Below are 133,480 nucleotides of genomic sequence, written 5' to 3' on the forward strand. Positions count from 1 at the left end.
CCTCTGCCTTCCCCGCCCACCCGCAGGCTCCGCCCCCGCGCCCTGATTGGCCCCCGCCCCTGCGGACCTGGCGGGGGTAGCGCGCGCGCGGCCACGCGGCCGGGAGCGCCCCGAGCACGCGCCCGCGGCCAGGGCCCGGCGGGGAACCGGGAACGGCCCCGGGAGGGGGGCGCGGGGAACGCCTGTGCCCGGGGCCCGGCCCGCAGCCAGCCCGGGGACGGTGAGCCCCGGGATGGCCTCGGGGCTGCCTCCGGGCCCTTTCCACGCCAGGCTTCCCCCCGGGCTCACAGCTCCCGTTTGGGGAAAAAAACAGGGAAACGGGAGCAAGCTGCGGCTGTTAATGAGGAGGGGCCAATAGTGGCTCTGGAGCCGGTACGGCGCCCGCTCAGTGCGCGGCTACGCGCAGTTGAACCACGATAACCAACCTGAGAAACAGCCCGACGCAGCACCGCTCCGCGGCTGGCGGCCGAGGTGCCTCAGAGGGTCCTGAGCCCGGGTCCTGAGCCTGGGGCCAGGTGCTCGTTGGCCCCCACGCCCCGGTTTGGGGCCTGGCTGGCGGCTGCCCTCACCTCCGCGCTGCAGGCGGGCAGGGCGATGCCTCACGGGCTCCATCTGCTCGTGTTCGTGCGGCTCCCCGAGGAACTCCTCTGGTTACACCTCTCTGGGCAGTTAGTCAACATAAATGTCTCCTAATTGAGCTATTTAAGAGCCAGGCTGTAGCCCCGGGTCAGAGGTCTCTTAAAAGTCTTGCCTTTAATTAGCCTTCTCCTGAGCATCCCGTCCTTCCCTGCAGTGACACTTCCCTGCAGTGCCGGGGTGTGGAGGCGTGGGGCTGGCCCCAGGAACGCCTTCCCCTGAGCCCTTCTCCCCACCGGGGCAGCGGGGAAAGCATCCGTGCTGGGTTCCTTCTTGTGAGGGAGCCCTTTCTCCAGTGACCACCTTTCCTCCCCTCTTTGCCTCCATCTCCTACAGCTTCGCTTTACAGCGGCTCAGAGAAACCTCAGCTGGATTTTCTACAAGGTCCAAGGGAAACAAACGTTCTTGCGCACCACGTTGTTTTCCTCATGTACGCGAACTGTAGTTGTTGGCCGCAGACTGACAGCCCTGCCCTTGGCCACGTGATTCCTTCCACGTTAGAGGAGGGAAAGGTCACCAGCAACCACCGAAAACAGAGCCAAGGTCTCTGGGGGGCCCGTCGCTGCACCATCTTTGCCACCAGCGTGCTAAGCGTCCCCTTGGGGCCGGCCCTTCAGCACCCTTACCAATTACCGCTGAGTCCCGACCGGATGAGGGCTCGGACGGGGCCCTGCCAAGGCAGCGCTTAGTCACAGGTTGGGAAGAGATGGTGCCTCGCTGCTCATCCTGGATGGAGAAGCTTCCAGGTGAGCTGTGTTGCCAAGCGGCAGGTACATCCCAGCTCAGCCCCGTGCCCCTCACCTCCCCAGGCTCTAGCAAAGAGCCTACGCGGTCCGAAACACATCTGCTTGGGGTCTGACAGACTGCTCGGCTCTCTTGGAGGCTGACTGTTTCTGCTGATTCAGGCTGTCTGGTGCCCAGCCCTGCAAGGCAGGCAATCTACGGACAAAGAGGGAGAGAGAGCACGTGATGCCGTGACCAAAATAATTAGAGACCTGATGGAAATCCCTGACAAAACGCAGGGCTTGATTAATGGACAACCCAAAACAAGTCGTATAACTGTTGCCAACCAACAACAGTTGCCTGTGGGTTTACAGACATAGGTCTTGTCAAGCTGACTTGGTATCTTTTTCCATAAGATCCCCAACTCAGCCACTGAAGGAAAGAGCTTAATCCAGCGACACAGTCCTGCAGGGGGTCTGCATCCGTATCACAACCTTTATCAAGAAACTAGAGTGGCATCAAACCTGAATGGCATTCAATAAATCGAGAAAATTGACATAAAATATAACGGCATATAGGGTCAGATTAAATAGAGGGTCAAAGCAATTTATCAGTTTTATCAGTACTTGGCAAGAAATCTTCAAATCTGTGATGATGCCAGTAAGGATTTACAGGTCACACACCTACAGAACGTGTGGGCCACGGATGGCTAGTGAGCAGGGCATGAGAGTCTTTTGAGGAGGGTACCTGCAGGGTCTAAAGGCTAACGTGCTCCTCAGGTGTCCAGAGGCAGACTGAAGTACCACCTCCAGTAGGAACGTCCACACTTGGAGGAAGATGCTGGAGCTTGGAGAGAGTAACAATCATCTGCTCTACAGCAGATTCCAGGATTTGCTTCACACATGACTGAAGGGTGACTTCATCCCAGGGAATTAAACCCAAAAATGCGGTAGTTGAGAGAACTTTCAGCCAGCAAGTAAGGAACAGCAAAGGTTGGAAAGCTGAAACTCAACACGTTCAGTGACCAAGGGAGACGAATGTAACCAGGGATCTAATTCACCATTCAACTTCCAAGAGGTTACAATGGATTTACCACTGTTAGAAATTAATTTGGGGAACCTGTGGGGCCCCTGCTATGCAGGAAGAAAGACTGGCTGATCACAGTGATACAAATACATCAGGCTGAGAAAGTACCTAGAAATAGGTTCCCTGGTGAAAAAGCACGGTGAATTTGGGTACCCACAGCCAGACCATGAACCTCAGCACTGCAGCAGGCAGACAGCGCTCCCCTGAGCCACCTGGAGTTAAGCTCATGCCTAACCCCACAGGGAAAGGACATCTGGACACATTTCCTGAGCAGGAACACCTGATATTGTTTTGGTTGCCTCTACCTCACAGCTGTTATTTGGGCCCAGTTTTCTCCTCCATAGGAGGAATTCTCAACCCTCATCTCCTACGAGAGCCCCATGCAGTTTCTGGGCCTGGAGAGGAAAGGTACGCTCTGTTTCTTCACCACCTGACATATTGCAGCTACAAGAAAAGATTTGGGCTGCGAAGAAGCGAGTGCGACTGTCCTCAGCAGCTGCGCAACCGCAGGAATAGCGACATGGAAGGCCTGACTGCCAGAGCCTGCCTTACAGATTTTAAACAGCTGTTAAATAAAAGAGGACACCAGAGCTTGCCTGCAGGATCTCTCCTCCAATACATCAGCATTTGCTCTCCAGCACCAAGTAATGCCCAAGCTACCTGCACAGACCGTGCCTCCCTGAGACAGCCCCACACAGCACACCATAGGCAAAGATCATAAAACATTCTTGCCACCCAAGGAGCCACGGGGCGTATCAGGATGGGATGAAGCAATTGCACGTGACCGAACAGACTTTGTCCAACCTCTTTTATATTTAATCTGCTGCACAAGAAAACTCACCTTGAAGCCCAGCCCCCATGAGGGGTGCTCTCAAGTCCTCCAGCAGGTGAGTTTGCAAACCCACTCTGAGACTGGCAGTTTTTCCACAGACCTGCAGCCTTGACGGTGTTCTTTGCAACCATGCAGAAAAAGGAGCCCTGATTTTTACTCCTCCAGCACAATCATTCTCTGCTTCCCAGCCCAAAGGCCTTCCGTAACATCCTCGTAACACCCAGGTAAATTCCTGTAACACCTGTGGCACAAAGCAGCCCGATGGCCTAGCCCTAGCACTGGGATGTGCCAGGGGAGGGTTTACAGCATAACTCACCTCGGAGCCCAGCAAACTCACGCTGATAAAGCCTTTGTGCTGTACCAATCTCCTGTGCTTCAATAAAGCTGCACGGAAAAAGGTTCTAGAGACTCCCGAGATGCCAAGAACCTCTCTGCCAGGCAGCCTTATTTACCTGCCAAGGAAAAGAGCTGGTGTAGCACAGCTCTGCCATGTTCCTTTCACCCCTTCTTTCCAGCAGCAATGCCTCTCAATACCATGCACAGAAGGTGTTCCCTACTGGACCAGCTAAGGGCAACGCACACTGCAGACACAGACAGTAAAAACCCGGTGACCCTTCTCACCCAAAGAATCCATTCCCAAGCATGTTAACTGATGTCCACTACGTGGGTATTTACCACAATCCTTTATTTACATTTCAATGTGTTAAAAAAATATAGATGCCAATTATTAAATAACTTCAGGAGAATGTCAAGAGCGCGGGTCTGGCCTGTGAAGAGGACAAGGACAGTGGGGGAAGTGGCTGGAGCTGGAACTGCATGGAGCCGGCAAAGGCCTCCTAACCACCAGTGAAGGAGCACTGAAACAAAGGAGAACAAACAGGTCCAAATCATAGAACCACAGAATAGTTTGGGTTGAAAGGGACCTTAAAGACCATCTAGTTCCAACCCCCTGCCATGGGCAGGGAGGGCTGGGACACTTCCCACCAGACTAGGTTGCTCCAAGCCCCATCCAACCTGGCCTTGAACACTTCCAGGGATGGGGCATCCACAGTTTCTCCAGGCAGCCTGTTCCAGTGCCTCACCACCCCCAGAGAGGATTTCTTCCTTATAGCTAATCTAAATCTACCCTCTTGTAGTTTAAAGCCGTTACTTCTTGTCCCATCGCTACGCTCCCCAGTAAAGAGTCCCCTTCCATAAGGAATGCTTGATGGCCATCTGTAATGTCCTACAACAGCAGCAGGACTGCACAGTGTCACTGGGTACCACGCGGTGGCACTGAAGCGAGCGCTACCTGCTGCATGCACCAGCTCATGCCAAACCTGCCTACAAGACCTAGGGAACCAGGGAGTCTTCCTGGGTCTCCATTCCAGTCCACTTAAAATTAACAGCGGTGTTTGTTTCACCGGGCTGATTTCAAAGGATCTTGACAAATAACTGATTTAGCTGTCTGAAGTTGGGGGAGACAAACCCCATTCTTGTCCAGAGGCAGCTGACAGGCAGCAGCGTGCGCAAAGGCAGCTCCCAAGACCTGGCTAGGAAGTAAGCAAGGTGGCACCAGCCGCATACCCAGAAATGAAGACCTTCCAGTCTCAAGCTGGATGTTGACCACAGATCATGTACAAAGGCTCCAAAGAAAAATGATCAACGGGTCTGGGTCTAAGGATCCCACCCATGAGCACAGGTCTCTTCATCTGCAAGAAAGCCTACTTAACAAGGTTGTCCCTACCTTCAAAAGCCTATAAATGCCACCAGAAGTACCAGGAAATGAAAGAATGATTACATTCCCTATCGTCACTTCATCAAATAGGAGAAATAGCTGAAGCACTGCAGCTTCTGAAAGATCTGAAAGACTTAACCACAGTAGCAGGGATGCGTCCTCACAGGTAACTCCAGACATCTTTGGCAATCGTTTAATGAAAAGTCAAAAATTGTGCGGAGTTACTTTTGTCAGCGCCTGCCTGCTGAAATTTGAAAAATCCGCAACCAAAAGGCTAATGCAGCAGATTTTTGACAAGCTGCAGCCTGACACATTGAAATCTGGTCAGACTTGCTTAAATGCTCATGTGTTTTTTTATTTTTAGTTTTTTTGTGTGTGTGTGTTTGTTGGTGGTAGTGGTTTTTTTTAACAGTGAAGTGGGCAAACAAATGCAAACAGAATACTGTACTGAGCTCAGTCTTGTACCTATTGATTTAACCAAAATGAAGAAATGCTGGAAACATCTCCCTTTGTAATGACAGTGGTATCTTCCTGAATTAAGGTAAGGCGATGCAACATGATAATTCCTTGGCCCTCCAGTGGTGACTGTCCTATGGCTGTAGTGAGCAAGTAGGCTCAAGTCCTCTCTTCCCCCAGCACTTCTTTTCTTGATCTTTGCTTGCACCAAACATGGACACTCTACTTTCTGTGGTATTAGGAGAGTTCACCAAACTGCAGGTCAAAGTGAACCCCCTAATCCCTGCAGATTGCCTGGGTAATACCAGCTGGATTCCTGTTGCAGGTCTCTTTTCATCCACTGGTTTCTAAAGCTGAGGCTCCAAGGCAGTCTAACCCCACCCAAAGCAGGGCTGCCATGACCCCATCTTCCCTCAGACTGCAGCCACAAGATCCTGTCCCTCTAATGCTGCCTTTGGTCTTTATGTAGCTTGAGGGGAAACAGCTTCAGGGAGTTGAGCTGGTAAAAATTCTGTTAGAGAATTCTATTAGAGTAAAAAATCTATTTCAGATGTGTTTTCTGGTGGTTTCAGTATCAGCGAGATGAGCCAACTTTATGCAGACTCAGATGAACGTGAAAACAAGCCAAGAGAAAATTAAGAAGCATGGCAGCCCACGGTTCAATTGCAGTGGGTACCTCAGAAGACAGACTTACCACATTTCTGTTTCTTTGCTTTACATTTCCCCACACTGGGAGATCACAACTGGCAGCTTGGGTTTGTTATTTGGACCTGTAGGCACATTCTGGGAACAAACATAGAATGTTACACCTTATGAAAACAACAAACCCAGTGAGTGACAGGTAATTGAGGACTGGCTAAGAGACATCTGTGCAACACCAGGAACATGGAAACTTAGACAGAGCTCTGAGCAACATATAAGCACCTTCACGCATCTTGGCAATGAACAATCCAGTGAACATTCTCTGTACACCACGGTTTGGCATCCAGACCAGACCCTGATCCTTTGAACGGAAAGGAAGTAAGAGAGCAAAAACTGGGGAGCTCCTCGTGAGATACAACAGAGAAGATATCACTTGGGGCTGCTCTGGTTTATATATCTTTAAAGTTACCAATTAGAGCTGCAGCAAGCAAAGTAAATTGATATTTGTACAGAAGGAGAATCCAAACAACAGATAGTCACAAGGCATCCCCCATTCTGAACAACCTGTTCTCCTGGACTTGGCTGCTCTTTCATGAACTTCTTAGTTAATTCCTTTAGTTTCCCACTCCCTGCAGTGATGTACATCCTACAGCACAGACCACAACCCTTCTTCCATCAGTGCTCACGAAGGTGCTTTTAGTGAAGACAGCTAGCAACAAAGGGCTAGCAACCGTATCATGCTGCGTAGTTCCTTGCACGGGACCTTTTCTCAATACCTAACAGCTGGCAGCTCTGTGTTTGCCCCACTTTTTGGATTCTCACATTTTTGGGGCACACAGTTCCCCACCCAAAGCAGGAGCGTACCATGAAGTCACTGCCAGATGTATCGTATAACACACTGTTTGTTAAGTCCACTCAGCATCCTGCCATGATACCCAGTCGTGGTGCATTCCATACAGGGTAACCACCACGTCTGAACATATTTATCTACAGCTCCTGAAAGCCCATCGGAAGATTTAACTTTTCTTATTACATATGCTGATCACAGATCAGCAGAACTGATGATTTAGCATCCACTGAACAATCCTAGGCAATGGCACAGAAGTGATCTGCTTTACTCTCTTGTCTGAGTTGCTGATGGAACAGCTTTTCAGTTCAGCTTCCTGCACAAATGCAAAGCACTGCAAATACAGCCACAAGAATAAAATCCCCGCTCAAAGGCTAACCAGCAACCACAGGATCACAGCATTTCTAAAGTCAATCTAAATGACAGACTTTGTCACAACAGTTTCCTATTATCTTATTAATGATGACAACCAGTAACACCAGTTACCATCACTGGTATTCCCTGGTATCCGTTAAACAGACAGCAGGAGAGAACAGAATAACCCTTGTTGCTCTCCCACGTGACTTTCCAACACAGACATTCACAGAGAATAAAGGCAAATTCAACTTACTTCAATTTTTCTCATTACCAACAGCCCATCAACGATTTTACCTAGAATGAGAAAATGGATCCACTTCAGTGTGGCCTGTTTTCACCTTTGCTGCCCTCCCCAACATGTACATGATTTTTTTTTCCCTCTGAAAAGCACCATGCAGCGTATAGTAATTGGGCACTTCAGGGTTTGCTACTGATCTCTAAACCGATAAAAGAAACAATCCCTCTTAAAACATTTGCCACATTCAGAACACATTATGCGTGTTTTCCCCTCACACAGGTGGCATGTGTAGAAAACTAGGTTTTGAGACTTACCTCCACCAGTTGTGGTAAAATACAGCATGAGCTGTACCACCATCAGCACGTATACCAACTCCGTCAACACAGTATGTGTAACGATGCAAAAATGGCAGAGAATGATTTCAAGAGTTACTCGAGAATTAGAGGAAGTAGTAAACAGGACAAGAGCTTAACATCTGGCCTTGAAACCCTACAGCTCAAGAGGCAGTACATGGAAATGTAACTCTCCAAAACCACATCTGTTCTATAAACTCAGCTCAAAGCTCCACTTGGATGCCAGTTCCACTCTCTGACAGTGGAGAAGAAAGGTATCCCTTCACCCATCTGTCCCATCTGCACTGGCATGATGACTTACGTAGTAACATAATACGCTGATCAAAGAACTGATCTGGATTAGAGCTGTGAAAAAATGTTTCATTTCACTAGTGGTCCATCTCAGTATCTGGCTGCACAAATACCTCTGCTGCCACAAGTGATGGGGAAGGAACAAGCAGTCCACGGCTGTTCATTTCAGCAGCCGTGCCATGGAGCGCGTCCACGAGCCAGTACACCAGGCCTGCGTGACAGATACTCACCGAACACAACGTGTTTCCCATCCAACCAGTCACATTTGGAGCACGTAATGAAAAACTGACAGCCGTTAGTACTTGGACCGCTGTTTGCCTGGGGGTTGAGAATGTCAAAATACAAAATTAGGACTTCCCAAAGCTGAAGGCAGAGACATCTCATATAAGAAAGAGCTGTTGCTTAAGAACTAGCCTAGTTTTTTTATTTTTTATTTTTTTTTTAAGTTTATTGCTATACAAACCAAAGAAAACAAGACATTTATTTGCAGGAGAGCACCCTGTGCTTGGACACAGTGTACTACCAAGTCAGTCCTGCCAATGTGTGCAAGAGCCACGTCAACTTCTTTTTATGATAATTCTACAAAGGCACCTTCAGCACAAGACTGTGCTGAAACCTGGGCTCCAGAGCATGTTCCTGAAAAAAGGCTGAACTTTTTGGTGATGACTACTTACTGGCTGCAGTATTATCCTGGGGAAAACTGAAAGCCAAGAAACCAGGACAGAAAAAAAGAAGCTGATTTCTGCTATTTGGAAGTTTGCCTAAGCATAAAAAAGGTGTCTGTTCTGATGGTCAGGATCAGAAAGCTAATGATCATGCTAGCACAGGGTTCACAGGAATGATGTGATGCACTGAGCAATTCAGAGCTGAATGCAACACCCAGAGCATTTGGTCTCTCCTAAGAAAACATCTCTGCAACACTCAAGTCCATCTCAATTTTTCCACAGCTCTTTTGCCAGTCAGGAGACACTAAGGCATGTTTTTGTGCTGACGAGTGAATTGTGCAAGTCCTGCACCTGCAGGACTACACAGGACACGGTCACACTGGATCTTTTCCTTAGTGCCAATCTAAGGCTAATCCCTTTGGCTGAGATGGACCTTGGTTTGGCCAAGCAGAAAAACTCCAGAGCCATGCTCTTTTAACACAAAGCTGGCAATACCAGCATGGCATCCCTTCTCACATACTGTGGTACACTGCCTGCTTAGCTGTGTCATGACAGATCTTTTTGGACCGTATTTTGAACGGGGTGAACATCAAATCCAAACGGTAAATGTCCAAAGCAAGTAGTTTTAAGGAGAAGACAGCTAAAAGAGTGAGGGGAAAAGCAGTTGTAGACAGGAACATTTGGTTCTGGCCCCACTTGCTTTCTATTCCCAAAAAACAGTGTATTGTTCCTACCAGACAACATGCAACGCTTGCAGTTTTCCTACAGTGTTGAACAGGAAGCATATGTTCTGAAAGATACCATGGTAACACTGCTATGGCTTTGAAACTCCCAAATCTCTCTGTTTCATCCTTGCTAAGGTCAGTGTTTAATAAAAGTATCAGGGAAGAAAAAAAACACCACTTGCCACTGTTCAAAAACGTCAATAATCAAGCTACTCTGAAAGCTGATCAAACAAAGCCTGCCCCTGAACTCCAACAGGTAAGGAAAAAGGATGCTGCAGCATCAGGACTTCGGTGTTACTCGACACATTAACCCATGAGTAACCTGACTGGTACTTACAAAGCTGGTCTTTCAGACCTTATATCCAATGGTGGAGATTTCTGCTGTCTGTCAAACATTTTATACATTTAGGAACAGGACAGAGAGAAAGTAACAAAAGCTTTTTAATCTCAATTTTATACTTACCATAGAAAGCAGACCAGGAGCAGAGTGTTTCAGCTTGAAGTTTTCGTCTGCAAAAGGACCCCTATATATACTGGCTACTCCAGTGCCATCTCCCTGCATCAGAGAGGGGATTAGTCAGCTACAGCATTTGTTCTGTAGCACAAATTTCAAATAACCAAGCAAAAGCAGTGTTAAACTCAGCCCAAAATGGATGCTGCACTGGCATTTCTATACAACAGTGATGAACACGTTCAGATGTTTCATTTCTGAAGAGAAACAGTGACTGGTTTCTAACTACACAGTACATCATTTGTCATCAATATGCTGGCAGAAGCCCAAAGAGATGTAAGGATTAAGTCCAAGCCTCTCAGTGCAATAGAAGTTACAGATTGCTTGGTATGGAACCACCTGGTCTTAACAGGCGCTCCAGGGAAAAGGGAGGGGAGGAAGTATTGGCTGGTAGGACAAGGAAAGCAGAAGTGGTTGTGTGGAAGATATTGGCTGATGTCACGCTTATTTCACCTTATTTTCTGTGACTCTGCTGAAAACAGGGAAGTGCCCCCTCTGTTCAGTTTTTAGCAGCTACTGTCTGCAAAGTCACAAGCAAGGACAGTTTCTGAAGTACAGAGCTTCTAATTTTTGCTGTACTTTCTACCAAGCTGAGACATCTTGTACTTACTACAAGCGCTTGCTCTCAGTCAACACATTTATAAATCAAAGCAGCATGGCCTGTAACTGCTGCAGATTGCAAGCTTTGACTGCTCATGAGGTTATGACTTTGCACAAGCCTGACAGACGACTCATGTAAGAGATATAGCTTGTGGGATCACTGAAAGGCCACCCTGACTTCTGGTCCAGCCCTACAGAGAAATTCCTGTACAGTGCCACCAGAGACTCTTCAGTAAAATGGCCTTAAAAAGGTGCAGTGAGGAACCCTCCTGAGAAAGCTGTAAACGCAACACAACCAGATACCTCTGGCATGGTCAGTTAAATTTACTATTCTGACCATAATTTCCCTTTCTGCATTGATATTCTGTTTGCTTCAGCCCCACTTATTCTGGCCTGCTGCAGTCTGTCCCCCTTTATTGCCTTTCTACCTAACATATACTTTCTTTATTAGGCCAGACTTAATAGCAAAATGAGTGCTAATAACATAAGAGGCACTGCTCCACACCTTTTGATGTGCCTGCCTAGTCCTTGCTCGTTTTCCTGCAGCATCACAACTGGGGAATGCCTAAACACCTGGTGTGGCTAAGCTGCCCCTGTACAGTTAGTTCTCTCCGTGACTTTCACACAGCCAAGTTTTGCATTAAAAAAAAAAAAAACCCACAACTTTCTTTTACCACACTTTTCAGATCTCAAATAGTTCCAGAAATGAAGTAACTCTACTGGGTCCTAGGACAGTGAAGACTCAGTGGTCTTACAGCCTCGCCCAAACACCCTGCTTTTCCCCCATGGTAACACTGCAGGCACAAATACTCTCTGCTATTTTTAGACAATTCACTAGCGAAAAAGTTAGGTTTGATTTTAACTCTCTCTTGCATTAGACACTCTGTTCCTGTACTAGGGTCTTCTCTTCACAAAGACATTGGAAATCCACAGGGTCTCTTCCTGGGCAGACAGGAGAAAGGAGGACAGCAGGATAAAAAAAAAAAAAAAAAAAAAGATCTCTGCAAGTTTAAAAAGCCTCTAGCTATATTGCCATTCCATTTTACAGAAGAAATATTATGGGGAAGGAGAAGATATTTTCACCCAAGACTCCAGAGTTGTTTTCAAGTACATTACTATCTGTTGCAGTAAGTTGGTAGCAATGCTGTGAGGAAGCCTCCAGTTACTACCGGATGCCTCAAAACAGAGCCAGAGACACCACGAATCAGCATGGACCCTGGAAAAGAGTTGCATATGCACCATGCAGGAAAAATACAAAAGCAACACAGCAATACATACGTTTACAAAGTCACCTCCTTGGATCATGAAATCCTTTATTACCCTAGAAAAGTAAAATGATACTTACTAGAAAAATGCCTCAAGCAGCTTAATATGCAATAAAAAGAAGTTACATCTTACAACACAGAGTAAGTCATCAGGGTCTATGAATGTTACAGTCTATGACCAACAGTGAATATTAATTACTGGTTGGTATCAGGTAATTTGGGTCTGTATTGGAGGAATGGGACGGGTGTGCAGGGGTGGTAGCTCCTGGTGAAAAGAGACTGGAAGCTGACCCCCATGTCATATAAAGCCAGTTCCAGACGGCTCCAAAAGGGATTTGTCACTTGTCAAAGCCAACCCAACGAGCAATGTTGTTTGTGCTTCCATAATAACAGATTTAAGAAAATAAAAGACACTAATTGGCACCTGTGAGAGAAGAGTCAGAAAACGTGAGAGAAGGAATGCTGCAGACACCAAGGTGAGTGCAGGAGGGCAGGAGGTGCCCCAGGCACGCAGCACAAGTTCGCCTGTGTAGAGGCCCCTGGTGGAGCAGGCTGTCCCCCTGCAGCCCACGGGTCCCACATGGAGCAGATCTCCACGCTGCAGCCCGTGGAGGAGCCCCCGGTGGAGCAGGTGGATGTGGGGGGTGCTGCTGCCTGTGGGGGACCCACACTGGAGCAGTTCTTGAAGAGCTGCTGCCTGTGAGCAGCCCCCACAGGATCAGTTTGGGAAGGACGGCATAGTGTGGGAGGGACCCCACACTGGAGTCAGGGCAGAGAGTGACCGTGGAGGAGCAGCACAAAGTGCTCCACTGACCACAACCCCCATTCCCTGTTCCTTGCACCGCTTAGGAGGAAGTAGAACAGAGACTGAAGTTGAACCAGGGAAGAAGGGTGGGGAGAAAGTGTTTTTAGTTTGCTTTTAGTTCTCACTATCGTACTTCGATCTTAATCGGCAAAAAAAAAATTAATCTTCCCCAAGCCAAGTCTGTTTTGCCCATGACGTTAATTGTGAGCCACCTCACTGTCCTTATCTCAATTGGGAGCTGTTTTATTGCATTTTCTCCCCAACATCTTGCTGAGGAGGGGGAGAGCAGCTTGGTGGGCACCCAGCAGCCAGCCAATGTCAACCCACCACAGGGACCATTGCTGTTCAACAACAGATAGAGATATGTAACAGATACAAGGAAATGATCTCTGAGCTGGAAGACCAGGAATGGAGAAACCCTCTGTAGTGACCCGCGGCACCCATTTGACAGCGCCCCCAAATCCCCCAGAGGATAGAGACAGCGGAGGTGACAGAGGAACAGTATTAGCCATGACCACCTACAAATGCCTCCTAGACCAATAATGCCCTTGGGACAGGTCTAAAAATCACACCTAACTCATACTTCTATTTAAATTTCTAAGCAAAAGCAGAAGTACCTGTGGAAAGTGCTTCCTTTATAACCTATAGGAACGCCATCTTTCCTGCAAGGAAATAAAAAGGAAAATTGTTACAACTTACTGGGTATCCCAACATGAAACCCTCCCAGGAGTTTAGAGTCCTGAAGGGTTGTCCTGTACATTAGGAACTCCCTTGATATACAACCCGCCAACCCACCTCCGGCAGTGCCTGCTGGGTCCTAACGTGCACTGATGCTATCAGAGACCAAGGGAAACCCTGAATCGGCTCTGCACATTAAATGACACGGTTGCTTATGACATCCATCTCAAAATCTTAACAGGATACCATTGTAATTTGCAGCACATACAGGTGGGATTTGCAGACAATGTATTTTTAGAGCAACTGGAGTATGACCAAAGTCATGCCCAAAGGGGAAATTGCACCATCTCTGTGACCAGCCAAGCTAGTCACTTTCGTCAGAGCAGATTTCTGTAAATCTTTCATTTTATAGCAGTAGAGTAAAGAAAGCTTCCCAGTGGGCCTTCTTTCTAATCACCCAGCCCTGTTTTTCTGAGTATGCTACTTAAAAGAATAAAACCCACATACCTGAATTCACCTGTACAAAACTGCCTGGAAAAGAAAAAAATACAGAAGAGCAGAGCATGAACAACTTTTGAATCCTGAGGACACAAAGGGCTGCATTCACCAAACACACACTGAATGTTGTGCAGGATTTTTCTGATTACACTGGCGATATTCCCCAGTGAAACAGGAATCATCAGTAACTGCTCATCGCTTCCATATCTAAACAGAGCTTTGCAGAGATATTGAAATTCAGGTATTTAACACTGAGGTTGTAAGAGGCAGGGAATGTGGAGCAGGGCAGCATGTTTCACAGGGGACAGGGCATATTCGCTTCTCTGACACTGGGCAGTCCACGTGGTACATCCTGCAGTCAACGACAGAGAATGGGGTGGCAAGGAGGTTTTGCCACGATGTTAAGGCGCTCTCTTTTGTAAACACAGTGAGCGTATCAGCAGCTCCACACAGGGAGCAGGGAGGGACCAGAGCCCTTCACCTTCAAGCCAGACAGGCTCCACCGGGGGTTAGGATGCTGCATGGTCACGGGCAGCTCTGTGGGAACAGGCGGAGAACCGAAGCGGGTGCAGCGGCTCTGGCAAGCCGTCGCTCCCACCACAACACCCCTGCACCGCGAAGCCTCTGGAACCCGGCTCCAGGCCGGCAGCCCCGTGCTGAGCCTGCAGGACCGCCGGCCGCTCCTCACCTGAAGTTCTCCGCGGTTTTGGGCACGACGTCGGCGAACAGCTCGATCTTCATGCGGCCGACCTCCTGCAGAGAGAGAGCGCGAGAGCAGCCAGCTCAGCGCCCTGCTGCGGGCCTGAAGCCCCCACCGAGCGCCACCGAGCCCTAACAAGCCCCGCGATGCCCCCACGGCGCCCCGCCGAGCCCCTTTCCCTGCCCCCAGGCCCGCCGCCGCCGCCGCCCGGCGCCACCTGCCCGCCGATGGTGACATCGAAGAAGACCACGGGGTTGTTGGGGTTGGCCGCCAGCACCGCCATGGCGCCCGGAAGCGGCAGCGGGAGGCGGGGCCGCGCTCCCTCAGGCGGCCGGGCGGGACGGGGCGGGACGGGGCGGCCTCACGTCACAGCCACACGTCACAGCCACACGTCACAGCCACGTCACGGGGCCGCACCGCAGCACCGCGTCACACCGCCGTAACGTCACCGCACACGGCACGGCATCACGTAGCAGCCCCTCGTTACAGTGCCGCGGCACGGTCTGACGTCACCGCCGCCCCGTCACGGCCGCCCCGTCACGGCCCCAGCGCGGAGGGGCTGGGGGCGCCCCGGCTCCATCTCGTCCTGGCCCCAGCAGGGCCACCTGCCGCGGGGTGCCCAGGCCCGTGCCCAGGTGGCTGCAGAAGCTCTCCAAGGAGAAGGCTCCACGGCCCCTCTGGGCAGCCTGTGCCAGGGCTGCGACACCCGCGCAGCACGGGAGGGCTCCCCGGTGCTCGGCTGGGACTGCCCGGGCTCCGGTTTGTCCCGTCGCCCCTTGTCCTGGCACCGGGCACTGCTGAACAGGGCCCGGCTCCGTCCTCCGTGCACCCTTCAGGCCCACCAGGTCCTTCCCTGCCAGGCTGCCGTCCACTGGGACACACTGGGATGCGTCCACTGGGATGCGTCCCAGCATGTCCCGGTGCTGGGGTTGTTCCCAGATGCAGGTCCTCGAGCTTCTTCTCCTGGTTGAACTTCAGGAGGTTCCTGCGGCCCATTTCTCCAGCCTGCCCAGGTCCCTCTGGATGGCAGCACCACCTCCTGGTGTATCCGCTGCTCCCCCCGGTTCTGTGTCATCTGCAAACTCTGCCCCACCGTCCAGATCGTTAATGAAGACATTAAACAGGACTGGGCACGGTATAGAGCCATGGGGTAACCCTCTAGCTACTTCACCTCCAGCTAGACTTTTCACCACTTTGCCCTCCTGCTTGCCTTTCTTTGAAGACAGCAGTGACATTTGCTTTCCTCCACGCTTTGGGCACTCCGCCCAGTTGCCACGATTGATCAAGGATTATCAAGGGTGGCCTCTCAGTGCCATCTGCCACGGCCCTCCAACTCGACTTTGCACCACTGATCACCACCCTCTGGACCCAGACAGTTTTTAACGCACCTCACTGTCTGCCCATCCAGCCCATATGGCAGCAGCTTCCCTACGAGAATCCTATGGGAGCCACTATCAAAGGCCATCCTGAGGTCCAGGAAAGCAATATCCACTGCTCTCCCCTCATCCATCAGGCTGGTCTTTTCATTGTAGGAGCTTATCAAGTTGATCAAGCGTGACTTCTCCTTGGTGAACACATACCGATTACTGCTGATGGTTTTCTGGCTCTTCATGTTCCTAGAAATGGTTTTCAGGATATGCTGCTCCATCCCTTCTGCAGGGATCGAGGTGAGGCTGATCAGCCTTTAGCTCCCTCTCCTCCTTGCCATCCCATCAGGCCACATGGATTTTTCTATGTCCAATTTGCTGAAGTATTCCCTGACTTGGTCCTCTTCTGCCAAGGGCACATCCTCCTTGCTCCAGCTTTCTCCCCTGGTCTCTGGGAGCTAGGACTCCTGAGGGCCAGCCCTGCTGGAAAAGACTGAGACAAAGCAGGTATTTGGTCTCCAGCCTTTTCCATCCTGTGTAACTCCATTTGTTCAGCAGTGGGCCCACATTTTCCCTAGTCTTCCTTTTATCACCAATGTACTCATGGAAGCCCTTCTTCTTGTCTTTGACATCCCTGGCCAGATTCAATTCCATCTGAGCTTTAGCTTTCCTGATTTCATCCCTGGATGCTCCGACAATGTTTTTGTGTTCCACCCAGGTTACTTGTCCTTGCTTCCACCCTCTGTAGGCTTCCCTTTTGTGTTTGAGTTTTACCAGGTGCTTCTTGTTCATCTGCTGCAGGCCTCCTGGCAATTTTGGCTGACTTCTCTTTGCTGGGAGGCATCGCTCTAGACCTTGGAGTAAGTGATCCTTCCGTATTAAGCGGCTTTCTTGTAACCAGCTCTGTTGGGCCCCTCTTACCTCCAGAACCCTATCCCTTGGGGCGCTTCCAAGCAGATCCTTGAAAACACCAAAATCTGCTCCCCTGAAGCCCAGAGCTGTGTGCTTGCTTTTCACCTTCCTCCCTGCCCACAGGATTCTGACCTCCACCATTTCATGGTCACCGCAGCCAAGACTGCCATTGATTATGACCTTGACTTTCAGATAATATTTTGACGAAACTCTCAGTGTCTACCACACCCTTCAGGCTGCGTTCCTTCCTCTCCCAGAGACTCTGCATGTGACCAGATATTGAGCTGACTTTATTCTCCAAACATGCTTATTTGGAAGAATGCACCCACAAGTCACAGTCAAGGTGCAATGACTGGCAGTCCCACTCAGGCCCTGCAATAAGGTATGCATTTATATTTATTTTTTTCACATATTTGACTCAACATCATAGCATTTTGCACCAAATATAGTAAAAATGGAAGGTTGAGCACAACAGTGTGGGAGATTGGTTTTATAACAATGTAGGATGAATATACTGTGACTCTAACAGATGGTGCTTTATTGTATGCACCCCATGACAAGTGGCTTGGTAAAGAGAATGAGCTAATGACTACCTCATAAGAGAGAGAGTTACTGTTGGATGCAAATTTATTTTAATATTTGCCTGTAGCACCAAGAAAATTGTGTGTACATTCCTGACATAGCCAAAAGCACTTTGCTACAGGGAGTTGGAGAACGCAGGCATACAGCTAGCTCAAAAGGCAGATCCTTGTTTCAAATTTCAACATTTCAGGAACAAAGTTTTTATTTGGAGAGAAGTGAAATGCAAATGCTACATTCATATTCCTAATGCGTTTTTCTGGATGTGCGACCCCTGAAATAGTAGAGTGTTAGTTTAAGTTTAAAAAGCTTGTCTTCACACACACAACATCGCACAGAGGAACAGTAACAAGTGGGAAAACCAGAATAATATCCAGGCCCTGCTACTGCCAGGGCTGCCCAGGAGAGCCTCAGATGTGAAACCTGTCAGGATGAGTCAATGAGAGTTTCTCCCCCTGCTCCTTTCCCTCTCTTTCCCTTTCTCTCCCCAGCTCCTCCCCTGCCCTCTCCTCTCTCTGGGTCTAGGCATACGGGGCACATTATGGGATGCAAGGGAAGAGACTTTCAGGATCTCACTAAACTTACTATTGGATGTTTAGGGGAGGAACTAACGGTGGAGAAAAGTGGGGATCAATGGGGTTTGGGGAGGAATAAACCTGGGGAAAGAAAAAAAAAAAAAAGATACGTAAACAGATTACCAGTCAGTATGTGCCGTGCCCTGATCAGCACGGTCTGTCTCGTCTTCTCATTAAATTCCATCTCTACTACTTTTCCTGTGTCAGGAGCCTGAAGGCTCACAGCAGCAGCCCACAAGCTGCAGCAACGTCGAGGTGTGTTACACGTGTGTTGCACGTGTGGTGTGTTGCAGCACCAGGCAGGCTGAAGGGCGCACAGAGGCTTTAGAATGAGCTCCTTTTTTTTTTTTTTTTTTGCAAGTTTTAGGAAGAGCTGAGAGGATGAAGGAACAAGCAATGGCTATAAGGAGTAAGCTGTTTTTGACTAACTTGCCTTTTATTTTATTTTATTTTTTGGCCTACCTATCTCTCGTGTAGCCACGGGAGGGCACCTTATCCCCTCATTTGCGGGACATTTGCTCCTAATTCCCTGGGAAGTGGCGAGGAGACTGTAAGCAGCTATTTCCGAGTAGACAGCATAAAGGGAAACGCTCCTCCTCGACTGAAAATATATCAGAGAACAGAGCTTAACTCAAAGTTGGAAAGCAAATACTAATAAAAGCTGCTTGTTTTTACACTTTTGCATGCATTAAAGATGTGCTGGCAGGGCAACGGCTTGCCCCGTCTTTAGCAGCAAAAAATGCCCACGTCAGGTCTCATAACCAAGGGAAGTAATGAAATAAACATAGGAAGAAAATCTTGAGACGGCTGATCAGTATGAGAAGGCTGACAGTCCCAAGCATAAGCACTGCTTTAACTTTTCTGCTTCTGTATCTCAGATGTTGATAGTTTAGCATGAAACACTGAGGCCAGGTATCTACATGTAACATATTTCCAAGAGATTTACTCAATCATATATTGTGTGCTGACAGGCTTCAGGTTTTATATTTAATTATTTTTATTACTATTTGTCTGTCCTTTCTCACATTTCAACCTAAACTCACATGATCAAAGTTCAGCGGGAGTATGCAAGTTTCTGCTATTATTACCATAATGACCAGTTGCCATAGACGTCTGTGAAGGAATTTCTTTCCTTTTTATTTCTCCATTCCTCATCTCATCAATAGTCGTTGCTCCACCAATGCAGCAGTTCCCAAGATACTGGTTTATGAAATCATAAACCCACAAAATTGCATAGACTAGAGAACAACACAAGTCTACTCCAAACTCACGATCAGAGCAGGTCCGGTTAAGAACAGCTTGCTCAGAGCCTTGCCTATTGAGTATTATCTCCAGGGGTGGAAATCCCTTCACCTGTCTGGGTCCTTCTTCCAGCATTTGACCACACTCGTGGAAAACAAACAAAGAAACAACAAAAAAGCATATTTCTTCAATCAAGTTGTAATTTTCATCTTGCAACTTGTGCCTATTGCCCCTTATCCCAGCCCCTGCAATGGGTTGTCTCAAACCCTCGCTCTTGGCAAGCACAGTTTTTCCAGGAGCTCTGGAGGGACTTGGCAACCCCTGCACACAGCAGCCTACCCAGTCTTACATCGGCACCAGCAGGGCTCAGCATCCCTCACACAAAGTACTGTGGCCAGGTCCGAGTAAATGAAGATGGGCAGGAGCCCACCACAGGGTGTCGATGCTCCAGCTGCCATCAAGGCTCACGAACACTTGTGCGAAGCAGTTTGCCCGGACCCAACACACTGATGGGCCTCGCTGACCCTCGCACACAGCAGAGCAGCAAATGCTGGTGCATCAGCAGAGCTTGGAAACCCTCGCCCATGCTGGTGAGCCCAGGTGTGGTGCAGTGGCAGGGCTCAGCAGCCCTCGCACCCAGCTGTGTGCTCAGCCCCTGGGTGCCCGCAAGTCATGAGAACCCTTGTGCGTAGCAGGAAACCGATTCTCCAGCTACCGGCAGGAGTCGTGGATACTCACATACAGCAGTGTACTCTGTCCATCAGGGGAATTTGTCCATCTGTTGCATTAGTGGAATTTGGAAACCTTTGCATACAACAGCACAACCATTCCCAGCACACGGGGGGGACTTGGTGACCCTCATGCACCGCAGTGCATCCGGTGCCCGGGCAGGAGGAGGGAGGATCAGCACCCATCACTCAGCAGCCCAGCACCCAGCCACAAAGTGCTCTTGGACCTCGTCGATACTCATGCACAGCAGCTTTTCCAGCCCCGATATCAGTGCAGATGAGTGGCCCTCACACACAGCAGAGCAGTGAAGGCCAGGGGATCAACAGACTTCAGGAACCCTCGCCACAGCATGGAAACAAATCTAGGGTGGGCACACTGTTGTGGGATGGCGACTGAAACCCACTGCTGCACGGGGACCAGGTTCACTGCTCCGACTGTAGCTTCAGGCTGCTGCACTTGGCTAATCCTAAACCAAACCACAACTCTAACTCTAAGCCTAACCCTAAACCTCACCATAACCTTAAACTCAAAGCCTATACTTAATACTAAAGATAACCCTAGCACTACGTTATAACCCTAACTTTATGCCTAATTCTAATCCTAAACCTATTCCTAACCCCAACCCTAACGGGAATTTTAAATGCAACGCTAGCCTCTAGTCCTAAGCCTAACTGTAAGTGTAACACCCTAAGCCTAACCCTAAACCTACCCCTTACTCTAACCCTGACACTGATCCTGAACCCTATCCCTACTTGAAGCCCAAAACCCTGACTTGAAGACAGACACTAACCAAAACCCTCACCCTACCACTAAGCCCTAACTCTAACCCTAGCCATGACCCCATGCTTCTTGCCGTGCAGCTGACGGGGCAGGAGAATGGACATGAAGGTGGGTGGTTCTTAGGTCACTGATCCCTACGTAGCTGAAGGGCTGGGAGCAGGGACATCGCTGGAAGTGCTTGCGATGCCCTACGTGCCTGAGTAGTAGCACACCGGGCAGCAGCAAGCCCATTCTGCATGGGGCCTTGTGATGCCACTCGTGGCTGAGCAGATTGGGCAGCAGAGATCGTGCAGGTGCTTGTGCTGTCGCTGTTGGCAAAGGATGTGACAGGTCAGCAGCGAATGCACTGCTCGTGAGGTAGGCACTGCCCTACCTCATGAGGAACGCGCTGCCCTATCAGGTAGGCAGCCACGAGTGGAACCACAAGCACCCGTGGTTGCTGCTGCCCTGTCAGCTCCACAGCACCAAGGGATGTCAGGACAACCTGCACGAGCCACCTGCCTGCCCCATCCCCAGAGGCTGCTCGCCTCAGGTGACAACACCAGTGTTGTGACAACACTAAGATTAGGGTTAGGGGCTAGGGGCCAGCAGTAGGGTTAGGGCTTGGGGTTATGGTTAGGTTTGGCATCAGCATTAGGTTTAGGGTGAGGGTTGTGTTTAGGGTTAGGTTTAGGCTTAGGGTTAGGGTTAGGCTTAAGGTTAGGGATGAGGTTAGGGTTAAATGTAGTGAAACCACAGCCTCCTGCACGAGCCGTGTGCTTGCTCCTGCCTGACAGGCACTCGGGCACCAGCGGCCTCACAGCCCCTGCACAAAGCAGCTGGCTGCTGACATCCTCTGGGCCACTTGGACACCAGTCCCATCACCACCCCTGTGCAAGTCATGTCCATGCTCCTGCCACATCCCCTAGGCAGCCTCAAGGGACCGCACAAGCTCCTGGGCACAGGAGCAGGGCCAGAGCAGCTATGTCTCATTCTACCACTCCATCAGGACTCTGCGTGTGTTTGGGGGTGACGTCCCAGAGCATCAGAGGCGAGAAACATTCGAGACACCTCTGCCCATATTCCCCCCCACACCTTGCCAACTGTAGCTATTCTGACTCAGGACATACCCCTGTGTGATACCCCTAAATAGTTGGTTAATCTTAGGAAAATCTGGACACAGATTCTTGAGACATACCAATAGGATCGTTTTGGTTACCCAAGGATGGTCAAGATAGTGAAGGGTTATTGTACGGTATGTCCCACAGGAGAAGAAGGGGGAGATGCCATCCTTTGTTTTCTCCACAGATTTGCTTTTGGTGGAGAAAAGGGAAAAAATGTTATTGTTAAGTGTTGCCATGAGATGGTTCCCAAAGTACAGGGAGAGCAGCAAGGGAGGGCCCAAATACCAGACTAGGCTCAAGGCCAGTGCTTTTTTCATAGTTCTCCCAGGCAAAACACAGCCAAGTGCTACACAGTACAGCAACTCCCCCCCCCACCCCCCCCCCCAAAAAAAAAAAAGCAAAAAAAGCCTTTAAAAAGCTCTCAAATGTGATGTACAACAACAACAAAAGGTACATGGCATGGATCAGATAAGAGAAGAAATAAAACAATGTTGAGAACAAAAAAGTCAACATTGTGACCAGTAACTGTCAAACATATAATAAGTTCCATCTAACACACTGTGGTCAAATCTGGCATTATCTCAAACCCTCTGAGTCCCTGTTTAGGTGCCAAAAAAGGACCATTGTGGCTTAACCAGCAGGCAACAAAGCACCACATGGCCCCTTGCGTACTTCACCTTAGCCGGGTGAGAAAGAGAATTGAAAGGGTAAGAGTGATAAAACTTGGGATGTGATAAAGACAGTTTAATAAGTAAAAGAGGAAACAAAGAAAAACGAGCGTTGCAAAAAGCAGTCACTCACCAGCAGTCAAACGATGCCCGGCCAAACCCCAGGATACAGCAGCCCTGGCTAATTCCCTCCCACCCCCTGCAATGTCCCAGTTTTTACTGCTGAGCACTCCGCTACCCAGTAGGGAATACCCCTTTGGTCAGTCTGGGTAAGCTGTCCCGGCTGCCTTCCCGCCCTGCCTGTTGCATGCTGCTGTCCTCCTTGCTGGGAGAAATGGAGAAAGCCTAAAGACTGCATAACAGCTGAAACACGGGTGTGTTATCAACTGGTTTGGTAACAAATGCAGAACGTTACACCATCCTGGCTGCTATGAAGAAAGTTAAATTTAACCCAACCAAAACCAGCTGAGCTTGTATTTCAGCTAAGGAAAAGGCGCTTGGTTCTCCTCAAGCAGTCAGAACTGTCAAACCCTCGCTGACAGGTGGGCTCCAGCCTCTATCCTTCCCTTCCTTCCAGAAGGGCACCTGGCAAAGGCACTCGGCTCCTTCTACAGCATTGTACAGCTTGCATGCCTGCGAGGTGCAGTGCTCTCACCGCAAACCCGACTGAATGCAGCCAGAGGACAGACATGTAACGGTTTGTCCTAACAACAGTGCAAGAGATTTGCATGTTATTCATCTCTGGAGATGAAATTTATTCCAGGGTAGGAAGAAGCTGGTATTTTCATCCTGAACTAATTTGGCACCAGTGGACAGTTGACAGAAGGAGCAGTCCTGTTCTCTGCCAGTGCTTTCATCGCACCCCTGTTCTGCCCCATTTCTTCTCACCCGCACCCACCTGTGCTAATGCCCGGGGAGGATGGTGCAGGGGGGAAAGACACGAGAGGTTCGAGGCCTTGTGCCCCCTTACCTAGAGGGATGGCAAATCTTACCACACTACAGGGAAAAAAAAGCTTATTTTCATTTCTCAAGATTGCCACTATCGGGGAACCAGACCTCATCATTGTGCTGAGACTGAGAGAAGAAATAACGTGTAAATTGAGCAATATACCAGCAAGCAGTTCCTCTTACCAATGCTGCTCTGAAAGACAAGGCAGTGGCACAGCATGTCACCTTCAGCCAGAAGCCCAGCTTGCATTTCTTTTCCTGTAGAAACCTTGAAGCGTGCCTTACTCCCGGAGGTGCTGACAGCCCGCAATAGACCCAGGCACAGTTTTTTCCCAGCGATACTGGCACGTACTGATTGTGCCAAGCGCACGTAACTGCCCTTGAGAATGGGCACCCAGAGGCACAAAGGTAAGTCACCGGCAGCAGCTCCACCAAAACCAGCACCGGCAGCAGCACCACATCCAGCAGGGACAGGGCCTGCGGGACCTGCCCAAGCGCTCCGGACCCGCTGAACATGCTCACTGATGTCATAAAATGCTTGACAACATCATAAAGCACAGGGGCCGGCTGGGGGTGGCCATCTTATCCTTCCGGAGGCTGGCGGGGACCACGTGTCTGTAGCCGAAGACACAGCCCCTCGCACAAGCCGAGGAGCATGGGGCTGCGCAAGGCCACCCCCGCACGGCTCCCAGGTCCTTGTGGGCCCCCCGCCGCCATCCCCTCCTCTCCTGGCACCCACACAGAGCTCGTCTGTGTGGAGAAGGATGGGTTTGTCAGAGCAGGTGCCCACCAGCAAGGCTCCAAGAGGCATGAAAGAAGGCAGCAGGATGCCACTGTTGCACCTCAGTGTGTGTACTGGGCCCTCAGTGCGTGTTTGGGGGCACCCGTGACCCTTTCTTGTGCCTCTGTGCATCGCTGGACTGCTGGATATCTCCTGGAGGGAACTCCAGACCCTTCAGTGTCCATTTTGGGACACCCATACCCTTTGGTTTGTTTTTCAGTGTACTCAGTCCCCACGAGTGCACCTTTTGGCACAGCCTGGTCCCCACGGTGCGCCTGTTGCAGTGCCTCACACCGCTTGGTGTCCATTTTGTCTTGGTGCATCACGTAACCCCTCGTTGTTTTACAGATGCCCAGGTCTCCTGGGTCCCTTTCCAGGGATGCCCCAGTGCCCTGGAAGTGCCTTTTGTTGCATCCCCTACCCCTGGGACCATCTTTTGACGTGCTCCTGACTTCTCATTGTGCCTTCTGGGGTTCTCCAAGGCTCTTGATGGGCGTTATAGGGCACTCCTGGACCAGTGGGTGTGCATATTTGGGTACTCCAGACCTCTCACTTAGACTTTTGGGGCAATTTGGACCCCTTAGTGTGGCTTTTGGAGTGTTGTTGCCTACCCTGTGTGCCATCTCGGGTGCTCTGCCTTCCTCAGATTGCCTTTGGACACCTCCCAGAGCCCTGGGCATGCCTTTTGGTGTCTCTGGAACCCTGGGTGCATATTTCAGTGCTCAACAGTGCAATCTGTGTTTCTTCTGGGGCACCCCAGGCTCCTCAGTGTGCCTTTCAGTACATCTGAACCCCCTTGGTGTGCCTTTGGGACACCCTGGATGCCTCCATTTCTTTGTCAGAGTGTTCCAAGACCCTGTGTGAGCCTTTTGAGGTGGCTCTGCACCCCTTGATCTGCTCCCCCAACCCATGGCTGTGCCTTACATGGTACCCCAGTGCCCTTCGTGTGCTTTCAGGGCACCTCTGGACTGTTGCATGTGCCTTTTGGGACACCCCAGAGTCCTCAGTATCGCTTTGGGTGGGCTATAATAGACTCCCACAATGACATCCAATTTATTTCCTTGTCCCTTAATCCATACCCAGAGGCTCTAAACTGTCGCCCCCAGCTGCAAGCTCCGTACAGCGCAGCCCCTCCATTACCCGCAGCATCAGCCCCCTGCCCTGCCTGTCCCTCTTGAAGATCCTGTAACCGTCCATCACAGCACAGCAGTCACTGGGCTCTTCCCACCAGGCTACACTTACGCCAGTGTGTCCCCAGTAGCTCTGGGACTGAGCCAAGGCTTCTAGCCCCTCTTGCTTTTTCCTCATGCTGCGTGCATTGGTGCAACAACATTTCCAGCGTGCTCCAGTGTACCCAGCACCCCACAGAGCAGACTGAAGGATCTCGCTGGCACAGTCTCATAGTTTATCACTGCTGAGCCTGTTTTTACCCCTTTCCCGTTCAAATCTAGCATGTTTCTCACCTAAAAAACATGATTATGAGATTCGAAGGGACAAGGGACAGCTTTTATGCATTCAAATTGTGGCTGCCCAGCTGAGCAGCCACTGCCCACACCTGCTCCGCTGTGTGCAGGGAGAGGCAGGCACAAGGGAAAAGCCTCCCTTGCTCCTCTGTGGGCCCCAAGTCTCTCTGCTCCCCCATGCATGCTCAGATCCTCTTCATTCTCTTCAGAGATGCTCCATTCCCTTCCTTGGGAGAACAGATCTCCTCTCTTCCCATTTGGGACTGCTTTTCTCCTCACCGTGGTCCTCGGTGACAGTTCAGATCTCCTCCAGGCTGATTCACTCTTTCTGAGGACTTCTCCCCTCCTCCTTTGAGAGCCCCAATTCCCCCTCATGGGAACAGTAATTCTTACTTGTCCACTCTGTGCTCAGCTCCCCTCCATTACCCTCCATGCATGCTCAGATCTCTTCCATTCCCACTTGTGTGTGTGCAGAACACCCCCCCAGCATATGCTCTGATCCTTTCTGCTTCCCTCTTTGCATGCACAGAGCCCCTGTACGCCCACCTTCCTTTACCTTCCTGCTGTGCTCCTTCTGATTCCCTCCCTCCATCCTCCGATGCCCTCCCTTCCTCCCAGCGCACCTCCAGCCTCAGCTCTGAGCACTCAGATTTCATCCATTCTCCTCCCCAGGCTCATGCAAAACTAAATGGAGAAGTAAGAGCGCGCAAAAGGAGGAACAACCAGTATCTGAGCACAGACAGAGGGGAACAGAGAAAAGTGGACACACAGCAGGATGTAGGGGAATTTCTCCAAGTTTTATTTACAAAATTCATAGTTTTGGTCTGGACAGGGAATTAGGGTTCAGAGGGACATTTGTCTCATCCCACATCTCTTCTATCTCTTCCTTTTTACTGAGTTTGTCTGCAAATTCCAGCCTCCCAGGTGGATCTGGGATGACACACACAGAGTTAGGGTTAGGTGAGTTTAAAAAAAAAAAAGCTGTTGAATAATTTAGTGGAAAGATATCACAAAAGTCACCAAGTAACTCATTTGGCAATTCCCCCTCCTGCAGTCCTTGTCATCTGATGGCAACAGGAGCCCAAATCCTTGCAGTCCAGCGAGGGTGTATTTTACAAACATCTCTCCCTGTTTAGAAGTTCTCGGAGCTGATGCTCTGACTCTCCTCCTGCAGCTGGGAGGCTGTGGTGTCTCCAGGCGAGGCTACGTTTAAGTACCCAATCTCAGAAGGCTGAGAGGGCGATAAGCAAAAGGATGAGTCTTGGCTTTCGGCTCCTCCTTCGGGCTTTGTGTCCTGCACGGGCTTCAGGGTGCTGAGAGAGTCTGGCAGTTCTCGTGATGGGAAGCTGAAAACAAATTTCCTCTCAAGTCATTCTGCAAACTCCGACTCTCTGCTACCTGCACAGCCCCAGCGCTCCTTCCAGCACCGCTGTGAGGCAGCACAGGGTCAATGAAGTTTGCCTGGGCTAAGGCTCCAGCACTCTTCCTCCAGCACGTAGCTGACGGCCCATTTCCCCCTGAGCATACTCTGACTCGTGACACTGTCCATCACCCACATTAGCACCCAAAGGCCACAAGCAGGGCCACTGTGCCAGGTCTCCAGCAAGCAGAGACCAGAGCCCGCTGCTTTCCCCATTAGTGTGCTCACCTCCTGCTTTTTGGGGTGGATTGGGGTGCTCCGTGCTACGCCAGAGGTTGAGAAACAGCTCAGGCTCCCTCCTGCCCCCTTGCCCACTAGTCATGAAACTGTCCTGGGACATGGGTCATACAACTCCAGGCAGCAGCCGTCCTCTAAGCCTCATAACCTCTCGTGTAAAAACACTTCTCCAAATTCACTGGGCACGAAGCTGACAATGTCACAGCAAGTGCTGGAATTTACACAGTCATGTGAGCCTCACTTCTAAGTCCTGGTGTTTCCTGACATATTTTGAAAATTTTACTTCTCCATCCCATCAGTTTCATGGAGTCTTTTTAATACCATTTTCCCTGTAACTAGACTAAAAAAAAAAAAAAAAAAGGGAAAAAAGAAAAAGACCCTTGGAGGTGAAAGCACAGAGTGGAGCATTTGTTTTAACAGCCAAAATGTACAACTTCTGCATTGCCACACGCAAAAAAAAATTCTCTTCCTTCTTGTTTTACCCCACGATACCTGGTACGGGGAGATGGCAACACCTTACTCTGTAGCTGCAGTTCAGAGAAGTTAGCACCCTTCAAGTCCTGGAAGGATAAACAGAGACTTTCAAAGTAGGAGGTGTGTATCAGATCCTCAATTTCAACACACAGTCTGGGTCTTGAAAGTGCCCCCCACTTCACAGCTAGTTCCCCAACTCCCCAGCTCCACAGAGGTAATAATCTTAAATTTGTTTTCTGGGTCTGAATCTAAACTAAAAAACAAACAAACAACAAATAGCGCGGGTCAAAGAAACAGAAAGAAATGAAATACAATGGAGCACACAGACAGCTATTTCTACCAGGTCCTGAAAGCACTTCGTTTCATTTGTAATCACTCGTTTCTGCATTGGGTTCCTTTTAAACTTCAAAATGTACCAATAAACTTCCATATCCACCTGTTTTATCTGGAGAGTTGTTGAAACAAAATCTTTGACCTTCCTGGATTTTTCCCCATTTCTCCCCAAGTTCTTTATGAATTTGTTCAATCCAGAGCTGAGTTTATAGGTAAGATGTGCCTTTGTTCAGTTTAGTCACTGTTGTCAGTCAGCTTGGTCTGAGTTGTTTTTGGCTCACAGAAATAACATACCTAACTCCCTACCACAGTGTTCTGGGTTATTCGTCAGGATATTAAAGCTAGCTTTAAAATGGCCAGGCCCCAATTACTGAAGTCTTTTAACAGCTCTAAAACTGAAACAGAGGCAATGTGAACTTAGGGAACTCTCTTCTGTGGGAAACAGAGGCGCCCACTTGCCGACCTCACTCTCTAGAGGTTTGCTGCCTACCAGGGGCTCATATCGGGGCTGCTACCAAGAGACTGCTGAGCCATGGGCAGCCCACAGACTGCTATCGCCTGCTATTGTTTCATCTGGGTACCAATGACACTGTCAAGAGCAGTCCAAGGTGTATCAGGAAGGACTACAGAGCCCTTGGAGCAGCTGTAAGAGGCTCTGGAGTACTGGTGCTCTACTGTCCAATCCTACCAGTCAAAAGGCTTTGAAAGGAGCAGCTGAATCCAGCAGATCAATGCATGGGACTGGTACCTTAGCCAGGGATTTGGCTTTTTAGACCATGGGACTATCTTTGAGAAACCTGGTCTACTGGGAACAGATGGGGTCCATCTGTCGGAGGTGAGGAAGAGCATCTTTGGTTACAGGCCTGCCAACTGGTGAAGAGGCCTTTCCACTAAAGTTACCAGTGGAGAGGAACCTCAATCCACTCAGCTCTTACTGGTTCGATGCCAGTGCCGGCAATAGATGCTTGGAGCCAGGAAGGGGATCAGAGGTCAGTGGGAGAACACTTGAAGAGCAGCACAAAGTAATTCCTCCAGCCACTTCATCCAAAAAAACAGTTTCACTAGGGGCCCAGCTTAAGTGCCTCTACACAAATGTATGCAGCATGGGAAATGAACAAGGGGAACTGGAAGTTTTAGTGAAATCTCATGGCTGTATCACTGACCTCAGTGAGACAGGGCAGGATGATTTGCATGCCTGGGATGCTGGGATAGATGGTTACAGGCTCTGCAGGACAGGGAGGCAGGGAAGGAGAGGAGATGGGATAGCCACGTACACTAGGGAACGCCTTGACTGCATGGAGCTGGGTGATGGCAATAAAAAGGTTGAGTGTCTCTGTCTAAGGGTCAGGGGAAAGGCCAATGAGACAGATATTATGGTGGGAGTCTGTTACAGAGCACCCAGTCAGGATGAAGAAGCAGATTAAACATTCAGTAAGCTACTGGAAGTCTCACTAGCCCTTGTTCTTGTGGGGGGGACTTCAACTTCCGAGACATCTACTGGAAATACAATACAGCAGAGAGGATACAGTCTAGAAGACTCCCAGACTGTGTGGAGGATAGTTTCTCAATGCAAATGGTGAGCGAGCCAGCTAGGGAAGGTGTCCCACTTGTCTTGTTGTTTGCAAGGAGGGAAGTACTTGAGGGTGAAGGACGGTTGGAGGCTGTCTTGGACGCAGAGATCATGAAAGGATCCTTGCTGAAGTAAGGGAGGCACTTCTCAATTAGTTCAGGGTCACTGTGGCCAGGACAGCCACCGATCGCCAATTCACCCACAAGACCCTCTCTGTTTTACCAACAACAAATCTAGGAGAGCACCTTTCCTAGTCGGCTCCCATAGCGCCCGTACCAAGTAGTTATCTCCAACATGCTTTAGAAACTTCCTGGAGCTGTCTGTATCCACTGTATGGTATTCCCAGTTAACGTCTGGCAAGCTGAAGTCACACAAAAGGATAAGAACAAGTCTAGAGAAATCCCTTAATTCCCACAGAACAATATACCAGTGCTATAGGCCATCCAGCCACGATGATGACAGACTCCCACAACAACATCTGCATTATTTGCTTTTCCTGTAATCCTCACCCAGAGGCTCTCAATCATGTCATCCCCAGCTGCAAGCTGCACACAGTCCCACCCCTCCTTTACGTGCAGCATCAGCCCCTCACCTCGCCTGCCCTGGCTACGTCTCCTGAAGAGCCTAAAGCCGTCCATCACAGCTCTCTAGTCACTGGACTCTTCCCACCAAGTCTCCCTTATGCCAATGATACCATAGGTGTGAGACTGAGCCAAAGTTTCCAGTTCTGTTCCTCATACAGTGTGCATTAGCGTACAAATATTTCAAATATGCTTCAGTGTATTCAGAGTGAAAGCTCCGACCAGCACAATATTCCTCAAAGACTGTCATGCTGTCCCATAGCTTATCACTAGTGAGCCTGATTTTATGCCTCTCCCCCTTCAAGCCTAGTTTAATGCTCTTTCACTCAGCCCCACTAACTTGTAAGCAAAAACTTTCCCCCCTCTAAGAAAGGTGAATCCTACCAGGCCCCAGCAGGCCTGATGTCACGTAGACCACCACACGATAAAAAAGCCAAATTCTGCCAGTGACACCAGCCTTGGAACCAGGTATGGATAAGCCAGGTCCGCCCGCTTATTTTGATATAATCCCCTACAACTGGAAGGATAGAGGATAATTCTGCTGGCACCCCGATCTCTTTACCAATATCCCAAAAGATCCCAAAGGTCCTGAAGTCTCCTTTGATCACCCTTGGACTTCTCATCATAAATTTGTCGCTACCCACATGAAAAAGCAAGGGCAGATAATAATGAGTGCCATACCAGGCTAGGAGGTCAGCTACCCCAAAAGTCTCTCCTCAGTGACAAAGCCATTGCAGTCTACTGCGGGCTTGGTGTCCCTTCCCACCCAAAGCAGAGGATCGGTTCAGCCCTTCCCTGGCACCTCTGCCGCAGCTTGGATACTGACCCACTCTCAGGACATCAGCTCCTGCAACCTGTCTGCTCAGAGGGTCTCACCTCCGTGTTGGGAGCGTGGATGCTCCTCATGGCACGCTGCGAGGGGGGCACGTGGCCGGAGAGCTGCAGTTTGCTCTCATGCAGCCGCACGTTCTCCTCATCCAGGATCTTCACTCTGGGCACGTTGTATACAAGGCATAAGTTATTTCCCGTCCAGGCACACTGTGCTTTCAAAAGGGCATTTTCTTTTTCAAACTCAGACCCTTTTGCCGGCACAGCCTTCAGCTGTATGCCAAGGGCCTAACACTACATCCCACGGCAATGAAAAGCCCCAGCACTAGTGACTGAGGCATGATTCAGGCTTTCCTCCAGACAGAACAGGGATTTCTTCAGAGAAAGGAGAATAAAACCAAAGAAGTAATAGGATGAGGCAGGTTTCCAGGGGCATCCCACCAAGGCATCATTAGGAGCCTACCTGCTCTGCAGGGCGGCAATCGTAGACCTGGTGCTCCAAGGGGTCTCCTCTTGGTCAGTTATCTTCTGGAGGAGCCGTCTTCTTTCCTGGAGTAATTTCTCATTCTCAGTAGTGATCTGTGCAATCAGCACCTTCCCCTGAGCGTTGTCACAGAAGGAAACAACAACCAGCAGTTACGCTTTGCTCTTCTCTATCCACTCAAAGTGCCTTACCAAAAGGATCACCATCAAGCATGTTCCCTAGGAGGGAAAGCCCTTGATGTGTTCTCTTACCTTTTCCACTTGGAGTTTTGACTCACTGAGCTCACTTTCAAGCTGCTTAATTCTGCTGTCCCTTTGTTTCACCTCATGGATGAACGTCTCTTTGGCTCTGCGGATCTTGTCTTTGTGGCGGAGCTGCATTTCATTATATTTCCTGAAGAGGCACAGAGACAAACTTAAGGCCATGAAATCCTTTTGTGTTCTGGGTCAAAAACAAGGCAGATGTTCTGTGTTTATTCAGGCTTTTCCAAGCACGAACTGGCAGCCATCTACCAAGCTCTATTTGGCTTCCCAGTCAAAGGCAGAATGAGCACAGCAGCCTTCTGGGCTATATCTTTCACTTCTGACCATTTGGGTTTTTTGTCTTGCAAAGGTTGCATAATTAAGTGTCAACCAAATGGAAACTGACTGAGGGAGAAGGACCCAAAGCGTTCCCAAAACTCCCAGGGAACTCCCAGCTTTACAAAATCGTGTCCTTGCTCATCTTAGCTCTGAGCTCCTTCGTATCAAACAGGTGTAAAGTCACCAAAACTGGAAGTAATGGGGAAAGGGTAAACAGGGGTAAGGCGTTTATTTCATGGAGATGCAGGTGGTAAAGGGGAAGTACTTGACAGGCAGGGGGCGGAAAGCAATAAAACCGGTATTTACAGGGGAGACTCGCATCCCTGGAAGCGCCCAAGGCCAGGCTGGATGGGGCTTTGAGCACCCTGATCTAGTGGGAGGTGTCCTGCCCATGGCAGGGGTTTGGAATTAAGATGGGTTTTTAACTACCCTTCGAACCCAAGCCATTCTATCATTCTATGAAGAAGAGTCCTAAAGAGCAAGGGTCAGGCAAAACAGAGCAGGTTGTGGAAAGAGATACTTCAGTGAGCTCTTCTTAAAGCTGCAACACTGGGGTTAAATATTTGTCTTTCCTGAGACTTGTGACCACTGCTCCCCCCTCGTATCCTGCCCATTTAGGCAGGAAAGACATGTTTGTTTGTTTTTTTAATTTTCCTTTCTGTCCCAGTTGGAAAATATCACACAAGAGTCTCTATCAGATTAGGGAGGTTTGCATACATTTGCTAAAAACTCATGAGAAAAACACTATTAGGCTTCAAATTAGCTCAAAAGTATTCTGATGGAAAAAAAAACAGCTCCATGAAGCCCCTTTGCCCAGACCCTAAACAGCAGCACCCACAGCTCTCCCTAGACACCCCCTCATTTTCCACACTGCTTTAGCTACCAAGGGGAACACGAAGTAGCAGCAGATGTGTGATGCATCACCTAATTGCACATGAGGGCATCAGGTTAAGGCTGTTATCTCAGTGCTAAATGTCCTGAACAGGAGAGACACGAATGGCTACAGAACAGTGATGGCGAGTGTCACCACCAGAGCAATTCCTGGGAAATTCGTCTTCATGTTCCCTGCTGCTTCAGTCCTTACCTGACGTACAGATCCTTCTGGTTCAAAAGACGGACTCCTTCCTCATAAAGAGCTTTGTTTTCCTCCTTCAGCACTGAAAGTTGCTCTGAAAGCTTCTGGTTCTCCTTGTGACACTGGAGATGCTGGAAAAGAGTTATTTTTTATTTGTGTGTGTGTCCTCAGCTACAGCAGCTCTCTGCCTCCTTTTCACTCCGGTCTCTCTTGCAGTCTGTCATTAATCCTCACGTTCCCCATGACAGATAACATCCATCCATCCTGCTCCCAACCTCCCTGCCGCCAAGGCCACTGCCTCCTCCTGCATCAGGTTCACGTGGTAGCGAGGGGACAGTGGGGTGGCCTCTGTGAGCACGGCCCAGCAGCTGCCCCGTGTCAGAGAAAGGCCAGTCCCAGCCAGCTCCAAAAGGGACCTGTCACTGCCCAAAGCCCACCCGATGAGCAACACTGGTTGTGCCTCTGGGAGACCACATCGGAGCAAGGGAAAAAACTGCTGTGCAACAGCAGCTGGGAGACAGAACAGCAACAGAGAGAAACGGAGAGCGAGAGAGCAGTGTGGTGGAGTTCAGCTGCCCATCGGGGTGAAACCACCACACCTCCCCAAAAAGAAGGGGGAATATGAACTTCTGTGCTGCTGGGGGACCACAGGCTTTAAAAGGGCAGAGGGAGACAATGCATCCTGCCAGACAGTGAACTCTACCAAAATTTTCTTGTGAAAAGCTCCATGCTTCATGAGAAAAGGGGATGTTCTTTTCCTCTCTCCCTTCAAGCCCTCCTTCCCTGCCCTCACAGTTGCATCCCCAGGAAACCTACTCAATACAGGATGGTGCTTTTCCTCCAGTTCCTTTTTTAAGTCAGTGGGATCTGCAATTGCTCAGCACCTGGCTGGATTTGGCCATATTTCACCAGTTCCCACACAGATTTCATACTGGAATGGTCCCATTTACCCACACAAATTGTTCCCTAGAGCTCAGTCTGCCCTGGAGCCAGCCACCAGTACAGCATCACCTTGGGTGACGAGGACGTGTCCGTGCTGCAGCTCACCTCGCTCGAATCAGTTTTCCTCTCATCTTCTAGGGCATGCAGAGTCTTGGCCTGCAGCTCCACGTGCATCTTGGCCAGTGATGCCTCTGTCTCATGTGAATGCCGGAGCTGCTGCCGCAGCTCCTCCACCTGCTGCTCCAGGAGCTTCCTAAAAGCACGTTGGTGTGACAGTGAGACATGGACACAGAGGCCAGCCCATGGTGTGCCACCGTGAATTCAAGGCCGGCTGTGGTCTAAAAACAACATCGCGCCTGCATCCACACCTGCCCTGGACAACTCTGAGGGTAGGTAGAAAGAAATGAGCACATCCCAGGTGTCCCCACGTCCCAGTGCCATGCCAAACGGTGAATGTCCTATCTGGGAATGTCAAACCCAGTGTGAACACAGCAGTGGTGGGACACAGCTGGAACAGCTGCTGGCATCTAGAGGATAAATAATCACTGAACCAAATCACTGGGCTGCCTGGAATGGACCATGCACCTTTTGAGGCAGCTGAAGTCTCCACAAGTGTTTTAAATCTTATAAAGAGGGGATTCTGTCTGCCACAAACACTTGGAAGGCAAAAGAAGAGATGGGAGGCAAAAATCAGCGACTCTGCGAGCCCACCTAGGGCCAGGCATGGAGCTGCAGAAGGTAGCTGGGAGGCTGGCACAGAAGCATTTGCTGGCTGGCACACACCTCCTCTCCACTCACAGCACAGGTCTTACCCAGCTCTGGGTACCTTTTCAGCAGCTCCTCACGGAGTTCTTGCTGCACTCGAGCTTCGTTTTCTCGAGCCTCCTTCAATTCCTCCTCCAGGAGTTTCTTGTCTGAAACACGGGTCTCTGCCAGCAGGAGCTGGTGTTGTGAATCCTTCAACTTCTGATGGAGCTTTGAGATCTCAGATTAAAATGGGACACAGATTAAACTTTCTGAATTTAACAAGCCAGTACTTGGACCCAAAATGAATAGTAAAATATTTTCAAATGGCTATCAATTAGTTTGGATCAGATACTATGTCATGAATTAGCGACATGTTTTTATTTTTATTTTTTACACTTAAATCAATCCTGCACCCTTCAAAAACAAATCCAACGATTAGTGCAGGAACACAGAAGAATTGATGCTATAGAAATCACAAGCTTTTGCAACTCACTAGACTGTGAACAGCAGCAAGGGTCCTCTGTGAGGACATGATCCAGGCTCCCTACACCTGCCAGCCCCACTAGAAGTATTCTCAGATACCGAACTTTAGAGTCAGGAGTTGAGGCATCCAATTTGCTTTCTATTGTCTTAATTATGCATCCACTATTAACCAATATGTCTCCTAAAATAGTCAGCCAACCTGCCAAGTGATCTCAAACTAGTAAAATGGACTTCAGGGAACTGATTTGTGAACTGCTAGTGCTTCTTTTTCTGAACTGCAGCTACACAAAACTGCTAAAAATATACCTGATGTTAACTTAATCCATGTTGTTGAGTTACCTGTTTTTGTGCTTCGTACACTTTGGATTTCTCCTGTGCAAGTTTCTCTTGCAGGCTGCTCTGCAATTTATCAGCATGGGAGCATTTCAAGAGCTCTTGTTCAAGTTCTTTGACCTTCTGCTGACTTTTTTCCAACTGTGCTGAGAGAGAGGAGCATGTTTCAGTTGCGTCCGAGAGCTTTGCCCGAGCTTGCTTCAGTTCAGCTTTGACCTGAGTTTCAAAAGAAGAAATCAAGTCTGAACTTCTATATATGAAGTCTCCCCTGAGCCTCCTCTTCTCCAGACCAAACACCCCCAGTTCCCTCAGCTGCTCCTCACAGGACTTGTGTTCCGGGCCCTTCACCAGCCCCGTAGCCCTTCTCTGGACATGCTCCATGGCCTCGATGTCCTTCTTGTAGCAAGGGGCCCAAAGCTGAACACAGCACTCGAGGTGCGGCCTCACCAGAGCAGAGTACAGGGGGACGATCACCTCCCTGGCCCTGCTGGCTGCACTACTCCTGACACAACCAGGATGCCGTCGGCCTTCTTGGCCACCTGGGCACACTGCTGGCTCATGTTCAGGTGAGCATCAACCAACACCCCCAAGGTCCTTTTCCTCTGCACAGCTTTCCAGCCACTCTGCCCCAAGCCTGTAACACTGCATGGGGTTGTTGTGGCCAAAGTGCAGGACCCGGCACTGAGCCATGTTGAACCTCATCCCTTCAGCCTCTGCCCATCGACCCAACTTGCCCAGGTCCGTCCGCAGGGCCTTCCTGCCCTCCGGCAGATCAACACTTCCCCCCCAACCTGGTGTCATCTGCACACTTACTGAGGGTGCACTCAATTCCCTCATCCAAATCATCAATCAAGATATTAATGAGGATGGGCCCCAACACCGACCCCTGGGGAACACCACTGGTGACCAGCTGGATTTCACCCCGTTCACCACCGCTCTCTGGGCCCGGCCACCCAGCCAGTTTTAAACCCAGCAGAGCGTGCCTGTCCCAGCCAAGGACTGCCAGCTTCTCCAGGAAAATATTGTGGGAAACCGCGCCGAAGGCCTTGCTGAAGTCTAGGCAGACTATGTCAACAGCCTTTCCCTCATCCACCAGGAGGGTCACCTGGTCACAGAAGGAGATGAGGTTGGTCAGGCAGGACTTGCCTTTCACGAACCCATGCTGGCTGGGCCTGATCCCCATGTTGTCTTGCACATGTTGTGTGATTGCATTCAAGATGACCTGTTCCACCACCTTTCCTGGCACTGAGGTGATGCTTTCCTCGAGCAGTTATCCCTGCTCTGTTCCTACCTTGGTGCATTCCTGCTGGAGCAAGAGATTTTGCTTTTGTAAGTCGATGTTTTTCTCCCTTTCATATCTCAGCTCCCTCTCAGCTGAGCTGCACAAATTCTGAACTCGACGCAAGTCCTGCCGCAGCTGCTGCACTTTTTCCTCCTGCTGTTGGAATCTCTCTTCAGACAGACTCTGCAGGAACAGCAAAACAAAGGTCATGGGAGAATTGATTCAAAGGAAGGATAAAGACTGGTAATTAAGAAAGGTGAGGATTGCAAAAGTATGCCAATAGACTTTATGGGCATCTAAGTAGGAAGAGGGGTATAGACAGGCAAGTATTTCTTCTGATTCCCACCCAAGCAGGTCACTGCCCCAACACCATGACCTGTGTCCTACCCTGTCCATCTCCACGGAGAAGCTTATACAACTCTAGAGGTTGAAGGGGACGATGCAATAACCTAGATCAGGCAAGAAATCCCTGTTAAAGCTAACCTAGCAAACTAAAGCAAAACAACCCAGGTTGCTCTTAACTCATATCTGTTTCTGAGCTGGTTTCTGACGGTGTCGCAGAGTTTTGTGACAGTCTCGCTAAGCACGAGTGGTGCACCCAGACACAACTTCCAGAGGTAGGAGGAACAAAGCAGGTCCTGCAGCAGTGCAGGAACAGACACACTGACACAATGCAATAGCAGCCTGGACACCTTGGAGCGGTCACCCACTTCTGTCACAGGCAAACAGGTTTACAATAGCTTTCAGAAAATGACTGAGCTCTTCGGTCCCCCATCTTCTTGCAAGTGCACCGTACACAGATTAGAAGCTCTTCCTATGTTTGGTGTATCAAAATCCTTCTTCTTCCCAGCATCAATTTCAGCTGTCTGTTGATCTGCATTCTTGCCTTGCAGCTTCACCTTCTGCTCTTGGGACCAGGTGAAGTCCCCTGAGGATCAAGCTTACATTCTCAACAAATGTCCAGCTGGGCAGGAACCCTTTGTTTGGTGCTCTTGGATCTGGCAATGTCATTTGTTCCCAGATGTTCCCCCAACAGGGATTTGTTCCCACCTTCTGTTAGGATCCTTTTCAGCATCTCCTCTACACCTTTTATCTTGCTCTGGCAAACAGTACACTTTTCTGGTCTGCTCTAACTGTACAGATGTGATGCATCTTGGTATCAGCGCAGCTCTGATCCTCTTTTCCACTCCCACTCCTGCCTGCAGGCCCTCCTGTCCTCTCTTCTCTTCCAAACTCCCACACATAATCCTTGCTTATCTTAAAACTCCCCAGCCTGGGTTTCTTCCTCATTTCTTCCTCTTGACAGGGCTAGCTGCTCTTCCCCTCCTTTTTTCGATCCTGTATTAAGACAGGTGAACAACTTGCATTTAAAGCAGATAAACACAGCAGCAAACGCAGCCCTTGCCTGCCGCCTGGTAGAGCAATTGGCAAGCAGTAACCAAGGCTGCAGCAAAATCCAGGGGCTTGTGAGCTGCCACTTTGAGTCAGCAGTTAAAGGATGAGTTCAGGCACAGCAGTACAAGAGCAGAAAACTCCAAGGAGGAGCAGGGCAGTGGAATAGTTTCTGATGGTCTTGTAAGAGCAAGACCATTATGGGAACAGAAAGACAGCTCTGTTGCTCACACTCCAAAAGGGAGCTGAGAAAGAGCTCTAAAAAGGTCAAAAATATTATCTGAGGACTGTATAACTTATTTCTTTCACCTGCAGTAAGGGAGCCATTCAGTTTATCCAAGTTCTCATTATGACCAAAAACATGACAGAAGGAAATCACTACATTTGCTCATTCCCAAGCATTTTTCCCAAGGAAATCAGTCAGCCTCTCATCTCCTGCTGTGTGTTAACACTACAGCACTGCAAGAACTGGCTGATGCTGGAGATGTCAAAGATTGCAAAGCTGTCCATACCTGTTTAATGCTCCCATTTAAGCTGCCTGCAGAGCTCTGTGACACAAGAAACCTGTTGTCTCTATTGGCCGTGCCTTGATTCATCCTCAAAGTCTCTTCAGCTGTGCTGTCACGCTGCTCCCTGGTAGTCAGGATATCTTGCTTTAGCTTGGCAATTTCTTCCAATAACAACTGTTTTTCTCCATTGTTCTCCTTTAGCTGCTTTTCTAGCTCCTCTCTCTTCTTGTTGCTTTCTAGTAATTCAGAACTTGAAGAAGAAATAGTAAAGCAAAGAGATAACTATACACATCCACGGGAAATCACACTCTGAACAGAAAACTAGGGATATGAGAGTCCAGTGAAATCCCAGGGGATTTAATCCTGGGACTAGCAGTTCTGGGCAAGGTTCAGTCTCCCATGGACACTGATCCACAAAACAACGTGTATCCGAAGGGACAGCTCTCAGTCATAGGTTACTAGTTTAACTGCTATGCAAAGAAACACTCGCACGGGCCCATGTGAACCATTCTGCACCAACAAGCAGCACTGGAGCACTCACACAGTGCCTTGCTGCACGGAAGTAGGGGCTCAGCTCTACCCATCAGCTGTCTGACTTATCCTGATCCAAACTATACGACCTTACAAGCTAACATACCTGTCTTATCCTGATTTTTACTTTATCTCAGTACTGAGCTAGCCAGGTAATTGAGAGCTGACTATAACCATACTGGATTTAATCCAGACTTTTACTTATTAATGAAAGTTTGAGCATGCATGCTCTAACTTCAAATTTGTACTGGTTTACCAAAAAAAGGGGAGTGAGGGAACACCCCTGATATCTGCTGAAACCTGTTCTTCAAAGACCACTGAAATTCAGAGCAGGATGTACAACATAAGCTGTTGGCAGTGGTTAGGCCCAAGAAGCCTTAACCCGTGATGGGAACTCTTTGGGACCATATTAGTCCAAATGCTACCTAACTCAAAGAGAAAAAGCCCACTCCCAAAGAACAGCTCTCGTTTACGCTGTTCAGAATGTGGAGCAGGTGCAGAAAAAAAAAAGGCTTACTGCTGATTGATCATGATATCACTAAGGGAAGTGCTTATTTACCAAAAATCCCTACAGAGAGCTGATTACCTTATACCTTAGAGGAAGACACAAACTGCTGTGCCCATTCTTGCCAGAAGAAACACTACATGGATTTTGAAAGGACTAAACAATTAATCATCAAAGATAAATGGCAGAAAGTACCACAGGCCTTGTTAAGGTTTACCGTACAAGTTCTTGTTCATCCGTCAAGTTTTGGATCTGCTCTTCCAAAAATACTACTTTAGCCATCTGCTCTTCATGTGTCTTTTCATCTGTACATAAATCTTCATGTTGCTGCTCAAGTTTGCTAATCTGCTCACTTTCTTGTACAAGTTCAGAGGCCTGCAAGGTCAGAAAACACCACGACTTTCATTTTCTTTGGTCTCATTGAATTATTCTGAACAGTATAACACAGCCTGGGGACTCCATCAAGCAAAGGTCTGTGATTCTGCAGCTAAATTATTGTAGCTCTTGACCCCTGAAGACATACATGCAAGTTTTTCAGCATGGGAGGCAGCTGTGTGTAAGCTATCACCAAATCACAGTTCTTTATTTGATTTCATCCTTCTGTTGGCCATCTGTAGTTCTCAGTGCTTTATATCACGTGCCGCATTTCTTTACAAAACTAGCAACTCTTGGAAAAACAGAGAGCGCATCCTCCAACCAAGCCATACCGAATCAACTTTCTGTGGATGGCTGCTCTCCTCTTTCAGTGTCACCTATGCCTTAACACCTGGCAATGCCAGACCCAAAGCCTGAGACACAGAGCAAACACGCACAGAAAATAAAAGGGATGAAAAAGAAAAGAAGGGATTAGGAATACATAAGAACAGGGGAACTCCCAGACTGGATTGGAACCAGAATCTGCCTAGCCTAGTATTTGCTGCTAAGCAGTGGCGAAACCAAATCCTTCAAAGGAAAATACTGTTAAACCCAGAGTTATTACTCTGTTTCGTAAAATTTATGTTTTTTTTTTTTTGTTTGTTTGTTTAAATCAATAGCTCTTTTTAAGTGCATACTAGCACAAAAATTTTAATTCCAGGTCTTCTTATCCACCCTCAGATGTGTTTATTTATACTGAACAATGCAGACAAGCAGCTTCTGTCTGCAGCAGACACTAGAAGGACGGTGATTCCTTTACATTTCTCACCTTTGTATCTAACAAAGCATTATCTTTTTGTGGCTTCTCATGGAATACATTAAAGAAATCCCTGTTTGCTGATGATCTTTGCAGACTCTGGAAGCCATTATAATGACTTCTATGCTCCGGTTTTGAGTCAGGCAACCAGTGTTAAAGAAAACAGTTAGCAATGCAATACCTCTAACTATAAGCTCAGAGAAAGAGCTTTCTCCTCTCAAATGTCCAGAAATCTCTTAAAAACAAGAAAAAAGGTTCCAACGAATGCAAACAGCTCTGTGTATAGCATTGGCCCATGGCACATCACATACATAGTCATTATTAAAAGCTACAAGAACTAAAATACTGTCGAATTTACTAGGCCCTTTCTATGTTTTGGACATCCCAACAAACAACATTGAACAACCTCAAATCTTGATCTCCAGGTGCATATTACTCACAACAGCCCAATGAATTCATGCCAAGCTCACTTCCAGCACTCTGTTGGAAAATGTTTTGTCCCCGTATAGCTCCTTTAACAAAAGGGGATGAACGCATTTGTGAAGTCAATGATCCTACCAAACACATGCAAGTCCTCTATTTCGAAGATGATTACAGCCATCCAGCCTAACACAGGCCACTGGATTTCATCTCATGATCCCTTTAATGGAGAAATAGCCTGCTCTGCAGCTTAAGCAAAACCACCAGCCAACAGGTGGCTGAATGACAAACAAACTCACAGGGATGTACAATTTTGGTTAAAAGGTCCCTGGACTATGAGTAGATTGAACTATTGGGATGCAGAGGTTAGAGTGACCTCTCCTGTTCTTCCCATCATCTCCAAATCAGACGATTCCTTTTTTATATCTTATAGACTGACCTAGCCACTTTCTAACCTGCTTTTTTGCAAAGCCTGGTCTGCAACACGAGCTTTTGCAATGTGAATTTGTTGTCTAAGTTCTACAAAAGACCTGTCCTCTAGATGACACCGTTCCTCCAGCAAGACTTTGGTATGCATGCAATTACACCAACAGTTCAGACCCTCACTGGTTTTTACTTATGTTTAAGGAAGCAATATGACTCACAGCTTTTAATTAAAATACTCAGTCTGAAAACTTTCCCTCTGCCCTCTACAGAAGAGGGCTTCGGGTATAGACTTTGAATTACTGTTTTGTTATTAGATTCACTGAAAGGAAAAATATATTACGGAGTTAGAGACAGTTCCATTAAAGCAGTTAGATTTAAAACCATCTGCCAAATAAGCTTTGGAACTGGCTGGACTAGAGAAATGAGTCAATAGAATTCACGCAACACCCTTGGAGGGCAACTCTTATGTTTTATGGAGTCACAAAGGCAACTGCTTCCTGCAGGGAGTCACACTGTAGGAACTATGTGCAGATTCTCCTGAAAGAGCAGAGCCATAAGAAAAATTTTCTACTTCCCAAACTAGAAAATACACAGTTCCTGGAAGAACACCACAATCCTGTAGTTGATGCACATCTGGCTGCCCAGTACCTTCTTCTCAGCCTTCAGATCTTCCCGCAACAGTTCAAGTTCAGATGCAAATTGTTTTCTCCATTCTCTCCGCTCTCCCAGCTGACTTCCCAACTTTTCTATTGTTTCCTGACAGCTTTCCAGCATCTGGAACAAGCAAGATTAAGAGTCACTTCCACAGCATCCTTTATTCTAGAAAAAAAGAGAAATAAATTGCAGAAAATAAGTCTTCTAGAAAGATGGGACTGGGAAAAATGGCTCTCGAATGTTGCCAGCAGGACTCCTACACCTTTTATCTAGAGCTGGCTAGACACCTCTGGAGCATTCACCTGACCCAAGGTACCTAAGCAAGCTGATCTCCCCCACGCTATAAGCTCTGTCTTCTCCCACAAAAGAAACCTGACTAACAAGTAACAAAATCCCATCGTCTGAATAGCGTCGTTTGACCAGGAAGTAACAAACAGACAGCAAAGCCAGCCCAAAACTAGCTGCGAATCAGCCTTGTGGTAAGCGTACCTACATACTACGCTGGTTTCAATAAACTCTAAATAATGGTCAAGCAGAACTTCAGGTCTTGGTGTTCCTCTACATGTGTAAACCTTTCACCCTCAGAGGGAAGTCAACATGCTCCTCAGCTTGCAGTGCTGAAAGCAAGGCAATCTCTTAAGAGAGCATTCAAAGAATTGAGCTATCACAGAGATAATGTGGGCATGTTGGATGTCTTTGGAGGAAAACAGCTATCTGCCTTGCATAAGCTGATGGAATACAAATTCTCAAAAGATGACAACGAGCATTCACAGGAGATGCTCATTTAATACATTTCTAAAGAAATGAATGTATTTCCCAAGGAATACCTCTTACCTCTTGCATTTCCTGTGCTCCATCAGACGACGCCTCCTCTTCCCCACTCATCTCAGTTTTGTTCTTCTGCACTTCAAGTAACTCTGTCTCTAAACTCATGATCTTAACATACACAAACCACAAGTTAAAACCAAACCAGTACCCGCAACTAGTAGTGAGTTTGCTCCTTGTGCAGCAATTACAGAATAAACCCTGTGCTTGGAAGTGAGGATTGGGGGGATGTGGGTAGCTGCCAACACAGGCTAGCTGCAGCTCAGGTCTTTCATCCTGCTGCTTCAAAGGCTGAACAGCTCATCCAGGGCCAAGTAGGCAAATGAAAGAACCCTGCTTCACAAAAGGAGAAAAACGACCCAGATACATGGTTAAAATTCAAGGCCTCTACACCTCGTGGGCCTTCTACATGTTGCTCTCCCAGCACACAGGACCCCACGAGACCCTATACAAAGGCACCCCTGACTAACACCATGGGCCATCCTCCTTTCCCACAGTCTCACGATGCTCAGGTAGAAGCGCCCAATCCCCACAGCTGATCTCATCCAAGCAGACATTGGACCCAGTCCCCGGACCTGTCCTAGTCCCTCCGCCACCCGGAGGAGGCTGTAACTCCCTCCTGCAAGGCTCCAAGGGCTCCGGACTTGCGATGGCAGAACACTGACGTGTGCTCTTCTCCTGGCAGCCGAGAGGCGTCTGGACAAGGATTCCCTCCGAGTTTGCCCCTCCAGCTGAGGAGTCTTCCAGTGCAGGGGCCCTGGTGGCAATTGTTATCAGTCCTGCTGTTTTAAAGGGTTTATCTGAGCTAGAAACAGTCCAATTTCCCCTCCTGATTATGGTTCTTGCAGACCCTTTTGAAAAATGGGAGTCTTGGCACTAACGGCCCAGCTCTGCCCCACTGCTAGCCAGCACAGCAATCAGCAGCCTTTCCTTGCAGCTTCTTACACTTGGGAAAAAAAAATAGTGCTGATTTTCCTGTTTCTAAACCACCAAGCTGGCCTCCCCATTGACCAGGCTGGGCTTTCACGAGGCTGCAGAGCAAGTGGAAGAAGATGAAGTCCAGCTGCAGGGACCGGCCTCAGCGTTCATCTGTCCACCACATACACCATAACATGCAAAGAACATGCACCTGCTCCACCGCACGTTCACAGGCTTTATGTCTCCCTCTTTCTTTTTTCTCCGCACATATTCAGATACCATTTTTCATTCCTTTTCAATGGGAAGCCAAAAGGAAGGAAGTGCCAAGTCTCTGCAAAACCCAGTCCGTTTTCAGTGATTACAAAGCAGCGTGTCAAAGCTCAAGAGCGAGAGCTTTGCTTCCACTGACAGGCTTCGGGCACAAGATGGCTCTGTTGAAGCTCCCAGCAAGGACCAATCTCTAACAGAGGGCAGCTGATATACTGTTTTCTAAGATAGATGATGTTACCAAGCCAGGTGTTAAATGCACATTGGTAGGGTGAAACACCCAGGCCTCTGACAGAAACCTGCTTTCTCTTCCGTGACCAGATGACAGTTTGTAGTTCAACACGACTTTGGAGCTGTGGAAGGAATCTCAGGAACAAAACAAACCTCCCCTCCCTAGCTCCCAAATCAACCTTTGCTTAGGAAGCTGATAACCAGCTATGCATTTCCATTATTTTGCTTATTTTTTCCCCAAGCCATTAAGTTTTAAGCATTTAAGCTGGGCAGGTAAGTCCCATGCAAGTGGCAGAACAATACTCACATTGTATCCTGGTGTCCTCGTTCTGTGTCAGTGGCCTAACCAGCCAGGACTTTTGTAGGCTTGCCAAAACAGAAAAGACTCCCAGGTCCTTTTCACACAGTGCAGCCTGGCAAACACCCAGGGGCACTGCTTTCTCCAGGCTCCAGCACACATGCCTCTGTGCGGTTCTTCCCTCATTACAGCCAAGGCATCCAAAAGCCACTCAGAGCTGAAGGATGCAGCTTTGCACCCTCCACATGAGCAGAGGCTGGATCTAGCCAGGGTTTAACCCCCCCCCCCTCCTCTTCCATCCTGCAGTCTGTCTCACCTGTCTCTCCGCTGCCCTTTTTAGCTCTTTTTTGTACCCAGCAGAACGCAGCTCCAAGCTCACGCCAGCCAAAATGCTTTGCATCTCCTTGACTACTTGGTGCCCCCCGCCGCGCTCCCTCTGCATCCCCTGAAGCAGCGTTCCCAAGGATCCTTTTAACAACAGACTGAGGGAAAAAGGGATTTCCCCAAACTGCAAATGCATTTTGTTTGATTTGCGGAGAGCTGATTTATTCTACTTCAGTGAGAAAAGTAAGGAACGTTTGAATGTGTGCTGAACAAACGCTCCATTCAATTTAAATAAAAGTCCAGTCACGGTGGACAGACCTGCTGCCATTCCCATCACGGTCAGTGTCTTCCCTCGGCTCCTCAGCTACACCTTTCTAAACATGACGTCTGCTGGGGTCCTTCAGGAGATATTTGAACATGCCTTCAATCTGTTTTACTGTCATTATACAATTTTCCCTCACAGCCAGAGGTTACTTCAAAGGAAGACAAGATAAATTACTTGTAACGATTCATCTTGGAGATGCATGGCTGCTTCCACATTCACATGGGAAATACCTTCACACTTGTACCACCTCCTACATCGCAGTGTAACACAACAGCAAGCGTGTGGATATGTCAAAGCGCCACTCCCGACTCATAAACCTGTGTCCTTCCTTCTCACCTCAGAAATCCAAGGTTCTCTTGGGACACCACGGACTGGTCCTGCTGCCTGGCAGCTCGAGAACATCTCTTACCCACAGACAGATGGGAGAGGGCTACACAGCCCAAGGAAGAACCCTTGGCCAGGTAGCAAGGCCTTGAGCCAGCCAAAGGAAAAGGAGAAGATCTCCTCCAGCAGCCTCTTTGGAGGAAAAGCCGCCAACCCACCTAGAAGCAAAACCAGCTCCTGGCTCCCTCTGTTCTTTCTGCCTAGAAATTAGCAGAGAGGACCTGTCCTAAGGCCTGTTCGACTGCCCTGTCTGTAGCAGACCACATGCCCTGGCAGCAACATTGCACAAATGCTGCAGACAGGATCTCCTTTGGGGCAAGCAGTCACTAAGTGGTCAGAAAGCACAGGTGCTCCTCACAAAGCTACCTCCAGAAGGATGGAAAGTCCCTTATCAAATCAGAGCTAAAGAGCACCCTGACAGAGGTGGCATCAGAAGTCAAAAAGTGCAGCGTTTCATCACCAGCATGCTTAACCGGTGACCTTTCCTGGGTTCAGGTGGCACCACTGCCCCACAGGGACCACATTCTCTGTTGGACAGGTCTGGAGAAGAGATAGGGACTGAAGTTAAAGCCTTCTATCATGACTGCCAGCTTAAGGGACAACTCACGGGCCTCAGAAATACCTCGTGCCTCTTCTGAGCCCCAGGACGACTTAGGGCTTCCTGGAACTCGCTCTTCAGCAGGAACTGCAGAAGCAGAAACAACCATCCAAGGTGGAAAAGCAATTCCTAAAGGAGACCGATGCGAAAGTCTGGCAGGAGCACTGATGCTACCTAGGACAGCTTCTCAGGGGAAATAAATGCTTCCAAGCTACAAGATACTCAAAAGAAAAAGCTCCAGAGAAAAATGAGGCAATTCAAACTTGAACCACAAAGGCTTTGCCTCAGCTCAGAGAAGAAACCAACACTAGCACAGTCCACATGTACAGAAAAGCTGTTTGTGAAGGGAGCATTGCCTGGGCTTGTGGATCCAGGATGTAAGTTGGCTACTTAACAGTCCTTGTGCAAGCGTGAAAAATAGAAGCTGGAAAAGACAATACTGCTGTACCTCCACAGGGGGAATCTGTGCCTCCAAGCAAGAGTCATTTACTCACTGCTATAATTATTTTTTCTCCCACTTTTCTGAAACTAGCAGATTTTGCTAGTTATATTTCTTGTCAAACTAAACAAAGGAGCATGCAGCTTTAAGTCAAGCAACATTTTATTTTACCAATGAATACGCAGAGAGAAAAGCAGCTAGAATTAAACAAAACCAAAACAGCATTTCTTCCATTCCTTACTTACTTTCCGGTGAAGTCCCTCCACTTCACTTTCAAACTGTTCCTTTTCCTGCTTTGTTTGGATCTGTGTCTCTCCCAGAATTGATTCCAGCTCTTCATTGCGCTCAACCAAATCCTCGTGCTCCTGCTCAAGTTTTTGCAGCTTGTGAAGGAGCTGCGAATTCCTGCCCTCAATGTTTTCAATCACCTCTCGGCACCTGCACACCAAAGACCAATATCACTGAGGCTGAAACTGCTATGTGAACACATCAGCACACAGACAGATCACTTACCTCTTGACAAACCGCCAAACAAGGAAGATCCAATGTGTTTCCCACTGTGTGATATCTATCCTGCTAATTCTGAGTCTCAGACCCAGCATGACCTGTCCCTGTTCTTATTTAGGTGGTGATGTGTGGAATTATTGGCGATGCGTTCTGCATGAGTAACGATGAGGGTCTGTGGAGAGACCTGGTCGGGCAGGAGGATGCTAACAGCAGAAAGTCAATGACGAAGTCAGCCTCATGAGGTGGGGGAACAGGCTTGGGCATTCGAAGGGGAAAAGAGACAGAGGGATGGGATCAGACAGCCCTTTCCTCCTTGAACACGCTAGAAGAGGTTTAGCAGCAGCAATTTCCTAAGCAGGCCACAGGAGAACAAAGATTTGACTTCCCTCAAAAATCCCAGTTTACACATGGAAGTCTGAAAGCCAAATGTCTTGGTACACCCCTGGACAGCAACCAAATCCAGAGGAAATCCTCCCAGCAGCAAAACAGCTTCAAAAACAACGCTTTTGTCTGCAGGGATCCACAAAAGACCAACACCTATTCTTTTAGGAAAACAAAAAACTGGAGAAAGTGCCAGAAAACAGTCTGTATTCTTAATACCAAGGACTACACACCCACTCACGACTGCATTACCTCCAAACATTCAAATCTGGGAGCAAAGGAACAAAACTGGTACCAAAGAATACTCTAAAGAACCCAATACTTAAATGAACCCTGCAAGACGGAATACCAGCAAACAGAGTGCCAGACAAGCCACTAGAAAAAGACAATATACAAAGGACTTCATTGCAAACCTTTTATGAAGTGTTTCACTACTCTGATATCTGTCTTCTTGATCTGAGCCAGCTTTGCCTGAAGTGTGGTCCCCTTCAACCCTCCCTTCATCCTTTGTGCCCTGTGCATAAAGAGAAAATGAAGTTAGTACACAATTAAGACTCAAATCTTAGCATGACGTGATTCTAAAGCTACGTAAGTCCCTCATAAACGAATGGGACAACAAGAAAGCATGAGCTGCATCAGCTGCATCTACTCATATTAGATAATCTGCTGGCTATAATCGCAAAACCTCCCAAGGCCTGTAACAGCTATGAAGGCACTAGTGGGTATACACCGACAGATGTGCTCTACACATAAGATTTATGCTGGGCATACCAAATAAACTCATGTCCCACACACAGAAAGGAAAACACAAGCATTTCTGCACAACAAGCTATGCTTCTTCATTTATGACATGGGATTAAAATGCAGAGTGGGGCCTATTTGCTCTATTTGCTTTTTACATTGGTGAACAAAAGGCCCTTGAAAGTACCTGCAGCTGCAGCATGCTCAATTCTTCAGTCTCAACCGGTGTGGACAATGAAAATCCTTGCTTCTCACCCTTTTGATACTCACAGATCTCTTCTTTGAGCTGTTCGACCTTCAAAATAAAAACACTTGCTTGTATTTTTGATTGATTTTCATCTTGCTGTCTTAAGATCCTCCTCAAACTTGACGCAGATAAATTGTTGATTTATTAATATTAACCACTCAGCTTGAGGGATTGGCTGAGGAGCTCACGTGGCTGCTATAGCCAAGTGGCCTCAGACTATACGAGAGGTAAAGAGAAGTAAAATAGGGAATACCACGCTGCATTAAAAAGCAAGCATTTTTTCTTCATTTATTTAAGTTGTTGATTGTGCATGTGTTGTGCATGCCCTCCTACCAAACAGGACTGAACGCCAAGGGGGAGACAGATCACAACCACTATTTCTAAGACTGTCTTTGCTGTTATTGATAGGATCAACATAACATTACTAATAGCAGGTAAGCAGTCACACCACACAGCCACCAATCATTCACACGCTTACTCTCAGTTACTGAGATTAGCTCAGTTAGTTACTGAACAGCAAGACATGAGGTGGCAAAAGTAATTACATACTACTGAGAACCAACTATAGGCTGCTGAAGGACTAATACAAAGAATTTGAGAATTAAGAACAGAAGCAAAATTTGTGCCAAATTACATGTTTTAATATTCATTTAATATTTATTTCCTATTGCCAATCTCACTAAGGAACTACTCTGTTGATAAAGATTACTACATTTAGAGAAACCTACGTTTAATATATCAACCATTTAACTAATAGCAATGACATTCCACACAAAATGAAAAGTAGTAAGTTTATCTTCTACTGAACCAACCAGCATAACCACATTAAAAAGCCAAAGAGGTTGAGAGGTATCAAAACATGAGCAAAAATTAAAAATAATTTGAAATATAGCTAGCATTGGGTTTTAAACTAAACTTATTTCTTTTCTTTATTAACAGTCCCCAGGAAGATGTAGAACTGTTGCTGTCTCTGCTTATCCACCTAATTTTGTGCAAACAACGGCTAGCACCAGAAAGCATCCATCTGATTCTGAATGCTGTGCACAAGAAAACAAACATCTCAGGAGCTCTAAAGCACATACTCAGTTTGAGCATGAACAGACCCCTCCATGATCAAAGTACCACCGATCTCATCCTGCACTGAAAGATACTATGACAGCTGATTTTTTTTTTTTTTTTAGGGCTGCAGTAACAGCAGCTGCCTTAAAACATGCTTTGGATATTTATTCTGCCAGTTTCCTGGTGTTTGTTACTACATGAGCCATGAAACATCAGAGCTGCGGTTCTGGAAACACTCATTAAAGAAAAGAGAGAGGAAATACAAAGGCAGGGCAGGGTTAAGGAGCACATCTGAGCCTCAGGAGCCAACCCAGGACTGGTGGCTCCGCAGCAGCCTGTTGGTGTCACAGCAGGCCTGGAGAAGGAGCCAGGACAAGATGGGTACTCACCAGATCAAGGAATGCTTTTCTTTCCAAGTCGAGCGTTTGGACCCGTGCTCGCAGTGCCAGAATTTCCTTGTCCAACCTGCTGTTGTGCTCCATGGCCTTCTGTAGCGCAGTCCTGTCTGGACAGAGCACACACAGGCTGCTCACCAACACTGCCTTGGCCCGTGACCTCCATCAAGCTCAGAGCAGAGCTACCGCATGAATACTGTTTCTGAAATTACATTGCCCTTATGCACAGGTATTTGGGAGCACAGCACAGAGGGTAGTTCCCGATACATGCAAGAACACCATTCTCTTACTCATAGTGTAGAGGTTTATGTTTCTGGAGATCCAGGTTCACCAGCAGTGCTACTGAGCCATGCTGTTTACTGCGGGAGCACAGCAGTCTCTCCATAGTTATTCCAAGGAATAACCTTACTTCTAGATCAGGGAAAATGCCTTGCCTCGGACATGTAGGTATGGGTTTCAAGAAGAGCAACAGTAAGTTTTGGAAAACTCCAAACAGGTTTTGTTTAATTTTATTTTAAGACTTCTTTTAGAAATTTCTGGCAAGTATCATCCCACAAAATCACAGCAAAGCAGACAACGTGAAAGGGGGTGAGCGTTGGGAACAGCTCATGCAGGGGGATGTTTGCTCTGAAAGGGACAACACAGCACCTATGAAATGCTGCACAAGCCCTGCAGAGAGTGGGGGAGAGTCCAGCTGGACTCAAAACTCTTTATTTTTTAAACCAAGGTAAAGATAAGCACCCTGGGGGGGTCCATGCCATGAATGTCTGAAAAAGTAAGGGTGTACACAAGTGTGGCGGGGACGCTCTACTCCTGCACTTGGCACAGGACTTGCTCAGGCTTCTGAGCCACAGCAGGCCTCGAGGTGACCGTCCCTTGAACCGGGCAGCTCGTCACCAACAGCGCCAGGTGGATGCCCATGGCCATGACCACGAACAAAGGGAGGTACTGCCTGAAAGCAAGTACCCATTGAAATTCCTCATGGGGAAATGACGGATCACATCGGAGGTCGAGAACAACATGATAAGGAATCTGAGTTTGACTAGGAGCCAGTCGCTTCATCTTATAAACAGAGCGGCCAGAGAAAGCCTATTTGAGCTCTCCGGGGATCACAGTGGGCTATGACCCTCGATCTCCTGCTGAGCTGGGGCACCTCTCAGGACCTCCTCGAGGACCACAGCTCCTCCACGGACAAACACTGACAAGGGAGAAGGGCGAGACATTCACTGAAAAGGGGGAAAAAACTTGAAAGCACACGACTGTGTTTAGAACACTCCCCTCCCATACCCTTCTGTCTCGTATGAACATTTCCATTCTCAAATCTTTAACTAAATCTGTTTGTATTGCAGCAAATACTGTTGAATCCTCGTGTTGAATTGGCTGATGATTAAGTGCTGTTAAGACTCATACAGTCAAATCTTGTGATTTACCATTAAAGTATTAATAAATCTTAAATCGCTGCTAAATCCAAGTTGTGCAAAAATTTCTTTGTGACAATGAGGCTCAGTCCTGTATGTATGAGATCAGGGAGGAGTCTAAGCTCTGCTGTAACACAGTGGTCCTTGGGCATTTGTCACTTTAGCTCAGGGCTCAAGCTCACCTCCAAGTTCAAATTCCACAACCAGCCACCACGCACACGTGAGCTATGCTCTAGTTCAAACTCCAGCCAGAATCAGCAGCATGGGCAGACCTGATGCCTGTCCACAAAATATACTTCAAACAGTTTGGAAAAGTTACCTTACCAGTGAGAAACTTCCAACTTCAGCTTAAAATTCATGACTTGCTATGAGCAGGAACTACAATGTGAATGTACCAGTGTTGTGCTAACATTAATATTTATAGCATGACCAGAGAGTAAAAATCGTTGTTGTATACCAACCCATCAAGTCTGAATCAATACACATATGCAACCATCACACCAATTAACACAGACCATCTAGTATTTCAAATGGCAGAATCAGGAAAAAGATGTTTGTATTAGGAGCACACTGACAGAAATGTGTCTGACTGAGTGCATGTACACTGGTATTCTACTCCTAAAAGCAGAACTACAGAGAAGTAGAGAAGCCAGTTTTCCTTACAGAAATGATGAACATGATTTTTCCCTTTTTCAACTTAAACTTGACTTTTTGTCAGGCAAAAATAAAAATATACCTATTTTCTTGGTTCTAAACTAGAGGGGAAAAAAAAGAAAAAAACAACACCACACCCCACTTTCAAACAGGGATTTTGCTATTGGATTTTCAGTTTTGTAATTTAAAATAAAAGTGAAGAAACACTTTCTACTAAAGCATTCATTTTGCTGAAAAGTGTGTCTACCACTACAGATAAAATGTTGGATCTTCTCCGCTTATAAATTGGTCGACTTACCACTCTTTCTCCATTCTTGCACCCCTTCTTCCCAGCTCTCAGGCACTTGCAGGGCTGACCACGAGGCGGTTTCTGCAAGGATAACAAAGAGACAGTTTTGCTGTGGCAATTCATTTGCAAGTTTCTGAACAACAACAAAAAAAGCAACATTTTTGATGCACTTCTTTGTCAAATATAGAGTTGAAAGAAAATTTAAAAAATAAAAAATAAGAAGCTGACATCTAGACCACTGCACACGACTTAAAATCTCTAATCACCATCACCAAGACCCAATAACTGAGCTACAAACTGCCCAGGAGCTATCTTGTATTTTCTCATCAACGCAAGCAAGCAGCTGCAAGTAATCATTGAACCAAAATACACTGCTTAAGTGGAGTCTTATTGAAGATCAGAGATTTCATTTAGTTTTCTATTTAAAAATCAGTTTATTTACAAAGCATTTGGCTCTGTAGCTCATAGGGAAGAGAAGGCATGCAGATACACATCATCGGGGAAGTCACTGAGATGTTTCAGCACTAATCTTGCACGCTAATACAGCATAATAAACCACACAGACATAGCAAGCATGAAACCCTTACTCACAGTTTGGAAAGTCTTATATTCATTTGATACTTAGGAATTTTATAGAACACAGATTCCCCACGCAGGCTAAGATCCAGGGAGAGGAGTCACGCTGCAGCCCGTCCGAAATCTGGAGAGGCAGTACGGTTTGGAGGCTGCGACACGACACTCACCCACACGAACGCATGCGTACCGATCGATAGACAAAGCAGATAACTGCAGGGTGCTTTGATTAAAAAGCTGCCAACAACAGGTTTGGAGGCTGGCTAGAAGGTTTAGTGACTACATCTGAGTGTGATGCACAAACTGCGAGGTCAGCATTGTGATCTGCCATCGCCCTGCCCAGGTGGGTACCAGTCTCCTTAAGAGAGCAGCTGCTGCAAAGGTGATGGGGCAGCACCGCACCTTGCTGCTCTCAGCTGAAATTCTGTATCACGGATTTTGGGACAATTTGAGTAACAGAAAAAGCATCTAGAAACCAGTGTTTTGCTGGGGGAGCCTCCTGTAGGAGGCAGCAGTGAAGGACCTGGCTTTAGGGATCATTCCAGTAGGAGCTTTACCAAACAGTTTCACTTCTTTCCAAAAAACAGTTAACTTTTTTCAGTCAGTATTTAAATGTAATTAAAAAAAAAAAAGGAATACTTCAGGGCTGGACAATAACAGATGTTTCAATAAGGAGGTTAAATACTTGCAAGGAGGTTAAACGAGTATTAGCAGGTGTAAAAATCCAACCAGTCACTTCAAGACCACTGACAAGCCTTGGTTATGAGCCCTTGCTAATGACCCCTAAATGAGGTAGCATTCCAAAAATAGCACCTGGAGAACCTGGAGATGGGTGGTTCAGACACGCTGACACTGTGTATGAGTTATTTAAGCTGTTTTGTTTCTGGAGCAAGTTGCCATTTCTTCTCAATCCCCTTCTGGGGTATGTATTTCTCCCTTTGTATGAGCCAGGGAGAGGAATTCAGTCAAGACACTGCTGCTACTCCTATCAAGGATCAGATTACCCCATGTTCTGGCTTTCCACACTCCGGATTCATCCTGATTGTGTTTCTGCATTCAGGTCTCCTAGGTAGTGAGGCAACCCTTGAAACAGATTTTTCCTCATTACAAGGACATGGGGCAGCCCTTCTCCAGTTCCCCTGGGTGAGAAGTGCAAGGCTCACACTGAACAGGGGGGGGCTAAACGCAGGCCAGTAATTACGAGTGGCACGCAGCCACATGAGAAGCACTTACGTATTTTGCTCTGCTCCTTTTTTTGTGTATCCAGCTCGTCTGTCAGCCTCCGGATCCCTTTGTGGGCCACCAGCAGCTTCTGCGTGGCCTCAGCCAGCTCTCGTTCAACTCTTACGCGTGATGCCTGTTCTCTCTCCAGCTCTTCCCTGTAGGACTGGAGCACACAATCTAATGCTCCAGTGGAAATGAGATAACCCTCCTGGTGACTGCAGATCCCCCCTCCACATCCCTCTGGGCCCACCAGAACAGGGGTGGTGACAAACAGAAACCAGCTGATCTTGCAAAGGCAGGAGACAGACACATAGAGGGTGACACCCTGCCATGGACAAGTGTCAAAGAGCAGACATCGAACAGCATGCCGTGGCTGCTTCCTACAAAGCTCTGTTTTTCCTTCCTTGAGACAAAGCTGTTAATTAAGGTGCATTTTCAAGCACATTTGAAGACAAGGACGAATGATTACAGACAGCACATAGTTCAGAAAAACATATTTATGGGGGGTTTCCAAGCTGAGGGCTCCATCACACCCTGTGAGGGTCTGCTCCAAGAACAAGTCAGTTCTGCATGTTTGTTGTCCCATGGCTGTTGTGAGAGCTGATCCCAAGTCTGCTGTGAGAGCCAGCCCCAACCCAGCCCGGCAATGGTAACCTCCTCTTCCAGCCTACAAAATGCTCCTAGTCTGTGAACCAGAGACCTCACCCACTGACCTGGTGTTTGTGCCGAGAAGTAATTTCAGCTGATATAAAAAGGGCTGTTTCTCACAGCCATGACTTTGGTCTGCTCTGTCTCCAATATCTTTTCTTTGTGGCTAGAACGAAAGGCACATGAGTACTTACAGTACTCACAGCCCTAACCCAACCATCTCACCCTGGTGAGATGTTAGCCCTGGCTCTCAGCAGAAGTTAGTAACTCATGTGTAGCAGCAGGCTGATGAGATTGCACAGCCTGCAGTTCAGAGCACGCTCACAACCCATCAGCAAAAAATACCAAGTAACCTCACAGTGTGCTCAGGAACAGACCCACTGCTTGAAATCTCAGCTACATGCCACGTCATCAGCAAGCAACGTGCAAATGTACTACCTCATTTATCGTCTCTTCTGCATGCTGCATGGATTTGCACTGTTGCTGGAGTTCATCTTCCAATGTCTGATGAATGTGATCAAACTCATCCTTGCACAGAAAGAGATTTTAATAGATCAATACCACAAGAAAGCATGCTGCCATGGACACCAGGGTGTAGCATTCTCAGTTTTAACATACCTTCATTAACAAGGGGTTGTAATCATACCTTAAAGGACAAGTTTCAACCAGAGATATCCCACATCCCTGGGAAAATCCTCAGTTGTCTATTATACTTTGCTAGTACTCTACAGGCCCACTACATTTTTTTTTAAAGCCATGATCTCCTTGGCAACTTCCTTTTCGAGCACAGTGGCTCAGCTTTGCTCCAAGAAATGTACACTAGATTCACTCGATCAGTGTAATGGTGGGTTACTTCCTCATGCCCTACTCTTTTGAAGTGCTTACCAGCTTAACAGATTCCTCCTGCTCCTGTGGTCTGTGCACATGAATCAGCACCAAGGATTTGCTTCTGCTCAGGTTAGTTGTCATTAACATTTTTGCAGCTTGATGCTAGAGAGGTGTGTGCTTGTACATGCCAGGTTTCTCTGGCACTACTCAAAGTGTTTTCCCACGTACGTATCAGGATGACTACACAAAAATGCATGTTTGTACCCAGGCTTTCTGCATTACTGAGGATGCATTAAAAAAAATCAGCTATGCTTAAGCAGTCTAGCAAAAATAAAAAAAAAAAACATTAATTTCCGTAACAGACAGAAACTTATTTGGACTTTCGGTATAAGAGTGAACAAGCACATAACAGTTTGTTTGAGAATTAGAAAGGTTACACGTTCCAGTTAACAGAGTAACGAGAGCAATTAACCTTTTCACTTGAAACACTGCTGTGACTCTAATGATCCTGTAGAACAAATGTGTGATGCTACCCAGAAGAAAGGAGTGCTTAATCAACAGTTTCTAGCTCACAAGCATGAACACCAATGACATCATTTGGGGAGAAAAAACAGTCTGCTTTAGAAATTGTTTTCCTGAAAAGCAGGTCTCCAGAGTCTTTCACCTGGTTTTAAAAACACAGAAAGAAAGGTGTCCAGCATAAGAACTGCAGAGAAGTTCTGTTTGATTCAGAATGAGGAGCATTAACCTTATAACGTATTTTGATCATGCAAGAATACACTTGCCTTTCCAAGCCTCATTCTTCTAAACAGCTGTATGAAAAGTGGATAAAAGTCAGGTATTTACAGGCCTGTCTTTACATAACAGGGGGGTCTAGCACTGTGTAACAGGAGGAATTCAAGAAAAGTCCACATTGTTCTTCACACGTAGACTATATTATCTCTACGGACAAGACTTTGCCCTGGCTTTGTCCTTCACCCAGCACAGCTGCAACAATACACTCTCCAATTTTACCCAGTAGTCAATGCCAGCCCTGTTACAGAAACGTATTGTGTGGTCGTTACGGAAGCATCAGAAAGAATGGTCTGAGAGGGGACACCTAGGAGAAGCTGCTGCTGCAGACACCGTATGTCACAACAGAAGTTTGGATGCATAACTGCTGTAGCTCTTTTCCAGGAAGCCTGCAGCCAGGTGTAGAGGGCATTCAGCCCCAGAGTGGATGGAGAAATAGGAAGGAATGAGAGCAGGAGAAAGCAGGACTTCCATCCCTACCCCGTATTTGCAGTCCTGCTCCTTGCCTGCTTGCTCTCCTGGCTCCAGGAATCTGCTTTCTTCACTGCTCGGTGGCCAGCTCCAACACAAGGATGGAAAGTCATTTATTTACTCCGGGAGAGAAACATGCAAGTGGAATTCCTCTGAAGTGATCAACAGGAGGGACCTGAACTTACATCTTACATGGGTACGTGCTTTATCCGCAGGCTGTTAGACAGAAGTCCCCATCAGCTACGCGTTCAGAAGGATGAGCTCCATGCAGGAAGGTTTGGATTCAATACCGGACTTGGAGGCATCTGCATTCTTCATTTGACCTGGCCCTATTTCTCTTACTCAGCCGTGGCACTGAAGGAAGCGCAAACCTGATCACTCATCGTAAATGCTCCTTAGCAGATGTGGTTAACTGGCATTTCACTGCAAGGTTACAGCTCTGCTTCCTCTTAACTACAGTGAGGTTTCTATTACAATGCTTCACCAGAAAAATGGTCGGTTTGCAGCAAACATTTGTATCAAGTGACAGACATTCACAGGCAGATTATTCAGGATTCACAGAGAGACATTTTCTATCAAGGAGGGGGAGGCAACACGTCAGGGAAGTACCTCTCTCTCACTGTAAGCAAACCTGTTGATTCTGAGGAAGATACCTACATGTGAAGGTGTTATTGTACCACGAATGACACCCAACCCCGTAACAGTTAGGCAGACTGGGACTCTCCAGCCAGAAAGGGATGCTCTTGAGGTCAGTATAATCCCGAGTGGCACAGAAAAGGCAGACAAAAGGCAATTGTTCACTGCCTTGAATGCAAAAGCTGGAGAGCATTAAGCAAAGCCCAGAGATGGTAGGGTGAAACAGAGGAACGTGACAGCAACTGAACCTTGCTGCAGAATGTTGAGGATGTAAGAAAACTGCATGGGGTCGACAAGCAACCACATTCAAAGAAGAGAAAAATTAATCAAGGACTAATAAATACAAAGATAGCAGCTACAGTTCAGACACTGCACAGCACTGGAGGCAAGGGGGATATTTCTGATGTACTACCACTACATTTTTGCCCTTACGCAGTCCTCTGAGCTTCTGGTCAGATGGTGCAACGCAGCCCAAACCAAGCTGAGCTTCGCAGCAGGCCTGACGAGCCCCCCTCCTTAAGTGTGCTCACCCAAAAGAGGCCAAGAAGCTTTTCAACTCCAACCAGTTTATCAGAATGAAAAACTATAAACCCAACTTTTTAAACTATAGAAAGGTCAAGGTAGTGACAGAAATGCAACAGTCTGCCCGCAGATCTTCCACCTGCTGGTGCCCTAGCAGGCAGCCCTTGCTTCCAGCAAACAGTTGGGTGTCACCAAGCCCTGCCATCTCCTCTGTCCCCAGTTCTGGCTGGCCGTGCTCTGCAGGGGCTGCAGCTCCCAGCCCTCCTGCATCTCCCTTGCAGCCCAGAGCTCACCCACTGTGTCCCCAGGCAGGAACAGCTCCCCCCACCCCAAAGGACAACCTGGTCTGGCCACTTCTCCTTCTGGCAGAAGGAGATTGGGAAGAGTAAGAGAAACTGAACATTCTGTATCACAAATGCTGCAGTTTAAACAGGCTCTTGAGCTAGCCCAGGGCAGCACTGTTTATGCTCCCGTACATCCGACAGCCATGACTGTCAAAATGAAGTTAGGGTTGAGGTGAGTATTGCACAAGGGCAGACTGAGCGTTGCACAGCAGGGCCAACAAGCACAGCAACGCAGGAGAGCTGCAAATGAGGAGCTACAACGGCCAGGAGCTCCTGGGCTCCAGTTCCCTTTAACAGTCATATTCAGGAGTAGGTGGAAGTCGGTGTCGAAGTTGCTGGGAGGGAGATTGCCCTAGTCGAGGTAGGTGGTCACAAACTGCCTCTCTGACACACCAGAGCTGCTGCTCCTCTACCATTTGTCCGTTTTGTCATCTTGACCTCAAAAGTAAGAGGCAAGATGTGGATGGTCTTCCCCTAGCCTGCCAACCGCCAAGTCATGTTGTCAAATTTATTTACTGAACAAAATCTGTAAGCAGAGGTTTACTTAACTTCCATCCTCTAGCTCAGCAGCTAAAAGACAAGGAAGGAGTTTTAACCTCACCTTAGAGTACAGGGAGGGTTTTTCTTAAATTAACGACTGTCAAGGGAACTCACTCACCTGTAATTCAATAATGGATCATCAGGAAATCTGGATCAGTAGGAAGCCATTATAGCCCAATGAAGATCTTCAGACCCAATTATATCACAAATTCTTCAACATTCTCTCAAAAATAATTCTATTCATTATCCCTATGCAAGACGTGGGAGCAAATCAAGCGTAAACATACAAGGGAGAAAACTAACACAGAAATAAACGTCATCACTAACAATCCATAGATAGGAGAATAACTTTTAATTTAAAAATCTCAAAGATACCCTTTTCCCCAGCATGCTTTCAGACAGTCTGAGCAGCTAAAGCAGGGTGTACCTGAAGCTGTGCAGCACACAGTCTGTCTACGTAGCTGTGTGAATTCAACTTCTGATCTGTGATCTCCAGTTTCTCCAGCAGCATTGTTCTTTCTACCAGTAAATAAGCAATCTGTTCGCTGGCATTACTGTGAGCTATTTCGGACAAGCCTTCCTGTTCCAGCATCTCCTTGACCTCCTTCAGCTGGGCTTCTGCAAGACAAGGCTTTCTGTGAGCACAAGAAGAAATGAAGCCCAATTCCCTGCAGATCTGCGCCCCAGGTTCTCTAAACACCACGACAGCCCCAGTTGCTCCTGGAACCCTCCAACAGCTCACAAAACTTCGAGTCTGTTCTCCTGCTTCCCAGCTCCCTTGCTCCCTCCTATCCCCCACTCTCTCCTACTGTGGTAGCCCTATTCCCACCGTTGTGACATTTCTGCTCGCACCCACTACCCTGCCTGTCAAGCAAGCGATAGGACCTGCTACATCTGAATTCTCCTGCCCTTAAGAGGGGTGAGTTGTTATGACCATTTACCTCCACCCAGCAGCTAAGCTTCACCAACCTTTTTGTCCTTGACTCTCTTACCCCTTAACACACTTCAGCGGAAGCTAAACAACAGATTAAAAAAGCATTGAGAGAAACCAAGCAGATGGGCAGGCAATCACATAAGCAGTTTCTTTAGGAAGAAGAGACACAAAATACCACATCACTCATACAAACAGAATTTTCCTAAGAGCTTTTTTCCCCATGCACGTTCCTCCAAAACCAGCTCTAATCCCACAGGCTAAGGACAACTTCTTGGTGACGCAGACCTGTTATTTGGAGGTCTCCTGTAAGATTAAAGGAGCAAAAATTCCTTTTAGAATTAAATTACCACTCGCTATTTATCCCAGAGTTACAGCTAGGAAGACTCTGTACTAGGAAAAACTTAAAGATTCGACGGCTTTTGAGGTAAACAAATCATAATGGTATTTGTTTACAACTAGGCACTGCTGTGTTTGGGGCCACAGTTGGCTCTACTGCCCAGGTTACAAGCACTATACAGTTGTGGTTACACTTCTCCAGGTACATTGTTCAGAAGAAACGTGCAGAAAAAAAAAAAAAAAAACAATGCAAGAGCTTTCCTATTTGGTTTGAACTCCATTTTACAGCATGCTCAAGATCATTTGTTTAAAAAAAAAAAAAAATTAAGCAAGAACCCCTCACTTTGGTTGGCAATTCATCCACCTAGAGAGCATGAGGATGCCTTCGTCTCCTTTGTGGCCATGGCAGCAACTCCTGCACTGGATCTATTAGCTTGTTAACCTAAGGAAGGGCTTTGAAAACCTCCCTGTGTAAACACTGCTCATTTCTCATCAGTCCTTTCTCCAGTAATTTAATTCATATTAAAAACTGTTCCCAATTTCTTGCCCCAAATAGATTATAAAGGCTTCCAAGTGCTGTAGGATGGGAATCGGGGAGTTGTGTAGTTTGTGCTGACGAGGGAGGCACAGTCACACTCCTTCACTGCTTAGGGAGCTAAACTTCAGAAGTTACGCAGAACAAGTACTTCTCATGCTCTTACACAGAATACATATACAGCTCTGGACAAGCCTGCTCTGCACTTTCACACACTGGGTTTAACAGGGGACCCAGCGCAATCACACCCTAGGGCTCGAATCAATTGCTTGTTTCCACTCTGCACTTTGCAGCTGGCTCTGTCCAGCCCTATGGATGGAAAACACCCTGCGGTTTCCCATTCACCCTCCCTGTGGTTATGAATTACAGCTTGTTCAATGAACAGGTCAAGCGCGGCTCTCTTGCAGCTTTCCTGTACGAAGGAGAACAAAATATTGCAGTTTGCAGTTTAAAAATAACTGACCCCTTGCTCCATATGCCTTTTGAAGAGCCCACAGCTCACACTAAACTGAGAAACCCACATGGCCTCCAAGCTGCCTCACAGATTCCTCCCATGGTTTTGCCAAATCCCACTGACGATCCAAACCGGGGTCCTTGCACCTTCCCCCAGTAGCTGCTTTGCTTATGGACAGAAACAGGACAGCAGGCGAAAGGGACTGAACTCACACAGCTGCTCCTGTATGGACAATTTTGCTTGAAGGTACTTCCCTTGCACGCAGCCTGCAAAACGATACTACGCTATATAGATGTGGCAACAGGATCTAGACATTTACCACAGGCTGAAGAGGAAAAAAAAGATCTGTGAGGATGAGAGGAGACTGCAGCACACAGCACAAATTATCTTCCTGTAAAAGCCCTCTGGTTCCTTACAAGCATCTGACAAACCCCTTCTCTATCACATCGTATGTGACCTACCAAAGAGAGCAAACACCTTGTATGATCAATGTCAGACCAGCGCCCTGATGTGCTCCCACAAGCACGTACCTACTGCACCGCTGCTTCTCTGGAAGCGAGCTTCGTTTCTGCAAAGGTGTCTTACCTTTGTAAAGCAAGAGAGGAAGTTTCTCTCCCTGACGCACAGAAACGTGCGATTCACAGACATCACACCCACAACAGAAGCCGCGTCCTCTCGTCCACGCAGGGGAGGTTTAAGCAGTACAGCTGTTACAACAAATGAGCTCAGGCTACGACGATTCTTTTTGTTTCACTCCTTAAATCATGGCAAGGCCCCAGCAGCATCGTGTTTTACTTCTGTGACATCTGTTTTTCATAAAAGCTTTGATAATTCTGTGCACGAGTTTTCGATCTGCCCTCCAGAACACTGAAGCATATCAGATGAGAACCATCAGAAATGGATTATGAAGTGCCTCGAGGAAAGGAAAAATGTCACTCTGGGCAGAGGTACCAAATGAGGTAAAGCTCAGATCAATAGCTCAGCATAAAACCAGGCACAGCTGTTCTAGGCAGGAACTCTCTGGGCATGTTCCAGGCAAGAAATAAATATATAAGCATAAACTTGCTTTTTATCATCAGAAACAGCTTTTGGCAGATCAAATTGCTCACAGCAATCCTAGGACCAAGCACAGCTTCTGATCTGTTTGGGTGTTTTTTTGGAAGAGGGAGCGTGCTCGGCCCCCACAGCCCACCCAAGTGATGTCCCGCATTTACCCGAGTCTTTGCACCTCTCTTGAGGGCACTTTCCCGTCCTGGTCTCCAAAGCCGGCTCTCCCAGCTGCCACTGGCCTTCCCTGCACTCCAGATCAGGACAGATCCTGTCCGCTTGCACCTCACCACTCATGCTGATCCTCTGGCTGCACCACAGCCTTGAACCAGCCGCTGTCCTCAACTACCCTTTCCCATCTGAACTCACTTCAAGCCTCCCAAAAGCTCCCTGCCGTGACGTTACTCACATTTTTGTTTAACAGTCCCAGCAGGCTGGGGTCTTCCTTTTCACAAGACCCCTTCTCCTGCCCTGTTTTGTTAAAGCCTGATCTGCAGTATCATGTTGTCCCTCCTAAAGAGAAAACAAGACAAGAGGTGCAATAAGACCCAAGGACAACCGCCCCTCAGCCTGCTCTGCACCCCACAGGACACGGGAGGAACCTCTGGGCTGGTTTGCACAAACTCCAGGAGAAAGCAGAGGCCCATGGAACAAACGTGGTGATGCAGCACTGAGCTGTGCAGCCATGCAGCAGGCAGCAGAGGTGCATCAGAGACCCGGAGCAGGTAAAGGACTGAGCAAGCACGGCTGCTAAGGCACAAGCACATTCCTCAGCACGCTCAGCAGCTCTGTGCCAGAGATGGCCAGTGTTTTGTTTTTTTTTTTTTGTTTTTTTTTTTTTTTTTTTTGTAAAGGAGGAAGGATAGGTGGGGAGGAAACAGAAGGGAAAGAGAAAAATGGCAGAAATAACAAATATTCACAGAGCAAGAAATGACCCACATGAACTCCAAGCAGCTGAGTCACATCCTGCCCAGAGCCAGGGACCTCTGAGCACTCTGGAGCAATCGCTGACGACGGACAACGTGAGCACCCACGTCTGCGTCAGTCAGTACCTTCAGAGGGAAAAGCCGACACACGGACACAAACGTGCAAGGACCCAGGACACAGCTTCAGAGGTACCTCAGATCTCTCCAACGTGAGGCTGCTGCCGGGCACCAGACCACAAAGCATGCCTACAGCCCTCAAGCTGCCCCCCCCAGCAGTCTCACATCACCCTCGAAGGAGCTGGAGGTGGGATAGGAAGATGATGAACTCCTGGAAGAAAGGGACTCCAGTCCTCCCTCCAGCCCCTCTCCCTGGATCTCTGGGGACATGCTGGCACATGCAGACATGGTAGTTCAGCCAGAATCCAAGCTGCTGCCTTGCACAGCCAATAATAGTGCCTCCTTGTCACCTATCGCACCCCTCCATGGCCAGCAGCTGCCTTGCCAAGCCAAAAGGCCAGTTCCGCAAGGAAGCTATCCATAAGCATCCCAAAACACCCCAAGGCTGGCATCCCTCACTGTGGAGAACGCCCTAGCAGAAGACAGGGCTTTAGTGACGTATCCATACCACTGACCAGATCACTAAGCCATCAGTATGTGTTGCAGGACTGCAGCTACTGCCATCAGTAAGGCAGTAACAGGCCTTGAAAACCAAAGTCTGGCAGCAACATCCCAAAATAAACTTCTCCAGAGAGCTGCGTGAAACCACCATACGGCACCAAAGCACCGTGGAACCACAGGCACTCCTCAGGAACTGCAGGCTGGTAATAACTTGGCCACAATTAGGAACCCACCAACATCGTGGGCGCGGATCTCAGCTTCCATTTCAGTGTTAACCATTGCTCAACAGCCATGAGAATCCTTTAAAAATGGACAAAGTTGAAAAGAGCAGAGCCACCACGAGGAAACAAATGTAAACACAGCTTTGTAGACGTTTTCATCACTCGCCTGCCACCTCGTGGGCAAGATGAGGGAAGAATCAGTAATAAAATTCTCTACCGCTAGCGAAAGGTCACTGGGTCATTTCAAAGCCTTGCGCACCAGCACCCAACAGTAAAGTACGGCTCTTGGAGCCCTGAGGTGCCAGAGGACCAGATTTTCAGACAGTGCTTAAGCTCACCTATCTTTTAAACGTCACTTCACCAGACATGCTCCCTGAAATCTGCATGCTGGCCAGAGCCAAACGCTCAAAACTGCAATAAATTTCCCCGAACTCCTATATTCATGGCCCCAAATAAAGCGTGCATAACAAAGAGCCTGTTCAAGCTATGCTTCTCACCCCCAGTCTCACCACTGGCCCAGGATAATACATCCCACAGAAGGAAGAGCTAATGGTAAGAGCGTGCTGCTAGCAGCACCCAACGCACAAGAGAAGACTCGTGAGACTGAAGAAAAACAAGAACAAAACAACCCCAGGTTTGAGAGAGAAGCAAATCATTTGAAGTGAAATTATTTGTTCTAAACAGAACAACTACACGAAAATAAGCACAAACTACAAGTTTTGGATCACTGTTGCAAACATATCTGTGTCCTTCAAAGTTGTTTTTAAAAACTACGGGCCTTGTCTAAACCAAAGCCAATGAATGGCAAAGTTGCTTCATCGACTTCAGAAGGAGCACAACTCAACACCCAGCTACCGAACAACTTAGAGTAAGGAGATGACCAGCACAATCGATTCTGTTCTTCAAACAGCCTCTGGAAGATACTTCGTGTGACAATGCAGCTACATGAGGTGAGAAAGTGTGCAACTCACTGAATAAAGCCAGTAAAAGCAGACAAGAATGGCTAAGTCGATTACAAATCAATTCCAACGTTTCAGTTTCACCAAGGCTTCTGCCAACCTCCCAAAAAACAAGCCATGCGCGCTGGTCTCATAGAACTCATCGAGAAATGTTGTTCTTCCTGCAAAGAAGCTTTCAGCCAGCTCTGCCGGAAAACCTGTAGAGCACTACCTGGCAACGCATCCCCTTGGACTGTGCTTCCGAGGGAAAGGATTACCCTGCTGCAGCTGCAGCCGCATCAGCTCATCTCGGAGGTGCTCGTTTTCTTTTTCATACTCCGTGATGACGTTGTCTCGTTCCTCTGTCAGGTTACGGACATGGCCCACGTAGCTTTCCACCTAGGAATCAAGCAAACGTCCCTGCGCTTCAGCACGCTTACAAACAGCTCAGAAACTCACTTGGCACGAGTAACTCTCGAGCTCCCTTCTCCCCCCCGATTCACGGGATAAACTCAGCCGTCTGCAGAACACTGCACTTTGTGCCGTTTTAGAATCCGGGGACGTTTCGGTAGGGAGGCAGCCTTTCAACTAGACAAGCCCCATTTCTCTCTCTTTTTTTTTTAATAGGGCTTATCAGAAGGGACACGGAAAGGCTCAACACTGGGCAGCAAAGCAGACCTGGCGTGGCACCAGGAGCCCGAGCCGGCCTTTAACGGGATTTACCGGCGAGCGCAGGGGACGCGCCCCGGCCCCGGGCTACAGGCACCGGCCCGCCGCCGACAGCCGGGCCCTGCACTTGGCAACGGGGCCGAGGGGAAAGAGCCTCCCGGCCGCGACCTCGCCCCGTGACACGCCGCGGGCGCGGGAGGCGAGAGAGGCGCAGCGGTAACGGCGGCCCCTCCGCCGGGAGCCGGCCCTTACTTCTCGCAGCTCCTCGGCCCGCCGCCGCTCGAGGTCTCCGAGCCGGGCCTCGGCTCGCCGCAGCAGCCGCCAGGCCAGGCCCAGCTGCTCCTCCGCCGGGGCGGCGGGGTCGGCGCCCTCCGCCCGCAGCCAGCGGCGGACGAACTCCGCCGGCACCGGCGCCTCCGCCTGCGGGGGAACCGAGACGGGCCGTAAGCGGCGGGCGGGTCGGGGTGCCGCGGCCCGGGCGCTGCCGAGCAGCCCCCGAGCGGTTCCCGGGGACGCCCCCGGCACCCACCGGAGCGGCCGCGGCCGCCTCCATGCGGCGCGGGCCCCGCCCCGCCGGGACGGCGGGCGCCATGGCAACGGGGGGAGGGGGCGCCGAGCGCGCCGCCGATTGGCTGGGGAAGCCGTCACTCAGGGCGGCGAGCGAGAGGCCCGCCCCCCGAGCAGGCCCCCCGAGGCGGCCCCGCGGGGTCCTGTCAGAACGGCCCGGCCGGGCCCGGCAGCGGGGTGGGCCCCGGCGGCGCGGCAGGCAGCGGGCGCGTGAAACAGGCCCCGGGCGTACCGCGGCGCGAGGCCGGGGGAAGGAGAGGCCGGGAAGAGCGGCACCACCCCGGGGGTGTGCGACCGAACCGAGCCCGGAGCCCTCAGGGAGCAGGAGCCCTGCGGCGGCCGGGTGCGCGCGGTGGCAGCGAACCCGCCGCGGAACACGCGCCGGAGCTGAACCGGAGCTCGACTCCTGCCCCTCGCGGTCCTGCGAGCTCTCGAGGTCTTCGTCCCACCGCTGCTCGCTGCAGGGCCGCGCCGGGTCGGGACTGCTGGGGCTCGGCCCGGGTTTTCCCCTCTCCGCAGCTTCACCCCCTGCTGAAGCAGCAGCGGGCACCGTGCAGCACATCCCGCAGCAGCGTCCCTGCGACTCCAGCGGGCTCCAGGAGGTGGTGCCTGGGGCTTCCCTCCTTCATAACCCCCTCACAAAGGGCAGGATACTAAGATGACCTTTGTTGCACGTTTCCCACCACTTGTGCTAACACTACTTCAAGGGTGTGCTTAATTTACTTGGACATGACTTTGTATATTCTCACCTTTGCCAGCCCACCTCTGTCTTTAAGTGCAAGACTCAAACTAAGGCAACAGAAACCTGTAAGCTAGCAGGACCATATGTTGATATTGATTACGCACCGGAAGATTAAAACAGGCAGCTTTCAGAGTGCACAAGCACATACGATACAGGTGCAGCACATTCCATCTTTTCCTAAGCACTTTCCCTTCTTGCACTTGGACAGGTACTTCCCACATCTGATCACAGTCTCCATTTCAGTTTCTTAAAACACTCTGCTGTTACCCTACAGACACGAGGCGACCTTGAACTCCCTAGGATAGTGCAGGTCGGCCAGGTCTCCAGGGTTAAAAGGAATATTCAGCACCAGCCATGGGCACATCACTTGTGCTGGCAGATTCTCCCTTCAGAACAACCACTTTTAACAACCACTACAGACCTCTGCAGGCATCAGTCCCGGCCACACAGAAAGTATTGGTTCTTTCTCCTAAGCTGCTAGCTCTCTCAGCTCTGAGGAACCTGGGCTATTTCTTCCACCCCTAAATATAACCTGCCTGCACACTGTAAGTCTTTCAGGCACCCCTCCTGCTCTGCTCAGCCTGTTCTCATGCTCTTTTCAGCCTCCTGTTCTGCTGGGTTGAGCAAACCTATTTTCAGGTGATCGGTGCTGTTGTAACAGCACTTTTTCCTGTTGCCTTCTTGTATGCTCAGTGGTTTTAAGATCATAGAATGGCTCGGGTTGGAAGGGACCTTAAAGATGAGACGATCCTCACCTTTGGAGAGGACTCAGTGTGAGAATTGCACTACTGTGCATTATTCTCTTTGTTTACAGAATTACAGTAAATTTATTTCAAGGAAAGCATGCAAAAAGGCACACGTTGGACAACAGTAGATATGCAATTAAATTTATTGTTTCTTTTTTTTTTCCTTTAACTCTGTAATTAATGGCACATTTAACCAGCTTCTAAGCATACATTCCTCACGCTTAAAATAAGCAATCATATGGAAGCAGGATTTAGGGAAAATCAGGAATCCCACAGCTCTAACTGGCTCCCACTTTAACTCCATCCCAACAGCGAACAAGTACTTTCCTCCCGAGGCTGATCACTCTAACCACCTGTTCCCAAACCTGACACCACCACTTATGCTCTGTGCCACACATCCCTTTCCCTTTATGCCCCCCAGCAATCTGGTAACACCCACGCTGGAAAGAACACCACTGAGCAAAGCTGCTTTAAGGACGCCATTACAGTACCTATTTGGCTGCTCTTTTGCTCTTAAGAGCCACTCTCCGGTTCCTCTCAGCTCAGCTTGAACAACAGCACTTCCTACAACAGGTGCCAATTCCCAACAGATATTCGAGAGGACTCAGCTCAAAGAAAATAACCACAACTGCAGCAACTGCTACCATTTCTGCTCTGAAAAGTGTTTGTAGGCAGAGTTCTTGAAGTGTGGGTCCACAGGATCCATCTCAGAGCAACAGACGCTCTCCAGCATCGCCCGTTGTTACCACGATGGCCTCCTTCCTTTTTGCCACACTGGTTTCACCATCCACTTTCAATACCAGCCGATTGCCAGCACTACGGTTCCACTCCACGTGTGTAACAGAACATCTTATTTCCTGCAGAGCTCCGTTCCTTCCGTCCAGCATTTCAAAAAGAAACTTTGAAGAGGCAGATTCAGAAAAATCATTTATAGACATATGGAAACCATTTCTCCACCTCCCGGTTCTCCCAGCCCGTGGGGCAGAAATACAGCAATATGCCTGTTCCTTTTCTACAAACTAAAACAATTTAATTTATCATCCTTTGGAATGTTTTCACTTCTGTGTATTTTACTTTTTCAAAGCAATCAACAATAACCATCACCAAGCTGTAGAAAAGTAGACAGTTTTGGACGGCAGCCTTTTCCATAGCGTGATTCTATTTACCTGGAATAGAGAACTGCTCCAGTTCCACTCCCTCTCTAGTACAATTTCATTTAATTCATTCGGAGTCGAACCTCAGATTTTCTTCTCTATAAACGAGGTATGTTGGCCCTGAAGATAGCTCACTATCTTTTCCTCTATTTCCATGCCTTGCGCTATTTCTTCATCAGAAAGAGACAACGGAGTCTGTGAATCTTTGGTTACAATAATTACAGAGGTTCTCCGTGACTCCAGGATATTTGCTACCACCACCTGGTGACGATATTTCTCCAGAGCCTTCAGTGATTTATCAATTAAAATCAAGGGATCTGTCTCCAATTTAAAGGAAATAACAAAAGCCTCCGGAGCCCATTCTTTGACAAGAGGAGACAGCATTTTTGGCACCATCTTCATTGTGATCTACATTAGGAAAACACAACAGAAAAAAAGTTTCAGTTAAAACATAACAATGTGTTTTAATGAGAGATAAGGACAGAAACACAAGGACTAAGGAAATTCTGCCTTCACGTGGCTTTTACATTGGGAGATTTTTCAAGACCGTATTTTGTCAGATCTCACCAAGCAAGGTAAAACTTCACTAGCACGCACTGAAAAACTAGTTTCAAATACCTGTCTGCTATTCACAACAATCAAGGTGTTCTTAAGCAATGAAACTGTAACTGCAACAACGAAGCCCACTGTAACTGCATCAACATGCTTCTCTTATTTAAGTGCTGAAGAACTTAAGTGTAAGCAGAGGAAGATTAGTACAGACTTAAAACTGCAAGACACTGGGTCTTTGGCTCTCCAAAATCCACCTTACCAAGGCTTAACTCTTCTATGAACTCTTTTAAGGCACATGAGGCGTATATATGCCAAAATATGGGGGGGAAAGGGAAGGGAGGGGGGGCATAGTAGTCTTTTTATTCAACTTCTCAGCCTCTGAGCCTGTCACTGGATTCAGGTAGGATCTTATTTTTTCCTACATTAAGGATTAAAAAAAAAAAATAAGACCAGCAACTCATTAAAAGCTAATTAAACTAAACCAGCAGAACAAATTTGGTATTTGTTATATACAAAACTCCGGATCCACCTCTTCCCATAGGTAAGAGGGCCTGGGCACCAGAGGCACACGCTACACCCCTTAACCGCAGGAAGGGTACTAAATGTAAATGCAGATCACTCTAGGACAGGACTGATCCTGCCGTGCCCTCTTATCTTTGCCCACCACACAGCCCCACTGCTGCTTTTGCAGCGAAGCTCAAAGAGGCAGCTGGGGAAACAACAGAGGAACTTGATCTAGGCAACAATTCACCCTAAGACAACCAAATAAAAAACCCAGCCTGGTGCAAGGGACGGAACAAAACAGTGCAACTCCACTATCTTCAAGGGCTCCTGCTCCCACGGAAACGCACCCTCGCATTCCCAGGGAAAATGCACGTTTTTGGCCAACGGGCTTTTGCTTTGTGACCTCTCCCAGGTCTTATTCAGTTGTCCCCCAGCCATCCCCACCCTGTCAGGATACCGGCCCCGCCAGGGCACCACCAGGGCGCTCGGAGGGGACTCCGAGGCTGCAGATGGGGGCGGCCAGGCCCAGGGCTGCCTCACCTGCAGGGGCCCCTCCGAGGACTGGATCTTGTGCTCGGGCATCTCCGAGGCGGGGATGTAGAAGTCGGACACGGCTGCCGCCAGGTAAAACATGACGCTGGAGCCTGCGAGAGACAACAACCGCCGGCGCTCACCGCTGCTCGCCTGCACCGAGCTGCCAGGCCCTCGCGCACCGACTACGACCCCCGGGGACCGACCGGGGACCCCCCCCCCGGGGACCGACCGGGGCCCTCCCTCCCCGGGGCCCCCCCCCGGTGCTGGCCCCCTCACACCGCCCCCCCCCGCCCCCGGTACCGAAGGGCGCCAGGGCGCGGGCGGCGGCTCGCAGCAGCGCCAGGTACTCGGCCAGCCCGGTGAACTCGATGGGCAGCAGCGCCCCGCTCTCGGCGGCGCGCCGGTACTCGCGGAGGGCGGGCAGCAGGCCCGGCAGGGCGGACGGCTCGGCGGCCACGCCGGGAGGCGGCCCGGGGGTGAGGCGGAGCGCGTCGAGCAGGGCGGGCCCGGGCGGCGGCAGGGCGCGGGCCCAGGGGAAGGCGGAGCGGGCGCGGTGCAGGAAGCAGACGCCGTACCCGGCGCCCACCAGCCGCTCGGCCGAGGCGGCGCCGCGCCGCCCGCTGCTGAAGTTCTCCAGGAAGCGCACGGCGCGCGCCTCCAGCGGCACCTGCGTGCCGCCCGACGTCACCAGCGCCACGCGCCGCCCGCGCGCCGCCTGCGCCGCCGCCCAGGCCCGCACGCGCTCCTCCGCCGCCGCCGCCGCCGCCTCCTCCGCCGCCGCCGCCGCCATCGCCGCAGGCCACGCCCCCGCCGCGGAAGCCACGCCCCCTCCGCAAGCCACGCCCCTCGCGCGAAGCCACGCCCCTCGCGCGAAGCCACGCCCCCACGCGGAGCCTCCCCCCCCCCCCCCCCCGAAGCCCCGCTCCGTCGCCCTGGCAACGCCGGAGGGGGCCCGGTAACGGGCCCGGGGGCACCGCCCCCGCCCCGCCGCCCCTCCGCCGCCGGCTGCACCCGCAGCGGAGCCCCGCGGCTTCGTCAGCTCCCGGGCCGGGCTCGGCGGCGGGGAGGCGCGGCTGGCTGCCGCTGCCCGGGGGGCTGCGGGCGGTGCGGGAGAGGCGCAGCGAGGAGCCTCGGCGGGCCGCCGCCGGCTTCTGCGCCGAGCCCACGTTAAGGGCTCTGTGACCGGGCTGAGCAATGGACGTTACGGGCCGGCGGCTGCTGTGAGTAGCTCCTGCGGCGGAAGCCCTGCAGAAACAGCAGGCAGCGGTCTTCCCTCACGCCGGCTCCAAATAAACAAAACTATCGTTCTCCCCTTGTTCGGCCAGCGATGCCGAGCGCCAGGAAGCCGGCCGGGCTGGTACCCACGGGAAGGTGTGCCGGCTGCCGGTTCCAGTCCGCGCGTCCCTCCCTTGGCTCGTTCCCGAAGAAGAAAGAACACGCGGAGCGGGGCAGCCGGTGAAGAGGCAGGTATGTACACGAAAGAAGGAACACCGCCCCAAAGTGCTGCCGGCAAAGTTTAATTACGTCTCTGCTTCCTACGTGCTGATGTGCGTTGTGCTGGGAGGGCATGCAGTTGGTTCATCAGCGTCTTAAAAAACTAAAAGAGTGGAGTTTGCAACTAAAACTTCCTAATAAAAGGAGTGGGAGTCTCCTCTTTCCAATTCTACAAGCCTCCTGCCTTTTTAGCGGTCTTTATTCCTAGTCCTGAGCTTCTTCATTTTGCTGGCCCGGCAGCAGTAATCCTGCGCCTCCTGCCTTGCAAGGGCAGTCAGTAGTTCGCACATCTCCCCTGTGAGCCTGGGAGCCAGTTTTGGTGCTTACAGGGTGTACTGGTCCTTCGGTGATGAGAGGGATTCCCCTTTCTCTGAGCAGGGTGTAAAGAAATAAAGTCCTCTCCCTTTGTTTACCTGGCCAACTTTAAATGCTCCTTCCCACTAACTGTGGTCTTTCATCTCTGCTTTGTTGGCCTCTTAGGAGTTGCAGATGTGCAGCTCCGTTCCAGCTGGAGAGGTTTTGAACTCTTGTTTATGGGGTGCAGCATCTGCCTTTCCACAACGCTGGTAGAATAAAATAACCCACCCAAATACATCTGCCATTTAGAATGATCTTTCCCATAAAAAATAAATTATCCTCCTGTCATTACATAACTCCAAATCACAGAACAGTAGGACAACAGAACAACTGAAAGTGAAATGGTAACAACCAAATGTTGCCACTGAGAAGATTAACATCGCTAATCTTCCGGATTTTACACCCTGTGTTGCTTTTAAGATTGTTTCTGGGCCAGATGCTAGTACTTTGGTGCGAGTGACTCATTGCTGCAGTCAATACCTCTCTTGGGAGCATACAGAAGAAAAAAGGTTTGAAAGGGCTGGAACCTGGGCGGACAAAAGTCCTGCGTGGTAAAAGTTTGTGAAAGCTTCAGGCAACAGATTCCTTTAAGATTTGTAGGAATTAGGCACTGACAACCCGGTTTGTTTTTGAAAATGCCATCTGATGGAAAATCACAAATAAGATTGTTGACCGAAGAAAGTGTGTTGTAACAGTACGTCCTAGAAGCCAAGAGGGTGGTAGTGACAATGTAAAAAAGGTTATGGATTTAAACATGTAGGACGGATTATAATCCCACTGTCTGGGAAGGACACCCTTAGTATCAGAAAAACAGGCTTCACTCCTGACCCAAACAAGCCCTTAAGTTGCACAATTGTCTTTCAATTTCTCTGAGTATTTCTGTAATACAGGGTCAGCCCCAAGAAAAATGCAAAAGCATGGGGGTGGGGCAAACCAGGCAATCCTGCTTTTTTAAGCTTTTCCAGAAAACTGTGCCTACGTATTGAACATTGACATTGAAAGCATCGGCCATTACATCATTGATTTTATAGCAACTAAAGCTCTGCTGTGTACATTACAACAGTTCACATGACCACCGAATCAGGGAAATACTTCAGCTGGAAGCTAGTCATTTGTTTTTATTAGGTTCCAGTGAAAGCACCCGGAACATAGGGCTGGTGGAGAAATATGCAAAGGGAGAATCCCTCCTCTTGATTGGAGTGCACACCTAGGTTAGCATGCGGTGACTCCAAAAGTACTGCTTCAGCCAAGGCTTGGATTGGCTTTGTAGGAAAAGCTACAGACAGCAGACTCAGATTGTTTTTCTAAGTGAAAAAATTTATAGGATTTTTAACAACTATAATTGCATTTGTTCTTTGACCTTTGTCTCCAAACTATTTAAATAAAACACATTCTCGGAATGTTATATGAAGGTACGCCTTGTCTTCCTTCTCTCCTGCGAAAGGAGTGAAGAAGCACAAACATCTTGTTTGTTACTTGCTTTCTCACACATCGAGACTGCAGCTCCTAGCCTACAAATGAGGTCTGCTTTTATGTACAGCAAGGCATAGGGAAACTGCTAAACAAGGGTTGGCCTAGGTTGGCTGACAAGCATCAGAAAAGCAGGATGGAGACAGTGAGAGTATTTAATGCCCCATCTTGCTGACTTCATTATTTTCCTATTCATAGAGCTAATACAAAATGCTCTAAAGAAGGCCTTTGGAGCTAAGGGAAGAGCTACGTAGTGTCCTCACAACCAGAGAGAAACTATTCTGCTGAAAGCCAGCACATAGGTTTATTATTTTTTGAACATTTCTCTTGTACTTCACAAACTCCTGCACTGTGTTTATTTGAAAAAACACAGCTCGAGCCTCTGTCAGGACACAGGAAAGCCTGTGCACATCAAAATGCCCTTTGGCCTAAGGGAAGGTGGTGCATTAAACTGAGAGCCAGGAGGTTATGAGTTTCATACCTCGTATGTACTCCAAAACTTTGTTGATAGAAATCTGCTTTTGTCAACATAGCCGTGGGGGTGCCTACAGACAGTGCCTCCAAACTGACAAAACTCCAAGTTTCTGTTTGTAAAATAGCCTCACCTGCCTTTGCGCTGTCAGTTTACCCCAGCCTCTGGGTATGGGAAAAGATTCGCACCGCAGCCAGCTACAGCAGTCCTCCAGCACCCATGCTAGCCCTGCTGATTGTGGGTTTTAACTCCAAGGACCCACGTTCAAAGTGACTGGAAGCCTGACTTCCTCTTTACATTGTGCTTTCTGCAAGCATGCCATCTTTATGGGTGCCCTTGAGTGAGGAAATGAATGTGGCACAGAACCCCAGGTGTGCACCCAGCCGCCTGCTCCCGCCTGGGGTCCTCAGCCTCCTCAAACCCTAACTGGGGGAAGAACTGTGTGGGGGCATCTTCAGAGAAATCTCTGTAATTGCAACACACATGAAAAGAGCCCAGAGCGTGCAGGTCTCCGGGAAGGAGTGGGGCTATGAGCAAGACAGTGCAGGGCCAAAGCTAACGATGCCCTCTAGGCTTGCAACTGTGCTGCCTTAGATATTCAGCACTGCAGGGCTTCTCCTGTCTCCTGCCCTTTCTCCTTCTGGGAACTGTGCAAGAGTCTAACCATTAGCTTGTCCTCACTGCCAATGTTTTAAGGTAACTTACCTGATGGGAATCGGTGATGATCCTATTGACAAGGAGTAAAAAAAGAATGATGCAGATCTCCAGCACCTCCCCAGATGACAATCTGATCATCAAAGCCAGCGTTGGTTGTAACAGAGAGCGAGTGGCAAGGACAGAAAAGGCAGTCTGATAAACAGCAGCTTTTCATTGCTTCTTGCCCTCACCATGTGCTGACTTTCACCTCGGCACCTGATCCCCCAACTCAGTTTGTGTTTTGTGCATACGCACTCCCTGACAAAGAGTCCCTCCCCAGCTTTCCTGCAGGCCCCCGTTAGGTGTCGGAAGGCTGCTGTAGGGTCTCCCCAGAGCCTCCTCTTCCCCAGGCTGAGACCTTACAGCGGCCTTCCAGTGCGTAAAGGGGGTCTATGGCAAAGCTGGGGGGGGTACTGTCAGGGGGTTGTAGCGATAGGACAAGGAGTTAAGGCTTTAAACTAAAAGAGGGTAGATGTAGATTAGAGGTAAGGAGGAAATTCTTCACTCAGAGGGTGGTGAGGCACTGGCCTGACTGCCCCGAGGAGCTGTGGCTGCCCCATCCCTGGCAGTGCCCAAGGCCAGGCTGGATGGGGCTTTGAGCAAGCTGGTCTGGTGGGAGGTGTCCCTGCCCAAGGCAGGGGGTGGAATTAGATGATCTTTGAGGTCCCTTCCAACCCAAACCATTCCATGACTCTACGTCTTTTTCACCCTATATATGCTGAGAGCTCAGGGGCTAGAGAGGGGGTGATGGTTGTGTTTCCATGCTCTTGGACCTCCTTGTTGCAGCAGGGCTCTTCAAGGCTCTCATTTAGCTGGAAAGCACAGTCCCTTTATCTCAGCTGTGATCTCCAGGACGCACTCACACGCTGTCCTTGTGGTTCCCTGTCCCTGAGCCATTCTTTCACCCATGGCATGACTCTCTTGGAGCACTTAAAGTTCAGTAAAATGCCAAAGCCATAACCTGTCCTCTAACAGCACTGGAATTTGCGTTTTCTGCCCTCTGCTCAGCTGCAGCTGGAAAACCAGGCAACAAAGCAGAGCCTGCAAAGAGGTAAAACGTTATTTTCTGCGGGTGCTCGCTGCACAGGCCTGCCCGTGCCTCCTAGCAAGAGAAGAATGCCTTGCTGCCTTACCATGGCAGCCCTGCTAGGCAAACCAGCAATGAGGTTTCTTTGCAGGCAGCCTTCCTTCTGCACCACTTGTGTGAAAAGCCAACACACAAGTGCCAGGAGTTGGCAACAATTATGATGAAAGCTAAGAGAAATAGATAAGTAAGTATCCTGGCTCTTTTTCGTTGGCAACCCTTAGCGTGTTGTAAGGGCACAGCTTCTACAGTTGCTGAAGAGCACTTGGCAACGAACAGGCATTCAAATGGAGATACATTTTGGGAGCTGATGAACAGATCAGGTGCTGCAGAGGGTAAAAAGACCAAATGCAGTGTGGACTGCTAGGAAGCAGCTATACCTGTGAGAAACATTATGGTTTCTGACAGCAAACAGAAATCCTGCAAAGCTGCTTGACCACCAAGCCGAGCTTGGGCGTTGGAGACACAGGAGTATAATTCAATGCACTAGGGTTTTCTGACTTTGGCCAGCTTTCCAGACTCTGCACCCAAACTAACAGGCCTTCAGAGCCCAGAACTGGCCAGGTGAGGGTGAGGGGAAGCTGTCGACCTCCAGGATGCATGCAGGTACGCTGCCGTCCCGCCCCGACCTCACTCAGAGCTGTGGGGCAGCGTGCTGCAGCACCATGCAGCGAGCTCTAACCTTGCTTCCAGACAGCATCTCCTGCAGCGGGAGCTGTGCCGTGCTGGCACCAGCCTGGTAAACCATACGCTCTGCTGCCTGCTATGAGCCACCATTATTACCGTCAGCAAAATCCTGCCGTAGCCCATTTGTCTAATCTTTTCTGTGGTCTTGTGATGATCATTTTCTGTGCTTCACAGCTTTTATTGCTACAACCTTGTTAGTCTTTCTTCATAGGCCTCACGGGTTCCTCGTCTCATAAGACACCACCTGACCTAAGAGGGTGCCCAAAGCTGTTCTTACTAGAAGTAGCGATAGAATCCAGGCTATAATATGACAGCTTTAATTTCCATCTATTAATTACAGACACAGAAAAAATTACAATCACTGTTAACAGTTGGCAAACTTGGATGGAAAAAGAGACCGTGCGTATTCTTTTTCCTTATCCCTTGCTCACTCTGTCCCACTATTATTTTTCCCTGCAGAAGTACATCATTGATCTTACATACAGCACAGCACAGAAGTTTCTTTGGGATGGAAAGCATGAAAAAGCAATGCCTGCAGCTTTGCATGCGTTGCATTTCAGCACTGAAGTGTATGGCTCAAGTTCTGTGCAACTGGTGCCTGCTTATCTCCTCTTGGCTGAGGCCTGCATTGGTAAGCACTGGTCTAAATAGTAACTTTGGCAAGGGCAAGATCTCCCTTGGATCAGGTTTCCGGTTTCCTTTTACCATTTATCAGGGAACGACCAGCTCTGCGTTTCAGCATTGTGCCATGTCTCTACTCTGCCCGGCCTCAAGGGCATTCCAGAGAGATTTGAGAAGTTACTCCCCATTTTCTGCGTGAGTCTGGGGAAAAGAATCACTCATCTGTGGTGAGAGATCAATGAAAGCAAATGAAATGTTTTCTCCGTCTCTACCGATTCCCACATGAGAAGCAGTATAAAATTCTATTGTTTACCTCTGTGGCTTCATAGAACTCTCAAAAGCATTAAATTCCCAAGTGTGGTTGGTTGGGCTGTTTTCTCTGGGAACCAGCACATTTCTGAGGCCATTGCATCAGAGGAACACCTCAGTTCGTTCACAGAGGTGAGCTCCACCTGAAGCAGAGCTTTTTCTCATTGACTGTGTGCTTTATAAAAAATGTCAAGTTAGGACCTTCTATGCAGAAAACTGGTCTCCTCAGCTGCAAACATAAAGGACTGAGAAATTAAATTTAAACTTTTAAAATTAAAGGTTGGTCTAGATGATCTTAGAGGTCTTTTCCAACCTGAATGATTCTACAGTTACTGTAAACCATTGCTGTTATAGGAGTATCCACAATGCTCTACTGGCAAAACTGAGTGATCTCAAGGATTGTTGTAAAATGGGGTGGCGAGATGAGGGAAAAAATCACATCAGTAATTCTACTGTGGTAATACACTAGTTGTTAGTTGCTGCCTGGAGCTAGCCTGTTTTGTACACGTCTTTCAGAGGTACTGAATGCAATACACAGTTTCTGGTTTCTCTCCTAGCTCTAGCCTGCCTGCAAGTTAGCTTCTGAACACCTGCTTGACTGAGGAGCACTCCGAAGAGAAGAGGGGAATGTCCAAACTAGGTCTTCATGTCAAGCTACAGCAAAGGGATAGCTGGCAGTATCCTCTGCATTTCTAAATATGAAATTGTCTTTATCCTGCCTTTTTTTTTTTTTTTGTCATTTCAGGTGTTGGCCATCATCTGCAGGCATCTAAGTATCTCTCCCAAGCTCAGTGGATTGTCCTCAGAACACCAGACTGCAGCGCTGCAGTTCGGCATAGATTACATCGCAGTCTGGGGCTTCTCTGTGCTGCTGAAGGAAACTTTGAACAGGCTTTACATCACCTGGCAAATGACGTAAGCCAATTAAAATACCGCAACACTTAAATTTTCTTTCCTTCTCTAGCTTTTCCAGATCCTATGGAAAACCTCAGCAGACAGTTTTTTGGGACTGATCTTAAGTACCAGAAGAGTACATGTTAACAACACTTGACCTGTGTTTTTTTATGGTCCTGAGATGAACAGGCATTCCTACCATAAATTGGTATAGTTGCCTTTTATTCAACAGACAGGTTACTTTATATTTTGGCTGTCATTTTCCTTAATACTTTTCTGTTAGATGGCAATTCTCCATCATCCATTATTTAATGAATGCTTTACTTAACTATTTAAATGTCTGGTTCAATAACATTTTCCCCAATTCGATCTTTTTAGCCATGAGAGCAGTTTGTAAAATTTGAAGTTGTCATTGCCAGCAGTGTTCTTTGGGATGCTTTGCCTGTTATTTAATCCCCCAAAGGCAGATGGTCTCCATGACTTCCTATTTATGTCCCATATAGCCTAAATTTATCCAGTGCAGAGTGATGTATACCCACTACTGCTGAATTTGATAGTAGCTTTTTACAACAGCTTTGTGTGGGTGTAAACGATGACATAAGGTGGAGGAGAATTAGATACTTTCCATCATAACAAATACGACCCTGTCTTTGTTTAGTTTGTAAACCTGCTGGGAGAGATTCCCTGCTATGCCACTGTATTTTTAGGTTCCATGGATCTGGTGCCCAAACGGAGTAAAGTAATAGGTTTTTTTACTATTAGTGAGTTGCTGGCCTACATTAGAGCAGCCCAAGACCTGCTCGAATTCTGGCTGCGTGTCTGAGATCTGCTGAGAGTCACACGCCAGCTCAGAATAGCTGGAATGTACTACTGCAATGTACCACTGCCTTGCCACTTCCCTCCCCTCACTTTGGCTGGGGCTTCGGGGGAGAAACAGCCTCCCGGGGCATGACTGGAGAGCTGAAAAGCAGCAGCAAGTTGTTCGTTTGAAGAGGAGAGGCATGAGTTGCGCAGTAAGAGGTGTGGGAAACCTGTTCCACGCTTCAGCAGGGTAACACACCATGATAAGGAATTATCTGCCCCAGCTAGCAGGGATTTGGGGGTGTTGCATTCCTTTGTATAAAACACAAAATACAGGTTTCATAGTAGCATAGTTTATAGTTATAATTAGGTGTAACTAATGCTATAGTTACACAAAAAGACAGAATGCTTGCAGTATTACTAATCTGTAGTGAAAAATTTCCCAGGGTAGATATGAATGCTAAATTTCTGCATAATTATTTTTTAAATATTGTTTTCAGATTTACCTTGCTAGTTCTACATTTGGGCTAAAATCTATTGAGGCCTCTGGAGGGTGTTTCCACATGGCTAATGTTTTCTTTCGCCAAAACAAAATGGACATAGCAGACTCACTCTATGCTGAGGTTAGTAAAACCAATACTCATCCTGTATCTGTTTCTCAATTAGTTTTTTTGTCTTCTGTGCACTTTCCAATGTTTTCCTGTTTCTGACTGCCTTTAATATGATGGTCACCATATCAGCATTTTAGCATCAATCTCAGAAACTGTTTTCATACCTATATATTTCCCTGAGTTAAACCAGAATAGATAAATTCTACATGTGGTAAACAAATCTGTATACATATATATATATATATATATATATAAGTTGCAGTCTTCAGTTTTGGCAGCCGAACCTTGTTAAAAATAGCTTTACTACCAAAAGCTCCCCACAAAAGGTTAAAGACATACCCAGATGTCTTTGAGATGGTGGCCAGAGTTTCCATAGCGAGGGAAGGGCGGCAGAGCAGCAATGGAATGTGAACAAGCAATGTAAAATTTAAGCAGAGTACGAGTGAAAAGTGGCAGTGATAAAAGCTTTTCAGCATGCAAAGCAAAGGAAGGAACAGGAAGAAATTCTTCACAGTGAGGGTGGTGAGGCACTGGCACAGGCTGCCCAGAGAAGCTTTGAATGCCCCGTGCTTGGAGATGTTCAAGGCCAGGTTGGATGGGGCTTTGAGCAACCTGATCTGGTGGGAGGTGTCCCTGTCCATGGCAGGGGGTGGAACTGGATGTTTTTTAAGGTCCCTTCCAACGCAAACCATTCCATGATTCTGTTATTCTATGATTCTGTGAACAATTGTCTAACCACCATAATGATTGAAAAGAAAAAAAAAGTCTTTAATTTGTTTAGCCTGATTTTCTGTGGTAAATGAGGCTTTGTCAGATAATGCAATCTGCCTCCACTCCCCTCACAAACATCCACCAATTTGCTTTTGGTTAACAGTTTAGTTAGATTTACTCGAGTCTGATGAAAATTAATAGATGGAGCAATGAAATTCCAGCTTGTGCTCCCACTGGGAGAAGAGCCATCAGATCTCCGTGTGAAAGAGCCAGCTCGGCAGCAGCCAGCCCACTAACCAGCAAGCACTTGGGTTATTGTGGCAGGGGTGTGCATCGCAGGACACATTGTTTATAGAACAACTAGTTACTAAATGCCATGTGTTCATACAAGTGAAATAATTCATTTACTTCCTGGTAGGTAACCGACATCTGGCATGCCTTTCTTATGAAGTCAGTTCAAACACAAGAGCAAATTCACAAGTCAAGAGCAGAAAAGTCTCCATTCACTGAGGACAAGGAAGTCAGAGAAGACAATATGAGTAAGCACCGATATTGCGCAAAAGTGTTTGCGAGACAGGCTTTTAAGAAAATCCATACATCTTAGTGTTTGTATTTACTGTGCTGGGTTTTGCACTGCATTTCTTTAGACCAAATTTAATCAGAATCATGGGTATTTATGCTTAGTGGATAGTGCTGGATGAAACAAATGAGACCACTTTAGAAATGAGGGTGTTCAAGTGAAAACACAGCGTTCCCCTTTTGGTTTACCTGCTCCTTTTCACAGCACCCTTGGCAGTGACCAACGATACAAGATTTTGTCTTTCAGGATTTGATTCCACTTGAGCATTCTTGTTTCTTGGCAGCTCCTTTCTGTCCATTTAATTATGTGAAAGTGATATTTCATCTCACTTAGGTAGGTTTCCATCTGAAGCAGTGGGACACAGTCGAATAGCATATGCTGATAATTGGATATATTAATATGGAGAATACTCTCAGAAGACGAGCTGGGAAATCTCCCAGTAGGATGCAGGGAAGTTGCATGAAGCGTTAAGAAATATGCTAGGTTGCATGGTACTACTCTACACTCCACTGAAGTGAAGTGACTAGGAAAAGACTAGGCTCTGTTCCTCATCTTCTTTTAGCCGTCTATGCTCATAAGAACATTGTCAGAGAAGAAAAATGTTTCTGCAGATCTCCATACCTGGCATTCTCTCAAGCAGTAGTTGCTGCAGTAGGAACCACACAAGGCAGGGCTACATGATTCCATCTTTGGTTATGACAGGAGTATGGAAGTTGCTCTTTTCATGCAGCTGTTATGACTTCACATCCTTACTAAAGGCTAATCAACACAATTACTGACTGGATGAAAAGACATCTGTTAATGGGTATGGAATTTGCATGGAGCTGGGATACCACATTGATGCTTGTAGTAGAAATGCTTTGATGTCTAGAAGAGATAATTGGTTAGTTTTGAATATGTTATCTTGTATACATACATCCAACAAGTTTATTTCATTCTTGATGCAGCTGAAGCCCAGCAAGCAGAAGCAATTCAAGTACTGAATGCAGTACTAGGTATCAGAGAACAGGCACCGAAGCAACAACCTGGCAAAACTGCAAGAGTTTTACATGCTCTTGCAATGCTTTATTATCTGATTATGGATGTATCAAAGGTAAGTTTCACCAGGTGAAAGGGTGCAGGAGGGTTCCCTAGCTCTGCTTCAGTGTTGGCCCCATCCCACAAAAGGAGGAACACAAGCCAGTCCTGGCACCTGTCCTGAGTGCACGGCTGCCTCGGAGCACCGGATAACCTAAGGCAAATCTGCCTTGGCAGCTCTGCATGAAGCCAGCCCGTGATTTGCACCCTGTCAAGGTTAAAAAAGCCCACTGGATCTGTTTTGATCTCTGCCACACCATTCACAATGGGTCCTGTAGTTACTCATGTTTTCTAGGTTTGTCCTTTATCTGGGATGTCCTGGCAGTGTACCTGCCTGTCACAAGCCATATTTAGACATCAGTTTGGATGTTAAGCAGCAAGAAAAACATAGGTCTTGCATGTGTCTCTACTTGAGCAAGATTCCCTGCATCTACCATGATGTTTATGTAGGTTCACACTATCGGACCTTGTAATTCAGCTTTGAATTTGCGCTACATTGTTTGAGAGATTATGGCTAAAAATCTCAGGTGCAACTGCTAACTTCAGTGTCCAGTTCTCTGCATTCAGAATAATGGATTTTGAGAAAGTGCTGAACACTAACCATCTAGAAATCGGGCCTTTTTGTTTGGGATAAGCAGTCAGAAACTCAAGTTTCTTCTGCTTGTGATTTGAAGGGTGAAAATACAGATTATTAATGGTTTCTTTGTTGTACTAGAGAAAGCCATAGGATTTGGAAGACACAAAGAAACAAATTCAAATTAGAAAAAAGGCAAAGCTTTGTAATTGTGAGAATGTCTAGTCACTGGATGAACTGCTGAGGGAAGTGAGGGATTTAGTTCAAACTGAGTCAATACAGCTGTTTTTGCCTGAAATAGCTTTGAGAATGTTCAGATGAACTGCTGTATCAGATGGGAGGTAATGCTCTCCAGCAGGAGGAGCTGGGGTTAGTAATCTCTTCTGTCTGCACCACTGGATCCTAAATATGATATCTGTTTGCAGCTTTACTCTCTCCTCTAAAGCAGCTTGTACAGGTCACCCTCTGAAACAGGCAGCTGAGTGACTGGAGCCTGGATCTGATCCAGTGCAGCTATTCCAGTGAGCCTCTGCAGGTATTTTAAGTACTCCTTGAGAAAAGCCAAATTCTTGACAATTACATTGTCTTTTTTGTTTCATTCCAGGCTTATGAAATGGGGACAAAAGCCTTTGACCTGCTGAAACAACTGCCCCAACAAGAATCTCTAGAAGCCATTGGCCATTTGTTAAAGTTGATTAACTCCAAGCCCTTCTACACAAAATAAGGAGCTCTTTCTACCAGAGCCAGGTCCTTGGCTACAGATCCTAGTTATCTAACTACGTTGCTGAAAACAATGAAAATACCTTACAAGGCATAGGTCCTGTCTGCTATTGTCATCTTTCTAGATGTGTCCTTTTCCATCTCCAGGTGTTTGAAAGTTCAGCTTTGTGGTGTTAGTTTATTTTCACATGCTGGTCAACCTCTGTAGACTGTTATGGAATAACAGCGTGAGGGTGGGAAACAAAAGCACAACCTTCGCAAGATGCATAAATTGTTATCTACTTGCTTATGTAAATAAGCACAACAGCCTTTTACATCCTCATGTTGTCTGTTCAGAAGCTAAGACAGCTGACATATATTTGTTACTGTTTTCCTCAATTTTCTTTTCACTTTCATGAGTGAGATACCGTGGAGAGATATGGGAGGAACCCAGGGGAGGTCTTCACTACATTCCTAACTTGAGTGGTTGACACCTGCTCCCCTGAACATGGCTGGGCTTGCTCAGGTGTTTCACCTTTCTGTAATACCCCTCAGTCTCCAACCATGGTTTCACTTTTTGCAGCACTTTAGAGGAGTCTCATAGCTCTGGACACTGAGGGACTCATTTGTTCCACTCATGGGAGAACTTGCATCCAGGAGGACTCATGAGAACAGCATCAAGAGTTGTAAGCATGCTGGTCAATGGACTTGAGGCCAAAGATTAAAAAGCCAGCTAGCCTTTTAGCCAAGCAGAGCTTGCAGCCCAAAGAAGTGGTTTCCTCATGTCCGAGAGCTTGCCACCACATAGGCATCCCGTTATCTCTGGTGCCAGCCCCAGGAGGACGAAGTCCCCTGAGTTGCTGTGCGCTGCTCCCCACAGGCTCCCATCCAACTGGCTGCCAAGCTCTCATGGGCTTCCTTGCAGAGCAGAGAAAGAAGAACAGCAGGGCACAGAGTATGTGTGACCCTCGGTGTGTGAAGGCCAACAGGCATTAGAGAAGGGCTAGAGGAGCCCCGAGAGAGCCAGCCCTGTACCTGGAGGCAGCTGCACAGTGAGCTTGGTTCAGACCCTGAAGCATGTGATAGCCCTTGCACAGCTGGGAAAGAGGTTAAGAGAAACTTGCCCTGCTGCTGAGGTCTGGATTCAGCTGAGCGTTAAGCCCACGATTAAGTCTCATTTACTTCAGGAGGATTTATGAATGCATTTAATTGCCTTGCTGAATTGGGATGGAGTCAAGTACGCTTTTAAATGCTTCGTCGAGCTGGGACCTGAACAATTAGAAAGGATTGATGTTGCAGGTAAAGGGAAAGCCACTCACTCCAGTTCAACTGATTTTAATTACAGAGGGTGGGACAGCTCCGAGAGGTGCACGCAAGGTGACCCATAGCAGACAGACTTGGGGGCAGCTGGGAGACCTCCAAATACTGCTACGGGAGATGCTGGTGGACACAACCACCCTCATATTTCCGCTCCAGCCAACCAGGGCAGCTCTCACTAAAGCTGGGCCGAGCACACAGGGGACTCAAGGGGGGGGGGGGTGCCAGCAGCCAGGATGCTCAGCGCCTGCTGGCACCGTGCCTCAGGACACGGAGGATTTGGATCACTGTGGCTGGGGATTTGGAAGCAGTAATCCCCCCAGGGCATGCCACAGCCAGGCTGTCTCTGCGTGACGTGTCAGGCTGGTGTCCCCTCCATGGCGGTGCCGTGCAGCACAGTATCACTGTTCCTGGCTATTTAAAGCAGTGTGAAAATTAATTTTTTATAGGTTTGAGGGCCGGGCATCTCCAGGAGCAGGGCCTACACACTGATGAGCAAGGGCTGGAAATGGAAACCCTAGCAATGGTAATGAGAGGAGCCCTGGGCGGATGACCTTATCCTCAACCCAGTGTTCCACTGTGTGTCTTGCTGGAATTTGCACGAGGAGCATTTTTGGGAGATTTGGAAGATTTTTTACAGGAGCTATTTCCTCTGACCCTCAGGAACAGCCTTTTCCTCTGTATACACTTCAGGGCAAAGAGACATTTCAACAAATAGCAGAAAACTGAAGTGATCGACATCAGCATTTCTTTGCCTGGAAGTGTTTGGACTTGTAGCGCTTGGCACCTTGTTAAAGGGAAAAATTCCCCCAGGAACCAGCGCCATCCCTCCCTGCCTTAGGTGCTCGCAGCGGGGCCACAGGACCGTGCTGTCCCGACACAGATCCCAGCCCCACAGGCTCCCAGCGCAGCCGACTGGGCCGGGGGCAGCTGTGGGGTCCAGCGACAGCCGCCAGGGGATGGATCATGTCAGGCGTCCACCCACAGAGCTGCAGATGGAGCATGAGGAGGCAGGGGTGACACCTCCACAGCACAAAGTGCCGCTCTGGGGGTCCCAGGTGGGGCTTGGGGCAGTTAAATCCCAGGGATGGCCCTGGTAAGGCTCCTCCACGGGCCCACGCGGGGGCTCGGCGATGTCTGAAGGCAGCTCAGCAGTACCAGGAGGTGGCAACAACACATCCAGGAGCACGGTGCTGCTCGGCACAGACCTTTTGTAACCAAGAGCGTTGGTTTCCTTTGAGGGAAAGCTTTGCGCTTGCTGGGGGAGCCCTGCTAATCTGCACCTGTGCTGAGGCAACCCCATCAAGGAGCTCGTTGGCAGGAGCCCTCGCTTGGCACCTGGAAGGGCCCAAAACGGAGCTCCTGGGCCAAAGGCAGCACCTCCAGCACCCAAAGGCAGCACCTCCAGCACCCAAAGGCAGCCTGGGCCTGACTGCAGGCAGGCAGCACACGATGCCCGTGAGCAACGAGGCTCTGCTGGCTTGTGTCAGCCAAAACCACAGCCCCATGGCCCAGCTGGGGTCTTCTGCAGTTCCCAAAAGGTGCCCGCCTGTCCCTGTGCTGCTCGCTCTTTGCCAAGTGGTAAAAATGGAATTTAGCCCCTGTCGCACGCCCTGCCTCGCCGTGGGGGGCCTTGGCTGCACAGACTGCTCCGGTCTGGAGCAAATTGCTCTGGGAGCAGAACAGGCACAGCCACTGCCTGTTCCAGGGAGCCTGAATCCACAAAAGATGCTGTGAGCAACGTTCCCAGAACAGGGCCTGCATCCATCAGCCGCGCTCATCTCCAAACCAGTGGGGAGAGGGCGAATTTCCCCATCCCGCCTCCCCGCTGGCCCCAGCAGCGCAACTTCCCCCTTCCCAGCCCCACCGCAAGGTGCTTCAGGGAAGAAAAACGGAGTTGGGCCACAGCTAGCCCAGATCTGGGCACTGGTGAACACGGCCAGAAACCCTTAGCTTGGGCCACAGCTGGGATAGCAACGGCACCGTGCTGGGGAGTGCTATGGGGGTTGCACTGCTCCCCATCAACCGCTACCCCTGGAGCAGGAGGTGGCACAGAGAAAAATGCTCTGTGAGCACAAACACATGTCCGAGGTGGACCAAGAGCCAAAGGGGAAGGCCCAGGTAAGGGTTTGATCCACTGCCCACAAGTCACCAGCGTGCCCCAGCAAAAAAAAAAAAAAAAAGCACAGCACACAGGAGGTTGGGTCGCTGCATACATTCTCATTTATTGTTAGCACACCACACGCCTTTCTCTTGGCACTTATTTTTATGCATCTGTTGGGGGGGGGGGGGAGGAAGAAGTGCACAGTTTCTGGTATGCTGCACAGATGTGTGATGAGTTCTGTCATGTGGTTGTTTTTTTTTTTTCTTTTACTTCCTTTTATTTACTTTCAGGTGTGGTTATTATAGTCACTTCCAAAACAGACAAATAAATAAAAAAAACCACTATTAAATAACTGCCTGTGCCAGTAGCTCCTACAACAGTTGCACTCAGGGGAGAAGGGCTGCTTTTTGTGTTTTTCTTTTTTTTTTTTTTTTTAAGTTTTGTTTTAAAAGAAGGGTATTTCTTATTTTTAATATACTAAAGACTAAAATTCAGTGCAATAGATACAACTACAGTGCAGGTAATTAACTATACAAAAGTCATCCTAACCATGTACAAGCTTTCCTTACAGTTGCTATAGAAACTATACCTTTTATCTGTACCTTTTGTATACATTATACAATGTGAATATACTCCAAGAATATTTACAGTACTTTGCTTGTCAATCAGAAACACTATAACTTAATGTCTACTATTAACACCATTGAACAAAAATATATATAATATAAATATCTTCCAGTCTATACACAGAGCAGGAAATGTTTGTATCCATGTGATGAATTTCGGTGAGTCCGGGACTTGATATGGTAGCGCTGGGCAGGTTTGCTGGATGTAGTATGGGACCGCCGGCCGCTCCTGCCAACACAGGGCTTCGACTTGGCGGGGATGCCGTCACGCTAGGGAAGGCCAGGGCTGCTGGTTTGCTCTGCTGCATTCTCCCCTCTCCCATCTGCCGACACTTTGTGCCACCGTTGACCAATCAGGCAAATATTGCCAAGATTAAACTAAGAGACCCCTCTCCCCTCCCATCTCAGCCCACCCGAGCGCACAGCCAGCAAGAGAACAGCTGAAATCCAGGCAAGGAAGCATGCACAGCCAGAAACAGAGCCCTCCACTTGGAAAGGCGAGGAGCTGCTGCTGGAGACTGCAAAGGGAGATGGTGCTCTGCAACCTGCTACAGTACTTGTGACCTTTCCAACCTCCTCCTCAGGAAACGCTCAAGCCCGGCACCCGCAGAGGAGCAGGACTGCACCCGCAGACCTCTCCATCCTCAGTGCTGCCCCAAGGCATTCCCAGAGGGCAGGGAATCCCCATCCACGAACCCGCAGGGGGTTGAAATCTTAGACTGTTTTAAAAAATAACTTTTTTAAAAAAGAAATTTGTTGTTTTAGACTTAGTCAAATTACATGTTTTTCTCTATGATTAGAATGTTAAAAAAAGTTTCCAGCTTTAAAAACCTTCCACTATGTGATTTCTCATTAAATAACCTATCACTTCATTAAAAAGGGAGCCACCCTCCTGCTCATGGAGGCTGGACGACGCTGCTTGGTTGGTTTTAAAATATTAGTCATTGCTTCTGCATCTATCAGCTTTGAAATCCTGGACATGAAACCAGCTAAAATCGTTCCTAGCAAAAATATGTCAGTCTGTCACTGATGAACCAGGCGGCCAGTGGGGGAGTCTGGAGAAGGAGCGTATGCAGAAGAGCCAGACCCCCCGCTCCCTCCTTCCTGGTTTCTGTACAAGCATTAAAAACACTCAGGAGAGAAGTTGGGAGGCTCGGAGGAGACGATGTGCCGCAGGCTGGTTAGACCTGGGAATCGGCACCCAAGCTGTGAAACTCATCCGGGGTCTTGTCGCTCTGGCTTGCGCCTCCCTGACGGAAGCCGGAGGCGATCTCATCAAAGGTCCGGCCTTTTGTCTCTGGCACCTTGAAGTAGGTGAAGATGAAGAAGAGGACTAGCAGCACCGTGAAGATGATGAACACGTAGGAGCCGCAGAGTTGCTGAAAAGGGGAGACACCAAAGTGGTGAGTGTACAGACAGAGCCAAAGACCAGGGGCTCTGCAGGAGCTGCCAGAGCACAGCTGCTCACCAGTTCCAAGTGCAAAGCAGTGCACCACAGCCGGTGCCCGACCCCCCCAGCCAAGGGGCTTCTCATCTAGCGACTGTCCTGCCCCTACCTGCTGCTTCAAAAATAAATCCAGCCTGCTCTAGGATATGTCTAGCCCCCCAAGTCCTGTCCCCAGGCCTCTTCCCAAGGCACATTTCCCAAGCCAAACTCAAACCAAACCCAGGTCCTGTTCTCAACACAGGTTTCAGGACTCAAAATCTCTTCTAATCACATAATCCAGCTGGCGCAATGTAAGGCTGCCTGCACACACCCCCAGACCCACTCCCCCCCAAGAGCAGAAGGAGATGATTACCGCGATGTACTGGAAGCCCATGCCCACAATGAAGTTCGAGGTCCAGTTAGACAGCCCAGCAACAGCAAAGGCGGCAGGGCGAGGGCCTTGGCTGAACAGTTCTGCCACGATAAACCAGGGAATGGGGCCTGGACCAATCTCAAAGAACGCCACAAACCCAAAGATGGCAACAATGCTGAGGTAGGACATCCAGGGCATTTGGTCCTAGTCCAAGGGAGAGAGAGAAAAGGTCAGTGAGTGCCCTGCAGTGGGGATGGACAAAGCATCTGACCAGCGCAAACAAGACTGCAGGCAGGCCTGATGCTGGCAGAAGCCATGAGGTTTCTCTAGATTGGAGACAGGGTTTCCTGGGACCCCAAGAGCAAACTGGGCAGAGGGGACCACTCTGCAATCACCCCTGGGAGGAGGAAGTCCTGCTCTCCCACCATACCTTCCCACAAGCCACCAACTAAGGAGCAGCGTGTAGTGCCCCCTCCCAGCCCACCCACCTGGGGTTGCCCTTCAGCCCCCATCACTCACCAGCAGCGTCAGAGCAATGGTCATGAGCACCGCACACCCTGCCATCCCCGCCAGGCCGATGAGGTGAAGGGTCCTACGTCCGGCTCGCTCCACCACAAAGAGCTGTCAGATGGGGGAGATGTGTTTGTCAGCACACCCCCTGCCCAGGGAAAAGCATTCCTATTTCCCCTGCACCCACCTTCCCTGGGGAGCATGTTACATGCTCGCCCCTGAGCCCACCAGTCCAGCCCTGCATTAACACAGTGGTTGCTGGTGGGGCAGCCACAGCAGGCTAAAACTCACCGAAACAACTGTAAAAGCTGTGTTCACCACCCCAGAGCCAATGGTGGCATAGACAGGCTGCTCCACACCTGACTTCTCAAAGATGCTGGTGGAGTAGTAGAAAACCTACAAACGGAAGGGAAGCGCCATGAGGAAAGAAGTCGGGTCTCAGCTTGGGGCTGGTACAGACCCACGGGCAATGGAGACATGGAGCCAGCACAGCCCAAGCTTTTGTGCCCAGGTGGAACAAGCTACCTGTGGCACCTAACCTGCCAGCCCTGCCCTAAACTCACCGCATTGATCCCCGAGAGCTGCTGGGACAGCTGCAGCACAATTGCAATGAGGATGGGCTGGCGATACATGGGGGAACGGAAGAGCTCCATTATAGTGACCTTCTTCTCTCTCATCATTTGCCGGCTCTCCTCCTTCATCTCCTGGAGGTCGCTGCTGACATCTGTTGTGCCCCTGAGCTTCTTGAGGACTGAGGGGAGGCAGGAAGGGTGGGTCAGGAGCGGCTGAGAGCCTCGCGCATAGTGAAATGAATTTGGGGACATGGGTCACTCACCACTCTTGGCTTTGTTCTCCTCATTGCGGTTGATCAGCAGGAAGCGGGGGCTCTCTGGGGCAAAGGGCAGGATGGCGCACTGCAGCAGCGCAGGGACAAAGATGAACCCCAGGAGCAGTGGCCAGAGTGAGTCATTCCCCATGATCAAGTCCAAACCAAACACCTGAGGACAAGAGAGGTTGAGCCACGTGAGTGCTGTGGAGCCTCCCCTTCTCCTTTAAGCCAGCTTGCCGCAAGCTGGATCCAGCTCCCCTTCTTGGGGCACCTGAGGATGCCCAAGCCTCACAATGCGCTTATCGGAGGGGCAGAGCCCCACGCCGCATCCAGGTGGCCCACAGACATTGTGTCCCAGTGCTGCCTATCCAAATCCTAGATCTCACAGCACCCTCGTGCCTGCTGAGCCCTAGCTTTGTCCCTGGCTCCTTCTGAATGGCTGTGCAGAGCCACAGCACAAACAATGCTCCTGGGCCACCTTATCCCAAGACCCAGAGCAGCTTCAGCAACATGGAAGAAACCCTGGCTGACTGTGCAGAAACAGCATCGTGGCCAGCGTAGACAGACAGACCACCTGGACAGCACTTACTTGTGCAATGAGAATGCCCAAGACGATGCCAAGCTGGTGGAAGGTCCCCAGTGCGCCCCGCAGTGCAGTCGGTGACACCTCACCCACGTACATGGGCACGAAGCCGGTGGTGAGGCCGGAGTACAGGCCGATGATGAAGCGGCCGAGAATGAGCATCTCAAATGACAAAGCCATCTTGGAGAAGCCCATGAGGACAGCGGCCAGGAAGGCGAGCACATTAGACATCAGCATGGAGTTGCGCCTGGGGAGGCAAGGAAGGAGGGCGGTGAGGACCACAGGTGTCAGGCTAAAGGGGGGTATCAGTAGGCACTGTTTAAGTGCATGAAACCAAACGCCAACTCTTTGCCTGAGGGAGGTGTCCAAAGCCATTTCCCATGCAGAAAAGCATTCAAGGCTGAAGCATAAGCACCACGCAGGGCTCAATCTGCTTCCACAGCCTGTGAGGCAGTGCAAGCACATTGCTGCACACAGCTGAGAAACAGAGGTGCTAGCAGGGATGAGACCAATGCCCCCCTGTGACAGCCAGACAGTTAAACAGATGCTGCCCTAAGGACCAAAACACAGCACAGCTTTGACACAAGCTAATCCGAATCAGCGGGCTCTGAAAAAGCCAACAGGGAAGCTATTATAGGACAGACTGTATGAATTTGGCTCACATGAAGGGCTCAGCTCCGCAGCAGGCCAAGCCTTGGAGAAGGCAGGGAAAGGAAGACGTGCCAGCTCCCAGCAAGAGCGGTAACAAGCTACCGAGGATGGAAGAATGGTCTCATGGGCAAGGCATGAGCCAGAGCCAGTCCCGCCTCCACCAGTTCCCACTGCCAGAGGAAGTGGTGGAGCTCTCAGTGGAGAAAACTGCCGTGACTAAAGCAAGGCTGCAGCTCTGGACAGCGCTCCGTGCAGCACAGAGGGCGGGTGTGGGTTTGGGACGACAGGGGATGAGGCAGCAGGGCCCCTGGGAGGGGTGTGTGGGGGGGGGGGGTCAGCACAGGTCCCACACGCTCAGTGCTCACCGGCCAAAGCGATTGACAAAGAGTCCCACGGAAAAGGATCCGATCATTCCTCCGACAGAGAAGATGGCAACAGAGAGGGACCACAGTGTGGTGAGGGTGCCAGGGCTGATGGGCTCATCGTATCGGTATAACCAGGTGCGGTTGTAAAAGTCTTCAATCACCTGCAAGGGGGAAGAAACGAAGCCACAGGGTAAGACTGTGCCTCATTCATGCTAAGAGGTTCGCCTACACCTGCCTAAGGGACCACACTGCGCAGGGCTAGGCACTTCAGTGATAGCATCCTGTCCCAGCCACATGGGCACCTATAATGCCCCCCATTTGAGGAAGACCAGCCTGCAGCTCTGCTCATGGCCCTGTTGATGTCCCCACCGTGATGCTGGGTACCACTACACAGCCCTCAGCAGACCTCGTCCCCAGCACCACTGACGCAAATGCCATGCTGGCACAGGAAGGCTGCAGCACACCCCAACACAGGTTTGCCTGGATCCAGGCTCATCACAGGACCGGCCCTTCTCCCTCGTGCTGCAGGGCAGGGTTCACCCGGCCTGGGATGCGAAGCTAGGCCCAGGCCTGCTTTGGAAGTGGTGCGGACACCGGGCTCACCTGCGGCCTCCAGCCCCGGCAGAACACTGTGACCGCAGCCACACGCTGCTGCTCACACGGTCTGGACCAAACACGGCTCCCCAGGCCAGTGGCTGACATTCCCCTTCCCAGTTTCGGTGGGGAATGAGGCTCCTCACCTTGTCACAGCCCTAATTCCTCCCCGCAGGCCCCTGCGACCCCACCATGACTTCGGTGCGGCCGCCGCAGCCCAAACAGCTCAAGGCCAGGATGGGCCGGCAGCAGAGCACCTCCGCCGCTGAGACCCAGGCTGGCACGAGAGCAGAACCAAGCACCCTTCAAAGCGGAGGGGCTCTCCCTGCTATTAACCACACACCCATCTGCTAAGGCTGGGCACGTCCTCCTCCACTCCTGCTGCTCAAGATTTCATCTGCATCACCGGTGCCACAAATTCCTCTGCCTCGGCCCAGCCACCTACAGCCTGCAGGCAGCTCCCCATCACCCCTGCCTTGGCCCGCAAGCCTCAGTCACAAGGCTTGGCCCATCTCTTCCCCGTCACAAGACAATGTGTCACTGAGCAAGCCCCGGTTTGCAGGCACGCTCCCATTAAACCCAGTACTCGTTGCTTTCCACTTGATGGGAGCCACCCAGCTGCAGGCTGGCAGCAAGCTGATAGCAGGGCTTGGATCTGGGAGGAAACCCAAAGGGATGCACAGGGAAAATGCAGCCAGACAGGTTCTGGGCTCGCCCTGCCAACGCTCAGCACTGCCAAAAAGCCTCTGAAGCGGCCGTTCCGCTGTGGGAAGGTCAGGCTCCTCCTTGGTCACCACCACAGAGCCCAGGGAGCGATGGCGAGGGGCTGAGCGGGCTGCAGGAGGCGGCTCGGGTCTCCATCTCTAGAGGAGAAGCTACACGCGGGGAGGAGGAAGATGGACAGACAAGGGAGGAAGATGGGGATGAAAGCAACATGGTCTGTGCAGCTGGAGGTGGATGAGTTCAGTTTTCATCCCCCTGCACAGCTCCTTGTGCTCGTTTCTAGTGTATTTTTGCAATACTTGTGCCAGAGCACAGCTTGAATCCTACTAAACAAAGACCCCAGTTTAAAAAACCACCCCCTTTTCCCTACTGATATGTTGCTAGGACTTTACTTTAGTAGTAGCTGCTGACAGCCAAGACAGGTGCACATTTTTAATTACTTTCTTAGCAGAATAACATTTTTTTAAATATATATTCTTAAAGAAACACAGCCAGCCAACTGCCAAAGAGCTTCAATCAAGTTACCTAAGGGTCATGGACAGCCCCTTCCCGGAATAAGGCTCACCCATGCCCAAAAGAAATACGCATGGGTCTCAGCGATGCACCGACACCATCCCTTCTAAGAGAGGAGCAACCCTGTCTGCAAGGAGGAAAGACTTCATGCAAGCAAGAGAAGCTGCTCTTAGACAATCATCGATCCTGAAGCTTCAAATGGCTGCACGCACGCTCAGCTCCCAAGCGGGAAGCAAGCCTTCATTCCTGCGAGCAGTGCTATGAGCCTCAGAAAGCGTCTGCACAATAAGTCTTCGTTTAGTTTTTCCATCACTTTAACTATGAATGAGAATCCCTGGCAGAGAAAGCCCAAGAAATACAATCTGTACCACGTACCTCACTGTAAATTTCAATAATGATGGTGGGAATTTTTTTTTCCTTTTTAAATTGCTCCTTTCACAAACCCCCAAATGACAAGGATTTCACAAGGCTTAAGTAATTTCATTCATCTGCCTCCAGGTCACCCCGTCCTGCTTCGCCTAGATGTTTTGACGCTTGTGTGTCCTGTCCCCACCCCCTCCCTCCTTTCCTAAAGTCACCAAAACAAGCAATTGTAATTATTTCGAGCACACAGGATTGCCTGTCAGAAAAGCCCACCGCCTTAAACACCCCACGCCAAGCTGGCTTGCACAGCAGCAGGACTCGGAGATGCACAGAGCAAGGAGCAGGCTTCATTTTTCAAGCTCTTGATTTCTCCTCCCAGATCAAGAGCCTGAAACCTAAAGTCCCAATAATTAAAACACTCGAAAATTGTGTTAGGGAGATGGATGCTGGGTTAAAGGGAAACAGTGTTTAAAATATCAGGCTGGGCAGAGAAGGTAATAACCCCGTCTTCTCTACGAGGAATTTACTGGCTGCAGTTATTTAACAATTTATATAATGAACACACTGGCATGATGTAGGCTAAAAATAGGGGCAGCAATGGGACACGGGATGCAGCTCCACACACAAAGCACTATCAGGTTGCAGCGGCTCTCCGCTAGGACACACAAGTGGAACTGTTAGCAGCAGCAGCAGCCCTGATTCATTGTTTTATTGCCTCCTGGGAACGAGGAACAGCAGGACTGCAAAAGGCAGTTTGGAAACCATCACCTCCTTCTCCAGTGGGATCAGAGCGCAGGTGCCATCGCTCTCTCGAGCGGAGGCTGCACACCCTGACCCCACTGGGAAGACCCCAAAAATCCCCCGGGTGAGCAGGAACAGCTCCATCGCCCACCCTGCCAGCATGGGCAGCTGCGAGGCCCCTGGGCACAGCCACCCTCCAAAAACGTGGCAGTGAGGGAGGAGGAAGGCTTCTGGCCGTGTTCGCCAGCTCTGAGCCCTGGGGAGTGAAGCCCCTCCAGCAGGCGGTACCTGCCGGGGGGGCTTGGCTCAGGCCAAGCAGCGAGGGAGGGTGCAGGTCCAAAATCCCCAAGAACTTCTCTGCCTCCCCTGAGGGTACAGCACACAGCCCAAACTTTGTGGTGTACAACATCCCTCCCTGCCTTCCCCAGAGGCCTCCATCCTTCTCCCTTCGAGGAAAATCATCCAAGTGCCGGCTGGTGCCCCAGGGCTGGCTGAGATACGCAGCCAGGGCCCAGCTTCCTCTGGGCTGTGGGTTTGCTGCTCCTCTCGGCACCACGAAGGCTCCCCCAGCCCCCCAGCTCAAAAAAACAAACCAACCCTCCTGCAAACCCTTCTCCTCGTGCAAAAGTGATCGATGAAGAATCCCACCGTGATCTGATTGCCACACATGGATGAAAAACCCTTTTGAGCTTGAAGCGTGAAGACTGGGGGTCAAAGAAAGAAGAGCTACACTTCCCAAAGGCTCTCTGTGTCCCTCCTGCCTTCCTCCCTCACCCTCATTTAATTTGAGCTGTTTTCCACGAGCCCTCACCCAGTTTCAGGCCGTCCCCTCCACGCATCATGTCTACAGACGCCCTACAAGGAACAAGCAGCTGTTTCAGCAGCGCCGAGCAGGGAGGACTATATTAAGAGGACCACAAACCCGGTGTTCAGCCCTCAGTGCAAGAAAGGAGGCTTTCTTAGCTTTTTTTTTTTTGTGAGGCAGCTGGCTGCAGGGTGCTGGTGCAGGCAAGCATTGCTGGATGCACGCTGCCAAAGCCAAGGGGCTGATGCACCCCAGTCCCATGCCCTGCTTCCCACAGTTAAAGTTCAGGGCTCAGATTCGGCAGGGACACAAAGCCTGCAGCTGCAGGGGTTTAATCCCCACACCCAGAACATCCTGCTGCCCACAACAGAATTCCTCCCACCTCCCTGTGCGCTGCTGTCTTGTTCCCCTGGTACAGGGCAGGGCTTTCCTGCAGTAAATGGGCACCTCAAACCACTTTCCCCATCTCTTCTGCACCTCACGCACAATGCAGCTTGCTAGGAGACTCATCCCCAAAACACAGCCCATCTCAAGGCTGAGCCCAGGGGCTTAACACTAAGAAAGCACAAGGGGAAACTGAGGCAGAGGGACCTTTGTTTGCTGTGGGTCCGTATGAACCAGAGCTCCCAGGGTTTTAGGGCACAGCTGGACAGCTTCCACCACGCTCTGTAAGATGTGGAAGCACCTGGCAACACACCTTGGGGGAAGATCTTACCCATTCCTTGCGAAAAACCCATCCATGTGCCTCCCCTCACATCACACCTGGTGCCTGTCCCCAAGAAGAGACCCCATTAGGGCAGTTCAGATGTGGTCCATGCCCACCTCAAGGAGACTCACATCTCCCTTTGCAGTGGGTCAGCTGGACAGGCTGGAGAAAAGTCCCTGCAGCCATAAGGAAAAGAGATGTAAGGAAATGACTCACGTCCTCATCCCAGGCACTGGAGTCGGGCAGGTATGGCACTGATGCAACGCAGTAATTACAGAGCATCTGCTCCCCGAGGTCCCAGAGCACACTGCGCCATGTCAGGAGTGCTCCTCTGCACGGAGCTCAGGGGATGGGGAAATGAGAGCAGAAACCATAAAGCCACTTCCCAGCACACTTCCGTGCCTTCCCGGCTCACTGCGCTGCACGCGCTGCTCCCACTGCCTGTCTCCGGGATGGGCAGGAGGCAAACGCCTCTCCCCGACCTCCGCCTCGCACCGGAGCCTCGCCACTGACCAATGTGAAGGCCACCAGCACAGGTGGGCCCTGCTGGTGCCCGGCGATGACATCTGGCAGGGGAAGGCCAGGGTTTTCCAGCAGAGCCAGAACAGCACAATGCCCTCAGCAGATGCTGCAGCGCTCTGGCTCTTGGATGCTTTCAGTGCTCCTGACTCTACACCCAAAGACTATGGGAGCAAGGAGGCTGGGCAGGAACAGGCTCGAGCCCTTGGGCTTCGTTCACGCAGGCAAAGCACTGACACCAAGTCAGCTGGAGCGGTGGCACCCTCTGAGGCCCTCCTACAACTCCCCCTTCCTGGAGAGGGGGACCAGACATCCCCCAGGAGCAGAGCAGTCCCTGTGGCTGCCAGCATGGGGGGGGACATTCAGAGCCATCCAGGCTGCTGGCAGAGCCAGTGCAGAGGCAAAGATGGCACCGTCCCACGAGCCCGGCCTCCACAGGCACCACAGGAGCTTGCCGGGAGGTGCGGGCCCCCAGCATCCTGCAGCATGAAGACTGCTGCAGCCTCAAGGAAGCACCCTGCTCCCCTCAATTAAGAGGATTCAGCCTCCCATGCTGACATGTTTTGGGAAGTACTTGCATGGGATCTTCCCTTTCACAAGTTTTTCAGTGCTCGAGGTGACACGCTGGTGTTTGTGCTCCCAGGCAATGTCAGGAGATTTCGCAGCCCATTGGCCAATCCCACCAGTAATAAGATTAACAGTAGTGGCACAAATTCTGCCTCAGTGTTTTTAATTATTTGGGATTGTGTACCAGAGGCTTTGATGTTTTAACTCTCTCTGCAGCCCAGGAACAGCCAGTTCCTTCGAGCCAAGCGGCAGCTGGAGCCCAGTTTGTCTTTCAACACCTTACCCTGGCAGCTGAGCTTTGCCCAGGGCACGTAACAAGCACAATACAGGATTTCTGAGCTAACATTTCCAGGGCTGTAAAATTTCAAAAGGTTGTGCAGTTCTGAGGAACCCCATGTTTTTCAGAGCTTCCAAGTACCCACCAGGTGCCTGATCATGGGAGGGTCCTGGTATCTGCTAGAGGCAGTAAAATAAAGCAAATACCTACTGCTGTTCATTCCCTCTCACACACAGCTATGTCATTTCATCTTGTCTGTCCCTGCTCATCCACTTACCTGGGGATGTTTAGTCTCTGATGCCTGCATGGGATCCCCCCCATAAATGCTCCTGCAGGCATTCCAACACCCTCACCCTTTACCAACTAACTGGGGTCTTCAGATTCCCTTTGAGACCCCATGAAGGATCCTGCCACCCCCCACCAGAGACAGCTGCCACATCCCACAGCAGGTCCCCACGTCTGCCCCCTGGAAAAAAGCCCTGCAGCCACCCCAGCAGCTGGGAGAGGGACTGCTCCCAGCCCCCCGCAGCTCTGCCCCACTCCAGGCTCCTGTCTCAGAAGTGGGAGGGAGGACAGCCTGCTGCAGCCTGGCAGGACAGCAGTTACCCAGGCCGGGTGAGTTATTGCTATCCACACCCAGAGCAGGATCAGCCCTGCCTCCCATCTCCCCAGCCGTCACCGCCTGGCGCCTGCTGAGTCAAGGGTGAGCAAGCTCGCCAGGTACCCCGCACTGTGGCAAAAGGGCACAGGCAGGAGGCAGTGCCAGACACCCTCCCTGCCGCAGCCGAAACCGGCCCTCGGAGCCAATGCCGCCTCCGTCCTGCAGGGCAGAAGATGGGTGTGAAGGCTCAGCAGGCATGGGGGGGCTGGTGCACCCCGCTTCCTTTGTGGTGGAGGCCAGGCAGCTCTGGCAACCCCAAACCATTGGTATTTTGCAGCCTCCTGCACATTGCCTCCACTGGGGCAATAATTATCCGCCCCTCCCTGCTAAGGCAGCCCACCGGGGCTGTTATCTAGATCTGTGAGGCCACGTGGGTGAGCACTCCCAGGCCTGCTCACATCCCAAACTCCTCCACCGCTCGCCCTGCAAAGCCACACCAGAGAAAGTGCTGGAGTTCTCATGGCATGCCTTGCGCGTCTGGGCTCCGGCTCTCAGCCGCATGTGGGAGAACAACCAGCTTCTTCAGCTGCCCATCAGCGAGGTCACTGCCCGGGAGATGACTAAGGTCCCAATTAGCTTTGAAATCTTCGCTAAGGCTGAGGTTAAAAGTTACACAGATCCCACCCCAAGAGCCTCTCGAAGCACACACATGCATTCCCAGAATTCACCAGCAAAACGCTAAGCAAGAGGAAACTAATTCTCCTGGGAGCACAAGAGCTAAACAGCTCCTTAACAAATCCCATTAGAGGCAGTAAGCTGCCTAGCAGGATGTACTATTTTAGCCAGGCTCATGGTGGAGGGGCGAGGTGGGCAGTAAGTGTTCGCTTGCAAGAGCCTCTTTGCACAACCCTCCCATTTTGCCACAGACAGGCTGCTCGGTGCACGCTGCCATGCCTGGATCGGCACACGCATGCTGTCCTGCTGCCGCTCCGCTCTCACCTTTTGCGGGGCATTGATGACACCAGTGTTGTAGCCGAACTGCAAGGAACCCAGCACTGCTCCTCCCACAGCCAGCATCAGGCGAGCTGTCATCTGTGTGAAGGAGAAAAAGGAGAGGGGTTAGGTGTGGGTCCCAGGCTCTGCCCCAAGCAGGCACCCCCAGCCCGCCCAGGACCCGGCAGCGGGCAAGCCCCCATCTCTGCTCAGGCCCTCCTACCCCCAAGACCGAGGTCCTCCTCGCCCCCTCTCAGCACCCTGCCCATCTGCCCCTGCCTCTGGGACCCCCGGTCACCTTGGGAAGCTGCTAAGTCCGAGGCAGCACAAAAGCCCCAGGAACCACTGGTACTACATACTTTATAAGTCAAGCGACTCAGATGTCTGTCCCTGCCGCCCTGCTCACACCACCTCCGTCACAGAGATCCTCTATGGCCAGATTACACACCCGTGACTTCTTCCCAGGGGAAAGCATCGAAGGCTCATGCTGTGCCCTCAGCAACCCCCCTTGGCCTCCATGGGGCAAGCCCCCCAGCACGATGGCTCCACACGCTGCTGGAGCAGGCAGACACACTGGTGGGCCCACAACCCACTCAGCCGCCACAGGGTGCAGACCCCAGCCCACGCTGAGCCCAGCGGGCTCAGGAGGCCGCGTGCCACAGACCCGCCTCAGGCCGCGGGGAGCCCCCCAGCCAAGATGTGGGACTGGCTGTGCTGAGGGGGCCAAGCAACCCCCCCAAAATGCCTCCCTCCAGAGCTCCAGAGGGAAGGGGTCTTCCTTCCGATCAAAGCCACAAGCACAGCCCCGGGCCCCCTCCACAAATCCAAACCACCAGAAAACTGAAATTGCAGCACCCTGGGGGGGCCCTGTGCTCACCCAAACCGAGCCAGCACCTGGGCACCCACCAGGGTGGACCGGCTGTGCCAGGCAAGCGTGAATGGGCAGAACCCAGGACAAAAGGGACGTCCTGCTTCCATGGTTTCCTGACATCCACGTGGGCTAAGTAACAACACTTTCGGGATGCCAGGATTATTTTTTTTTGCCTCCTGACTCAGGCCAGAGGCTTTAGGCCACGACAGTCCCAGACATCGGGGTCACTGCATGTGCCACATCCCCCACGCCAAGCGCTCAGAGCCAGGGTGCCGCAGCGACGGCACGCCAGAGATAGCGACATAGCAGAGCATACCGGCGATATCCCCAGCCGCCCACCGCACCCGGCCCTGTTTGGTTTGGCCATGCAGTGCCTGGCACCCGGCTCCTGGGGCCGCTTTCAGGGATGTTGCAGGAGCCCGTGCACTGGATCTGCCCAAAGCACCTGGGTGCTCACGGCTCCTGCTGTGCCGTGCTGCGAGGCTCTGCTGCCGAGGCACCTTGTCGGACTCTGTGACCTTGGACAGAAAACAGCAGGGGAGGAGAGGTGCTCCTGGGGCAGCCGAGCCCCAGCACCAAAGGCTTGGGGGTCAGCATGGTGAAGCACAACCACGCTCAGCAGCACCATCCCCGTCACCAGCATGGAGATGGCCTGGACCGCATGGTTCAGCCACCGCTAACAAAGGTTTGTGTCAGAGCCTAATTCACTGTTACTAAGCAAAATCCCAGCATTTATCCAACGCCTCAGTGCCTTTGGCTATTTGGCAAGCACTTGCCCACCTCCCTTTTCTCCTGCTTAAGCTACAGCAACAATTGGAGGCTTGTTTCTGAGCAAGGTCAGGGCAGGCCAGCACTTGGACACCTCCATCAATGGCCCAATTATCCCTGGCAGGAGATTTCCCCATTGCTCAGCCCAGCCACAGTGCCCCAAGAGCAGGGATTTGATGTTCCCAGGTTCGGTTAATCAGCTTAGGGACATTCACGTGAACTTAAAGCCCCTTCTCTGGGGCTCAGCACTCGCACACAGCTGCGATGCTTGCTGTGGCAGACAGGAGGCCTCGCTGGGGCGGGCGAGCACTCTTTACCAAATCCCAGGCATTGTTCCCTTGCTGGGGAGAGCCAAAGCCTCAGCCACAGGCACCTGATTTGGCACAAGAGCCCTGCTGCACACGCCATCTCGTTTTGGGATGGGCCAGTCTGTGACGCAGTGAGTCTGCCAGGAAGGGCCCGAAACCGCATACAGCAGTCTCGCTTCTCCTTCCGCAGCTGCCGCCGGCCTCCTGCGGGTTACCTGCGAGCAGCTGGGTCCCACAGGGCGCTTCCTGCCTGCCGACACGAGCGCCTCCTCCGCTGTCCCGGCACAACCCCGGCGGCACCGCTCGCGCCGGCTCCCTGACCTGACCACCTACTTATTCCTCCAGCCGCACTTCTCCCATTCACATCCCAGCCCCGACAGCCGTCCCTGCAGTTCTCCTCCTGCTCCTTTTCTCTGCCTGATTGCCTGAAAGGGCCTTTCTTCCCTCAGTGCGGCCCCCTCGCTTCCTGCCCCCTCTCTTTTCCTGCAGAGGGAAAACCCGTGTTGCAATTGTCAGATGTCAGGTCCTGGTGTCTGGCTGTGGCTGTCTTTGAGGCGAGACCCACATGCATTTCACACATTTCACTCGATACATCAACAGCAGGCAGCAGTGCTGGGGCCCAGAGGTGAGGCGTGCAACGGGAGCCCAGCACAGACCCCTGGAAGGTGAACCTCAGCCCAAGTGGAGGACAACAGCAAGAGAAACAGACGGTGAGTGCACAAAGCAAGTCCCCAAAAATACAAATGATGTAGCGCAGTGGTAGCAGCCACCCAGCACGCTCAGTGTGCAAGGCTTCACCAGTACCAGGCAGCTCACCGGGGCGCTGCCGGCCCAGATCCAGGCTAACGCCCACCCAAAGCCCTGCCCTGGTTTTCTGGTGCTGGACCCAGGCCCTTGGAGACCACCAGCCAAGAGGAAGCACCAGACAGACTCCAAGACAATTTTGGCTGAGCTGAATCTAGCCCAGACAAATCTAGCCCTCTACAAGGGACAGTTGCATCTGGTTCCCAGACCCGTCACAGGTCATTTCATGGGGCTCCCCAGGCTCCCCGCACCCCTGCAATTAAGTGCTGGCCGCTCAGGCAGTGCGGCTGGGCCCTGGCATTGTTTTTGGACAGAGCCCGGCACTCCCAGGTGCTCCTGGCCAGAGCACGCTGCCCTTCCTGCAAAGCAGGAATCCAGTGCACGATTCCCAAGGAATCGAGATTCCCAAGAAGAAACTTCTGTGAGCAGGAGCTCACATAAAAGTATACCGCTCCCTGGGGAGCTAGAGCTCCCCGCAGCCACTGAGACCCCCCTTACTGCAGGTTTTGCCACGTGTCCAGTGGTCCCCAGCACTTGTTTGTAGCTGGAAGACCAAAAGCAGGAGCGTAGCTGGGGAGCATGGTGAAACCACAGACCTGGAGGCAGTGGCAGCCTGCCCAGCTACCTCCAGCCCCACTTTGCTCCTCTGGCACCACAGAGGGACATTTCCAGAGGTCTGGTGTCAGGCAGACCCACCGAAGCACAACACGGTGATGGTGACAGCTGACTGCAGACAACACACCAAGGGCTATGCGCTGAAACACTAAGCATTCGGCAACAGTAACTACTGCTTGCTGGTCTTGGCTCTCCTGCCAATCTGCCTTTCTCCGCTTTAACAGGGAATTAGGAAGCTCACTGCGAAGAGCAGCAACAGGACCCTGAGCTGCCTCAGGAAATAAAGCCAGCCCCATTAATTAAGTTCATTAATTAGCATTGGCCTGAACACAACAATTCCACTTCACAAGAAACTGGGGAGGTTTTGTCACTTGCTTTTGTTCAGCACGTCCGACAAACCTTGGAAAGAAAATGCCAACTTCAGAGCGAGGACCAGCTCAGGGCCACAGTTCCCAAAACTGGCCGCAGGAGTTTGGACTTGGGTTTCCTGCGCCCCACCGACCCCACAAGCTGGTGGCGAGGCCCCGCACACCTGGCAGGTTTCCATTTTTACGGTGACACTGCTCTCCCTCGCACTGCTGCCCAAAAGCCTTTCCACAATTAAAAACGCATTTCCGCCCCCCCAACAAATCCCAGCACTGCAGCTTTGTGGCCCAGACCTGCAATGCAGGGTGAGAGCAGGCTGAGAAATGCTGCCAAAGTTAGAGAAAAACAAGTGGCGGGCACAGAAATCCACCCCGTGCTCCAAAACCCCAACCCCAAGCTCCCCCGTCCAGCCAGCACAGCTCGGTGTCGCAGGGCTGTAATTTCTTCCAACTCTCTGGCTATTCAGCACAAACCACGCTGGCCTCAGATGGCTTTGCTCCACACAGCTACAACGCACACCACCATTAATGTATAAAAAACAACCTGTGCTTGAACAAACGCTTAGAAGTGCCTTGCGTTTTTTGTTTTCCCCATCTGAAGGGCGGCAATTTCAGCCTTGTTTAGCCACACAAAGCCTTCTCCTCACACAGGAGCGTGCCGGTGAGCACCGGTTCACACATCTAGGAATACCTGTCATCGATCCCCACGTATTGCACACTTGGGGCGAGCAGGAAGCAAGGAGGGGTGTGCAGTACATTGCAGGTGAGTCACGCCGTTGCAACACGCCTGTTTGCCCAGCTAGCTTTTATGAAAGGGAGCAGCGACGGCCGGGGATGGGGATGCAGCGCTCTGGCCAGTCCTCAGCATGAACTTTGCTCCAGGAAGATTACAGGCAGTACTGGCTCTTCACAAGGGGCTTTCTCCAGCACAGGCTTGGGATTTCACTATCAAAAAAAAGAATCAGCACAACTGAGGACAGAGGCTTTGTATTGGTGTATGGGAGAAACAGGGCGCTAAGCCTCGCTTTAAGTGAGTGCGTTCAAGGAGTGAAAGTCTTCAGCCCTGAGCATACACTTTGGACTACACTTCAAGAAGTTCACCAAAAAACACTTAATAGACCCTTCCTTCTGTTTTATACACCCCACGGTGCCTATCAGGAAGAAAAACACTACTTTTGCAAGCTTAACCTTTGACAGAAATCCCCAGCTTTCTGTTAAGAAACACCACCAGCTTCAAGATGAAGGAATAAAGTTCCAGCATAGGCTTTTGGCATTTTTGGCCACCGTTCCTGGGCGAAGCCAGCAGCCTGGCCAGGACCGCTGTGAGTCAGCGCCGCCTGCTCACTGCCGTGCGCCTGCATTCGAGCGCCAAGCACGCTGCCGAGCCTGCTCCGCCGTTCGGCCGGCTGCGTTTCAGCCTTAACCTTGCCATTAAAGGAGAGGCTCAAGATGGAGAGCCGAAAAAAAAAAAAGCTGGTTTCTAGCGGCCGTCTTTCATGGGAAACTCTTGTAAACCCATGCAGCGAGCTCTGTTTTGTTAACCCCTCACTTGGAGCCTAACAGAAAGCAGCAGCTTTGTTTGGAGTTCAGCAAAAGCACTTCCCCCTCCTACTCCTGCACAGCTACTTCCAAATGAACGCCTGCACAGCCTGAAGACAGACAAGAGCCGTGTTGTACCGGCTACAGGGAGCCCTATGCGCTATAGGAAGAGACCCATACCCTCTCCTCGCTCCGGCATACTGCAAGAGCCAGGTTTTTAAGCAAAGGTGAGAGCTCGCCATGAAGGATGTTTGGCTCGCCGTTTCCTGCTTCCTTTGCTGCTGAACATGGAAGTGAAGATGCTCGGAGGATACCGGGGAGCGTCACCTGGGCGCTGCCCCACTCACCAGCACCTGCGGCGCGAGGGATGCTAGCTCAGCCCCAAGCAGACCACGCTGCCTTTGCTCATCTCCCTTGCCTCACTTTTTACCCATTTTTCACCAGCGTGGAAGGATTTCGGAACGCTGCCTGCCTAATGGAACAAGGAAATGAATAATCTCAAAAAAAAAGTCCCAGTAGGGAATTCCAGGACGATCCACTTTTAGAATAGCCCGTAAAGATGAGGCATGCAGCCTGCTGCAAACGTGACCCCTCCGCAACATGCCTTGCCATAGCGGGCACCGGCAGCAGCAGGCTTTGCCTGCAGGCTGCCCGGCGGGGGGAGCAGGGTTTGTCAGATCCCCGTGAGGTTTTCTGAACGCCAGGCTGCTTCTCGGACAATGAAACTCCGTGGGTGTGCGGGGGCACCCGCCGGCTTGCCTGAATGCAGCCTGAGCACATGCTCGGTGTTTTGGAAAAATAAAGTCTGAGAGAGCAAATCCTTACTCGTGTGAGTAATCCTCCCCACCCCACAGCCGCCAGCAAGGTCACTCCCGCCAGCAAGGGCGCTTGGAGTAAGGGTTCACAGCCTGCTCGCTGCGCAGGATGTCTCCTGCAAAGGCTTTTTGTGACGAAACCACTGCCCGAGAGACGAAGCCAGCGGCACGAGAGGCTTCCGCCAGGCTGCTGGAATGGGGGCAGCAGACGACAGAAAATAAACTTTGCATCACAAAACAGACAGCCCTGCGAGCACGGCATCTCGCCCAGCCGTAGCACAAGCAAGCTGGGATGGCACGCACAGGCAGGCTCCCAGCAAACTAAAATGAACACCTCAACCCCCCCCCCGAGACCTCTCCTTACACCTCGGCTACACAGGGGCTCATCCCACAAGGCGCAGACCCCCGTCACAGCCCAGTTTGGGAACTGGGGGGGAGGGAGAACACCATCACATGCCGGCAGCTTCCCTCCTCACGGAGACGCCGTCCTGCCGGGGAAGGAACCGCACCGCCACCCCGGCCCCCGCTGCATCACCGCGCAGCCTCCGGGGAGGCAGCCAGAGCCCAGCGATAACTCGGGGCTTGCGTTGGCTCTGTCCGGGAAAAAATTCTGTCACTGCTCAGCGCTGGGTAAACCTGACGATAACGCCACGCAGCGGACACGGCACTGGGAGCACGTGCCACAGGACCGGTGCCCGCAGACAGGGCGGCCGAGGGAGTTTCTTCGCAGCCGAGGCAGGGCATGGGAGGCTGGCACAGCCGCCAGCCCCACCGCGATCACCGCGGGCTCGTGCGGGGCTCCGGGGCCAGGCGGGTGCTGGGATTATCACTGCCAAAGGGCCTCGATGTGGGAGAAAGCTCACAGCAAGGGGAGGGGAAAAAGCCCAATGTTTTTACTTTTTTATTTTATTATTTTTTTTAAGAAGGTCAGCTGGGGACATCAACAAGATCCCTCTGAATTTTGCAACCACAGGAATGCCTCTCTAACAAGCCCAGGAAATGTTTTCTTATGCAAAGTCCCAAGCCACAGCCCCGGGGTCCCCCCCCCACGCTGCTCATGGCCCCCGGCCCCCCCAGGGGTGGGCTGCCAGGTGCCTGGCTGCCATGGGACGGGGCCCTTTCGGAAACACGCGCTTGGGATTTAAGCGTCGCCCATGACGGAGTAGCAGGCTGGCCCTGTGATTGATTACTCACTTAACCAAAATAGACCGTTTCTAACGTGAGTTGATCTAACGGGAATTGCTGTTACAGACACAAAAACAGACCGGGTTTGTCCCTGGCCCCTGCAAGCCTCCATTTCTGTAGCTGAGGGCTGGATTTGCCCGGCGGTGCCTCGGATTTCTTTGTGAAGGAAGACAGCAAGTTTCCTTGATGCCTCCCTCCGCTGGCTCTGACATGCTCCCGGCCGTCACGTCCCCGGGCTCCTTCCCCAGCACCTTGCACCGCCTGCCAACCCCCTCCTCCCCCCAGCGATCCCCCAAAAAAGCCTTCCCCCAGCAGTCCAGCACAGCCTGCTTGAAGGAAAAAGCCGCGCTACTCCCAAAAGGCACCCCGAACCCGGGGACAGGAGGAAGGCTGGACGCAGCTCCCCAGCCCCGCTCTGCCGGTGGCTGACCCGGAAAGCGGCCAGGAGCCGGGCACGGCTCTCGCTGCCCGCGGCGGAGCAGGAACATCGCTCGGAGCCATCGCTGACGAAGTCCAGAAGCCACCCGGGCTCCCACCACGAGCTGAACTGGAAGCTGGCTTTTTATCATGCGGGACAGCGCGCCGCCCGGCACTTGGCACCGCCGAGGAGCCATTTCTGCTCCCTTCCCCAGCAAGGCCGCCGTGCTGGCGTAACGCCCCGGGACAGGGGTCTCGGCAGCGGCCCGGCGGGCACCTCTGCCCACCCAGACCCCCCACACCGGGGTCTGATAGGAACGAGCCTACAGCCCCACAGCCCATCCCGCAGCCCCACCAAGTTGCATCAGTTTTAAAGCCCTTCCCCGCTCCAGCCCAGCCCCTGGGGGGGCTGCTCTGAGCCCGGTGCCTCCCGCTCACCCCCCGACCACGCTCCTGGGACCCCGTTTCCAACAAAACACGGCGGAATCGGGGCTCGGCACCGCTGCGACGCCACCGGGTCCGCGGGGAGCCCCCCCCCGCGACGGGGCCGGCGCCCGGGGTGCCTCGGGCCCCCCGCAGCCCCCCAGCTGGGCCGGGCAGCGCTCGGTTGCCCCTCGGTTTGCCCTTCCCGGCTGCGCCCCCCCCCGAGCCCCTTTCCGAGGCGCTCTCCGGGCAGCTCGGGCCGGGATCAGCTGCTGCGGTTCGGGGCTCGCCTTTCGGTTTCTCGTTTCCTTTCAGTTTGAACCCAAAACGCGGAGCGGGGGAAGGGGCGGAGGGGAGCGCAGCGCCGCCCGCAGCCCCCCGGCCGTGCCCCGGGAGCAGCGGTGCGATTAAATCTGACGCAATTAAGCTCGGGCAGCTCCAAACCCCCGCGGCCCAAGCCCGGGGGCAGGATCCCGAGCAGCCGGACCCCGAGCAGCGCCCGGGCTTTATATCCCCCCCCCACCCCCCAACCCCAACCCCAACCCCGCGCACCGGCCCCGCCAACTTGCACCGGGGCAGCACCGCCGCTCCGGGGGCACCGGAGGGAGCGGGGCCGGCGGGGAAAGGAATAACAGCGCCGGTGCTGCGGGCGGGGCGGTGCCGGTACCGGTGCCGCTCGGCTCGGCTCGGCGCGGGCTCACCTTGCTGCCGGTCTCCATGGCGGGGCCGGGCGGCGCGGAGCTGCTCGCGGGGCGGCGGAGCGGAGGCGCGCGGCCGGCGCGGGGGCATTGGAGCGGCTTAAGAGAGCGGGGGGGGCGGGGCGCGGGGGGCGGCGCCCATTGGACAGCGCCGGGGGGGGGGGGGGGGGGGGGAGACGGGAGGGGGCGGGGCCTCGGGGGGGCCCGGCGGGGGTGTGCGCGGGGCGGGGGGGGCGGGGAGGGCGCGCGGCCGTGTGCGGGGGGGCGGGGGCATGGGGGGGAGGGCATGGGGGGTGGGGGGTGCATGGGGGGGCATGGAGGGGGGTGCGGGGGGGTGCATGGGGGGCTGTGCGTGGGGGGTGCATGGGGGGTGTGAGAGGAGCATGGGGGGCATGGGGGGGTGCGTGGGGGGTGCATGAAGGGCTGTGCGTGGGGGGTGCATGGGGGGTGTGCATGGGGGGGTGTGGGGGGAGCATGGGGGGGCATGGGAGTGCGTGGGGGGAGCATGGGGGGCTGTGCGTGGAGGGGTGCATGGGGGGGTGTGCATGGGGGTGCGGGGGGGAGCATGGGGGGTGGGGGGGTGCATGGGGGGGCATGGAGGGGGGTGCGGGGGGGTGCATGGGAGGCTGGGGTGCTGGCATGGGGGGTGCATGGGGGGTGTGGGAGGAGCGGGGGGGGGCATGGGGGGTGCGTGCATGGGGGGTGCACGAAGGGCTGTGCGTGGAGGGGTGCATGGGGGGTGTGCATGGGGGGGCGTGGGGGGAGCATGGGGGGGGCATGGGGTTGCGTGGGGGGGTGCATGAGGGGCTGTGCATGGGGGGGTGCATGGGAGGGCATGGGGAGTGTGTAGTGGGGGGGGCATGGGGGGGCATGGAGGGGGCGTGCGTGGTGGTGCATGGGGGGTGCGCACGGTGGGAATATAGGGGGGTGCACAGGGGGTTGCATGGGGGGGGCGTGGGGGGGCGTGGGGGGTTGCCCAGGGGGGTGCAGGGGGGGAGTGTACACAGGGGGCACATGCACGCGCGGGGGTGCCCGTGGAAATAGGTGCCGAAATCCGCACGCAGGCGCGTGGCGACGTGGGCATGAAACCGTGGGCGCGCTCACCCCTGCACGCACGCACGCACACATCCGTGCATGTGAGTGCACGCGAGTGCGTGTGCACCGGCACGGGCTCGCCTCTCCACGCGTGCGCGTGCACCTGTGTGCGCAGCGATGCGCGTGCCCGCCGCCCCGCGCGCGCAACGGTTTCCACACGAGGCCTCCCGCTGCACGTGGAGCGCGGCGGCCCTTCGCAGCGACCCCGCTTGCTACGTGCAAGGTCTTGGGGGCGTCCGGGGCTCCCGCGCTCCCTCGGCCGCAGCCCGGGCTCCCTTCCCAAACCTCCGCCGGTCCTGCCGCCGAATGAACTCGGGCTCGCCGGGCATGGCGCTTGAATGCTAACACCGGGCAGAGAAAGAGGCTGCGAGCCAGCCCTCGGTGCGCGCAGCAGGGCCGGGTGCCGCTGCACGGAGCGGGGCCGTGCGAGGAAAAAACTCGCCCCGGCAAACCCCGGAGCTCGAGGGCACCGCGGGGCCGGCGGCGTCGAAGCCTCTCCTGCGCGGGCAGGCCTGGCCGCCAGTTGCCAAACTGCAGGCTTGCCATTAGGAATGAATAAATAAATAAATAAATAAATAAATAGATAAATAGATAAATAAGTAAATAAATAAATAAATAAATAAATAAATACAGTACATACATACATACATACATAAATACATAAATAAATACATAAATAAATAAAAAGTGCGGTTTTAAAGCCGACGGGGTGGGACCTCCCGCAGCACCGCCCCACGACGTGCGCCCGCTGCGGGGCCGGCAGCGCAGCCGCCCCCCCCCCCCCCCCCCCCCCCGGTGCACCCTTTTGGGGCAGGAAGGGGGCTTTGCCGAGCTGCAAACCTTGGGGGAAAGGGGCCGGGGAGGGGTTTCGGGGCTGGATGTGCCGGCGCGCACGTCCGCCAGCTCCTCCCCGTCCCACCCCGTCCCACCCGGCTCCGCTCGGGGCCGCGCACGGCGGCGGCGGGGGTCCCGCCGGGGGGGGGGGGTGAGGGGGGGGGGGGGAGGCTTTGTCTGCCCCGGCCCCCGCCGCCTCCCGCGGGCGCTGCGCTCGCAAATCAGCAAAAGGAAAGCAAAAAGTCGCCGCTTCCCAGCCCCGGAGCCAGCCCGGCACGGCGCCGCGAGCGGCCGCCCGGGAGGGGGGCTCGCCCTTAGCCTCCGGCCGCTTTCTTTTTGCCTTGTAAAGGAGCGAGGAAGAGAGAATTGTGCAAAAAGTCGGGGCGGGGGGGCGGGGGGGGCGGAAAAAGTCGAGTTTTGTTTTCTTCAAGCCTCCTGGTTTGCTCCGAATTTGGGCATTCGGGCGAGTCCTCGGCTCGGGCTGAGCAACACAGGGAAAGCAGCAAATCCGAATTCCGGCGGCTCCACGACTCCCCCCACGCACCTTTTCTTTTTTCTTTATTTTTTTTTTTTTTTTCCTCCTTCCCCTTTTTGCTCATCGCAAACGGGAGACGTGAAATTCCCGTGCGTGAGGAAGGGCTTTTGATGAACCGGCATTTTGTTCAAAAAAAAAAAGGAAAAGAAAAGGAAGTACTGTTGGGAGCCGGGACGGGTTCGCCACAATGGGCGAGTGCTGATGGAAGGGAAAAGGGTGGCTTGGAAACACAGAGGCGATAATCTCCGTCTGCGCTGATAAGCTGCTCCCCGAGGGCTTGCAGGGGGATTTAGGGGATATTTTGCCCGTCCCTTCCCTTGGAGTGGGTGGGCAGAAAGGGTAAAAATAAAATCCCCGCGCCCAGGGGGAGTTCTCCAGGCTCTGGCAGGTGCCAGGGTGCTGGGTTTGCTGGGGGGCTACAGTGCGTGCGGGGAGCGGGGGTCCCATCGCTCATCAGAGGGCGAATGGGGGGCTTCTGAGCAGGGGGCTTCAGCTGGCGCTGGGGACAGAGGCTGCGGCGAGGGGCTCTGCCTTGCCATGCCCCGACGTGGAGGGAGCCGAGCCCTCGCTGCTTGGCTGGGCCGGAGAAACCCGGTGGGTTGGGGTTGTTTCGGCGAGGGTTGATTCAGCAAAGCGTGCGAGCACGTGCCCGCTCAGCCGGCCGGCTGCGGCGCCGCTGGGGATCGCGCCCTTGCCGAGGCTGGGCGAGCGGGCGGGCGGCTGCGAGCGCTCTGGAGCCCAAGTGCAAAGCTGGGCCACCGCTGACTCACGGGGCCGCGGGCGAGCGGGCTCCTTCCCTGCCAGCTCGATCAACCTCTGCCTCTCGCTGGCTTGTCCCAGCCTGGCCAGCGCCGCCGGCACAGCGATCGCAGAGACGGGGCGAAGCTGGAGCTTTGGGTCTCGTGCGTCTCCCTGTGTGCCCCGCGCCCCAAAACTGCCACTCCGCACACAGCTGGCATGATTCCTCTGGAAAAATCTGATCTCCGGGCGTACGAGGAAGTCTGCTGTCTTTATTTTCCCCTGTGTCACGTCAGCGCTGCCACCCCCGCGCTGGCCACCTCTCCCATCCCCAGGGTGCCCGCGGCTGGCACCGATGTGATCAGGCCCAGGGCTGCCGGACACGCGGCTGTCCCGGCACCCAGATGCCCAACAGCTGAAGTGCTTTCCCCTTTCCCCCTGCACAGTCCCAGCCCTCCCAGTCTCGGCTTGCCCTGTTTGCTTGAGCAAAAATAAGAGACGAGTGGCCCAGAGCAGTGTTAAACCCCCCACTGCGGTGCCAGGATGCAAAGTGGGGATCACCTCTTTCTGGGGCTGGTTTTTGGGTCTAGGCAGTAAAATCAGTATTTCTGAAGGGAAATCTGGGGGGAGGCAGCTTTGCAGGGATATTGGTGTTGGCATTGACGTGGAGCAACTGTGGAGTGAGGAGCCAGAAGCACTGGTCCTGCAGGCAGGGGAAGGGATGGAAATGCCCCTCACCCTTGTCCTTAAAATCCATGTGAGCTGGGCACAGCGGAGGCCCTGCGCATCGCCGCCCACCTAGCTCCCTAAAAAACCACTCCCTTGCCCACCCGAGCCAAAACCCAACCGCCCAGGGGAGCCAAATCCTGCTGCTCCAGCTGCGCCCTCCCAGCTGGGAGGCTTCAGCTCACCTGGCTTGGGTTTGCTTTTTATTTTTTTTATATATATTATTTTGGCTGAAGCAGCGGCGGGGCTACAGCCAGCATCGGGGGGCTGGAGGGGGGCCCACAGCGGTGCTGTGCTGGGGGGCTGGAGGAGCAGGGCGAGGCAGGGAGCTGAAGCGCGAGGCAGAGCTCTTCCCGCTGCGGGGAGGTGAAGCACCGGGAGCAGCCGTTCCCCCAGGAGCTGAAGGAGAAGGCTTCTGACACCCCCTGCTCCCAGCGTGGGGCTGAGGGGCCAAAGTTGCCTGGGGGGGGGGGGGCACTGGCTGCGGAAACGCCTTCGGGAGCTTCGTTCCTGCAGCTGGGGCTGGAATCAGCACCCAGCTGCTCAGAGCCACCTTTCATCAGCCCCAAAGCGAATTTGCTTCTGGAGCGAGTGAAGAGGAATTAAGCCGAGGGCACTTGAACTCTGAATCAGAGCATCCCCGCCGCGCCGTGGGACAGAGCTAATCCACTTCAGGGCAAATTTGTTCGAATGTTTCCCAAGGCCTCCAATGTGTTTAAGCCCCAAGGAGCTTTAAAAGAAGCAGTCACTGAGCTAAAAGGGCTTTGGGGTGTGTTTTTTTTGCTCCCAGATCAGGGCACAGAACAGTCCCCAGAGCTGTTTGCACCCGCGTGCCGGCTCCGCCGCCTCACCGGGAGCAGGTTCATCATGCAGGGTGCTGGGCAAAGCCATCGGAACTGACCCTTAGATTTAGAGTCTGAGCTGTGCTCCGTGCCGGTGTGGACGTGCTTGTTCGGGAGTTAAATGGCTTTAATTTGCTTGGGCCTCATTCACAGCTTTGGTTAGTTTTCCAAAGTCACTTTTCCTGCTTGCTGTGCAAAGAAAAGCCCAAAAAGCAGCACAAAGCCACTTGTCCTTGCAGCGTGCAATGGCAGGGCTTTTGAAGCACGGCCAAGGCCATCATCCCAATTTGCCCCCATTTCCGAAATATCCCAAAGAGCCCAACCCGCGCCGCGTGGCACTTGAGCCATGCGTTGCAGCCCCGGGACTGGCGGCTGGGTCACCCCGTCTGCCCGTGCTTGTTTGGGTGTTTTGGTTTAGCTCTTCAAAGCTAGCATTAAATGCGCTCGCATTTCCTATTACAGCTTGCACAACAGCTGGGAGCAGCTGTCAACATCTGGCAGGCCACGGCCCTGCCTGCCCGCCGGCCACTCCGCACCCCGGTCACCCCATCGCAGCGGCCACGTTCTGCAATCCAAGGCAAACTGGGTCAAACCTCCCGGGCTGGGTGGGTTCGCCACCCTCAAAGCCGTGTGGTGAGAGCGGGTCAAGCCCAGAAGCGGCAGGAGCTGAGGCAGGTGCCCGGTGTGAAAAGCATCAGCTCAAAGCCACGAAACACAGGCAAAGTCCAGGGGGCAGCAGGGCTGGGCGATGGGAAGGGTTGGGCAATGCCAGCGCAGCCTTCCCTAGAACTGTCCTCATCACCCGGTGCCAGCAGGAGGGCGCGGTGCGGTTTGTCATCCCATCCGCCGCAGCTTGCCCGTGCCCCCAGGGCTGTGCTTTGCCCCCGGTGGCGTTTCCAGCTCCCTCCCCGTTCCCTGTCCTGATGCAGCACCCCAGTCCCATGGGGTCGGGCGCAGGAGGCGAGCTGTGAGACCTGAGCCCTGCGCCCCCGTTTCTGGAGATGCTGGCGGCACCTTGACGGCCTCGAGGTCGGGGTTGAACAGCCCGAGTCTCGCAGCGTGCTCCTTGTCCTTAAAACGGGGCTGGCAGCGGCCTCATCCTGCTCGGGCTGGTCACAGCACAGGAAAACCAGAGCGCTGCAGTCCGTGGACTGCAAGACAGACAGATTACCTCGTGGACTGTGTAAAAGCAATAATGATTAACACTCTAAGTAAGAGCCACTACAGCCATATGTGTCATATAATTTATCCCAATTAATGAGCAGCAAGGCTCCAGTCTGATGTTTTTCAGCTTTCCAGCCACTTTCTGTGCAGGGAGGAAAGCTCTCCCAGCGATACCAGCACCGCTTCCAGCGCTAATGCCTGTGCCTCTTCACCCGCTAGGGAAGACGGAAAGGGCTGAACAGAAGAGGGAATTTTTGTTGTGTATGGAGGAATTCAAGATAGATTTTTAAAAGCTGGGCGTGGGGAGGAGGTGGGAATTGCCAAGCCGACAGCCAGCGCCGCGCTGCTGTCCCCGCTGCATCTAGGGGGGAGAGCCCGTCCCCGGTCTGCTCAAGGACCGGGTCTTGCAAACGCTGGCGTTGCACCTCAGCCTTTTTTCTTCTCGCGTTTGCATTTTTAGGGCAACTTTTCTGCCCAGCCGACAGCTGAGAGAAAAGAGGCTGCACCTAAAAATAACCGTGCCGCGCTGACGGCGGCGGTGAGTCACCGGAACGCCGAGAGGCGAGGGCCGGAGCAGGAGGCAGCCGCCAGCCCTTCAGCCTCGCACGTTCACGAGCCTGGGTCACGGTGCTGGATGCTTCCTCCCGCCCGACCTGCTCCTCTTCCTGAAAACACGGATCCGTACATGTACATACGTGTACATCCGTACATCCGTATTGATACCGATGTAAAACGCGCTGCTTTCCCTCACCCCGACTGCTCAGACGTCGCAAACCATTCCTGAGCCCCCCCCCCCCCCCCCACACCCCGCGCACCCAGGTTGGCAGAAAAAAAGGTGATTTTTTCCCTAACACCGAGCTGAAACAACTCCCATTTGCTGGAGCTCCCTTCTTCTTTGGGGGGTATTTCTGGAGGGAAAGGAGAGCTGCTGTTAATGATAATAATTAATCATTAGCTGCTGTTAATGATAATAATTAATCATTAGCGATAACAACCAAGGGAAGCGCTGAAAAGGTCATCGAGTGACTCCTGTGTCTTAATTGTCTTAATTCGCAGGGAGGCTCCTTTTTCTTCGATTTCCCATGAATTTATTTATTTTGTCACCCCGTCCCCTGCAGCATGGGCAGTGCTATCGGGCAGCCTGGGGTCTGGCAGGGTTCTGGGTTTGACCACGGTGGTTCCCCCTCCGTGGGGCACGGAGGAGGGACAGCCCAGCGGGGTTTCGCCCGCTCGCTGCCTCGAGGCTGCGTCCCGGAGGCCCCGACCTCGGCCCGAGGCCACCCTGATAGTGGCAGCCGCGGCAGCCCCACGAGCGCTGCAAGGAGACCCTGCGGAGAGGAAGCCTGCTCCATGGAGCCCTCCCTAAGGATGCCTCACCTTGCAGGTAGGTTTTAGGGTGCCCGTCATCCCTGCAGCCAGTGGTGAGAGATTTTGGGCACGGCAGAGCCAGATAGGCTGATTTTCCAACCCAAATAGTCCCATCGTGCTAATTTTAGGGCATTCTGGCAGCCTGCTAGCTACAGCGGGGGTGGATGGGTGTCACCGCCGTTGCAGAGGGAGCATCCTTTGCCCACCCACATCCCCAAAACGGGCTTTCCATGGCAGCACCAGCCACAGGGCTGCAGGTAGTCATGGGGAGGGGGGCAGAAAAGGGGCCGGAGGAGGATTTTGGGGCCAGCTCACCAGCACGGGTGAGCTCCTGGGTTAGAAATGGGGAGGCATTTGGGGATGGGGGGGCTGAGTGAACGTAGTCCCCCCTCTCGTGGGAGGCAGGGAGCAGTGTCACTGTTGCCATATTAAATGCAAGGGCAGGCGCAACCCTGCTTAGCTTCTCTCTGATGATGCAGGGAGAGCTGCTCCTGCCTCAGACAGAGAAAGAAGAAGGAAAAGAGCATTTGGGGTGCTCCCTGTGATGCCCCCCCCAGCCTTTACCCCCTGTTTTTCCCTTCCACCATGCAAAGCTGGAGCCAGGTGAATGTGTCCCAGGTACTTTGGGGAGCACGTGGGGAGCTGCAGCGTGGGCACCCCCATGCACTCTGCAAGCTGCGAAGCACCAGAAAGGAAAGAAGTCCCTCCTGGGGCTCGCAGAGCCTCACATCTTGCATGAAAACCCCTCCAGCTATGGGCACGATGGGCTTTGCCCCACATCTCCCTGCTGGACTGGGCCCCACTGGGAAGTGCCCGGTTCCCTGCACTGGGAATACGTTGGAGCAAGCTCGCTGCAGCAATTACTGCCGCACAGGAAGACGAATTAATACCCATTACCTAAATAACTCCCTGAATAATAATTAGTCAGGTATTCTTAGTCTTCAGTCATGAAAAGCTCTTTTGTAGAGGCATGTTTTAAACGTGGCCTCGTACATCAAACGTGCCGACTTGCGATTCTGCTAACTCAGAAGAAGGAAAAAGCATCCCCTGGCCCCGGGCGGTGAGAGTCAGCGCTGCCCCGTCCCGGCATGGCAGCTGGCAGCACCGGACTTGCAGGGGAAAAGTAGTGGTGTTGGGCTTTGCACTTCAGTTTTAGGGCCCTGGAGTCTCCCAGGAATATGCAAAAGGGCTGTTTGGGGGGTTCAGGGGTGCTTTGCAAGCAGTGGCCCCATCCTTCCCACCAGGGGGTGGCAGCGGGAGCAGGGGGACCCAACAAAGTGCTCTGTGGCGTGGCACCGCGGGGAGCACATCCTGCTGCATGGCGTGGTCCTCTGCCGCCCAGCCGAGCCCTCGCCCCCTGGCTGGGAAACGTTTCCAGGACAGGGCCGAAGGATGTCCCCCATGGGTGACACGGTGACACAATACTCATGACAGCAGCAACAATGGGTGCTCCCTGCGCCCCTCCGGGTCTGCTGCACTCGTCTCATTCCACCAAAGGCTTGGCTCTTCCACGCGCCCGCCGCCTAGGCAGCACCAACAGCCCTGCGCTCAGAACTCATTACTCAGCGAGTCCCTGAATCTGGGAGCCGGGTTTCGAAGCTCAAGACTTGACCTGTTCTTATCCAGGACGAGTCTGGGGAGCGGGAGAGGTTACGGCTCCGCACACGGCTCCACGCCGCGCCGCAGCCCCGGGAGCAGCGTGGGGAGCCACCGGGCAGTGGCGCAGCTCGAGGCGCTTGGGACCGTCCCCACAAGCCCTGCCCGCCAGCCCGGGGATTTATGGAAACCTTTATTTACGGTTTATAAAAACCATAAATAAACCTGGGTGAAAGGCTCTGCAGAACACGTTCGTAGCGTTACTGGCCGCGTCAGGTAGGGAGAGGCGAGCAGTCAGCAAATCCGTGCCCTGAGCGCAGACGCGGTGGTTTCTGATGGGTGAGATAACAGCCGGCGCTTTTGCAGCCTCGGGGCCTCTCCCGTGGGGGGAAAAGCGTCTGGTGGCACTGGGAGGGCACCCGAAAATGCCACTGGGAGCAAGCCTGGGCTCACCGCCAGCAGTGCTTAAGGGGAAGCCAAGGGGAAAGCTGCCAGGAGGTGAGGTTTCCCCTCGGCTTGTTTTGGGGGCCCCTCTGCTGTCTTGCAAACCCTACAGGGGTTTGGGGACACTGTCAGAGGAGCCGCCCATTTTTTGAGGCGGTGGGAAGCAGCCCTATAAAATGGGTGGAAAATGGCCCCGAAAAGCCCCCGGTTACCCTTGCTGAGCAGCCGGGAGCTAGCCGGGTCACTGTCCCACTGCTTCTCCCAATTAAAAGAATTAAAGAAAGGAAATTGGAAATATGTCGGGCCCCGCTGCACCTCGTCTGGAGCAATTAAAGCAAAAGTTTTAATGAGCAGCTGATTAAACACAAAGGCGGAGGGAAATTCTCGGCTCATTAGATGAAGAAAGCAGTGGTGCGGGACTGGGGCTTGGGGACAGCGTGCTGGCAGGTTCGGCTGCCGCTCCCCACGGCCCCAAAAAAGCGGGGATGGCGTGGGGTAGCCATGCCATTTGCTATAAATCCCCACATTTGGGGGTTTCTCCTGTTGGATTTGACCAGAGTGCAGAGGATGCTGGGAGGCAGCTGCTCGGGGCATCCATCACCCCCGGGGCTTCTCCTTATCGGGGCAGTTTTCAAGCTTAAACTGCCTTATCGGGGCAGTTTTCAGGGTTTAACACTTGTAAGCCAATTGTAAAGGCTCCAATGGAGCCTGAAAGTCCCCCCCCGGCCAAACCGGCTCTGGTATCTTTCCAGTGATCGACGTTGGATTTTCATTTCATTTCTCATTCCCAGGGGCTGTAAATGCAGCAGGACCTTTTCAGAGCCCTGAATTTCACCGAAGGGCTGCTGCAAATAGGGCGGCCAAGTCTGCCCCAAACTGCACGGATGCGAAATATTCCCCTTACTCTTAATCCCGCATCCCCCAAACCCTCCCTGTGCGTGCGGAACTGGCTCTTTCCCCATTTTCAGGCATTGCTTCCCGTGCAGTCCCATGCAATTTTTCCTTTTTTTCCCCAAAGCCAGACCCCACGGGAGCAGGACACGAGGGCAAGGTGGGGTTGAGCAGAGCGAAGCCCACGCTCCCCGTGCCCCAGGGCAGGTTTTACCACCAAATGCTTTGCATGGGAGCGGAGAGAAATAGGAAAATGCTGGAAAAGCCAGCGCTTCCCAGCATGTCCCAGCACGCCGGAAAACCCGCCCGGGGCTGTGTTTTGGGACAACCGTGGTGGTGGGGCTGGGGGCTTCCCGGGGACAAGAGGGGGTGCTGAGCCATGGGGGATGCTCAAACCACCTGGGATCATCAGGGAATCTCAGCCATGTGTCGTCAGCGCCGTTGCCAGCTCCGAAAACAGCCTCTTGTTGGGCTCCTGTCGGTTCTTCAGGCCTCTGGTTTTGGGGCTGGGGAGTCACCTGAGTGACTCGGAGGCAATTTTATGCTTTTTCATATTCTTTTCAGGTTAAATCTCGCTCAGGCAGCAGAAGGACTGGAGCTCACCCAGCGCCTGGGCTGGGGAGGAGCAGCCAAAAAACCCCACGGCGCAAACCTCTCCTGGGCCAACGCGCGCACCGGCGCGGGCAGGGTAGGGAGGCAGGATGCGGCCCCGGCTCGCCTTCCCCACGGCCGCGCCGCCCAACAAGGCAGCCTGGGGCGCGAGCCGCGCTGTAATTAACCAGCATGACAGGGCACGGAGGGGCCGGGTCGGCTCCAGCCCCGCAAGAGGGATTTTGGCTTTGCACCTGCCCCGGTGCCGGGGGGGGCAGTTGGGTGCAGTGGGACAGCACCCCGGAGCAGGGACCCCAACGAGCAGCAGCAAGGCGGGAGGGGGCCCTGCTTTGTGGGCTGGGTGCCCTGTGTCACCTCAGGGTGACCCGTGCCACCAGGACGGGCAGGGATGCTGCCTCCCAGAGATTTTGGAAGTCGAAGCAAGGTCATCTTCAGAGCGGGAGCCGGGCAGGAGGCGATGCTGGGGCTTGCGGCGTTCCCACGCAGGCGCTTTGATGCCTCACTGAATTTTTAGCCTCCAAAATACCTGTGGCTTTTGAATTATACCCTGAGCCTACCGTTCCCTGCCTTTTTTCTTGCTTTTTCACCCGCTCGCCCAAGCTGCCTGTGGCCTGCTCTCCGAATTCCTCAGCTCCTTTGAGGTTGGCAGCCCTGATATTTTGGGGAAAGCGCCGCCGTGCCCACCGCCCACACCCACGGGCAGCCACCGAGCCCCCGCATTGCCTGGGGGCCCCCGAAACGATGGTCGGCATTTGGAGGGGGTGCCAAAGAAGCGAGCCAGTCCCTCGCGGCGTGGGGAAGGCGGATGCTTTCCTGCATCACGCAGCAAGGTCAAACCCCGGCACTGCCCGCCCCAGGGGAGCGAACGCGGCGCAGCTTCGCCCGCGCGGCACTGCAGGGACCTGCCCTCGCTCCCCGCGGGCTCCAGTCCACCGGGCTCCCACGAAACATGTCGGCAGTCCCATGCCCGGTGCTGGGCGTCAAATTGCCCCGAGACTGCTGGCTCAGGCCAGGGCTTGTCGCCTCCTGTTGCAATAACGCGGGCCGATTGCCGGCTCCCGGCTGGGCTGGCTCCTGCCCTGCTCTGCTCTGGCAGGCAGGATCTGGCCGGCCGCACACCCACCGAGCCCAGGGAAGCTCGCAGCACCATCAGCACCTCTCCCATCATGCCGGGGAGGCGAAGTGTGTGCCCAGGCCATCATGTCCCATGGCACACGGTCCCCAGCCACCCCAGCACCTCCCTGGAGGTGTCACAACATCGCTGCAAGCCGCCTGGTTCTGGCACCACCTGCGGTGTTCGGTGCCTCGTTCCCTGAAGCCAGGCACATCCCTGAGTGAATCCCAAATCCCCCTCAAGCCTCCTGGGCTGCGCAGCATGGGGTGGCCACCCCTGCCACGATGCAAACTGCCGACGTGCCAGGCTTCTACCAGAGCCACGGTGCCTTCTGTCCCATTTGGGATGGGCCCCTGCAGGGTTTTTTGGGGGAGAGTAAAACCCCCTTACTGTGCCAACGGGCAATATTTGCACCTTTGCACATCAGCAAAATGCTTTGATGCCAGCATGGCTGTGGCAGGGCCCCGCTGCGCCACCGGGGCAGGAGCGGGGGCAATGCTTCGGTGGGGGCCGCTTGGCACCGGGGGGGTGATTTGGGGGCGATGCACCACTGGGACCTGGCGCAGGGATGGGGGGCACGAGTTTCTTCCTCATACCAGGCGTTTCACAACGGCGGAGGGCAGCGGGGCCGTGCATGCAGCAGCCTGACGCTGGGCTGATCGGCACCGTCTTGCCTGGCATGCGCTTGCGACCAGACAGCTGCCTCCCCCCTGCGGCTCCCCATCCTCCGTTTTCCACCTCAAGGGACGCTCCCGAGCAGGGGGTTACCCTCCTGGCTTCTTCGTTTGGGTTGATCGTGGCCGGAGGCTGCAGGAAATGCAGGCAACAGACCCTGGATCATACTTACGGCTCAACCAACTGATCTGCTCCGCTTTGAGAACTGGTTGAAAATGAAGAAAATGAGAAATATTGTGTTTTCTTTTCTCACACTGCAGAGCCAAGCATGGGGAATGCCGGATGCTGCCGGCTCTGCCCATGCACTCCCTGTGCCTCGGTTTCCCCACTCCAGAGGACCTGTCCTTGGCACTGCACCCAAGCACTGCAGTGCTCCAGCACCGGGCAAATACGAGCCAGGAGAAGAGAGTCACAAAGTCCCCATCCATGCCCTCATCACCGATTTGTGTTTGCTCAGAGCCCAGTCCCCTCCTGGCTGGACCCCCGGCCTATTTTCAGCAGGGAAAATTCCCTGGGGGGGTTCTCTGTGGACCTTTCCCACCTTTCCCAGGCCTCAGCTACAACCCGATGCCACCTCTTGCAGCTGAAAATGCCCACTGGGAGCCAGTGTGGGGCCGGGGCTCGTCCCCCCACCAGGGCCACCCACTGTCCCCAGCTCTTGACACCTGACTTTATAAGATTTGCACCCGAAGGGGCCCCAAAACGAGCCACAGGGCCTATTTATATCCCTGGCTGCGGGTGCTAGTGCTGGGTGCCTGCCTGGCTTCAAAGCAGCATTTTTTTAATCTCTCTATTTCTTTTCCAAAAGAAAAAAAAAAAAAAAAGCCCGTCTATATTTTGCCTTCAGGGGCAAAAGCCCGTGGGACCTGCAGGCCGGCACTTGCAGTGTTTGTGTTGTATTTGCAGCGTCAGGGTGTCCGGGCTGGGCTATACGTCTGTGTTTGCTTTGCGAGGCTGAGCTCCTGCCTACGTGCCCGCCCGGCGCTGCCTCGCTCAGCTGCGCCGCCAGCTCGGGGAGCGCGGTGAAGGGCTTGCTCCCCGCGCCGGCGTGCTGCTTGCCGAGCGGTGCGAGGGTGAGCAAAGCAGGGCAAAGGAGGAACCACCACCCTCAAACCCCGGTTCCTGCAGTGCTGGGCGACCAAAACCCCCGAAACAGGTGCTGGGGCTGTAGGAGTAGAAAATCCCAGCAGCTGGAAATAAGCCCCGGCTGCTGTGCGTGAAGCCCCTGAGATGAAAATCGCTCGTCCTGCCGGCCTCGAGCGTGGGCATGAGGCCGTGGGGCCACCCAGCAGCGTGGTGCTGCTTTGGCACATCCCCGTTACGCCAGAGCCATTCATTCCTAGCTGCTGGCAATTCCATCTAAGAGCAAAAAGCAAGCGAGCAGCTCTGGCTTTATGTGATTTTTCACTAGGGGCTCCTGGTTGGTCCCAAACCACCCCAGGAGCGGGCAGAAAACAGGGCTGGAGGGCTGCAGGTGGGGCTCGGTACCTGCGCCAACAGCTTGAAAATGGGGGAATTTGGGGGAGAAGCAGCAAAGCGTGGAAACCTCCTCCCAGCGGGTCTGCACGGGTTGCCCGCGCCGGCCGCACCGCTTCCCACGGCCGCGCTCCCTGTCCCGGCTCCGGCCCCTCCGGGGGCGCCTATTTTCGCAGCCCCCCGCAGTGAAAGCTTTTCTCTCTCTTCCCTTCCCCTGCCCAAGACTTCCTCCGCCTTGCCCCAGCTTCCTGGCCCGCCTGTTTATTCGCTTCCCGCTCCCAAACCCTGGATTTCTTTGTTCGGCCCGTGGTAATTTTCCACCGCCGCCGCGTCCAGCTCCCCCAGCACGGCGCAGCACCGCGGCCCCGACGCAGCCTCGGCCCCGATGTAGCCGCATTGTAGAAGTGGTATCCCACACTTCCCCACTGAAACAATCACGTTGTTCGCAAGTTTTACCCAGTGGTTGCTCCTTTTTCCACCCTTTTCCAGCCTGAACTGGTTTTCAAAGAGCATCCAGCCTCGGGCTGCCAATGGGTGCTTCGTCAGCACCCATTTCAGCAGGGTTTTGGCTCTGCTGGCATGGCTAGAAGTGGGGGGTTTGACCTTAATATTCACCCCCTGACAACTGGGCCTCTCGTGTTTTGCTCTGTCTGCCCCAAAAGGACCAGACTTGAGCCAGAGAAGAGCTGGGGGAAGGTTGTACTTGAAACCACAGCGGCACCGCAGTTTTGCCATGTCATTCCGTACATCAGGTGAAAGCACGGAGAAACTTCCACGGGAATCCAGGGCTTTTCTAAATGAAACTTTTTTTCCTTTTTTTCCCCCTGAAACAGCCTTGACTTTCTAAGGACAGGCTTCAAATCCACCAGGAACTGGGCAAAACCTGCTGGGGCGGAAAACAGAGCACCTCTGCCCGGGATCCAGTTGAAAGGATCTGCCTGAAACAAGTTTTCCGAACATTTCGAAAACCTGTAGTTCTGCATCCGCCAGGAATGAATTCACTCTGGGTCTGATGTGCTGGGGATCATCTGTAAGGGTTTCATCTGTGGCCAGGCCACAGGTACCGGTGTTTGGGTGGTATTTCCCCTGGCATGGTGCTGCCGGGGCTGCTGCCGAGCAGATTTGGGTCTCAGCTACCTGAATTTGTTTTCCAGCTTTTGTTCTCCTGGCGGCGTTTTGTGCCCATCCCATCCTAAGCGAGTCCACGGAGCGGATCTGGCTGCCGAAGCGCCTGGCTGGAAAAATCCGTCTTATAAAAATCAGCTGAACCCAAGGATGAGCCTGGGGCTCCGCCACGCCGACGGGGAGAGTTCAGCAGAGCCCAGTCAGCCCCGGTGGCCGCTGTCGCAGAGCAGTTCCCAGATGAAAACCCCGAGGAAGCTGCTCTGGGCCAGGCCGTGCCTGCAGGAGCTGCTCCGACTTGCCGGGCAGCCAGCAGGGAGAGGCTCCCAGGAGAGATTTATGGTGCCTGCGAGAGGCACAGCGGGCACACGGGGAGGTGGCCGTGTTTGGAAGATGCCTCCTGCTGAAAGTGTCCGGATGGGGGTTTAAGGGCCTCTTTTTGCACAAGAAAGGTACAAAAATGTATAGAGGCAGGTGTGGTGGATCTGAAGAAAGCATGCAAAAACTCAAGGAACCCAAGCACACGCATCTGGCAAAATATCCTATATTCTCCCAAGAGACCAGCACAACTCCAGCTTAATATTTAAAACCCTTCCCATGGCAAAGCACTTTCTAGCCTTTTTACTAAGGGGACACAGAGCAAAAAGTCCCAGTGAAAGAGGAGTGCGGCTGGAGAGAGGGAAAACCTCCTCCCCCTGCTTCACCTGTCCATCAGCTTCTCAAAGCCCCATGCATGGGAGCTCACCCATGCTAAGGCCAGGACGAAACAACCCCAAACGCTCTGGAGATCTGGGGAATTGAGTCCTGTGGCTGCCAGGGATGGACGAATAATTGAGATTTGTCCACAGGACACCTGCCTGCCCCTCCAGATCCTGGGCAGCAGCCAGGAAGATCCATGGGTGAAGTTGGGTGGGCACCGGGGAGGAAATCGGGTGTAAAATTGGGGTAAGAGGTTCTTCCTGCACCAGTCATTGCTTTGTACTGTGGGGACGAGGTGAACGGGGTGATTCGGGCAGGAACTTCCTTCCACTCGACTCAAAGGTTGCATTAAGTCACCACAGCGTGGTTCAGCAGAAGCCGACACCGGTGTAACCAGCACCGCGTTACCCATCCCAGCGCCTCGGACGAGGCAGCAGCGCCGTTTGCTGCTTCTCCCGTTGGGTTCAGTTTCTTCTTGTGTTTTTTTTTTTTTTTTTTTTTTTTCCAGGAGCCAAACCCACGTCAGGGAGAAAATATTTGGCTGCTGTGCCCGGCAGCCAGCTGTGTTTGCTTAGCAAGGGCTGGGCTGCAGGGCGCAGGTGTGGGTGCCACGGCAGAGGAGATCCTCCGGGGGCCGTCGGCACCACTCACAGTCTTGGTCATGGCTCCTGATGGCTCCAAATGGGAAAATCTGAAGGGAAGGGAAGGGAAAAAAAAAAAAAACACGGGATCCAAATGTTGGGGAAGGGGGAAGGTGCCACATCCTCACCCCGCAGAGCATCCCCTCGCTGGGAGTGGTGTGGCAGAGCCCGTACGTCTGCAGAGCCCTTGTGGCACCAGCCATGGGCCCTCGGAGCATCATCTGCAGCTTACTGGGTGGCTTCAGAGGGCATGCTGAGGCTGAGCCAGAAAGCAGGGCCCAGCTGTGGGTTTGGGCATTTTGGGGAGCCCCCCCCTTCGCCTCACGCCTGCGAGTGGGGCCCGAAGGCGGCAGCAATAAGTCGTCATCGTCCCCGCTGCCCCAGGCAGGAGAGGCAGCATCCTCCTGCTTCTAACACCGAGGGCTCGCACGGCTGAGCTCGTTGGGAAAGGCCTCTTCCAATGAGCTTTAATCCAAGCAGGATTTCGTCTCGCTGCAGGCATTAACATTTTTCGGATATTATTCTCCACCGTCACCTGACCCAGGGAGACGTTCCAAGGCGTTTTTGATGCCTGCATGTTTTTTTTCCTCTTCCCGGAATAGTGCAGGGCTCAATAACAAAATAAAACACACAAAAGGGGCATTCGCAGGGTCAGGAAAATTCCAGGTCTCCAGAAAGGTGGGAGAAGCGCCGAGCCGCGCCGCCCGCCGCGTGTTTGTTTAACTCAGGAAACGATGGCCGAGAAAGCGCCGGTGCCATTGAAGCCGGGATGTGCATTGTGCCGATTCGGTTCGCCGCTCCGGTTCCCCGCTAAGGGCACTGTGGGGGGGGAACAAAGCAGCCAGTGCCCCCCGCCGGGCTGCTCCGGCTCGGCCACATGGGCGTCAAGCAGCAAAACTGCCTGGAAAATGCCAAACTGGAGCCCGGCGGTGCGAGGAGGAGGAGGCAGCGGTGGGGATGCTCTTCATCCGCTCCAGCATTAAGTCATTTCCCTGCACCGACCTTCCCAGAAGCCATGGGAGCTAACAGTGTGGGTCACAATAAAATACGATCATTTTACACATTTTCGGCTGTTTTGCCAGGAATACAGCTTTAGCAGGGCATTTTCTGGGTGCCCAGGCGTGGTATTTCCCTGGATCCCTAGGGGAACGTCAGAGCAGGCTGCTGTTCGTCCTCCAGCACTGCGCAGAGCATGGCGCTTTTTGGCTCTCGGCAATATTTTTGGCCTCTTTGAAATACGTTTGACCCGAGCACAACTTTAAATGCTAATTTAAAGGCATCACTTTCTCAAGGTGGGGTTTGTCAGAGACACTCCTCGCTCCTGGCAGAGGGAATGTGTGTGAGGGGCAATATTGGTTCAGAAATGGGGAAAAACGCTTTCAAAGTCTTAACGTTGGATTTGGATGCAGCAGCTTTCCTCCAAGGAGGCTAGGCAAGCCTAATTATGGCATGTATTTAAAACCTCACGCTTAATTACTATTATTGCAAAGAGTGTGTGGATCCCTCAGCAGTAGAAGAAGGAAACCAAAGGTGACAGACGTAGCTTGAGCAGCTTTCTGGGCTAACCCGATGAGGAACGCTGGAGGAAACACGTGGGAAATAAACAACATTTATGAAGCAGGATCCAAAAACATGTCGAAAAGATCATTACGGCCACAAAAGAGCTCTGGGGCACGAGCTCTTACACAGCCACGGGTGGGGGTGCTGGGGCAAGGGGGCGGGGGGGATGCTGCAGCCAGGGCCTGATCCTGCCCACACTGGGACTGGGGCACGGGGGGAGCCACGGTGGCACATGAAGAGCTGCTGCGCTGCAAGCGTGGGCTATCTTTAGGCCAAATATCTTTCGGCTGGTGCTATCTAGCCCTGTGCTGCAAAAATAACCCTCTCCGGGGGCCCCATGCTGCAAAACCCGCTCACGCCGGGGGCCCTGCAGTGCAGAAATTCCCGTCTCCAGGGACCCAGCGCCACGAGAATGCCTCTCCCTGGGGGCCCCGTGCTGCAAAAGCATCGCTCTCTCCAGGGGCTCAGCACTAAAAAACGTTGCCTGAGCTCCCTAAGGGCCCCCACTGCAAAAATGTGTCTGCTGGGGGACTTCACGCTGCAAAAGTCTCCAGTGAGACCCCGGCTGCTTGTGCAAGGCAGAGGTGGGCGTAGGGGAGCCTTGCGAGGGCCAGGGGGGACCGGCCCCAGCAAAGGCTTTTCTGCACCAGAGGGAGATTTTCGGCTCTCTCCCCAGCATGAAATCTTCCTTTTTTTTTTTTTTTTTTTTTTTCTGAAATACCAGCCTGGGGATCAAGTTCTTAGCAGATTAGCTCAGAAGAAATCACACGGGGATAAAAATATGGGTAATGCCCATTTTGCTGGTTTTCGCACGGGGGCAGAGTTATAGGGGCAAGGATGAGAGGACAGGCTCAAGCCCCTGTCCCCTCACCATCGGGCGAGCAACACGGCACTGCCTCCCCATCTGCCTGCTCTCCAGGAGGCACTGGGGAGGGATTCGAGCTCCCACGTGCAGCACCACGGGGTGGGAGCCCTCCCGCAACATCCAGTGTACACGGCAAGAGATGAGGCTTTAGCAAATCTCAGACCCCTTTTTGCAAACTTTTCCTTAAACCAAGGCCCCTTTTCTGACAGCTGGGGTCCCTTATTGCAGACCTGGGTCCCCATTCTGCACACCTGAGGCTCCTTTTTGCAAACCTGGGACCAGCTTTTGGTAACTTGGGGACCCTTTTTGCAAACTGGGGCTCCTTTTCTTAAACCCAGAGTCCCTTTTCTTAAAGCTGGGGGCCCTTTTTGCAGTCCTGGGGGCCCTTTTTGCAAATGTGGGACCCCATTCTGCAAACCTGAGACCCCTTTTTGTGAACCTGTCACTGGATTTTGGTAACCCGGGGCTCCTTTGCACAAATCCAGACCCCCTTTTGGCTCACCCACAGTTCCTTTTTGCAAAGGTGAGGCCCATCTTACAGTCTCTCAGCATCTGGGGAGAAAAGCCCAGGGGATTTTAGTCTTTTCAGAGGTTTCCTGCTTTTCTTTCAGCTCTCGGGAGCCCCTTTGAGCCACTGTTAGTGCTGGGCAGCTCTTCCCCTTTGGCCAGGCATCGCTTTGCAAAGCACTTCTGCTTCCTCTGTGAAAAGCAGGAGGGCTGCAAAGTTTATTGCCTGCAAGTCCTGCACTCAGCAGGACGTCTCGGTGGCTTTAGCATGAAATATATTCGGTGTGAGGGCTGCATCCAACCCCAGAGGGATGTCTGCAGCTCCCTTGCCTTCCTGGGCTGCAAAGAACGGTTTTGTGGCCCCGTTTTCAAGTGGGACCAAGCAGGACCCAGCACTTGGTGTTGCCTACAGGGGGTTCAGAGGTGTCCTCACCCCCCAGAACCCTCACTGCTGGTGCCCTAAGAGGCTTTTGGCACCCCCAAAAATCCCGTAGCCCCAAATGCACTTTGTTTTTTGTGGCCAAGCTTAAAAAACATAAATCTCTTTACTGGCTTCACACCATCCATTGGTATTCCCGGGGGTGGTTTGGAGGGCACAAACGCTTTCCAGACATTTCCAGGAAGGGCAAAATCTTGTTTCACCCTTAAAACCCACAAAACAGAGCCTGAAAGCTGCGGTAGGGTCTCTGAGGGCAGTGTTACGCAGCGCAACTGCGATAAAGCCAGGCCAAGGATTTAGGGGCACGTGCCCCCACTCCGGGCACGCTGCCGGCCCGGGGGTGTCAGCAGGAAATATTTCAGAGCATCTGTAGTTTGATTTCCCCCTTTAATGAATAGGGAGCCTATTCTTTGCGGGGAGCTGGCAGGGATTAAGCTGGAGGCAGCTCAGCTCCAGGCTCAGCGCTTGCTGCCGAAGCCTGGCCCTCCCCAGGGCAGGGGATACGAAGACGTCTCTGTTGGTACAAGGCACCTGCTGATGCCCCACAATCACCCGTGATGGCTGGGAGACTTAAAAGCAGGAAAAAAACCCCATGCTTTGAACTTTTTCCCCATTTCTGAGCTAGCTGCTTGGCAGAAAAGAGCTGAAAAACCCACAGCGGGTGACAAAAACATTGAGTATTTTCTTTGCTCCAAGACTGCTCAGCGGAGTTATACTTTGCTGGGTCCACAGCCAGATGCTCATCTTTGACATAGGGATTTAGCCAAAAATTATCCACATTGATCCCTGTTTATCAGTGCTGGCATCCTGATACGTTTGCTCTGCCCAAAGCAAGGAGCATCCCCTATTTTTTCCCTGTCTGCTCCATTTGACTCCCATCCTTCCCTACATGTTGGGGCTCTGTTTCCAACCCCTGCTCCTCACCACGGGCTGCAAAAATCACAAACACAGCTTAAATCACCTCAGAGTTCGCTTGGGTGTTGGGATGGACCCAAAGCGTTAGGCACCTTCGGGGGGTTTTGAGGCTGGGCTTTGCTATTTTTACACTTCTTTCCCACACTGCAAATTCAACGTATGGAATTTGTGCCTGTTCAAACGAGGGTCGGCTGGAATGGATGCAGTCTTTTTTTTTTTTATGTTAGAGACTGCACATTTCTCCCGCTGGTGCAAAGGGCTGGAAAATACAAAGCGACAGCTCCGCCGGCCGAGCGCCCCGGCAGCCTGTGCCCTGGCCTCCTTCCGACCTGTTGAGCTGAAATAATTTGCAGGGCTTTTGTCAGACAGCTGAAGTTACCCTGTTTGTTGTGGTCTTATTGTTGCTGAGATATAAAATGCAGAGGAAAGGCGAAGAGAGCTGAAACCGGAGGCGAAATGATGCATTTGGGCTTTCCGTATCTCCAGGGCTTGCGTTACCCAGCATTATAGAGGTGTGGCCTTGTGCAGCCTAGGTTGTGTGCTGGAGCATGTTGGAAATGAGCTGAATTTAGGGCAAATTTGGATTTTCAGGCAGGCTTGGCCCCATGTTTGGCACCGCCCTGTGTCACCTGGGCTGTGCTTACCCCCGTCTCCTCTCCGGCAGCCCACCCCACGCGCTTGGGTCTGAGCACCTCGGTGCCCCTGCGCCAGTCCCTCTCTGCTTTCTGTGGACCAGGGGACCCCAAACTGGCCACATGGAAAGGCTCTGATGGCACCACACCAAGGGACAAACGCCTCCCCTTGACTGGCAGTGCTCCTGACACCAAGCAGCACTGGAAATACCATCTTGCTCCCCAAGAAGAGAGCCGTCACCATGGCCAGAGGAGGAAGCACAGAGCCTGGCAGCAGCGTCAGCCTCTCCTGCCCCCTGCTCCTTGCCCCCGGAGCAGCGAGGCTTGCTCAGCCCCACCACATTCACATTTGTGCTGGGAGAGCGCAGGAACCCCAGGCTCCTTCAAAAGGAAGCAAAATCGCCATTTCAAAGGGAAGGAAGAGGAAGAAGCCAAGTGGTGCACAAATAATCACCACCAGGGAGAGCAAAGCGGGAGGATGTGAGCCCTGTGGAAGTGGTGGTGGGAATGGGGCTGCTCTCCTCGGACCAGTCGTGCCTGGGACTGTGCCCCCGACCCACCGCGCTCCTGAAGCTCCCGGTGCTGGACATCAGAGCCTGGAAAGCAGGAGCCGGCGTTTGCCATCACGGTCGTTTTGGGAGGGCCAAGCTGCATGCAAAGCCAGAGGGAGCTTTGCATCAGGAGCACCGCAGCTTTGCATGCCCCTGGGTCCCATATCCGGGAGGCGCCGGGCCGTGCCGCAGGGCCCTTTGGCCCAAACGATTTTAATATCAGCAGGAAATCAAAGTCGGGGCAGAAAGGCGGCTGGACACGGCTTGCCGCCGGCCAAAGCGAGGAAGCAGAGGGTGCGGGCTCCTGTAACCAGATTACGGCCTTGCCCTTAGTGCCGGGGAACGGCAGTGCTAAGCCCCAGGGACGGCAGCAGGTTGGCTGTGGCAGAGACGGACGGGGAGCTGCCAGGGAAATACCACGGCCCCCCAGTGTATTAACGCGGCCACGGCCAGGGGGGCACGAGCACGCAGGCGGCGGCGTGGCAGGGACCCCGGGAGGGCTCCAAGCCATCGGCTGGGGATGGAGGGGGCGGCATGGCCTGTGCTGGGGTCTGCGGAGCCCCCAGCCACGTCCCCGCTCCCTCCCATGCTGGGGGACGTAAGGGGAACATTGGAGCACCACGGGCACCGCGAAGGCTGGTGCCTTGTAGGGCAGGGCTCACGCCTGTGGCCGCATCGCTTTGGGATCGGATGCATATAGGTGTCTGCAGCGGGGGGTGCAGCAGCCGTGTGGAACACCTGGCTTGTTTTGCCCTAAAATTGCATTACATGCCCCAAAAACAATAGAAAATCCAGCTGTGTACAGCTGTGGGATGTGGTCACCTGCTTGCAGGCACGGGACGCCATGAAAACGCAACGCCCGCTCCTGCGAGCCCTTGCTGCAAAGATGCAAACTGCACAGAGACACTCCAAAATTATTTTTAAAAATGAGAAAATAAAGTAGATTTATTTCCTCTCCTCAGGAAAGGAGGAGTGGGCTTGGACAGGGGGACTTTTTCACACTGCCCAACACTTTTTCCCCCATTTCTTCTGTGCTGGAACGGGAAAAAAAAAAACACCATGGCATAGTTTTCTCCCAGTGGAAAAGGAAGAGGGCAGAGCAGTTCCAGGACACAAGTCATTCAGTGAAACAAAGTGAATTTTTCCACCTTGGCTTTATCACTTCACCTGTTGACAAATATTTGAGCAGAGTGGCCACTTTTTTGTTTTTCCCAGGGCTTTGCCCAGGTGGAAGTGTTACTGGAGGAAGGACAGGCCTGACGCCCCCTCACCACCCTGATCTCCCAAAGTGTGCTGGAGCCTGAATGCGCACATATGGCAGAGCAGAGCTGCGTTTCCAGCTAATTACGTCCTCGCCGTGCCGATACCGGTGTTAACGACCAGCCTCGGCTGACCTAAGCCCAGCTTACGTCCCAAATCCACTGTTTACCTTCTGTAATTGGAGATAAGAGGCTGAATCCGGATCCGCTCCTGCCAGCCCAGGTGATGCCGAGCCTGGCCCGCTGCCACGTTAAATAACCCGCGACGATCTCCCCGCACTTGTTTTCCTCGCCGGCTGGCCCAAGCTCCTCCTGAGGGAGCCGGCGGCCGGGGGGGCTGCAGGGGCCTGGGAATGGCTGCGGGGAGCAGATCCCAGCGGTGGGATTTTGGTGTCTTCGCTGGAGCCAGGCTCTTGGTGCGCAAACATTTTCGATGCTACGGTGCCCAGAGAACTATTTATTATTTAGATGCATCGGGTTTTACATAGGCAAAAGTGTGGTAGGGGCCGGAGGGGTGTTTTCAGCCAGGGCAGGGAGCTGGCCCTGGCTCTGAGCAGCCCAAGATCCCTCCTGCAGCCCCAAATCACCCCAGGTGCGGGCTGGACGCACCCCTGTGCTCGGGGGATGTGTTGTACAGCTCCCTGCTCCATGTAACACCAGGATGGCCAAGCCACGTCAAGGAGCCCCTCAAAATGTCCCCCTTCATTCCTCATCATGTACTTTCGACAGCAGCAGCACTTTGTCTCTGCTCCAGCAATTGCTGGCTTACAGATTTGGGTGATTTTTCTAGCAAAACACCAACTGCAAGCCCCAGGAGCTGCCCAGGAGCTGGGCAAGGAGCTGCGGAGCTGCCAACCCCACACAGCCACATCCTGCACACCTCCAGCGCCCAGCACACCCAGCCTTGGGGACCAAGCACTTAGCTGATATTATGATGCCTTAAA

The 133,480-nt window shown here is 51.8% G+C and overlaps 5 protein-coding genes across 21 annotated transcripts; 1 reads left to right on the forward strand and 4 right to left on the reverse strand.

The window, feature by feature from the left end:
• Positions 1 to 3,945: 3,945 nt before the first annotated feature.
• On the reverse strand, positions 3,946 to 15,001 carry PPIH (peptidylprolyl isomerase H). 3 transcript variants are annotated; one of them, XM_048048643.2, is made up of 10 exons: positions 14,843 to 15,000; positions 14,614 to 14,678; positions 13,935 to 13,958; positions 13,367 to 13,411; positions 11,958 to 12,000; positions 10,032 to 10,124; positions 8,409 to 8,496; positions 7,550 to 7,590; positions 6,145 to 6,233; positions 3,946 to 4,134 (listed from the first exon to the last, which is right to left on the reverse strand). In XM_048048643.2, exons 1-9 carry the CDS (start codon positions 14,906 to 14,908, stop codon positions 6,165 to 6,167), a joined length of 534 nt encoding a protein of 177 aa, XP_047904600.1. In that variant the 5' UTR covers positions 14,909 to 15,000; the 3' UTR covers positions 3,946 to 4,134; positions 6,145 to 6,164. The 3 variants fall into 3 exon arrangements, with proteins under 3 accessions (XP_047904600.1, XP_047904602.1, XP_047904601.1); XM_048048645.2 differs by having other exon boundaries at positions 14,847 to 14,960; XM_048048644.2 differs by lacking the exon at positions 6,145 to 6,233 and having other exon boundaries at positions 14,843 to 15,001.
• An 11,549-nt stretch (positions 15,002 to 26,550) lies between these two features.
• Positions 26,551 to 66,913, reverse strand: CCDC30 (coiled-coil domain containing 30). Of its 15 annotated transcripts, none has more exons than XM_048048642.2 (25): positions 66,836 to 66,913; positions 66,559 to 66,726; positions 65,916 to 66,036; positions 60,056 to 60,246; positions 55,934 to 56,023; positions 54,857 to 55,010; positions 53,060 to 53,131; positions 50,684 to 50,799; positions 49,176 to 49,283; positions 48,661 to 48,761; positions 47,605 to 47,797; positions 43,585 to 43,686; positions 42,745 to 42,870; positions 40,297 to 40,454; positions 39,047 to 39,293; positions 37,152 to 37,325; positions 35,867 to 36,076; positions 35,124 to 35,281; positions 34,403 to 34,550; positions 33,365 to 33,486; positions 31,951 to 32,092; positions 31,679 to 31,815; positions 31,264 to 31,378; positions 27,922 to 27,989; positions 26,551 to 27,118 (listed from the first exon to the last, which is right to left on the reverse strand). In XM_048048642.2, the coding sequence occupies exons 1-25, from the start codon at positions 66,896 to 66,898 to the stop codon at positions 26,905 to 26,907; spliced, it is 3,498 nt and encodes a 1,165-aa protein (XP_047904599.2). In that variant the 5' UTR covers positions 66,899 to 66,913; the 3' UTR covers positions 26,551 to 26,904. The 15 variants fall into 15 exon arrangements, 14 of the variants coding, with proteins under 14 accessions (XP_047904599.2, XP_066838271.1, XP_066838269.1 ...); XR_010826353.1 differs by having other exon boundaries at positions 27,064 to 27,118; positions 31,214 to 31,378; XM_066982170.1 differs by lacking the exon at positions 66,559 to 66,726.
• A 1,967-nt stretch (positions 66,914 to 68,880) lies between these two features.
• PPCS (phosphopantothenoylcysteine synthetase) lies at positions 68,881 to 71,906 on the reverse strand. The gene is made up of 3 exons (XM_066982184.1): positions 71,406 to 71,906; positions 71,112 to 71,215; positions 68,881 to 69,923 (listed from the first exon to the last, which is right to left on the reverse strand). Exons 1-3 carry the CDS (start codon positions 71,893 to 71,895, stop codon positions 69,600 to 69,602), a joined length of 918 nt encoding a protein of 305 aa, XP_066838285.1. The 5' UTR covers positions 71,896 to 71,906; the 3' UTR covers positions 68,881 to 69,599.
• Positions 71,897 to 84,363, forward strand: ZMYND12 (zinc finger MYND-type containing 12). The gene is made up of 8 exons (XM_013202138.3): positions 71,897 to 72,325; positions 72,431 to 72,572; positions 77,825 to 77,996; positions 79,041 to 79,210; positions 80,491 to 80,613; positions 81,731 to 81,851; positions 82,840 to 82,985; positions 84,148 to 84,363. Exons 1-8 carry the CDS (start codon positions 72,300 to 72,302, stop codon positions 84,265 to 84,267), a joined length of 1,020 nt encoding a protein of 339 aa, XP_013057592.3. The 5' UTR covers positions 71,897 to 72,299; the 3' UTR covers positions 84,268 to 84,363.
• A 3,704-nt stretch (positions 84,364 to 88,067) lies between these two features.
• On the reverse strand, positions 88,068 to 109,350 carry SLC2A1 (solute carrier family 2 member 1). The gene is made up of 10 exons (XM_066982181.1): positions 109,240 to 109,350; positions 100,435 to 100,527; positions 93,027 to 93,187; positions 92,017 to 92,257; positions 91,434 to 91,596; positions 91,162 to 91,349; positions 90,890 to 90,994; positions 90,608 to 90,709; positions 90,089 to 90,292; positions 88,068 to 89,668 (listed from the first exon to the last, which is right to left on the reverse strand). Exons 1-10 carry the CDS (start codon positions 109,255 to 109,257, stop codon positions 89,471 to 89,473), a joined length of 1,473 nt encoding a protein of 490 aa, XP_066838282.1. The 5' UTR covers positions 109,258 to 109,350; the 3' UTR covers positions 88,068 to 89,470.
• Positions 109,351 to 133,480: the final 24,130 nt, after the last annotated feature.

This window comes from Anser cygnoides, chromosome 23, assembly GCF_040182565.1.
Source record: "Anser cygnoides isolate HZ-2024a breed goose chromosome 23, Taihu_goose_T2T_genome, whole genome shotgun sequence".
Classification (NCBI taxonomy): Eukaryota; Metazoa; Chordata; class Aves; order Anseriformes; family Anatidae; genus Anser; species Anser cygnoides.

Coding starts and splice junctions, on each gene's coding strand:
- PPIH (XM_048048643.2), bottom strand. CDS start 14,908: ATGGCGGTGCTGGCGGCCAACCCCAACAACCCCGTGGTCTTCTTCGAT. Junction 14,679..14,842: donor ATGTCACCATCGGCGGGCAG/GTGGCGCCGGGC, acceptor CTCTCTCTGCAG/GAGGTCGGCCGCATGAAGAT. Junction 13,412..13,934: donor TTTTGTACAGGTGAATTCAG/GTATGTGGGTTT, acceptor ATTTCCTTGCAG/GAAAGATGGCGTTCCTATAG.
- CCDC30 (XM_048048642.2), bottom strand. CDS start 66,898: ATGGCGCCCGCCGTCCCGGCGGGGCGGGGCCCGCGCCGCATGGAGGCG. Junction 32,093..33,364: donor CAGAAGGATCTGTACGTCAG/GTAAGGACTGAA, acceptor GTGCCTCTTCAG/GAAATATAATGAAATGCAGC. Junction 31,816..31,950: donor CAAAACTCCAAGTGGAAAAG/GTAAGAGAACAC, acceptor GACAACGCTCAG/GGGAAGGTGCTGATTGCACA.
- PPCS (XM_066982184.1), bottom strand. CDS start 71,895: ATGGCGGCGGCGGCGGCGGAGGAGGCGGCGGCGGCGGCGGCGGAGGAG. Junction 71,216..71,405: donor CCGCGCCCTGGCGCCCTTCG/GTACCGGGGGCG, acceptor TGTCTCTCGCAG/GCTCCAGCGTCATGTTTTAC. Junction 69,924..71,111: donor CCTCGGAGGGGCCCCTGCAG/GTGAGGCAGCCC, acceptor TTCCTAATGTAG/ATCACAATGAAGATGGTGCC.
- ZMYND12 (XM_013202138.3), top strand. CDS start 72,300: ATGGACGTTACGGGCCGGCGGCTGCT. Junction 72,573..77,824: donor GGCAGCCGGTGAAGAGGCAG/GTATGTACACGA, acceptor TTTTCCCTGCAG/AAGTACATCATTGATCTTAC. Junction 77,997..79,040: donor CTTGGCTGAGGCCTGCATTG/GTAAGCACTGGT, acceptor TTGTCATTTCAG/GTGTTGGCCATCATCTGCAG.
- SLC2A1 (XM_066982181.1), bottom strand. Junction 90,995..91,161: donor AGCTCTCGGGGATCAATGCG/GTGAGTTTAGGG, acceptor TTCCGTTTGTAG/GTTTTCTACTACTCCACCAG. Junction 90,710..90,889: donor CAGCTTTTACAGTTGTTTCG/GTGAGTTTTAGC, acceptor CCCATCTGACAG/CTCTTTGTGGTGGAGCGAGC.